The following is a 144,179-nucleotide window of genomic DNA, read 5'->3' as shown; positions in this document are numbered from 1 at the left end:
TGCGCACTCCTTATGTTTAATGAGCCAGCCTCCAGCCTGGATGGCAAGAAAATATATAAGGTTGGACGGTATTCCGAAGTAGGGTGTAAGTTATAGAATAGTCTAAGCCAGTGTTAAAACTACGAGAGGCCAAAAATTGAATGGTTTGGTTTTAATTGCGCGCTCCTTATTTTCAATGAGCAAGCTTTCAGCCTGGATGCCAAGAAAAAATATATAAGTTACTATTTTTACACATTTTTATATTCTAATTAACTAGTCTGCCAAATACTTTTTTCCTAGAGACTTGTGCCACGACTGACTTTTCATTGTTAAACCACAACTTTAGACAAGAGTTTAGATTAAACCGAAGTTCAGAATACCCCCACACTGTTTAACACTGATACCTCGGTCACATTTGCTCTACGGCGGCCGTACGGCGAATCGAAAACGACCGTTTTAACATTTTTGTACCAGCTACATAAAGGTGGTTTAGAAAAAATGAATAAAACGGCTGTTTTCGACTCGCCGTAGAGCAAATGTGACCGAGGTATAAATCATTTCTGTTGTAGGTAGGAAAAGTATCTGGGGGAAATGGATGTTCGTCCTATTAATTTTTTTCTTGAAGTTAATTCCATGCATGAGCATGGTCAGTTTTAGAGCAAGGCTCTTTGTCTTGTGAAGCCCTGGTCACACATCCTTGAATCACAGCAGTCAAAATGACTAGATCAGTAGTCAGCTGGGTGCAACTGACAATGTCTAGTCACATTTCTGACGTATATTCTAGTCAGAAATAACTCTGTTCTAGTAAAATACAATTAGAATATACATGACTAGAATGACAGTTTGCACTCAACTGACCCGATTAACTAGTCATTTCGACTGTTTTGTTTTGAGAGTGCTTCCGGTCATCATTTGAATTCGGTATCTCGGATATGCTCATTAAAGGTATGGCGCTGTTGGACGGTATTGTTACTGCTCTACTCGCCTCTTACCTCTTTACAAAGATCATTGTCGTACATGTAATTTGCATGCGGCTGTCAATCACCAGTGATGTGCATGTACCTATGCACAGTACTGCGCTGCGTTGATCTGCTTACGTCACTGCAGTAGGAGGCGGGGCCAACCTGCCAAGATCTTTGAACAGCAGCTGAAGCATACGCGAATTGAAAGTCGTCATGCAGTTCGGGCATACAGAACGTGGCATCTGCGTAGGCGTCGTATTGCACTGGTGCCAATGAGTAGCTGGCGCCGCAAGTTGAGCGTAGTTTGTCCAACGCCCTCATGAATTCCAGGAACGTATACCTTTAAAGGGGAATCAAACCCAAATAAAAACTTGTTTTTATAAGGAAAATAAAAATCAGACAAGTTGATAGGTGGAAGTTTGAACAATTTGGACAAACAACAAGAAAGTTATGAATTTTTAAAAGTTGTAAATATTGGTAATCACTATACCCATGGAGACTTCAAATGGCCGCATATGGGATGTCATAGTGATGTAAGGCAAGGAATACTCTTCCATGTACTCCAATGCATATTATGGCTAAAATGTCATTTTTCCCAAAAGTTTTATTTTAATTTATATTTTTCTTTCATGAGGACATAAAACAATATACTACCTGTGTTATATTTAGATTAAGGCCCCAGGGGAATGGGTACTTAGGAGAAAACCACAAATCGCTGATAATAAAGTACATGGCCTATGGGAAAGTTGTCCTTGCCCCTTGTCATAATTTACTTACCCATTTGCCAATTTGAAATCTACATAGTATTAGTGATCTCAATTTATAAACAGCTATAACTTTCTTATTGCTTGTCCAATTTCTTTCAAACTATCACCATTCTCTTTAATTTATTTTTCTCCTTCTCAACACAACAGTGTATGGCCAGGGCTGGATTCCCCTTTAAAGCTATCATTCACGTTGGGATCTTGACAATCAATGCGTAAATGCTGTCTTCGTGCCACTGCTGTAGTGTGTTGCTCTGCGACGAAACACAATTTGCGCGCATTGAATGCATGCGTATTCTTGACTTAGGAGATTCTGCCTTGATAAGTATGAATGTTTTAAGGTCTGTACTAATTTTGTGAGGCTTGCGGATGCAAAAGGAAACAAGGCAGAGGTAACAGACATTATCTTTACCATTTTTACCATCATGTCCATCATGAGCGTCAGTCAGAGGACAGTAATTTTTTTTTTGGGGGGGTAAGCATTGTTCCCCCTATGAACAAAGGATTATTCTCTGCGTTGACGCACATAACGTCCTTGGAAAACATTCGAAAAACATTCGTAAACTAAGTGAAAGCAAGAATGAAATAGCAAAGGTGACAAGTTGCAGCCCTGGAGGGAAACGACCGTGGTGTAGTTTTGTTTGTGTGTGTGTTATGATTATGATGGTAACATAAATACGCCCTGCAAAGTTGAGGAAAAGAGATAACATCGGATCATCCATCACCTGCTACGATTTGTTCTGCTCTTTATGTGGGGGTGTCGTGGTCTAGTACTTTATGACTCTCATCTTTTAATCTGAGGGACGTGGGTTCGATTCCTAGCCATGGTCTACTTTCCTTCAAGAAATTTACCCACATTGTGCTGCACTCAACCCAGGCGAGATGAATGGGTAACCTGTAGGAAGAAATTCCTTGAATGCTTCAGCTTTAGCCCGTATCAGGGCCCTCCAGGAGCTCAAATTGGTTTCAAGAAATTTGAAAAAAGAAAACAACAAACAGGGGGTTTTACTACAAAATGAGGGTAATTTTGGTTAAGATTTTCCCCCAATTTATGCCAGAATACCTGGGGGTGCTGCCAATGGTGATTAATACACTCAGCACCCCGCTTCCAAGGGCCATAGCAGCACAGTTAAAGCTGGGGTAATTATTGCAGCGCTATGTATCCTCAGACAAAGATCGCTTAAAAATCCAGCTTTTGTTGTTATCATCATTGTTATTATCATTATTGTTATTATTATTATTGTTATTATTATTATACTTGGCCTCGGAAGAAAAACTAAATGGTCATACTGATTAGAAAAAAAATCAAATCCATTACCATTATAATATATAATTACAACTGCCCATATGTGCAAATACTAACGGATAAGTTATATAATAATAATAATAATTAGTATTATTATTATCATTCATGTAATAACTTGTCTGCGTGAATGACATAAATCGTAAATGCTATGTAAATGCGTAAAAATCAAATCAATACACAAACTTGTCCATGTTTACGCATCTCTTGTTTCCAGTAAATATACTCGGCGTTGAAGAAGATGACGAGAGGTTTCGTTAGAAGATCTCTAGTGCTAACAAGCTTTTTGCTTTTGAGTAAGTATTTACTTAGTTACGTTTATGTCACATGGATTCCGTAATATTTCTAACCCAATACGTATATTTTGTGGTATTTTGCATTTATCTTTTAGCTTATTATGCACGAACGCTCTGTGTTGATAACCCTCTTATTCGTTGCATACTTCTCCAACATCATCAACCTCCCTTCAAGCTTAGTCCCATGGATGCTTAAAAAAAGAATCGATGATCAATAATCAATTTCGTTTTGTACTCGGCGTACCAGTGTTTTCTTTTACGCTTCCGTTTATACGTGATATCCTATAACACTCCCCAAATTGGCTCTCCTGCTGGAATCCTGACAACTTCCATCCAGTTTCAGGCGCTGGTTTGATCACAGCTCAAGCAAGGTTAATATACATCACGACAAATTTGGCGACAAAATTCGCGAAAAAAGAAAAAGAAAGATACCCCCCCCTTCTCCCCAGTATACCCCCGCTTCCCAGGGCCAAGCCACATATTTTTTTTTGCTCACCGAAGACGGTAGGGATGGGACTGACTTGGAACCTCGTCTGATTTTTTTTTTCAGTCTTAAAGTTTGGTATGCCAGTAAACGCAAGGTGCGGAGCAGGCTTACTGCAAACGGTAGACATCGCTGCCCTGGAACCCAAGTTAATAGTCAGAGATGACACCAACTGGCCAGGGATAAATAGAATCGTTTCAAATCGATTCATCTTCATCTTCAAACTCCCAGGTATGTTGTCAAAGCCTCTTTTAAGACTGTCATTTTTTTATATCTGCAGCGAGTTTTCGCTCCACGAAGTACGGAGGGTCCAGAAGCAGGGAAGGTATATCATATAAATATATCAGCCTTGAGTAATTATTTGTCCGAGGTTGGACTGGCATTACTAATTTTGCCAGCGCAACCGAGGATGAATAATTCCCTCTATACTTTCGAAATAAAGACCTGGTATATTTGTTTTATATCGTACATTTAATATTAAGTTAGAACAATACGTCTTGATAATCTAGTTTTTGCACACCTATTTCATCCTTTTTAATCTGAACTAAAATACAGATATCGCGCGGATTTGTGCCTACGCCAAAAATTTGCCCGGTAGAATTGCCTCGCTAACCGATGCGCCCGAGAGATTGCATGATGTGTGTCAGTATTCTGTGATGTCAATGATGGAATAGTGCACTATTCCGTTATCGACATCACGGAATAGTCAATTTTCTTCGATGGTCATTTCATTTTCAACATCATCGCAAAATAGTGAAAATATGTTTGGTCACATGATGCTATTCAGACCAATTAGCATAAAAAATTTAATTTATGTAGGATAAAATATCAAGTGTCCTTCATGACATAGAGCAAGAATTCTTTGTCGAAAATTGGTGGCTCATAATGATTCGATGAAATTTGCTCCGGTGGGCAATTGCTCCGCTGTGAATTCAACATGGGCGATTCCACGCGTTTCGTACGGGACATTTTGACAACAATTTCTAGTTTCCTAGCCGAATGCTTGAGCAATAAAATATTCTTTGTTGTCAATGATAAAGCTATCGTGGGAAGTCATGTGAAAAATTAATAACCAACACACACACAAAATAGATTCTGGGTAAATTAGAGGTGAAAAGTGTCGTAAGGGACGCAGAAATGTCCCGTACGGCACGCAACATTTCAAGCTCTAATTCAACTATGGACAACATATTTTGTTTGTTGTCAGTTTTTTGCATGTCTACCCAGTAGTCCTTCAATATTACCACAAAGCAAATTTAAGTTCTTCGTTCGTCTGGACAGCAGGTTGACAAATGTTGAGAAAATGGCAGATTTTTCTAGCATGGAATGGCCCACATACTAATGGAACTACCAATTTTACGTCATGGAATAAAAAAAAAACATTGTCTAGTTTGTACTTCACCAAGGGTGTGGATTGTATCGAGCCTGGGTGATTCCAAGATTTTCTAAGGGGGAGGGGAGGTACTTATTTATAGGAAAATGTTGAAAAAAAAGAACTCCCTACCAATTCGAGGTTATTTGATGTAGAAAAAAAAATTACATGCAAAAAAAGGGCTTCCATATCAAATATATGTCATTCTGTTCCATGAACAATTTGACAAGCCAAAAAAAAAAAAAAAAAAGAAGTCCTCACGTCTATGAATGACAAAAAAAAAAATACTGGTGCCTCCTAAAGGGGGTGGCACGGGCCGAATGTGCCCCCCTGGATCCGGCCGTCGAGTGTTTTGAGAGTAAAATGACAGGTGCTGATTACAATTGTTCCCAAACCATCCCTTCTGTATTTTTATGTCTCCCCGTTTTTGCCTCTGTCTTTATATGTCTCCCCGTTTCTGCCTCTGTCTCTTTTCTCCGTTTCTATATGCCCTGCTAACTCACTTTCCCATCTATTTCAATTTGCCGTGTCACATCAAATTCTCGATCTCAGACTGTTTACCCAACCCATGTCTTAATGGAGGAACATGCACAGAAACACTGGAAGGTTTCACCTGCTCCTGTTCAGCCAGGTTTCAAGGACCAACATGTGCAGTCGGTATGTATGAAAATAACCAGAATTTGGACAAAAAACCGATAGTAGGTTTCGAAATAAAGAATGTTCAAGTGTGAGAGCAGCAAGGGAAGACGATGACAGCCCCAAAAACCCTTCTCTTTGCGCTCCAATTCGCTACCGTGTCGATGTTGAAACCTGTAAAGCTTTGATTGTCAAAATAAGTGTCCTATTTCATATTTTGCAAAGGTAGCCTTGGATTTGTCTGGACTATCAACCTCTTAAAAAGGGCGCCTGTCTTGCTTAAAAAGATTATGTAGATTTACTAATAGTCAATCAGGGGCCCGTTGCAGAAAGAGTTGCAATCAATCGCAACTCTAAAAATCTTGCGCCACTTGATTTTCAACCAATCAACAGCGCGCATTTAGGACTTGCGATTGATTTTTTGACTTGCGTTTAAACGCAACTCTTTCGGCAACAGACCCCTGGAAAACAAAGCGAAAAGACACCGATCCATGTTCTGCAATACAGGGAACTTTCGATATGAAGAGCAAATGAAAAGGATTGATAAGCCATTTAGACACATGTAACGATCCCAATGGTGGCTCTGTTATTGGTCAAATTTAATACGGTACGTTGCTACATGGATTTGATTTTCCAATCATGGAAAAATGAGGAAGCTACTCGACCCGACCACAATGACCATAACTAGTAAACTTACCCATGCTTTTGTATCTTTCCACCTTGATTACTGCAATTCTGCTCTTTCTGGTTTCCCACTCTCACATTAACGCCCACTCCAAAGAATGAAAAATACTGCTGCAAGGCTTGTTACTCTTTTAAGAAAATCTGAACATATCACACATATTCTGAAATCATTTTATTGGCTTCCAATACACCAGCGCATCGTTTTCAAAGATCTTCTTTTGACGTATAAAATAATCAATGGCCTAGCTCCTGAATATCTCTCTTACCTCATCTCTCTCCGCTCTTCTAGCTCACTCACACCACTTCGCTCTTCAAAAACCTTGCAGCTAACTTTAGGACCACGTACAAATACCAGTTATGGTGATCGAGCCTTCTCTGTTTTTGTTCTAATCCAGTGGAATAAATTACAATCTCGTATCCATAATGCCAACTCCCTTGAGACCTTGCTAAAGACCCACCTTTTTAATGTCTAGATATCAGTTGTGGGTAGGTCTATTATTATGGAGGTGCGTATCTTAGTTGCGTTTCGTTTGTTTCTTTAAATATTGTTTGAAATCATTAAGACCACTTTTTATTTTCCCCGGTAATTCAAAAGAAAGCAGAAAACTGAACGCTTAGAAACATCTGTATTAAGCGCCCTATAAATGTTATATCATTATTATTACTATTATTCTTGTGATGGTAAACATGTTAAGTAAGCTTATTCGTCCTTTATTCTGAACTTTGGATTCAAATTAAACTGAAGTAAGTGGAGTATAAGAAACATATGTGCAGCATGGATTTAATCTTTTATGTTATTTCCTCCCCATCATCACCCTCATTATCAAACCGACATATGAATCAATGGAGTAGTTCTGTTTCCGTCCCCTCAATTTTTCTGAAGCTTGGTCTAAAATTCCACGTAGTAAATTGTTGCACGTTGTATCGGCTGATCGCTTTTTCCTATAACACAAACCGATATGAAAATAGGCGTCAAATGACAATGAAAAGCTGGGAGGTCTTTGTCGAATATTGGTGAACCAAATCAGCAGTTTCGTCCTAACGCTGCGGTCCCATTTCCCGTACGGCGAGTAGAAAACACCCGTTTTTATTTTTCAACTTGTTTTTGAAAATTTTGTAAATTGAACTGCACGGACTTGCTGAGAAACAGCCTTGTCGGCTGAGAGCAAGTATTTTTTTAACCGTATTGAAATAAATATATTTAAAAAACACGAAAATTGCAAATATATCGTTCGTCCAGAGTCCCGGACGAAACTTTTGTTATGATTCACCAATTTTCGGCAAATACCTCTTTGTTACCCCTTGTCACGAAAACCTTTTTGCAATACATTCCTATGTTCTAAAAAAAAAACATTCTGCGTCGCGGTACGAAACTCTATTGCTTCTAAATAGGGAGTTTAGCACCGCGACGCAGAATGCTTTCAAGAACATATGAATGTGTCAGCGGGGTGATGGGGTTTTCCTAGGGGGTGCTGCGTGTATTATTCCCCATATGCAGCACCCCCCGAAACGCTATACCAAAGATACTACAAGGGGAAGATCGGACAGTACATAGACCGCGTAATGAAACGCTCAGGAAGAGCGCCCTACAGAGTTGAGTAAAGACCTTTTTTACCTTTGCGTATCGCGAGATGGTTGTGTACAAAACATAAAAGAGATATGGTGAAGGGCTGAAGGAATAGACGATTTTACATTTTGAATTGTTTTCATTCAATTTTTTCTCCTTAAATTTGAGATGAATATATTTCAGAGGTTTCTTGGTAATAAAACGTGGAATTATTTCCATGCGCCACCCTTGAGCCCTCTCCAAACCCCTCCAAAATCCCCTTTCTAATTTTCCCCATAGGTTTTATACACAGTCGCGTGCAGATATGCGAAGGTTTACTTACTCAACGCTGTTGGGCGCCCTTCCCCATAAGCATTTATCGAGCGTTTCAAAATATCGTCGAAGTGTCCGATCTTCCCCTTGTAGTATCTTTGGCTTTACCTGCGATTGCCGTTACACTGCATTGTGAATACAAAGGGTGAATGCATTCCCGATGTGCATCAGAGCTACATGAGCTATGCAGTATGATTTAATAGTAGACATGTCACTCAAAACCCTCCGAATTCCAACTATTTAATTAATAATAGGCACCATCTCTGCTTTTCGTTGTTGTACATTGTGGAGCGTTGTGGCCCAGTGGATAAGTCTTCTGACTTTGAAACAGAGGGTCGTGGGTTCGAATCCCAGCCTTCAGCAATAAATTTATCCACATTGTTTTGAACTCAACACAGATGAGGTGAATGGGTACCCGGCAGGATTAATTCATTGAATGCATAAGCGCTGAAAGGCAGCTCGAGCTAAAGCCGGGGTAATAATAATAATAACGCGCCTCGGAATAGAATATTTCTAGATAGATGCAGTCATATAAATGCCTATTATTATCATTACCTGCAGATCTTTGCCCGTATTCATCATGGAAACTCTTTGAAAGAAGTTGCTACAAACACTTTTACGAGTTATCCAGCTTTACAAGCGCCATGTATACCTGTCGTAATTTCACCAGTGGACAGTCATGTCGTGGGGATCTGGTTTCTATCCATAGTGAAGAGGAACTGAATTTCACAACTACATTGCGAAAGCTAGTGAGTATTTTCAGGTCACTAACCGTCCTTTCTCACGGTAAAAAAAAAATCGTGATTTGAACGACGATTCCAGTAAAAAAAAAAAGGCTATAGTGACGATTTTTTTGCACGTGTGGAACCAAACTAGAATCACGAACGCTAATCACATTCACGAATTCAAATTGTATTCCTGAGGTGAATTCCAGTTAGGTTTCATTCTAATTACGATACGAATTTTCCGTGTGAAAGGTCCGATGATTCTAAAGACGAATTGCAATCATCATTGCAATGATGATTTAAGATTTACGTGTGAAAAGGCCCTAACTTAAATGTGTGGTATGCAGCAATTGTTTTGTTTAGCCTTTTGAATCATTAGACCTATCCGGGGCGATCTCTCATAGACATCAGGCTTTTCATAAAAATCAAAGCAAATGTGGTTATACATTCTAACCCTCTTTTTGCTACGGGCCCAGATTTCATCGAAAAAATGTAAGCCTACTTTGGTATTTCATCTGTCATTTCCCTACAGATTGGTGATAATGGGTACTGGATCGGGCTTCACCGACCCAGCTTACCTGGTCCCTTTGTTTGGACAGATGGTACACCGTTCAACTACAACAAATGGCTTGCTGGATATGGACTGCGGGACTTGTCCGATGCATATTACAGAATGTACCCGGGAATACGTTCGGGATGGCGAGCCACACCCTGTTCTTTTAGATATCCCTTTGTCTGCAAGGTCCCTGTTTCATGTGGTTAATAGGGACTCCTTGCATTTACTACGGGGAAACTCTCTACAACACACTGATTCCTTTGGAAATGCAATTAAAATCACAATGGAGAGCTGAGCAGCTTTTGTCGAAAGTGGGTGGACTGGTACAGCAGATCATCCGACGATTTGCACCGGGCGAACGATTGCACATATGTCGTTGTCCAGAGTCGAGATATTTCGATACTGTCCCGGTCCACCAACTTTCGACAAAAGCCTCTCTGCTCTCAATTGTTGTTTGACTTGCAATTTCAAAGGGATTGATGCGTTGTAGAGAGTTTCCCCGTAATAATTGCGAAAAGTCCGAAATGCTATTCATCCGGGGAAAGACTAAAATGGCTTCAATTCGGTTACGACGCGATTGACATATTAAATTACGATATCATGGGGCTTATTTAGTCAGTACGCCTCATAAATATTCATGGCACAAAACGTAAGGAGATAATGTTATTTTCAACAAATCACTCAGCTCGACTCAGTGGTTTGATGAGCCAAAGGAACTGAGGTGCCAGATATGGCGTACCGGGAAAACAAATCAATAGAATGTTGCGAGTGAGCGAAGAGAGCGAGCAAAACTTTTGTTATTTTTTGTTACAAAAATCGAATCTAGTGATAGATTTTGACTTAATATTCAGAAAATGATAGTATACATACATTTCACCCATCTCTGTTTTATTTCCTTACATTTTATCTCTTTTTTGTCTTGGTGGTGAAAGCGTTTTTTTTTTGGAGGGGGGGGGGGGGCAAACGCCCCCAAGGTGCACCCTGTATGCACTGGCTCGACTGGTGTGGCGCAATCAGATTACAGACAAAAGCAACAATGACTTTTATATGTTTTCATTATTACTATGTAACATTGGTTATTTTATATATCATGTATCTTTATGACCGCCATTGCGTATGTATATACCGGCTAAGCCATTATTGTATAACAATTGTATATAATTATTATGTTATTAAGTATTGCATTGAATACGATGTACAATCCATAGTAAAAATCAAGCGTACGATTAATCAGTAACGCAGGGCTCGAACCTTGAACCTCTGCTTAAGTTCGTAGCTTCCCCATCATGCCCATGTTGCTTGGATTCCAGGTGTACGTAACAACGCACCGGTACATTGCCATGGAAACAGGGCGGCACTAAATTTGGGGCAGGTGCAAATTAAGGTTCTGACATTGCATTGAGTCAAGATTAATACGTTCAGGGCTCCGTAACACAAAGGCTTCCGATGAATTGCATGTATGAAAGAACCGCACCGAACGTTCCCGGTCAGTATTTTAAACAGAGTGCGCGTGCAACGAAGATCTTGATTGGTCATTGGTATTTAGCGATTGAGTTCAAACCTTTGTGTTATGGAGCCCTGGTATGGACTAAACAATGAATAAATCCCAATATAAATTATTAGTTACAAACATTATTATTGTTTTCTATTTACTTCAAAGGGAAGACATTGTGATTTTTTTTGTATACGAAGTAAGGATGCTCATCTCTAATATTGTATCTGATGTATATTTCTTTGTATTGTGTTTTGAATGGAAATGGAATAAAGAATTGAATTGATTTTGTTTGGTCACTGTGTTAATATTCTGTGATATTGCCCTTGCCCTTCCCTACATCCTTGAGTCTCTGAAATAAAATGCTTGGTTTTTTTTTTTTGCTGTCTGCTTTCCAGAGGCATTCGGGCCAGACTCGGTAGGATTACAATATGTATCCACCAAGACAAGCTCGATCTGTATGATAATAATAATAATAATAATAACGGTATTTTTACCCAGGGTAGCCACTTCAGTTCCGAAAACTGTTCTCCCAGCAGGCCCTGCTACCATTATTACCCGGCTAAGCAGGTGCACACAGCTTTCTGAGGAATTACTTCCTGCCGGTACCCATTTACCTCACCTTGGTCGAGTGCAGCACACTGTGGATGAATTCCTTGCTGAAGGAAATTACGCCATGGCTGGGATTTGAACCCAAGACCCTCTGTTTCAAAGTCCGGAGACTAATCCACTGGGCCACGACGCTCCACATCTTTTGCATGACGGAAAACCGCCTCAGACGATACTCAAGCAATATCTCATCAACAATACCCCCATCTTATTATCAAGTTGTTGCGCTGCGACGAAGAACTCTTTCAAGAACATAGAACATGTATTATCGAATCCCATTCGTGACAAAGATCAACCTATAAAGTCTCTGTCGAAAATTGGTGTATCAAAACAGCAGCTTCGTCCTGGACTCATGAATATGCATTAAAAGAATAAGGTAATCGATAAAGGCCTCTTAATATAAGACTCATTCAGGATAAAATGAGGTGACAATGAACTCCAATATTACTCTATCTTGAAATCAAGTGTCAACATGTTTGGAGGAGAATTAAATGTGTGCTAGACAAGAAAGAATGAAAGTACCTAAAAGTAAATTGATAGCCTAGTAAGATGATTATTGCTGATTAACTCATGAAATATTCCTGAAATCATTTTTTAAAAAATATATAATTTTGTCCAGCCAAGAGAGATCTCTATTTAGGCCATACCGAAAAAAATTTGATATGGATAATGGCTCGAACCTCAGTGAGTTACCTCTCACCTGTGGATTTATATCCTCAACATTTGTGGCTTTCTCGTTGACGAAAACCATGTGGCCGATCAGTGATTTGTTTATCGGAGAGCTGCCCACTTTTCATAATTACGTCACACCCATTATTATATCGGTGTAATGAATGCTGGGTTGTGATTTGCCAGCCTGCTCGAATTTGACAAAGTCACTGAGCTAGCCAGTAGGTGACGTTTGTATGCAGTATTGCGAGATATCGGGACCCTGGACAGGTTTTCCCCGCCTTGGTAGGGGAAGTTCTATCAAGTGTATGTACTTTTGAGATTTAAAGCCCGGGCTCCCCTTGTTGTTCTCAGAAAGCGGCCTATTGAAGTTTTATCCATTTCTACGCCTTTTATATATATGTTACAATCCTTTCTGACCACTGTAAATTGATTATTTCGAATTGTGATGTTTTTACAAATATTTGGCAGTGAACAATTGTCGATTGTAATCGTATGGAGAATTGGTTTGTAAATTACATGGAGTGTTTCACCCTTTTTTCTGTTTTCGAGGTTTAGCAGTATTTTTTAAAAACATTTATATGAAAGGCTTTGCACGCTGCCATGAGGCCAAAAATTTACATACACCAAAGAAACTCAAAGAAAAGTTGACACTTGCCAAACATCATAAGATTTTACTGTATCTTATAAAATATTTGTGCTATCATGACGAATTTGATATCAAACAAATGAGTATATCATGCCCCTCTATCACTTTGCTTTTTCATCGGGAGTTGAACAATATTTATGTGTCATTTTTCCCCAAACATCTTCATATTTTAGACAAATAAAAATAAAAACGTGACACAACATTTCATATTTTTGTTCGTTACTTTTCTACACAAACATAGGTTTCCAGTAGTGACATATCATGATAGAAAATGTAATATAAATCATTGATTTGACATTTATATATTTCTATTAAACGATGTTTGAAAGTATAATAACAGACAGTAGAATACATTTGGCACGAATATAACTTTTTTTTCTTCAAAGAAAATTCCACCTGAAATATACTTTCATCCCAACGGCATCGCAATAAATCGCCATCTATCCAGAAATATTCTATTCCGAGGCGCGTTGTTATTATTATTATTACCCCGTCTTTAGCTCGAGCTGCCTTTCAGCGCTCGTGCATTCAAGGAATTAATCCTGCCGGGTTTCCCATTCACCTTACCTGGGTCGAGTGCAGCAGAATGTTTCAATGTCAGAAGACTTATCCACTGGGCCACAACGCTCCATCATATAGTTTAAAAACAATAAAAGTGGCCTTACTACATAGCAGAAACGCTTTTTGTCTCAATGGGGGCTCCAAAAATGGCATATTTTCCCACAAATAGGTAAAATATAAAAAAAGGGTGGGTAACTTCGACAGTCCCCAGAGGGGATAGGCTTTGCTGTATCAGCACTTCTTTATATGTAGCAGATAGAGGAAACTTTATTCTTTTGTCTCCATATAGTTTTAAACAATAAAAGTGGCATTTTTACCTAGCAGAAAAGCTTTTTGCCTCAATGGGGGCTCCAAAATGGCATATTTTCCCATAAATAGGTAAAATACAAAAAAAAAGGGTGAGTGACTTCGGCAGCACCCTGAGGGTTTAGGATTAGGCTTCGCTGTGTCAGCACTTCCCTATATGTAGCAGATAGAGGAAAGTCTATTCTTTTATCTCCAAGTGGTTAAAAACAATAAAGGTGACTTGACTGCAAAGCAGAAACGTCTTTTCCCTTCAAGGGGGCTACAAAAATTGCGAATTTTCCAAGAAATGGGCAAAATACGAAAAAAGGATGGGGGACTTTGGCGGTCCCGTAAGGGGGGGGGGGTAGGCTTTGCTGTGCCCTCACTTCTTTATAATGTAGCTGATAGAGAAGAGCCTACTGTTTTGTCTCCAAGTGATTTCAATAAAATAAGAGTTGTTTTTCTACATAAAGGAACCACCATCTTGTCACATTGGGGGCTCAAAAAATCACATTTTTTAGACAAGCTACTGATAGGGAAAGGGGACCTTCCTCGGGCTCTTGCATGTGTGCCTATGACACAGAGGTTGCTTTTTTGTGTCATTTTATCGCAATAACGAGTAATACATGGTATTTTCCCTTTAACTAAGCAAATTAAGACATTCATTTATACTGTCACGAAGCGTTTCAGTATTCTTGGTATAATATATCCTCTTTCGTGTCGAATGCTGATATTTTGCAATAGTTGTTGATGTTAATGACTGAGCAGATAGATATCAATGCACATGCAAATTTTGGACCAAAAGCATGACAATTTCGGGGTATATTTTGATTTATTTCAAAATATATTAGCAGGTCTGTCCAGAAAACGATTTCAACCGATTTCTACTATCCGAATCATAGTAAAATGCGTATTCATGTGAGATTGTCCTATTGTCACACTCTCTGCACAAAAATATGAAAATAATGAATTTTCATTGAAAAAAATCCAAAAGGGCCGCCAGAAATATCAATTTGAACCCAGTGGGACACGATTTTGCAAAGAAAACATCAAGATTCATTAACTAGACACTTCAGGCAATACAAAAACGTTGATTTAAAAGTATATTTTGATGGTGCACAGGAACTCCCATTTCCGACTCGACTACAATAATGCAGTCATACATGGTATAGGTTCGTCGTCGAAAACTAGGCTGAAAACGTAACCTATAGACTGCCCAGTGGGCAATCAATCTTTGCTGAAATCATTTATTTATCAGCAGAGACATAATTAAGATGAAAATATGTTGTTTCGAAGATTTAATATCATGCAAAATGCAGGAAACATCGATAAAGTGGGCATATCGTTCGCACACCTCAGCTAAATGGTGAAAATAGGCCCAAAAACGCACGATTTCTATATACGCACCATATTGAAAAGGGGGTTGAAATCACAGTCTATAATGCCTTTTCCAATTACTGACATATATTTTCTAAAAGTATAGATATAGATAAAGAGAACGATATTATGCTTGACAGGAAATATATCAAAAAAAGTACACTAAAAAAGAAAATAAATTTCTAAATCGATTTTCGACAATTTTTGATGCAAAAAATCTCAAAAATTAATGATATGCAAATTTCATGACGTAATTTGCATATGTAAACAATAATTCCTGTTCGTGAAATTTTGCATGTCTCTTTTGAATACTTGAACAATATATTTTGTAAGTTTCATACAAAACAAGTATGGTTTGGCTGAGCTATTCCACCTTGACTTCATGCGATGTGTAGAATGTCAAAAAAAATGGTGAAATAGGGCCATTTTGTAGTGACGTTATAGATCATTTAGGCGGGAAGACCACGGATAAAACCCGGCAGCAATGCATTTTTGTAAATTTCAGGGTCCATGCCATCCAGCTATGGGGTCATTTGCTTGTCCGGCTTCCGGTTGAATAAATCTCCTGGGCTGCCGGACTAGTGAGAGCCTCTGTTACATTTGCCACATGTTACAATTGTCACCGGTCTCCCCTACCTGTTATTGGGTGATGTTGCACAAACCGGTTCCTACAGTTACGCATGTTATGAGTGTTTTTAGGTGCTAAGTTTGTTATAGGTGTCTAGGGATATATCAGCACAAGGAAAAAAAAAAGCTCCAGTTCTGTTTATTTGTTTGTTTGTTAATTTCAATATGGTGTAAAAAAGCTCTTGACCGTCAGGCTATTTTTCAACAAGCCCCTTAAAACATAATTCACCAAAAAATATAAAAACAACAAAAATATACATGATTGAATAATATACGTTTCATTTCTGTTCTATCGATGCTGGCTATGTTACAGTCGAAGAAAACCGTCTCTCGGATAGGGCGTTAATTTGAGGTCCTGTCTCGAGGAAAGTCACCACCTTTGCACATTAAGAACCCACTGCACTATATGAATAAGGAAACCCAGGTGTAGTTGTCCATCTAATTCCTAAGTTAAAGGTCAAGTCCACCCCCAAAAAATGTTGATTTGAATAAATAGAGAAAAATAAAACTAGCACAACACTGAAAATTTCATCATAATCGGATGTAAAATAAGAAAGTTATGACATTTTAAAGTTTCGCTTATTTTTCACAAAACAGTGATATGCACAACTAGGTGAGTCAGTCGATGATGTTCATCACTCACTATTTCTTTTGTTTTTTATGTTTGAATTATACAATATTTACAATATATAATATCAAGGACCAACTTGACTGAACCATATAGTGTTAAACAATGCTAACTCCACATGTTCAGGGAGGAGTTAATCGTTGTTTCACTTGGCAATGAGGAGAAAATTAGAATATTTCATATTTCATATAATAAAATACAAAAGAAATAGTGAGTGGATGACGTCATCAGTCTCCTCATTTGCATACTGACCAGTATGAGCATATAACTGTTTTGTAAAATTAAACGAAACTTTAAAATGTAATAACTTTCTTATTTTACATCCGATTATGATGCTATTTTCAATGTTTTGTTTGTTGAATTTTTCTCTTTTTATTCAAATCAACTTTTTGTTGGAGTGGACTTGTCCTTTAATGTTTTTTTCGAAACAAATATTTATTCAAAGTTACTCATTTGTTTAAAGATCAGATCAATCATAATGCTGTGCATGCATGTGTGAATGGTAGTGCAGGAGTGGGTGTATATATATATATATATATATATATATAATAATAATAATAATAATAATAGTCAGTTCTTGTATGGCGCATAGCACATTATGAATAACGTCTTTATGCTTTCAAAGGACTAGGATATTATTACCCTGGCTGTAGCTCAAGCAGATTTTACGCGCTCGGCATTTCAAGGAATATATTCCTACCAGGTACCCATTCACCTCACCTGAGTTGAGTGCAGCACAATATAACTGTGATAACATGTAAAACATAAAAATTGTTTTTTATCACAGTGAAAGTAAGACTAGACTAAATGTCTCCATTCACTCTTCTGATTCATGAAAATACCATGTTCAGAGTTTAATCCTGCACCATTCTGCCACTCCCGGCATTACAATGATCCACAGAAAACAATATTTCAGTTTGCACCATCTAGGTCATATATATATATATATACTGCATATATGTAGTGAAAAAAATAAATCCGAAAGTAAATGCTTTTTTTTCCAAACAAATGTTTATTCAAAGTTACTCAAATTTGTTATGATCAGATCAATCATATTCAGAGGCAAAAAAAGGCAAAGCAAAAAAAAAAAATTAACTTTGGGCTGTTTATTGTTCTGACTGTATGGAGCCAATACGTGAATCTATAATATATATTTTTCACAATTATTGATTATCATAAACATTAATTAGTTTAGGTTGTGAGATAAGTTCGTGCAAAGACACGAACAACGTGCTGTAACCATAGCATTAGAAATGTAATATTACAGTTCTTCAAAAATGTTTATTGATATGGACTGTAAAAATACTATAAACCATTGTTATGTTTGATCATTAAAAAGAAAAAGTTTGATGTTATTTTAGGCAAATTTTTTTATCTTCCAATATTTATGGAATATATGAATCAACATAAACAGTTACAGTTGTCAAAATATTATTCATTTATTGAATACGTACGAGGTGTTGTGATGGAAGACACGTTGTTATTTAAGTATAGTCTGTTTGAGATCGTTGAAGCCAACAATAAAATATGCCATCGCTTCGGCTGCTTATTACAGACTCAACTTCCATCGACGGGGACGGATCCAAACGGTGATTTTCTACTTTCAACCTACGTAGAACTTATTGGACGGTATTCCGAAGTAGGGTGTAAGTTATAGTATAGTCTTAGCCAGTGTTAAAACTATGAGAGGCCAACAATTAAATGGTTTGGTTTTAATTGCGCGCTCCTTATGTTTAATGAGCCAGCCTCCAGCCTGGATGGCAAGGGAAAATATATAAGGTTGGACGGTATTCCGAAGTAGGGTGTAAGTTATAGTATAGTCTAAGCCAGTGTTAAAACTATGAGAGGCCAAAAATTAAATGGTTTGGTTTTAATTGCGCGCTCCTTATGTTTAATGAGCCAGCCTCCAGCCTGGATGGCAAGAAAAATATATAAGGTTGGACGGTATTCCGAAGTAGGGTGTAAGTTATAGAATAGTCTAAGCCAGTGTTAAAACTACGAGAGGCCAAAAATTGAATGGTTTGGTTTTAATTGCGCCCTCCTTATGTTTAATGAGCCAGCTTTCAGCCTGGATGGCAAGAAAAAATATATAAGGTTGGACGGTATTCTGAAGTAAGGTGTAAGTTATAGTATAGTCTAAGCCAGTGTTAAAACTATGAGAGGCCAAAAATTAAATGGTTTGGTTTTAATTGCGCGCTCCTTATGTTTAATGAGCCAGCCTCCAGCCTGGATGGCAAGAAAAATATATAAGGTTGGACGGTATTCCGAAGTAGGGTGTAAGTTATAGTATAGTCTAAGCCAGTGTTAAAACTATGAGAGGCCAAAAATTAAATGGTTTGGTTTTAATTGCGCGCTCCTTATGTTTAATGAGCCAGCCTCCAGCCTGGATGGCAAGAAAAATATATAAGGTTGGACGGTATTCCGAAGTAGGGTGTAAGTTATAGAATAGTCTAAGCCAGTGTTAAAACTACGAGAGGCCAAAAATTGAATGGTTTGGTTTTAATTGCGCGCTCCTTATGTTTAATGAGCCAGCTTTCAGCCTGGATGGCAAGAAAAAACATATAAGTTACTATTTTTACACATTTTTATATTCTAATTAACTAGTCTGCCAAATACTTTTTTCCTAGAGACTTGTGCCACGACTGACTTTTCATTGTTAAACCACAACTTTAGACAAGAGTTTAGATTAAACCGAAGTTCAGAATACGGGCCACACTGTTTAACACTGATACCTCGGTCACATTTGCTCTACGGCGGCCGTACGGCGAATCGAAAACGACCGTTTTAACATTTTTGTACCAGCTACATAAAGGTGGTTTAGAAAAAATGAATAAAACGGCTGTTTTCGACTCGCCGTAGAGCAAATGTGACCGAGGTATAAATCATTTATGTTGTAGATAGGAAAAGTATCTGGGGGAAATGGATGTTCGTCCTATTAATTTTTTTTCTTGAAGTTAATTCCATGCATGAGCATGGTCAGTTTTAGAGCAAGGCTCTTTGTCTTGTGAAGCCCTGGTCACACATCCTTGAATCACAGCAGTCAAAATGACTAGATCAGTAGTCAGCTGGGTGCAACTGACAATGTCTAGTCACATTTCTGACGTATATTCTAGTCAGAAATAACTCTGTTCTAGTAAAATACAATTAGAATACACATGACTAGAATGACAGTTTGCACTCAACTGACCCGATTAACTAGTCATTTCGACTGTTTTGTTTTGAGAGTGCTTCCGGTCATCATTTGAATTCGGTATCTCGGATATGCTCACTAAAAGGTATGGCGCTGTTGGACGGTATTGTTACTGCTCTACTCGCCTCTTACCTCTTTACAAAGATCATTGTCGTACATGTAATTTGCATGCGGCTGTCAATCACCAGTGATGTGCATGTACCTATGCACAGTACTGCGCTGCGTTGATCTGCTTACGTCACTGCAGTAGGAGGCGGGGCCAACCTGCCAAGATCTTTGAACAGCAGCTGAAGCATACGCGAATTGAAAGTCGTCATGCAGTTCGGGCATACAGAACGTGGCATCTGCGTAGGCGTCGTATTGCACTGGTGCCAATGAGTAGCTGGCGCCGCAAGTTGAGCGTAGTTTGTCCAACGCCCTCATGAATTCCAGGAACGTATACCTTTAAAGGGGAATCAAACCCAAATAAAAACTTGTTTTTATAAGGAAAAGAAAAATCAGACAAGTTGATAGGTGGAAGTTTGAACAATTTTGGACAAACAACAAGAAAGTTATGAATTTTTAAAAGTTGTAAATATTGGTAATCACTATACCCATGGAGACTTCAAATGGCCGCATATGGGATGTCATAGTGATGTAAGGCAAGGAATACTCTTCAATGTACTCCAATGCATATTATGGCTAAAATGTCATTTTTCCCAAAAGTTTTATTTTAATTTATGTTTTTCTTTCATGAGGACATAAAACAATATACTACCTTTTTTATATTTAGATTAAGGCCCCAGGGGAATGGGTACTTAGGAGAAAACCACAAATCGCTGATAATAAAGTACATGGCCTATGGGAAAGTTGTCCTTGCCCCTTGTCATAATTTACTTACCCATTTGCCAATTTGAAATCTACATAGTATTAGTGATCTCAATTTATAAACAGCTATAACTTTATTATTGCTTGTCCAATTTCTTTCAAACTATCACCATTCTCTTTAATTTATTTTTCTCCTTCTCAACACAACAGTGTATGGCCAGGGCTGGATTCCCCTTTAAAGCTATCACTCACGTTGGGATCTTGACAATCAATGCGTAAATGCTGTCTTCGTGCCACTGCTGTAGTGTGTTGCTCTGCGACGAAACACAATTTGCGCGCATTGAATGCATGCGTATTCTTGACTTAGGAGATTCTGCCTTGATAAGTATGAATGTTTTAAGGTCTGTACTAATTTTGTGAGGCTTGCGGATGCAAAAGGAAACAAGGCAGAGGTAACAGACATTATCTTTACCATTTTTACCATCATGTCCATCATGAGCGTCAGTCAGAGGACAGTCATTTTTTTTTTTTTTTGGGGGGGTAAGCATTGTTCCCCCCTATGAACAAAGGATTATTCCATGCGTTGACGCACATAACGTCCTTGGAAAACATTCGAAAAACATTCGTAAACTAAGTGAAAGCAAGAATGAAATAGCAAAGGTGACAAGTTGCAGCCCTGGAGGGAAACGACCGTGGTGTAGTTTTGTTTGTGTGTGTGTGTTATGATTATGATGGTAACATATATACGCCCTGCAAAGTTGAGGAAAAGAGATAACATCGGATCATCCATCACCTGCTACGATTTGTTCTGCTCTTTATGTGGGGGTGTCGTGGTCTAGTACTTTATGACTCTCATCTTTTAATCTGAGGGACGTGGGTTCGATTCCTAGCCATGGTCTACTTTCCTTCAAGAAATTTACCCACATTGTGCTGCACTCAACCCAGGCGAGATGAATGGGTAACCTGTAGGAAGAAATTCCTTGAATGCTTCAGCTTTAGCCCGTATCAGGGCCCTCCAGGAGCTCAAATTGGTTTCAAGAAATTTGAAAAAAGAAAACAACAAACAGGGGGTTTTACTACAAAATGAGGGTAATTTTGGTTAAGATTTTCCCCCAATTTATGCCAGAATACCTGGGGGTGCTGCCAATGGTGATTAATACACTCAGCACCCCGCTTCCAAGGGCCATGGCAGCACAGTTAAAGCTGGGGTAATTATTGCAGCGCTATGTATCCTCAGACAAAGATCGCTTAAAAATCCAGCTTTTGTTGTTATCATCATTGTTATTATCATTATTGTTATTATTATTATTGTTATTATTATTATACTTGGCCTCGGAAGAACAACGTTTGAAACTAAATGGTCATACTGATTAGAAAAAAACTCAAATCCATTACCGTTATAATATATAATTACAACTGCCCATATGTGCAAATACTAACGGATAAGTTATATAATAATAATAATAATTAGTATTATTATTATCATTCATGTAATAACTTGTCTGCGTGAATGACATAAATCATAAATGCTATGTAAATGCGTAAAAATCAAATCAATACACAAACTTGTCCATATTTACGCATCTCTTGTTTCCAGTAAATATACTCGGCGTTGAAGAAGATGACGAGAGGTTTCGTTAGAAGATCTCTAGTGCTAACAAGCTTTTTGCTTTTGAGTAAGTATTTACTTAGTTACGTTTATGTCACATGGATTCCGTAATATTTCTAACCCAATACGTATATTTTGTGGTATTTTGCATTTATCTTTTAGCTTATTATGCACGAACGCTCTGTGTTGATAACCCTCTTATTCATTGCATTCTTCTCCAACATCATCAACCTCCCTTCAAGCTTAGTCCCATGGATGCTTAAAAAAAGAATCGATGATCAATAATCAATTTCGTTTTGTACTCGGCGTACCAGTGTTTTCTTTTACGCTTCCGTTTATACGTGATATCCTATAACACTCCCCAAATTGGCTCTCCTGCTGGAATCCGGACAACTTCCATCCAGTTTCAGGCGCTGGTTTGATCACAGCTCAAGCAAGGTTAATATACATCACGACAAATTTGGCGACAAAATTCGCGAAAAAAGAAAAAGAAAGATACCCCCCCCCCCCCTTCTCCCCAGTATACCCCCGCTTCCCAGGGCCAAGCCACATATTTGTTTTTGCTCACCGAAGACGGTAGGGATGGGACTGACTTGGAATCTCGTCTGATTTTTTTTTTCAGTCTTAAAGTTTGGTATGCCAGTAAACGCAAGGTGCGGAGCAGGCTTACTGCAAACGGTAGACATCGCTGCCCTGGAACCCAAGTTAATAGTCAGAGATGACACCAACTGGCCAGGGATAAAGAGAATCGTTTCAAATCGATTCATCTTCATCTTCAAACTCCCAGGTATGTTGTCAAAGCCTCTTTTAAGACTGTCATTTTTATATCTGCAGCGAGTTTTCGCTCCACGATGTTCGGAGGGTCCAGAAGCAGGGAAATTATATTATAGAAACATATCAGGCCTTGCGTAATTATTTGTCCGAGGTTGGACTGGCATTACTAATTTTGCCAGTGCAACCGAGAATGAATAATTGCCTCTTTACTTTCAAAATGAAAGCCTGGTATATTTGTTTTATATCGTACATTTAATATTAAGTTAGAACAATACGTCTTGATAATCTAGTTCTTGCACATCTAGTTCATCCTATTTTTAATCTGAACTGAAATACAGATATCGCGCGGATTTGTGCCTACGCCAAAGATTTGCCCGGTCGAATTGCCTCGCTGACCGATGCGCCCGAGAGATTGCATGATGTGTGTCAGTATAATGAGATGTCAATGATGGAATAGTGCATTATTCCGTTATTGACATCACGGAATAGTCAATTTTCTTCAATGGTCATTTCATTTTCAACATCATCGCAAAATAGTGAAAATATGTTTGGTCACATGATGCTATTCTGACCAATATGTATACAAAATTTGATTTATGTAGGATAAAATATCGAGTATCCTTTATGACATAGAGCAAGAATTCGTTGTCGAAAATTGGTGGCTCATAATGATTCGATGAAATTTGCTCCTCTGGGCAATTGCTCCGCTGTGAATTCCACATGGGCGATTCCATGCGTTTCGTACGGGACATTTTGACAATTTCTAGTTTCCTAGCCGAATGCTTGAGCAATAAAATATTCTTTGTTGTCAATGATAAAGCTATCGTGGGTAGTCATGTGAAAAACTAATAACCAACACACACAAAAAATAGATTGTGGGTAAATTAGAGGTAAAAAGTGTTGTACGGGACGCAGAAATGTCCCGTACGGCACGCAACATTTTAGGCTCTAATTCAACTATGGACAACATATTTGTGTTGGTTGTCAGTTGTTTGCATGTCTACCCAGTAGTCCTTCAATATTACCACAAAGCAAATTGAAGTTCTTCGTTCGTCTGGACAGCAGGTTGAAAAATGTTGAGAAAATGGCTGATTTTTCTAGCATGGAATCGCCCACATACTAATGAAACTACCAATTTCACGCCATGGAAAAAAAAGCATTGTCTAGTTTGTACTACAAGGGTGTGGATTGTATCGAGCTTTGGTGAATCCAGGATTTTCTAATGGGGAGGGGGAGGCACGTATTTATAGGAAAATGTTGGATAAAAAAGAACTCACTACCAATTCGAGGTTATTTGATGTAGAAAAAAATGACATGCAAAAAAAGGTCTTCAATATCAAAGAAATGTCATTTTGTTCCATGAACAATTTGACAAGCCAAAAAAATAAATAAAATAAAAAAATAAGTCCTCACGTCTATGAATGACCAAAACAAAAAATACTGATGCCTCCTAAAAGGGGGTGGCACGGGCCGAATGTGCCCCTCTGGATCCGCCCGTCGAGTGTTTTGAGAGTAAAATAACAGGTTTTGAATACAATTGTTCCTCTGACGATAAAGATGGCAATATCACTTTTATTTCCCAAACCATCCCTTCTGTCTTTTTATGTCTCCCCGTTTCTGCCTCTGTCTTTATATGTCTCCCCGTTTCTGCCTTTGTCTCTTTTCTCCGTTTCTATATGCCCTGCTAACTCACTTTCCCATCTACTTCAATTTGTCGTGTCACGTCAAATTCTCGATCTCAGACTGTTTACCCAACCCATGTCTCAATGGAGGAACATGCACGGAAACACTGGAAGGTTTCACCTGCTCCTGTTCAGCCAGGTTTCAAGGACCAACATGTGCAGTCGGTATGTATACAAATAAGCAGAATGTGGGCAATATAACCAATAGTAGGTTTCGAAATAAAGAAAGTGAGTTTGAGAGAAGTAAGGGAAGAAGATGACATAGACTGAAAAAACCCTTCTCTTTGCGCTCCCATTCGCTACCGTGTCGATGTTGAAACCTGTAAAGCTTTGATTGTCAAAATAAGTGTCCTATTTATTATGTTTAAGAGGTAGCCTTAGATCTGTCTGGACTGAACTTTCATAAAGGGCGCCTGTCTTGGTTAAAAAGATTATGTACATTTACTAATAGTCAATCTGGAAAACAAAGCGAAAAGACACCGATACATGTTCTGCAATACAGGGAACTTTCGATGAAGACTAAAGAGCAAATGAAAAGGATTGATAAGTCATTTAGACAGATGTAACGACCCCAATGGTGGCTCTGTTATTGGTCAAATTTAATACGGTACGTTGCTACATGGATTTGATTTTCCAATCATGGAAAAATGAGGAAGCTACTCGACCCGACCACAATGACCATAACTAGTAAACTTAACCATGCTTTTGTATCTTTCCACCTTGATTACTGCAATTCTGCTCGTTTCGGTTTCCCACTCTCACATTAACACCCACTCCAAAGAATGAAAAATACTGCTGCAAGGCTTGTTACTCTTTCAAGAAAATCTGAACATATCACACATATTCTGAAATCATTTTATTGGCTTCCAATACGCCAGCGCATCGCTGTCAAAGTTCTTCTTTTGACGTATAAAATAATCAATGGCCTAGCTCCTGAATATCTCTCTAACCTCATCTCTCTCCGCCCTTCTAGCTCACTCATACCACTTTGTTCTTCAGAAACCTTGCAGCTAACTTTAGGACCACGTACAAATACCAGTTATGGTGATCGAGCCTTCTCCGTTTTTGTTCTAATCCAGTGGAATTAATTACAATCACGTATCCATAATGCCAACTCCCTTGAGACCTTGCTAAAGACCCACCTTTTTAATGTCTAGATATCAGTTGTGGGTAGGTCTATATGGAGGTGTGTATCTTAGTTGCGTTTCGTTTGTTTCTTCAAAATTTTTGTTTTGAAATCATTAAGATCACTTTTTATTTTCCCCGGTAATTCAAAAGAAAGCTGAAAACTGAACGCTTAGAAACATCTGTATTAAGCGCCCTATAAAAGTGTTATATCATTATTATCACTATTATTCTTGTGATGGTAAACATGTTAAGTAAGCTCATTTGTCCTTTATTCTTAACTTTGGATTTAAATTAAACTCAAGTAAATGAAGTAAGTGGAGTATAAGAAACATATGTGCAGCATGGATTTAATATTTTGTGTTATTTCCTCACCATCATCACCCTCATTATCGAACCGACATATGAATCAATGGAGTAGTTCTGTTTCCGTCCCCTCGATTTTTCTGAAGCTTGGTCTATAATTCCATGTAGTAAATTGTTGCACGTTGTATCGGCTGATCGTTTTTTCCTATAACACAAACCGATATGAAAATAGGCGTCAAATGACAATGAAAAGCTGGGAGGTCTTTGTCGAATATTGGTGAACCAAATCAGCAGTTTCGTCCTAACGCTGCAGTCCCATTCCCCGTACGGCGAGTAGAAAACACCCGTTTTTATTTTTCAACTTGTTTTTGAGAATTTTGTAAATTGAACTGCACGGACTTGCTGAGAAACAGCCTTGTCGGCTGAGAGCAAGTATTTTTTTAACCGTTTTGAAATAAATATATTTAAAAAACACGAAAATTGCTAATATATCGTTCGTCCAGAGTCCCGGACGAAACTTCTGTTATGATTCACCAATTTTCGGCAAATACCTCTTTGTTACCCCTTGTCACGAAAACCTTTTTGCAATACATTCCTATGTTCTTAAAAAAAACATTATGCGTCGCGGTACGAAACTCTATTGCATCTAAAAAGGGAGTTTAGCACCGCGACGCAGAATGCTTTCAAGAACATATGAATGTGTCTGCGGGGTGATGGGGTTTTCCTAGGGGATGCTGCGTGTATTATTCTCCATATGCAGCACCCCCCCCCCCCCCCCGAAACGCTATACCAAAGATACTGCAAAGGGAAGATCGGACAGTACATAGACCGCGTAATGAAACGCTCGGGAAGAGCGCCCTACAGCGTTGAGTAAGTAACGACCTTTTTTACCTTTGCGTATCGCGAGATGGTTGTTTACAAAACATATAAGAGATACGGTGAAGGGCTGAATGAATAGACGATTTTACATTTTGAAATTTTTTCATTCAATTTTTTCTCCTTAAATTTGAGATGAATATATTTCAGAGGTTTCTTGGAAATAAAACGTGGAATTATTTCCATGCGCCACCCTTGAGCCCTCTCCACCCCCCCCCCTCCAAAATTCCCCTCTCTAATTTTCCCCATAGGTTTTATACACAGTCGCGTGCAGATATGCAAAGGTTTACTTACTCAACGCTGTTGGGCGCCTTTCCCCAAAAGCATTTATCGAGCGTTTCAAAAAACCGTCGAAGTGTCCGATCTTCTCCTTGTAGTATCTTTGGCTATACCTGCGATTGCCGTTACACTGCATTGTGAATACAAAGGGTGAATGCATTCCCGATGTGCATCAGAGCTACATGAGCTATGCAGTATGATTTAGTAGTAGACATATTACTCAAACCCCTCCGAATTCCAACTATTCTAATTAATAATAGGCACCATCTCTGCTTTTCTTTGTTGTACATTGTGGAGCGTTGTGGCCCAGTGGATAAGTCTCCTGACTTCGAAACAGAGGGTCGTGGGTTCGAATCCCAGCCTTCAGCAAGAAATTTATCCACATTGTGCTGCATTTAACACAGATGAGGTGAATGGGTACCCAGCAGGATTAATTCCTTGAATGCATGAGCGCTGAATGGCAGCTCGAGCTAAAGCCGGGGTAATAATAATAACAACGCGCCTCGGAATAGAATATTTCTAGATAGATGGCGCCATATAAATGCCTATTATTATTATTACCTTCAGATCTTTGCCCGTATTCATCATGGAAACTCTTTGAAAGAAGTTGCTACGAAAAATTTTACGAGTTAGCCAGCTTTACAGGCGCCATGTATACCTGTCGTAATTTCACCAGTGGACAGTCATGTCGTGGGGATCTGGTTTCTATCCATAGTGAAGAGGAACTAAATTTCACAACTACATTGCGAAAGCTAGTGAGTATTTTCAGGTCACTAACCGTCCTTTCTCACGGTAAACAAATCGTAATTTGAACGACGATTCCAGTAAAAAAAAAAAAAGGCTTGTGACGATTTTTTTGCACGTCTGGAACCAAACTAGAATCACGAAGGCTAATCACATTCACGAATTCAAATTCTTTTCCGGAGGTGAATTCCAGTTAGGTTTCACTCAAATTACGATACGAATTTTCCGTGTGAAAGGTCCGATGATTCTAAAGACGAATTGCAATCATCATTGCAATGATGATTCAAGATGTACATGTGAAAAGGCCCTAACTTAAATGTGCGGTATACAGCAATTGTTTTGTTTAGCATTTTGAATAATTAGACATATCCGGGGCGATCCGGGGGGGGGGTGGGGCTCTTCTTTTGACGAATGGATACTAGACACGTCCATTGGGTTTCGAAAAGCACCCTAAACAAGTATTTTCCATGTTCTGAAAATACACCCCTTAACAAGTATTGGCGTGTGAAACCCTACCCTAACAAGTATTGGAAATAAGACTGTACCCTAAACAAGTATTCCCTGAATTGACCCTCGAAGCAAATACAGTGATATTGTAATTATTTTGTCACCTTTACTTACATTCGGTTTAGTAACGCCCCACGGCCATGTTTATGTTTCTCAAATATTTTAACAAAACATTTTTAGCAATGTTTTTACAATGTTTTTAATGATGTTTAACAAAATATCAGAAACACCCTTATTTTGACATTTTTATGATATAATTTTAACATTAATATATATATACATATATATTTACTCACATTTTGTAATGTTCAGCATTGTGTGTGACAATAACAACAAACGTTCTTGAAAAATTGTGAAAATATGCTATTAATAATAATAATAATAATAATAATAATAATATAGAGTATTTATAAAGCGCCAAATCCACATTGATTATGTTCTCAAGGCGCTGAAATATACTTGGTATATTATTATATATATATATATGTATTGGTATATATTAAAACAAATAACTAAACATATTAGAAAACAAATATCCTTATTTTGATGTTATTATGATGCATATTGTTTTTCAGAAACAAACTAACGTTTTACTAACGTCTCTATATTTACGGCGTTGGTAAATACATTTGATATAAGAAAATACCATCTTGAAACTTTGGTAAAACTTAATTAATGCAAGAATTATCTTTTGTTTCCCCAAAACGTAATTTTTTTTTTACGCTTTGATAATATCATACTACTAATTATACTTTTCAGAAACAAAACATTTTTTAAAATGTTATCAAAATATTACTTCAATAACATTTAACTTTCTACAAAGGTCACGATAAAGTATTTAGAAGATATTGAACACTATTTTAAATATTTTTTTACGTTTATCAAAATCCTTAATAAAGAAGAATTCATCAGTGTTTAACAAAACCATTTTCCACATTTTCATGATGATTTTTGTTCAGAAATTAAAGAAACATCTTAATAACATATTTTCAATGCTAAAAATTATCTTTCAATGTTATCAAACTGTAATGACAGGAACATCAAAGTCTGTTAAAAAAGTCATCAAACAATATTTTTTAAGAATATTTCAACTAAGCTTTTTTCAAGATTTGTTTAACGTTTTAAAAAATGTTTGTTTTTAAGTAGATTTACCTCCTGAAATAGATTGATAAATAGGCTCGGTGAAATTACCAACGCTCCCGCCGAGTGACCCGGTGTTTCATCAATATTTAAATATTAATGGAACTACCCCCTATTTACTCTTTTGGATCGCACGACCGATTGGATTTGATTAAATATATAGGCATACATATACACAACAAAAAAGTAAGTCCCCCCTAAATAAAAATGCTGTAACTTTTGAACGGAATAATTTTAGAATATGATATTTCGTAGGTGGTTGTCTACACTCATTAAGCAACTCCTGGGGGGAATGAGATTGATCAGTTGCGTCATGCATGAGTAATCAAAGCATTGGCGTAAATCCCGGGGGGACGGGGGATACATCCCCCACTTTTTGGAGAGGGGGGATGGCGTGTACAAATATCCACCCACTTTTTAAGAAAGAAAATATATTTTAATTAATCCGTTAGTAAAATCTTTGAATATCTGTCATAAACAACCATCATATTTTAGAATTTCTATTTGAAAATGCGATTGAAAACCAAAAAAGGTGGTTATTTTTGGCTTGCTCGCTTTGCTCGCTCATATTTTAGAATTTATGTTAGGAAATGCGATTAAAAACTAGAAAATTGTAATCGCTCGCAAAATAAATATAAAAATGTGTGTAAGGGGGTCTGTGGGGGTCAGTGAGAGTGTGTGTTTATACCTAAGTGTCAGATCGACAGAAAATAAAATCGTCAAAAAAGTCAACCATTCCCCACTCCTCACAGTGGATTTACGCCGGTGAATCAAATATTGAATTAAAAATGACTATTTTTGAAAGTCACAAGAGTCGTTTTTCAGATGGTGTAAATAAAAGGTAAGGCAAAGGTTGTTGCTGTATGTTTTTTTTTTTGGTGAATTTTATGATGTTAAAAGAGAATGAAACCCTTGAAACCAGCTGAATCCATATCAAAGAGAAAAATCAAAGAAACATATTGTTGAAAGTTTGAGGAAGATTGAATGAATAATTAGAAAGTTATGAGCATTTGAATATTGAGATCACTAATACCATGTAGATCCTCCTATTGGCAATGCGACCAAGATCTGTGATGTCACACACGTACCAACTCCCTCATTACTTTAGTACTTATTTCACTTATATTCTCACTTTTATAGAGTCTATCACAAGGTGAGGTGTTCTCTTTATGAGAGGACAAGTACAGAGGTTTCACAACATTATATCATTAATGAATCGTTTGTCATATGATTAGAATGAGCAAAAAGAGATGTTTTGGGGTATATTTTCAGTGTCCAAAAGGGGAGAGTTGTTCATCTGTGACATCATAGATCTTGGTCGCATTGCCAATGGGAGGATCTCCATAGCATTAGTGATCTCGACATTCAAATGCTCATAACTCTTCTATTGCTAGTCCTATTTTACTCAAACATTTGTTGATCTTATTCTTTGATTTTTCTGCTTTCACAAAAGCTAACTTGCTCCAAGAGTTTCATTATCCTTTAATGTTGTTTTACTATCCATTAATTAGCCACTCCACATAACATTTTGATAACGGTTGAGTGAGCAAAATTTTTGTGTGATGTATCATGATCATCATAGGGGTTAATGGTAGTTAAAACGTGTTAAAATTGGAAAATGTTAGTGGCTCTCCTCCCCCAATTTCTTGGCCCCTCTCCACTTTCAAATTCTGGCTTGATTTGTCCATGACTTCAACTGATCCTGAGAAATTGTTAGGAAAATGATACATGAATGCAGTAAAAAGAGTTAGGAAAAGAATACATTTATGCAGTAAAAAGAGTTTTCGATTGTGCTCGCTCAACCATGAAAGTGTAAAAAGTTCGGAAAGTGCGTGGTGATAAATATGATGGATGATTAAAAACAACAGCAGTTGAAGTCACATTTGAATTTGAATTTGCCCCAATGATTCACTTAACAACCCCCTAAAGAAGAGTCTGTGACATTGAAAATGCGCCTTTTTCCCTTTTTAATGCGTGCTCACTCATCCATGAATAAACAATCGATTTCATTTTGGCATAGAATTCTGCCAATAGGTTGATAAACATTACTGCCAAATGAGACTGCTAAAGACAGCTTTGAAAAAAAAATTTCCATCACAGTGAATAAGGGGTCACTTATTCCTAAACATGCACCCATAGGCCCGTATTCTGAATTCGGGTTTAACTTAGACCATGGTCTTAAGCCCCCATCACACTTATTCCGAATCAAGCAGAATTGGCCTGAATGAAAGGACTATTGTTTGACCACCAATTGGTCATTTAAATCTACTTCCAACATCGTTCGAGAATACCCCTCGAATGTTTTGAACATGACCAAAACCTTCGGGACGGCCAAAAGAAATGACAAAAATATTTCGAACGCACTCAGAATGCAGTCAGAATATTTAGAATGTCCAAGAACGTAGCACGAATTATCAATCTGACTCCATTGCGGTTCATTTTTACTAGTGTATGATGATACACCTGGTCAATTTACTGAATTTCAACTCCAGTTTGATGAATTCATAAGTTCCTCCCAAAATTGTTTTGAATATTTTTTCTTTCCAGCTTCTGCTCGATTCCTGCTGATTCCGAATAAGTGTGACGGGGGTATAACTCTGTGCTAAAATTATAAGAAGCCAAATTTTTCAAATTTGTTTACAGAATGCTACTCATGTTTACTGGCTCTTTACTAATTCTTTACTGGTGAGAACAACTGTCACACTTATCCTTCCCAGGCAATTAATAATGTTTTGGGAGTCAAATGAGCTGATACATGAAACTTATACTGTTAGAGATATATTTAACAACTGGCTTTCCATTGTTAAACCACAACTTTAAACCAGGGTTTAAATTAAACCCGCCTTCAGAATACGGGCCATTACAAGATTAAACAATTATGCAAATGGGTGGAAAGTGCAAGGCCTTGGCCCCATTCTGTGCGGTTTCGAATGGTTATTTTGGTGTACGCGCCTTTTGGATAGTGTCACAATGAAGCCATGGGCGCCTTTTAGTGAGAAAACTGTTGGCAGAAGTACATCAGGCTTTTCATAAAAATCAAAGCAAATGTGGTTATACATTCAAACTTTCTTTTTGCTACGGGCCCAGATTTCATCGAAAATATGTAAGCCTACTTTGGTATTTTATCTGTAATTTCCCTCCAGATTGGTGATAACGGGTACTGGATCGGGCTTCACCGACCCAGCTCACCTGGTCCCTTTGTTTGGACAGATGGGACACCGTTCAACTACAACAAATGGCTTGCTGGATATGGACTGGACTTGTCCGATGCATATTACACAATGTACCCGGGAATACGTTCGGGATGGCAAGACACACCATGTTCTTTTAAATATCCCTTTGTCTGCAAGGTCCCTGTTTCTTGTGGCTAATAGGGACCTTTCGCATTTACTACAGGGAAACTATCTACAACGCATTGATTCCTTTGGAAATGCAATTAAAATCACAATGGAGAGCTGAGTAGCTTTTGTCGAAAGATGGTGGACTGGTACAGCAGATCATCCGACGATTTGCACCGGGCGAACGATTGCAAATATGTCGTTGTCCAGAGTCAAGATATTCCGATACTGTCCCGGTCCACCAACATTCGATACTGTCCCGGTCCACCAACTTTCGGAAAAAGCCTCTCTGCTCTCAATTGTTGTTTGACTTAAATTTCAAAGAGATTGGTGCGTTGTAGAGAGTTTCCCCGTAATAATTGCGAAAAGTCCGAAATGCTATTCATCCGGGGAAAGACTAAAATGGCTTCAATTCGGTACCGACACGATTGACATAGCTATGATATCATGGGGCTTATTTAGTCAGTACGCCTCATGAATATTCATGGACACGAAACGTAAGGAGATAATGTTATTTTCAACAAATCACTCAGCTCGACTCAGTAGTTTAATGAGCCAAAGGAATTTAGGTGCCAAATATGGTGTACCGGGAAAAATCAAAAGAATGTTGCGAGCGAGCGAAGAGACGAACAAAACTTTCGATATTTTTTGTTACAAAAATCCAATATAGTGATAGATTTTGACTTAATATTCAGAAAATGATATTATACATACATTTCACCCATCTCTTTCCTTTCTTTACATTATATCGCTTTTTTTGTCTTGATGGTGAAAACTTTTTTTTTTGGGGGGGGGGCAAACGCCCCCAAGGTGCCCCCTGTATGCACTGGTGTGGCGCAATCAGATTACAGACGAAACCAACAATGACATTATATGTTTTCATTATTACTATGTAACATTGGTTATTGTATATAACATGTATCTTTATGACTGCCATTGCGTATGTATATATTGGCTAAGCCATTATTGTATAACAATTGTATATAATTATTATGTTATTAAGTATTGCATTGAATACGATGTACAATCCATAGTAAAAATCAAGCGTACGATTAATCAGTAACCTTTGAGTAACGGGACACAGGGCTCGAACCTTGAACCTCTGCTTCAGTTCGTAGCTTCCCCATCATGCCCATGTTGCTTGGATTCCAGGTGTACGTAACAACGCACCGGTACATTGCCATGGAAACAGGGCGGCACTAAATTTGGGGCAGGTGCAGATTAAGGTTTTGACATTGCATTGAGTCAAGATTAATATGTTCAGGGCTCCGTAACACAAAGGCTTGCGATGAATTGCATGTATGAAAGAACCGCACCGAACGTTCCCGGTCAGTATTTTAAACAAAGTGCGCGTGCAACGAAGATCTTGATTGGTCATTGGTATTTAGCGATTGAGTTCAAACCTTTGTGTTACGGAGCCCTTATATGGACTAAATAATGAATAAATCCCAATATAAATGATTAGTTACAAACATTATTATTGTTTTCTATTTACTTCAAAGGGAAGACATTGTGATTTTTTTTGTTTACGAAGTAAGGATGCTCATCTCTAAAATTGTATCTGATTTATATTACTTTGTATTGTGTTTTGAATGGAAATGGAATAAACAATTGAATTGAATTGATTTTGTTTGGTCACTGTGTTAATATTCTGTGATATTGCCCATGCCCTTCCCTGCATCCTTGAGTCTCTCAAATAAAATGCTTATTTTTTGTGCCGTCTGCTTTCCAGAGGCATTCGGGCCAGACTCGGTAGGATTACAATATGTATACACCAAGACAAGCTCGATCTGTATGATAATAATAATAATAATAACGGTATTTTTACCCAGGGTAGCCACTTCAGTTCCGAAAACTGTTCTCCCAGCGGGCCCTGCTATCTTTATTACCCGGCTAAGCAGGTGCCTCACCTTGGTCGAGTGCAGCACACTGTGGATAAATTCCTTGCTGAAGGAAATTACGCCATGGCTTGGATTTGAACCCACGGCCCTCTGTTTCAAATTCCGGAGACTAATCCACTAGGCCACGACGCTCCACATCTTTTGCATGACGCAAAACCATCCCAGACGATACTCAAGCAATATCTCATCAACAATACCCCTATCTCTTTATCAAGTTGTTGCGCTGCGACGAAGAACTCTTTCAAGAACATAGAACATGTATTATCGAATCCCATTCGTGACAAAGATTAACCTATAAAGTCTTTGTCGAAAATTGGTGTATCAAAACAGCAGCTTCGTCCTGGACTCATGAATATGCATTAAAAGAATAAGGTAATCGATAAAGGCCTCTTATGAGACTAATTCAGGATAAAATGAGGTGACAATGAACTCTAATATTACTTTATCTTGAAATCAAGTGTCAATATGTTTGGAGGAGAATTAAATGTGTGCTAGACAAAAAAGAATAATAATACCTAAAAGTAAATTGATAGCCTAGTAAGATGATTATTGCTGATTACCTCATGAAATATTCCTGAAATTATTTGTAAAAAAATATATAATTTTGTCCAGCCAAGAGAGATCTCTATTAAGGCCATACCGAAAAATTCTGATATGGATAATGGCTCGAACCTCAGTGAGTTTCCTCTCACCTGTGGATTTATATCCTCAACATTTGTGGCTTTCTCGTTGACGAAAACCATGTGGCCGATCAGCGATTGGTTTATCGGAGAGCTGCCCACTTTTCATAATTACGTCACACCCATTATTATATCGGTGGTTTGAATGCTGGGTTGTGATTTGCCAGCCTGCTCGAATTTGACAAAGTCACTGAGCCAGCCAGTAGGTGACGTTTGTATGCAGTATTGCGAGATAATATAGTCTGGGACACTGGACATGTTTTCCCCGCCTTGGTAGGGGAAGTTCTATCAAGTGTACTTGTGAGATTTTAAGCCCGGGCTCCCCTTGTTGTTCTCAGGAAGCGGCCTATTGAAGTTTTATCCATTTCTACGCCTTTTATATATATGTTACAATCCTTTCTGAACACTGTAAATTGATTATTTCGAATTGTGATGTTTTTACAAATATTTGGCAGTGAACAATTGTCGATTGTAATCGTATGGAGAATTGGTTTGTAAATTTCATGGAGTGTTTCACCCTTAGAATATATCACGGAATACTGCAACCAAACATTTGCTTTGTTTTCTTTGTTTTCGAGGTGTAAAAGTATTTTTTTTTTTACATTTATATGCAAGGCTTTGCACGCTGTCATGAGGCCAAAAATTTACATACACCCAGGGAAAAGTTGACACTTGCCAAACATCATAAGATTATACTGTATCTTATAAAATATTTGTGCTATCATGACGAATTTGATATCAATCAAATGAGTATATCATGCCCCTTTATCACTTTGCTTTTTCATCGAGAGCTGAACAATATTTATGTGTCATTTTTCCCCAAACATCTTCATATTTTAGACAAATAAAAATAAAAACTTGACACAACATTTCATATTTTTGTTAGTTACTTTTCAACACAAACATAGGTTTTCAGTAGTGACATATCATGATAGAAAATGTAATATAAATCATAGATTTGATATTTATATATTTCTATTAAACGATGTTCCAAAGTATAATAACAGACAGTAGAATACATTTGGCACGAATATAACTTTTTTTTCTTCAAAGAAAATTACACCTGAAATATACTTTCATCCCAACGGCATCGCAATAAATCGCCATCTATCCAGAAATATTCTATTCCGAGGCGCGTTGTTATTATTATTATTACCCCGTCTTTAGCTCGAGCTGCCTTTCAGCGCTCGTGCATTCAAGGAATTAATCCTGCCGGGTTTCCCATTCACCTTACCTGGGTCGAGTGCAGCAGAATGTTTCAATGTCAGAAGACTTATCCACTGGGCCACAACGCTCCATCATATAGTTTAAAAACAATAAAAGTGGCCTTACTACATAGCAGAAACGCTTTTTGTCTCAATGGGGGCTCCAAAAATGGCATATTTTCCCACAAATAGGTAAAATATAAAAAAAGGGTGGGTAACTTCGACAGTCCCCAGAGGGGATAGGCTTTGCTGTATCAGCACTTCTTTATATGTAGCAGATAGAGGAAACTTTATTCTTTTGTCTCCATATAGTTTTAAACAATAAAAGTGGCATTTTTACCTAGCAGAAAAGCTTTCTGCCTCAATGGGGGCTCCAAAATGGCATATTTTCCCATAAATAGGTAAAATACAAAAAAAAAGGGTGAGTGACTTCGGCAGCACCCTGAGGGTTTAGGCTTAGGCTTCGCTGTGTCAGCACTTCCCTATATGTAGCAGATAGAGGAAAGTCTATTCTTTTATCTCCAAGTGGTTAAAAACAATAAAGGTGACTTGACTGCAAAGCAGAAACGTTTTTTCCCTTCAAGGGGGCTACAAAAATTGCGAATTTTCCAAGAAATGGGCAAAATACGAAAAAAGGATGGGGGACTTTGGCGGTCCCGTAAGGGGGGGGGTAGGCTTTGCTGTGCCCTCACTTCTTTATAATGTAGCTGATAGAGAAGAGCCTACTGTTTTGTCTCCAAGTGATTTCAATAAAATAAGAGTTGTTTTTCTACATAAAGGAACCACCATCTTGTCACATTGGGGGCTCAAAAAATCACATTTTTTAGACAAGCTACTGATAGGGAAAGGGGACCTTCCTCGGGCTCTTGCATGTGTGCCTATGACACAGAGGTTGCTTTTTTGTGTCATTTTATCGCAATAACGAGTAATACATGGTATTTTCCCTTTAACTAAGCAAATTAAGACATTCATTTATACTGTCACGAAGCGTTTCAGTATTCTTGGTATAATATATCCTCTTTCGTGTCGAATGCTGATATTTTGCAATAGTTGTTGATGTTAATGACTGAGCAGATAGATATCAATGCACATGCAAATTTTGGACCAAAAGCATGACAATTTCGGGGTATATTTTTATTTATTTCAAAATATATTAGCAGGTCTGTCCAGAAAACGATTTCAACCGATTTCTACTATCCGAATCATAGTAAAATGCGTATTCATGTGAGATTGTCCTATTGTCACACTCTCTGCACAAAAATATGAAAATAATGAATTTTCATTGAAAAAAATCCAAAAGGGCCGCCAGAAATATCAATTTGAACCCAGTGGGACACGATTTTGCAAAGAAAACATCAAGATTCATTAACTAGACACTTCAGGCAATACAAAAACGTTGATTTAAAAGTATATTTTGATGGTGCACAGGAACTCCCATTTCCGACTTGACTACAATAATGCAGTCATACATGGTATAGGTTCGTCGTCGAAAACTAGGCTGAAAACGTAACCTATAGACTGCCCAGTGGGCAATCAATCTTTGCTGAAATCATTTATTTATCAGCAGAGACATAATTAAGATGAAAATATGTTGTTTCGAAGATTTAATATCATGCAAAATGCAGGAAACATCGATAAAGTGGGCATATCGTTCGCACACCTCAGCTAAATGGTGAAAATAGGCCCAAAACGCGCGATTTCTATATACGCACCATATTGAAAAGGGGGTTGAAATCACAGTCTATAATGCCTTTTCCAATTACTGACATATATTTTCTAAAAGTATAGATATAGATAAAGAGAACGATATTATGCTTGACAGGAAATATATCAAAAAAAGTACACTAAAAAAGAAAATAAATTTCTAAATCGATTTTCGACAATTTTTGATGCAAAAAATCTCAAAAATTAATGATATGCAAATTTCATGACGTAATTTGCATATGTAAACAATAATTCCTGTTCGTGAAATTTTGCATGTCTCTTTTGAATACTTGAACAATATATTTTGTAAGTTTCATACAAAACAAGTATGGTTTGGCTGAGCTATTCCACCTTGACTTCATGCGATGTGTAGAATGTCAAAAAAATGGTGAAATAGGGCCATTTTGTAGTGACGTTATAGATCATTTAGGCGGGAAGACCACGGATAAAACCCGGCAGCAATGCATTTTTGTAAATTTCAGGGTCCATGCCATCCAGCTATGGGGTCATTTGCTTGTCCGGCTTCCGGTTGAATAAATCTCCTGGGCTGCCGGACTAGTGAGAGCCTCTGTTACATTTGCCACATGTTACAATTGTCACCGGTCTCCCCTACCTGTTATTGGGTGATGTTGCACAAACCGGTTCCTACAGTTACGCATGTTATGAGTGTTTTTAGGTGCTAAGTTTGTTATAGGTGTCTAGGGATATATCAGCACAAGGAAAAAAAAAGCTCCAGTTCTGTTTATTTGTTTGTTTGTTAATTTCAATATGGTGTAAAAAAGCTCTTGACCGTCAGGCTATTTTTCAACAAGCCCCTTAAAACATAAGTCACCAAAAAATATAAAAACAACAAAAATATACATGATTGAATAATATACGTTTCATTTCTGTTCTATCGATGCTGGCTATGTTACAGTCGAAGAAAACCGTCTCTCGGATAGGGCGTTAATTTGAGGTCCTGTCTCGAGGAAAGTCACCACCTTTGCACATTAAGAACCCACTGCACTATATGAATAAGGAAACCCAGGTGTAGTTGTCCATCTAATTCCTAAGTTAAAGGTCAAGTCCACCCCCAAAAAATGTTGATTTGAATAAATAGAGAAAAATAAAACTAGCACAACACTGAAAATTTCATCATAATCGGATGTAAAATAAGAAAGTTATGACATTTTAAAGTTTCGCTTATTTTTCACAAAACAGTGATATGCACAACTAGGTGAGTCAGTCGATGATGTTCATCACTCACTATTTCTTTTGTTTTTTATGTTTGAATTGTACAATATTTACAATACAATACAATATATAATATCAAGGACCAACTTGACTGAACCATATAGTGTTAAACAATGCTAACTCCACTTGTTCAGGGAGGAGTTAATCGTTGTTTCACTTGGCAATGAGGAGAAAATTAGAATATTTCATATTTCATATAATAAAATACAAAAGAAATAGTGAGTGGATGACGTCATCAGTCTCCTCATTTGCATACTGACCAGGATGAGCATATAACTGTTTTGTAAAATTAAACGAAACTTTAAAATGTAATAACTTTCTTATTTTACATCCGATTATGATGCTATTTTCAATGTTTTGTTTGTTGAATTTTTCTCTTTTTATTCAAATCAACTTTTTGTTGGAGTGGACTTGTCCTTTAATGTTTTTTTCGAAACAAATATTTATTCAAAGTTACTCATTTGTTTAAAGATCAGATCAATCATAATGCTGTGCATGCATGTGTGAATGGTAGTGCGGGAGTGGGTGTATATATATATATATATATATATATATAATAATAATAATAATAATAATAGTCAGTTCTTGTATGGCGCATAGCACATTATGAATAACGTCTTTATGCTTTCAAAGGACTAGGATATTATTACCCTGGCTGTAGCTCAAGCAGATTTTACGCGCTCGGCATTTCAAGGAATATATTCCTACCAGGTACCCATTCACCTCACCTGAGTTGAGTGCAGCACAATATAACTGTGATAACATGTAAAACATAAAAATTGTTTTTTATCACAGTGAAAGTAAGACTAGACTAAATGTCTCCATTCACTCTTCTGATTCATGAAAATACCATGTTCAGAGTTTAATCCTGCACCATTCTGCCACTCCCGGCATTACAATGATCCACAGAAAACAATATTTCAGTTTGCACCATCTAGGTCATATATATATATATATACTGCATATATGTAGTGAAAAAAATAAATCCGAAAGTAAATGCTTTTTTTCCAAACAAATGTTTATTCAAAGTTACTCAAATTTGTTATGATCAGATCAATCATATTCAGAGGCAAAAAAAGGCAAAGCAAAAAAAAAAACATTAACTTTGGGCTGTTTATTGTTCTGACTGTATGGAGCCAATACGTGAATCTATAATATATATTTTTCACAATTATTGATTATCATAAACATTAATTAGTTTAGGTTGTGAGATAAGTTCGTGCAAAGACACGAACAACGTGCTGTAACCATAGCATTAGAAATGTAATATTACAGTTCTTCAAAAATGTTTATTGATATGGACTGTAAAAATACTATAAACCATTGTTATGTTTGATCATTAAAAAGAAAAAGTTTGATGTTATTTTAGGCAAATTTTTTTATCTTCCAATATTTATTGAATATATGAATCAACATAAACAGTTACAGTTGTCAAAATATTATTCATTTATTGAATACGTACGAGGTGTTGTGATGGAAGACACGTTGTTATTTAAGTATAGTCTGTTTGAGATCGTTGAAGCCAACAATAAAATATGCCATCGCTTCGGCTGCTTATTACAGACTCAACTTCCATCGACGGGGACGGATCCAAACGGTGATTTTCTACTTTCAACCTACGTAGAACTTATTGGACGGTATTCCGAAGTAGGGTGTAAGTTATAGTATAGTCTAAGCCAGTGTTAAAACTATGAGAGGCCAACAATTAAATGGTTTGGTTTTAATTGCGCGCTCCTTATGTTTAATGAGCCAGCCTCCAGCCTGGATGGCAAGGGAAAATATATAAGGTTGGACGGTATTCCGAAGTAGGGTGTAAGTTATAGTATAGTCTAAGCCAGTGTTAAAACTATGAGAGGCCAAAAATTAAATGGTTTGGTTTTAATTGCGCGCTCCTTATGTTTAATGAGCCAGCCTCCAGCCTGGATGGCAAGAAAAATATATAAGGTTGGACGGTATTCCGAAGTAGGGTGTAAGTTATAGAATAGTCTAAGCCAGTGTTAAAACTACGAGAGGCCAAAAATTGAATGGTTTGGTTTTAATTGCGCGCTCATTATGTTTAATGAGCCAGCTTTCAGCCTGGATGGCAAGAAAAAATATATAAGGTTGGACGGTATTCTGAAGTAAGGTGTAAGTTATAGTATAGTCTAAGCCAGTGTTCAAACTATGAGAGGCCAAAAATTAAATGGTTTGGTTTTAATTGCGCGCTCCTTATGTTTAATGAGCCAGCCTCCAGCCTGGATGGCAAGAAAAATATATAAGGTTGGACGGTATTCCGAAGTAGGGTGTAAGTTATAGTATAGTCTAAGCCAGTGTTCAAACTATGAGAGGCCAAAAATTAAATGGTTTGGTTTTAATTGCGCGCTCCTTATGTTTAATGAGCCAGCCTCCAGCCTGGATGGCAAGAAAAATATATAAGGTTGGACGGTATTCCGAAGTAGGGTGTAAGTTATAGAATAGTCTAAGCCAGTGTTAAAACTACGAGAGGCCAAAAATTGAATGGTTTGGTTTTAATTGCGCGCTCCTTGTGTTTAATGAGCCAGCTTTCAGATTGGATGGCAAGAAAAATATATAAGGTTGGACGGTATTCTGAAGTAAGGTGTAAGTTATAGTATAGTCTAAGCCAGTGTTAAAACTATGAGAGGCCAAAAATTAAATGGTTTGGTTTTAATTGCGCGCTCCTTATGTTTAATGAGCCAGCCTCCAGCCTGGATGGCAAGAAAAATATATAAGGTTGGACGGTATTCCGAAGTAGGGTGTAAGTTATAGAATAGTCTAAGCCAGTGTTAAAACTACGAGAGGCCAAAAATTGAATGGTTTGGTTTTAATTGCGCGCTCCTTATGTTTAAAGAGCCAGCTTTCAGCCTGGATGGCAAGAAAAAATATATAAGGTTGGACGGTATTCTGAAGTAAGGTGTAAGTTATAGTATAGTCTAAGCCAGTGTTAAAACTATGAGAGGCCAAAAATTAAATGGTTTGGTTTTAATTGCGCGCTCCTTATGTTTAATGAGCCAGCCTCCAGCCTGGATGGCAAGAAAAATATATAAGGTTGGACGGTATTCCGAAGTAGGGTGTAAGTTATAGAATAGTCTAAGCCAGTGTTAAAACTACGAGAGGCCAAAAATTGAATGGTTTGGTTTTAATTGCGCGCTCCTTATGTTTAATGAGCCAGCTTTCAGCCTGGATGGCAAGAAAAAATATATAAGTTACTATTTTTACACATTTTTATATTCTAATTAACTAGTCTGCCAAATACTTTTTTCCTAGAGACTTGTGCCACGACTGACTTTTCATTGTTAAACCACAACTTTAGACAAGAGTTTAGATTAAACCGAAGTTCAGAATACGGGCCACACTGTTTAACACTGATACCTCGGTCACATTTGCTCTACGGCGGCCGTACGGCGAATCGAAAACGACCGTTTTAACATTTTTGTACCAGCTACATAAAGGTGGTTTAGAAAAAATGAATAAAACGGCTGTTTTCGACTCGCCGTAGAGCAAATGTGACCGAGGTATAAATCATTTATGTTGTAGATAGGAAATGGATGTTCGTCCTATTAATTTTTTTCTTGAAGTTAATTCCATGCATGAGCATGGTCAGTTTTAGAGCAAGGCTCTTTGTCTTGTGAAGCCCTGGTCACACATCCTTGAATCACAGCAGTCAAAATGACTAGATCAGTAGTCAGCTGGGTGCAACTGACAATGTCTAGTCACATTTCTGACGTATATTCTAGTCAGAAATAACTCTGTTCTAGTAAAATACAATTAGAATACACATGACTAGAATGACAGTTTGCACTCAACTGACCCGATTAACTAGTCATTTCGACTGTTTTGTTTTGAGAGTGCTTCCGGTCATCATTTGAATTCGGTATCTCGGATATGCTCACTAAAAGGTATGGCGCTGTTGGACGGTATTGTTACTGCTCTACTCGCCTCTTACCTCTTTACAAAGATCATTGTCGTACATGTAATTTGCATGCGGCTGTCAATCACCAGTGATGTGCATGTACCTATGCACAGTACTGCGCTGCGTTGATCTGCTTACGTCACTGCAGTAGGAGGCGGGGCCAACCTGCCAAGATCTTTGAACAGCAGCTGAAGCATACGCGAATTGAAAGTCGTCATGCAGTTCGGGCATACAGAACGTGGCATCTGCGTAGGCGTCGTATTGCACTGGTGCCAATGAGTAGCTGGCGCCGCAAGTTGAGCGTAGTTTGTCCAACGCCCTCATGAATTCCAGGAACGTATACCTTTAAAGGGGAATCAAGCCCAAATAAAAACTTGTTTTTATAAGGAAAAGAAAAATCAGACAAGTTGATAGGTGGAAGTTTGAACAATTTTGGACAAACAACAAGAAAGTTAAGAATTTTTAAAAGTTGTAAATATTGGTAATCACTATACCCATGGAGACTTCAAATGGCCGCATATGGGATGTCATAGTGATGTAAGGCAAGGAATACTCTTCCATGTACTCCAATGCATATTATGGCTAAAATGTCATTTTTTCCCAAAAGTTTTATTTTAATTTATGTTTTTCTTTCATGAAGACATAAAACAATATACTACCTTTTTTATATTTAGATTAAGGCCCCAGGGGAATGGGTACTTAGGAGAAAACCACAAATCGCTGATAATAAAGTACATGGCCTATGGGAAAGTTGTCCTTGCCCCTTGTCATAATTTACTTACCCATTTGCCAATTTGAAATCTACATAGTATTAGTGATCTCAATTTATAAACAGCTATAACTTTATTATTGCTTGTCCAATTTCTTTCAAACTATCACCATTCTCTTTAATTTATTTTTCTCCTTCTCAACACAACAGTGTATGGCCAGGGCTGGATTCCCCTTTAAAGCTATCACTCACGTTGGGATCTTGACAATCAATGCGTAAATGCTGTCTTCGTGCCACTGCTGTAGTGTGTTGCTCTGCGACGAAACACAATTTGCGCGCATTGAATGCATGCGTATTCTTGACTAAGGAGATTCTGCCTTGATAAGTATCAATGTTTTAAGGTCTGTACTAATTTTGTGAGGCTTGCGGATGCAAAAGGAAACAAGGCAGAGGTAACAGACATTATCTTTACCATTTTTACCATCATGTCCATCATGAGCGTCAGTCAGAGGACAGTCATTTTTTTTTTTTTGGGAGGGGGGTAAGCATTGTTCCCCCCTATGAACAAAGGATTATTCTCTGCGTTGACGCACATAACGTCCTTGGAAAACATTCGAAAAACATTCGTAAACTAAGTGAAAGCAAGAATGAAATAGCAAAGGTGACAAGTTGCAGCCCTGGAGGGAAACGACCGTGGTGTAGTTTTGTTTGTGTGTGTGTTATGATTATGATGGTAACATATATACGCCCTGCAAAGTTGAGGAAAAGAGATAACATCGGATCATCCATCACCTGCTACGATTTGTTCTGCTCTTTATGTGGGGGTGTCGTGGTCTAGTACTTTATGACTCTCATCTTTTAATCTGAGGGACGTGGGTTCGATTCCTAGCCATGGTCTACTTTCCTTCAAGAAATTTACCCACATTGTGCTGCACTCAACCCAGGCGAGATGAATGGGTAACCTGTAGGAAGAAATTCCTTGAATGCTTCAGCTTTAGCCCGTATCAGGGCCCTCCAGGAGCTCAAATTGGTTTCAAGAAATTTGAAAAAAGAAAACAACAAACAGGGGGTTTTACTACAAAATGAGGGTAATTTTGGTTAAGATTTTCCCCCAATTTATGCCAGAATACCTGGGGGTGCTGCCAATGGTGATTAATACACTCAGCACCCCGCTTCCAAGGGCCATGGCAGCACAGTTAAAGCTGGGGTAATTATTGCAGCGCTATGTATCCTCAGACAAAGATCGCTTAAAAATCCAGCTTTTGTTGTTATCATCATTGTTATTATCATTATTGTTATTATTATTATTATTGTTATTATTATTATACTTGGCCTCGGAAGAACAACGTTTGAAACTAAATGGTCATACTGATTAGAAAAAAACTCAAATCCATTACCGTTATAATATATAATTACAACTGCCCATATGTGCAAATACTAACGGATAAGTTATATAATAATAATAATAATTAGTATTATTATTATCATTCATGTAATAACTTGTCTGCGTGAATGACATAAATCATAAATGCTATGTAAATGCGTAAAAATCAAATCAATACACAAACTTGTCCATATTTACGCATCTCTTTTTTCCAGTAAATATACTCGGCGTTGAAGAAGATGACGAGAGGTTTCGTTAGAAGATCTCTAGTGCTAACAAGCTTTTTGCTTTTGAGTAAGTATTTACTTAGTTACGTTTATGTCACATGGATTCCGTAATATTTCTAACCCAATACGTATATTTTGTGGTATTTTGCATTTATCTTTTAGCTTATTATGCACGAACGCTCTGTGTTGATAACCCTCTTATTCATTGCATTCTTCTCCAACATCATCAACCTCCCTTCAAGCTTAGTCCCATGGATGCTTAAAAAAAGAATCGATGATCAATAATCAATTTCGTTTTGTACTCGGCGTACCAGTGTTTTCTTTTACGCTTCCGTTTATACGTGATATCCTATAACACTCCCCAAATTGGCTCTCCTGCTGGAATCCGGACAACTTCCATCCAGTTTCAGGCGCTGGTTTGATCACAGCTCAAGCAAGGTTAATATACATCACGACAAATTTGGCGACAAAATTCGCGAAAAAAGAAAAAGAAAGATACCCCCCCCCCCTTCTCCCCAGTATACCCCCGTTTCCCAGGGCCAAGCCACATATTTGTTTTTGCTCACCGAAGACGGTAGGGATGGGACTGACTTGGAATCTCGTCTGATTTTTTTTTTTCAGTCTTAAAGTTTGGTATGCCAGTAAACGCAAGGTGCGGAGCAGGCTTACTGCAAACGGTAGACATCGCTGCCCTGGAACCCAAGTTAATAGTCAGAGATGACACCAACTGGCCAGGGATAAAGAGAATCGTTTCAAATCGATTCATCTTCATCTTCAAACTCCCAGGTATGTTGTCAAAGCCTCTTTTAATTATTTGTCCGAGGTTGGACTGGCATTACTAATTTTGCCAGTGCAACCGAGAATGAATAATTGCCTCTTTACTTTCAAAATGAAAGCCTGGTATATTTGTTTTATATCGTACATGTAATATTAAGTTAGAACAATACGTCTTGATAATCTAGTTCTTGCACATCTAGTTCATCCTATTTTTAATCTGAACTGAAATACAGATATCGCGCGGATTTGTGCCTACGCCAAAGATTTTCCCGGTCGAATTGCCTCGCTGACCGATGCGCCCGAGAGATTGCATGATGTGTGTCAGTATAATGAGATGTCAATGATGGAATAGTGCATTATTCCGTTATTGACATCACGGAATAGTCAATTTTCTTCAATGGTCATTTCATTTTCAACATCATCGCAAAATAGTGAAAATATGTTTGGTCACATGATGCTATTCTGACCAATATGTATACAAAATTTGATTTATGTAGGATAAAATATCGAGTATCCTTTATGACATAGAGCAAGAATTCGTTGTCGAAAATTGGTGGCTCATAATGATTCGATGAAATTTGCTCCTCTGGGCAATTGCTCCGCTGTGAATTCCACATGGGCGATTCCATGCGTTTCGTACGGGACATTTTGACAATTTCTAGTTTCCTAGCCGAATGCTTGAGCAATAAAATATTCTTTGTTGTCAATGATAAAGCTATCGTGGGTAGTCATGTGAAAAACTAATAACCAACACACACAAAAAATAGATTGTGGGTAAATTAGAGGTAAAAAGTGTTGTACGGGACGCAGAAATGTCCCGTACGGCACGCAACATTTTAAGCTCTAATTCAACTATGGACAACATATTTATGTTGGTTGTCAGTTGTTTGCATGTCTACCCAGTAGTCCTTCAATATTACCACAAAGCAAATTGAAGTTCTTCGTTCGTCTGGACAGCAGGTTGAAAAATGTTGAGAAAATGGCTGATTTTTCTAGCATGGAATCGCCCACATACTAATGAAACTACCAATTTCACGCCATGGAAAAAAAAGCATTGTCTAGTTTGTACTACAAGGGTGTGGATTGTATCGAGCTTGGGTGAATCCAGGATTTTCTAATGGGGAGGGGGAGGCACGTATTTATAGGAAAATGTTGGAAAAAAAAGAACTCACTACCAATTCGAGGTTATTTGATGTAGAAAAAAATGACATGCAAAAAAAGGTCTTCAATATCAAAGAAATGTCATTTTGTTCCATGAACAATTTGACAAGCCAAAAAAATAAATAAAATAAAAAAATAAGTCCTCACGTCTATGAATGACCAAAACAAAAAATACTGATGCCTCCTAAAAGGGGGTGGCACGGGCCGAATGTGCCCCTCTGGATCCGCCCGTCGAGTGTTTTGAGAGTAAAATAACAGGTTTTGAATACAATTGTTCCTCTGACGATAAAGATGGCAATATCACTTTTATTTCCCAAACCATCCCTTCTGTCTTTTTATGTCTCCCCGTTTCTGCCTCTGTCTTTATATGTCTCCCCGTTTCTGCCTTTGTCTCTTTTCTCCGTTTCTATATGCCCTGCTAACTCACTTTCCCATCTACTTCAATTTGTCGTGTCACGTCAAATTCTCGATCTCAGACTGTTTACCCAACCCATGTCTTAATGGAGGAACATGCACGGAAACACTGGAAGGTTTCACCTGCTCCTGTTCAGCCAGGTTTCAAGGACCAACATGTGCAGTCGGTATGTATAAAAATGACCAGAATGTGGACAAAAAAACGATAGTAGGTTTCGAAATAAAGAAAGTGAGTGTGAGAGAAGTAAGGGAAGACGATGACACAGACTGAAAAAACCCTTCTCTTTGCGCTCCCATTCGCTACCGTGTCGATGTTGAAACCTGTAAAGCTTTGATTGTCAAAATAAGTGTCCTATTTCTTATGTTTAAGAGGTAGCCTTAGATCTGTCTGGACTGAACTTTCATAAAGGGCGCCTGTCTTGTTTAAAAAGATTATGTACATTTACTAATAGTCAATCTGGAAAACAAAGCGAAAAGACACCGATACATGTTCTGCAATACAGGGAACTTTCGATGAAGACTAAAGAGCAAATGAAAAGGATTGATAAGTCATTTAGACACATGTAACGATCCCAATGGTGGCTCTGTTATTGGTCAAATTAAATATGGTTCGTTGCTACATGGATTTGATTTTCCAAACATGGAAAAATGAGGAAGCTACTCGACCCGACCACAATGACCATAACTAGTAAACTTACCCATGCTTTTGTATCTTTCCACCTTGATTACTGCAATTCTGCTATTTCTGGTTTCCCACTCTCACATTAACGCCCACTCCAAAGAATGAAAAAATACTGCTGCAAGGCTTGTTACTCTTTTAAGAAAATCTGAACATATCACACATATTCTGTAATTATTTTATTGGCTTCCAATACGCCAGCGCATCGTTTTCAAAGTTCTTCTTTTGACGTATAAAATAATCAATGGCCTAGCTCCTGAATATCTCTCTTACCTCATCTCTCTCCGCTCTTCTAGCTCACTTAGACCACTTCGTTCTTCAAAAACCTTGCAGCTAACTTTAGGACCACGTACAAATACCAGTTATGGTGATCGAGCCTTCTCTGTTGTTGTTCTAATCCAGTGGAATAAATTACAATCTCGTATCCATAATGCCAACTCCCTTGAGACCTTGCTAAAGACCCACCTTTTTAATGTCTAGATATCAGTTGTGGGTAGGTCTATTATTATGGAGGTGCGTATCTTAGTTGCGTTTCGTTTGTTTCTTTAAATTTTGTTTTGAAATCATTAAGACCACTTTTTATTTTCCCCGGTAATTCAAAAGAAAGCAGAAAACTGAACGCTTAGAAACATCTGTATTAAGCGCCCTATAAGTGTTATATCATTATTATTACTATTATTCTTGTGATGGTAAACATGTTAAGTAAGCTTATTCGTCCTTTATTCTGAACTTTGGATTCAAATTAAAATGAAGTAAGTGGAGTATAAGAAACATATGTGCAGCATGGATTTAATCTTTTATGTTATTTCCTCACCATCATCACCCTCATTATCGAACCGACATATGAATCAATGGAGTAGTTCTGTTTCCGTCCCCTCGATTTTTCTGAAGCTTGGTCTATAATTCCATGTAGTAAATTGTTGCACGTTGTATCGGCTGATCGCTTTTTGCTATAACACAAACCGATATCAAAATAGGAGTCAAATGACAATGAAAAGCTGGGAGGTCTTTGTCGAATATTGGTGAACCAAATCAGCAGTTTCGTCCTAACGCTGCGGTCCCATTTCCCCTACGGCGAGTAGAAAACACCCGTTTTTATTTTTCAACTTGTTTTTGAGAATTTTGTAAATTGAATTGTACGGACTTGCTGAAAAACAGCCTTGTCTGCTGAAAGCAAGTATTTTTTTAACCGTATTGAAATAAATATATTTAAAAAACACGAAAATTGCAAATATATCGTTCGTCCAGAGTCCCGGACGAAACTTCTGTTATGATTCACCAATTTTCGGCAAATACCTCTTTGTTACCCCTTGTCACGAAAACCTTTTTGTAATACATTCCTATGTTCTAAAAAAAAAACATTCTGCGTCGCGGTACGAAACTCTATTGCTTCTAAATAGGGAGTTTAGCACCGCGACGCAGAATGCTTTCAAGAACATATGAATGTGTCAGCGGGGTGATGGGGTTTTCCTAGGGGGTGCTGCGTGTATTATTCCCCATATGCAGCACCCCCGAAACGCTATACCAAAGATACTACAAGGGGAAGATCGGACAGTACATGGACCGCGTAATGAAACGCTCAGGAAGAGCGCCCTACAGAGTTGAGTAAAGACCTTTTTTACCTTTGCGTATCGCGAGATGGTTGTGTACAAAACATAAAAGAGATATGGTGAAGGGCTGAAGGAATAGACGATTTTACATTTTGAATTGTTTTCATTCAATTTTTTCTCCTTAAATTTGAGATGAATATATTTCAGAGGTTTCTTGGTAATAAAACGTGGAATTATTTCCATGCGCCACCCTTGAGCCCTCTCCAAACCCCTCCAAAATCCCCTTTCTAATTTTCCCCATAGGTTTTATACACAGTCGCGTGCAGATATGCGAAGGTTTACTTACTCAACGCTGTTGGGCGCCCTTCCCCATAAGCATTTATCGAGCGTTTCAAAATATCGTCGAAGTGTCCGATCTTCCCCTTGTAGTATCTTTGGCTTTACCTGCGATTGCCGTTACACTGCATTGTGAATACAAAGGGTGAATGCATTCCCGATGTGCATCAGAGCTACATGAGCTATGCAGTATGATTTAATAGTAGACATGTCACTCAAAACCCTCCGAATTCCAACTATTTAATTAATAATAGGCACCATCTCTGCTTTTCGTTGTTGTACATTGTGGAGCGTTGTGGCCCAGTGGATAAGTCTTCTGACTTTGAAACAGAGGGTCGTGGGTTCGAATCCCAGCCTTCAGCAATAAATTTATCCACATTGTTTTGAACTCAACACAGATGAGGTGAATGGGTACCCGGCAGGATTAATTCATTGAATGCATAAGCGCTGAAAGGCAGCTCGAGCTAAAGCCGGGGTAATAATAATAATAACGCGCCTCGGAATAGAATATTTCTAGATAGATGCAGTCATATAAATGCCTATTATTATCATTACCTGCAGATCTTTGCCCGTATTCATCATGGAAACTCTTTGAAAGAAGTTGCTACAAACACTTTTACGAGTTATCCAGCTTTACAAGCGCCATGTATACCTGTCGTAATTTCACCAGTGGACAGTCATGTCGTGGGGATCTGGTTTCTATCCATAGTGAAGAGGAACAAAATTTCACAACTACATTGCGAAAGCTAGTGAGTATTTTCAGGTCACTAACCGTCCTTTCTCACGGTAAAAAAAAAATCGTAATTTGAACGACGATTCCAGTAAAAAAAAAAAGGCTATAGTGACGATTTTTTTGCACGTGTGGAACCAAACTAGAATCACGAACGCTAATCACATTCACGAATTCAAATTCTATTCCTGAGGTGAATTCCAGTTAGGTTTCATTCTAATTACGATACGAATTTTCCGTGTGAAAGGTCCGATGATTCTAAAGACGAATTGCAATCATCATTGCAATGCTGATTCAAGATTTACGTGTGAAAAGGCCCTAACTTAAATGTATGGTATGCAGCAATTGTTTTGTTTAGCCTTTTGAATCATTAGACCTATCCGGGGCGATCTCTCATAGACATCAGGCTTTTCATAAAAATCAAAGCAATTGTGGTTATACATTCAAACCCTCTTTTTGCTACGGGCCCAGATTTCATCGAAAAAATGTAAGCCTACTTTGGTATTTCATCTGTCATTTCCCTACAGATTGATGATAATGGGTACTGGATCGGGCTTCACCGACCCAGCTTACCTGGTCCCTTTTTTTGGACAGATGGGACACCGTTCAACTACAACAAAGGGCTTGCTGGATATGGACTGAACTTGTCCGATGCATATTACAGAATGTACCCGGGAATACGTTCGGGATGGCAAGCCACACCCTGTTCTTTTAGATATCCCTTTGTCTGCAAGGTCCCTGTTTCATGTGGTTAATAGGGACTTTTCGCATTTACTACGGGGAAACTCTCTACAACGCATTGATTCCTTTGGAAATGCAATTAAAATCACAATGGAGAGCTGAGTAGCTTTTGTCAAAAGTTGGTGGACTGGTACAGCAGATCATCCGACGATTTGCACCGGGCGAAAGATTGCAAATATGTCGTTGTCCAGAGTCAAGATATTTCGATACTGTCCCGGTCCACCAACTTTTGATACTGTCCCGGTCCACCAACTTTCGACAAAAGCCTCTCTGCTCTCAATTGTTGTTTGACTTGCAATCCCTTGCAATTTCAAAGGGATTTGTGCAATGTTGAGAGTTTCCCCGTAATAATTGCGAAAAGTCCGAAATGCTGTTCATCCGGGGAAAGACTATTTAAATGGCTTCAATTCGGTACCGACGCGATTGACATAATTACGATGTCATGGGGCTTATTTAGTCAGTACGCCTCATGAATATTCATGGACACAAAACGTAAGTAGAAAATGTTATTTTCAACAAATCACTCAGCTCGACTCAGTGGTTTAATGAGCCAAAGGAACTGAGGTGCCAGATATGGCGTACCGGGAAAAAAAATCAATAGAATGTTGCGAGTGAACAACAAAATTTTTACAAAATTCCGATATAGTGATAGATTTTGACTTAATATTCAGAAAATGATATCATAAATACATTTCACCCATCTCTGTTTTATTTCTTCTTATTTTATTTCTCTTTTTTGTCTTGGTAGTGAAAGCTTTTTTTTTGGGGGGGGGGGCAAACGCCCCAAGATGCCCCCCCCCCCCCCCCCGTATGCACTGGCTCGGCTGGTGTGGCGCAATCAGATTACAGACAAAACCAACAATGACTTCTATATGTTTTCATTATATGTAACATTGGTTATTGTATATAACATGTATCTTTATGACCGCCATTGTGTATGTATATATTGGCTAAGCCATTATTGTATAACATGTTATGTCATTAAGTATTGCATTGAATACGATGTACAATCCATACTAAAAATCAAGCGTACGATTAATCAGTAACCTTTGAGTAACGGGACGCAGGGCTCGAACCTTGAACCTCTGCTTCAGTTCGTAGCTTCCCCATCATGCCCATGTTGCTTGGATTCCAGGTGTACGTAACAACGCACCGGTACATTGCCATGGAAACAGGGCGGCACTAAATTTGGGGCAGGTGCAGATTAAGGTTTTGACATTGCATTGAGTCAAGATAAATATGTTCCGGGCTCCGTAACACAAAGGCTTGCGATGAATTGCATGTATGAAAGAACCGCACCGAACGTTCCCGGTCAGTTCGCTTATTATGTTTAGGCAATAGTTTTTTATAGTTTGATGTAAGACGAATAATGGGGTCTACCTTGTTGTTGCTGACTTAGTCTTTGAACTCGAAGAGCAGATGCAGAACAGCCAGATGTGGAAGCATCCATGACGACAGTATGGTCTCCTAATATAGTAGTCTTTAGAAATAACAAGAAACACATTTAAAGAAATATTGGTTAGACTTGATCTAGTATGCCTAGTAAAAACTTTTTTTTGCCTTTTTAAGCCTATTACTGCAGGCTTACTAAACTAACTAAACTATATTAGAATTAAATATAAACCGATAACGTTACTTAGAGTTAAAGTCGATTCAATAATGCTTTCCACTCCATTTTATGTGTTTTAACATTTTATTCCTCTCTCCTTAATGTTTTTATATTTGGGCAATAATTGAAAAATGACACGTTTGTAATGTCACAATATCTATCTCTTTAATAATTCATCCAGTCATTATTTGAAAATATATATTCTGTTGTTTAATAGTCTATCAAACATAAAGTTCAATTTCATTAATCCGAAATATTACTTACATTCTTTCATAAGTTTTTTTTTGGAAGAAGTAGTAATACAGCAATGATCTTATCGAGATAAGAATCATATTTAGATACTGAGACATTTTGTTATTGTGTTTAATTACACTGTACTTAAGTTCATTACAGTATTTCACTGTATTCAATCCCGTTTATCTGTAAATTAATTTGCAATATTTCGAAATTGCGAAATTGTTAAAATACTTATTTAACAAATTTCCTTTAACATGAACACTACTGCACATTGAAATTTACTGTTTCTTTTGATAATATTTTAACTCAAAGTAATATTAATTTTGGTTTTATCTACTCAACAGATTTACTCTATTTAACTTTCAATCACTTGACCTTTGCTTTGCTTCAACTAGGGTTTTTAAGCTGCACTTACAAGTAGTAACTTTTTTAGAATAATTATTTCAAAATGACACTGTACATACTCCACACCAGACCTGCCAAATATAGTACAACAATACACCAGTCGGTGGACTGTGTACTTTATAAGAAGAAGAAGAAGAACTAAACCACTCATTTTCTGCTCTTGTTCATTGTTGTTCATTTAGCCCTATATGTTTGTTTCTGTATTTTTATTTCAAACATAATAGTAGAAAATGAATTCATTGTTATTTCTATCAATCGCATTTGGCATTTTATCGATGTTAATTTAACTTGTGATTTATCTCTCACCATTGTATAATTATATATTATCTCTGTAGATTTTTTGCTTGTAAATTTTACATTTTCAGCCTGCGAGCTGCCTGTTTGATATTTTTTTCAATAAACCAAATCAATTCAACTCATGTTTCTATCTCGATGCAGATGTTATAAATCTAGATTCAAGTCTTTGTCGTTTCACTATATTATACTATAGATATAGATCTATAGGCCTAAATATAGTAATTTTCTTTAAAATACTGGGCCTAGGCCAAGTATCTATAAGAAAATACTAAGCCTATAGTGCCAAGTATTTTCTTCAAAATACCCATAAACACAAAATTCAATCCTAACATTGTTCATAAACGAGTATTTTTGGCAAATACCTGCGTTGCACCGATAGCTAAAACTTTATTGGCTGTAGGCTACTCAGCCGACGTGCCGCCCGGCAGCCACGGCGGCCAGCCTCGTCGATTTCCGATGGAAAAACATGACTTAGGCTATCATGGAAATGAAAACTTTCACTCCAATTTACATGATCTAACAAACGATTCCATGAAAAATATGATCGCATGTTGATTAATTCATATCTAAAGCCCTCCCAAGAAAATATTTTATGATGCAAGAAGTAGAAAAAACAAAATAAACCTACCTTATCCGATTGTCTGGACAAGTTCAGATCGAAGAAATTGCACTCACGTTGTTGTTTTCACCGCAACGTGGAATCGGGGAAATTTCCCCCAACTCCCGTTGTCAGAATCGGGGGACGACGTGAGGATAAGCTTTCGGGCATGCGCAGTGGCAAAATATGACGTCACTCGTAGTAGCTCGACGTTCGGTCTGGCGAAGTCCACCCCAGAACAAAAAATAATATAACAAGCACAAAGGGAAGCGGGGGTGCTGGGGGTGATGCGTGTATTATTTTCCATAGGCAGCACCCCCACGAAATCAGGTTCCCTTTCAGTTTGTATTTTTATATATGTTATAATGTACATTATTATCACATTCGACAATCGCAAATTATTTACATACAGTAGTCTTTCACATATCCGATAACATCCCTCCTATAACGCGACTCAATCAAGCTCCGGCACTCCGATACAGACGTGGTCGCGCGCGATACGTGATAATCATAGTTTACACACTACTTGATAGCATAGCAGGGAGGGACATATGGGATAAGGGTGTGGTTGGACTTGAAACTTCCAGGTTTTATGTCGAATCAAGTGTGCGCGCGCCCGACCGCCCGTGTTTTGTATAAACAATTACAAGCCAGACAACAGAAATCAAATTTCACAGTCTTTTTCGCCCTGCCCCATGACCCTGGGAAGCGTGGGTGCTGGGGGTGCTGCATGTGTTATTTTCCATAGGCAGCACCTCCTGGAAATCTAGTGGTAAGTTGATAAATGACAAAAATGTAATGAAAATGAACAACGTTTTGTACCCCCCCCCCCCCCACTTCAGAATTTTCCGACACAGTACTTAAAATAGTGTTTAAATTCAAATTCAAATATTTTCTGCTCGCGCTTCGCGCTCGCATTATTGATTTTTATAATAAAAAATGTATTAACAATGCCCAGATACTAGGTCTTACTTTAAACACGCGCACGCATGTTTATTCAGATACGCAGCTTGTTTTGGGGCTACTCCGGGCTGAAAATATTTATATCAAATACAATTTTATGAAAATCTGATAACAAATAGTTAAGTTATTTAATTATAAAGTTTAGCAATATTTTATGAAAATGGTGATATGCATGTCGTCATGAATATTGAATAAGCGGGTTGACATGGGCGGAAATCTGTCCCCAAAGGTAGGGGGACCAGGGACTGGAAAATTTGACGAGCAAAAAAAAGTGATCACCCAAAACGTAAGGTCATTTTAACCCTAACAAAATTTGACAAGCCCCCCTCCCCCCAAAAAAAAAGGTTTTCACCCAAAATGTAAGGTCATTTAATAGTCCAAAAGGTATTATTTCGATTGTGAAATGATGTATTTTTCTCCATGAAGGACCAAAACTAGTAGGGGGGACATTTGATATTGTGTCCCCCTTCTATTTTGGTGGGGGGACATGTCTCCCTGTCCCGAGCTCTCTGATTTCCGCCCATGTGGGTTGAAGATGTCACATCCTCACTATCCTGTTTCTTGTGTTATTACATGGAATCAAATTTTTCATTTTTTCATACCAGTGTTAATGATATGTCTCCCTTAATGAAATAAGTTGCAGCAAAGAATATACAATAGACTAAATCAGTTGTCAATTCAACTGTTTTTGGTTCTTGAAGGGAAAATATTAAATAAATCTAATTTTATATTATGAAATACAAAAGAAAAAGTGGTGATATGACATCATCAGTTTGCTCATTGAATATTCATGAATACATGCTTAAAGCTGTCACCGGAATAATACTAATCTTTAAAATGCAATAACTTTGATATTCCTCGTCGGATTTTGATCAAATCTTTATTCTTATGTTCGTCTGATTTTTCTTTAACTGTTCAAACCATATTACATTCAGTGTGGAGTTTCAGATCAGAATATCCAAAATTTTCTGCTCGCGCTTCGCGCTCACATTATTAATGTAAGAATATATCAAATTTCCCATCATTTTCTTGATTTACAAAACATGAATACAATGTCTCGATTATAGGTCTGAAATATGAATTTTGTTTCTGCTCGCGCTTGGCGCTCGCATCAATTATATAGTTATATAACAATCCTGTTCATGATTAGAAAAGTGTTTAAGATGTCCCGTTTTTAGGTCTGAATCTCATTTTTATTTCCGCTCGCGCTTCGCGCTCGCATCAATTGTATAGTTATATACATATCCTCTAATTTATTAGAAAAGTGCTTAGAATGTCTCGTTTTTGGTATGAAATCTCAATTTTGTTTCCGGTCGCTCTTCGCGCTCGCATCAATTGTATTGTTATATACCTATCCTGTTCATGATTAGAAAAGTGCTTAGGATGTCCTGTTTTTAGGTCTAAAATCTCATTTTTATTTCCGCTCGCGCTTCCCGCTCGCATCAATTGTATAGTTATATACCTATCCTGTTCATGATTAGAAAAGTGCTTAAGATGTCTTGTTTTTAGGTCTGAAATCTCATTTTTATTTCCGCTCGCATCAATTGTATAGTTATATACCTATCATGTTCATGATTAGAAAAGTGCTTAGAATGTCCAGTATTTAGGTCGTAATGTCATTTTTTTTCAGCTCGCGCTTCGCGCTCGCATTATTTGATTGTTGATATGGGTATCGTCTTAATGGGTTACTGCAAACAGTCCTTATAACAGTTCACTTTCGATCAGACCAGAGCGTATGTAAAAAAGATATCTGATCGCGTTCGCAGTTATTATTTGTTACATACGCATCTTGTTCAGGACCACAAACATTGCTAAAAATGTTCAATTTTCAGGACAAAATACATGAAATTTCCCCCCCCCCAAAAAAAAAAAAATAGTTCGCGCTTCAGTTATCGAGTTATCTAATTATACAGTATATCTATGTTCTTTTATAGGAAGAAAGCTAAGAAGTGACTCATATATATATATGTATATATATATGTGTGTGTGTGTGTGTGTGTGTGTGAGTGTGTGTGTGGGTGTGTGTGTGTGTGCGTAGGTTGGTGGGTGTGTATGTGGTGCCCTTAGAGGTGTATGTGTGTGTAATTATGGAAAACTCAATTGTGTCCCCTCCCCCCACCTTTGAGGAGAGATTTCAGCACCCCCACTGAAAAAATCGTTCCCAGGTCCCCGCAAGCACATCACTGAAAACTTCAATTAAAATCGGATGTAAAATAAGAAAGTTATGACATTTTAAAGTTTCGCATATTTTTCTCAAAACAGTTGTATGCACAACTCAGTGATATGCAATGCGAGAGTCTATGATGTCCATCACTCACTATTTTTTTTTATTGTTTGAATTATAAAATATTTCAATTTATACAGAACTGACAATAATGTAAAACTTGACTGAACTACATAATGTTAAACAATGTTAATTCCACAAGTTCAGGGAGGAATGAAGCTCGATTTCAAATGGCATGGGTGAGAAAATCAGAATATTTCATATTTCAGATGATAAAATACAAAAGAAATAGTGAGTGCGTGATGTCATCAGTCCCCTCATTTGCATACTGGCCAGGATGTGCATATAACTGTTGTGTGAAATTAAGCGAAACTTTAAAATGTCATAACTTTCTTATTTTACATCCGATTTTGATGAAATTTTCAATGTTATGATTGTTGGATTTTTCTCTTTATATTCAAATCAACTTTTTGTCGGGGTGGACTTGTCCTTTAAACAGAGTGCGCGTGCAACGAATATCTTGATTGGTCATTGGTATTTAGCGATTGAGTGCAAACCTTTGTGTTACGGAGCCCCGGTATGGACTAAACAATGAATAAATCCCAATATAAATGATTAGTTACAAAATTATTGTTTCTATTTACTTCAAAGGGAAGACATTGTGATTTTTTTTGTTTACGAAGTAAGGATGCTCATCTCTAAAATTGTATCTGATTTATGGAAATGGAATAAAGAATTGAATTGATTTTGTTTAGTCACTGTGTTAATATTCTGTGATATTGCCCTTGCCCTTCCCTACATCCTTGAGTCTCTGAAATAAAATGCTTGGTTTTTTTTTTTTGCCGTCTGCTTTCCAGAGGCATTCGGGCCAGACTCGGTAGGATTACAATATGTATACACCAAGACAAGCTCGATCTGTATAATGATAATAATAATATAACTTCTGAAGGTTTCCATGGCGAAGAAGAATAGTGTAGTAGGTTTCACGGTACACCATGTATCTTTTTATTTATTTTATTTATTTATTTCAAATCTTTATCCAGAGTAGCCTGTTCAGCTTTATACAAATAAATATGTAAAATTACACAATATATACAATTAAAACGTTCATTAAAAATCGCTGGTCTTCCACAGGGCTCTGCATTAATACCAAAACATATAATTCATAACATAAAGAAAACATAAGTAAAGAAGACATATATACACATCAAAATAAGATTCAGAATGAGAAAGTAAAAGGACATGGTAAGACAGGGAGAAAGAGATAGAGAGAGAGAGAGAGAGAGAGAGAGAGAGAAAGGTGGCAGAGGCAAACAGAGAGAGAGGCAGAGAAGTGGAGAGAGAGAGGGAAGAAAAATGTGAGAGAGGGAGAGAGCGAAAGGGAGTTCAGGAGCAAAGAAAATTATGTAATATTTGACCAGTCAAGCATATTCTTATGAACAGCATAAGATAGCATAGGATAAAAACCAAATTGAGGAAGTGATCATGCATTTCTAATAAAACATAATACATGTAGCATGGGCTGTAAGTATGAGAAGTGATGTCATATTCTTATCTGTGATTGCATGATATCATTTTAGGAGTAATTTAAAGGAAGCTGGCCGCTTTTCTAGTCGCGTAGCGTCCGGAAGGTTGTTCCACTTTGTGGCACCTGAATAAAGGAAATAATTTTGATAGAAAGAGGTGGAGCATTTTGGGAGTCTCAAAATCAGTTTGTTTGATCGTCTAGAGTTCCTCATTAGTACGGTGTCTAGAAGTACAATTCTACGTGAAAGTATAGGTGGGGCAAGTTCATGAATTATTTTAAACATTGTGCAGCAGGCAGATTTCCAAAAGAGTTTGTCCAATGTTGGCCAAGATAATTTATCAAATACTTCATTGGACGGGGTTTCCCAAGTTAAGTGTGAAATTAAGTATGCTGCCCTTTTATGTAGGCGATTAAGGATATCGTAATTTACATCACTTCTCCCTGTCCACACATTACAACAATAGAGAATATGGGGCATTATATACCCCCAGTAAATCTGTGACAATTGTTCAGCGGAGAAGGTAGATCTCAGTCTTCTCAAAATACCCAACTTTTGCTTAACATCTTTTGCAACTTTGTTTGTATGACTTCTAAAGTCTAGATATGAGACAATAATGACCCCAAGACATTTATATTCATTTACACATGCTATGGATTTTCCGTCTATAATAATATCTAAGTTTTTATCTTGTAATGTGCAAACTTTTTGACGTGAACCAAGTAGCATTGTCTTAGTCTTATCGACATTGAGAATAAGCTTGTTTCGAATTAACCATTCATGTGTTTGCTTCATTACTTCATTAAGCTGTGTTTCAATGTCATGTTTAGATGTACCTGATACAGAAATGGTCGTATCATCGGCATACATGAACACAGATCCATTTGGAATACTCTTTGGTAGGTCATTTATAAATAAAACAAACATTAGTGGGCCAAGTACCGACCCTTGGGGAAGACCTATATTAACATCTTTAATTGTCGACTTGTTATTTTCTACAGAAACATACTGTTTGCGATGAGCAAGATACGAGTGAAACCATTTAAGACTACTTGCACTACAACCATACATTGCTAATTTATCTAAAAGGAGCTCATGGTTCACAGTGTCGAATGCTCGACGTAAATCGAGGAAGATAAGTCCATTCATTTTCCTATTGTCGACGTTACGAGACCATTCATCTATCATACAAAGAAGAGCCGTTTCACACGAGTGGTTTGGTCTGAAACCAAACTGGCTCGAGCATAATAGCGATCTTCTGCTTAGATAGGACATGAGTTCTGAAATCTTTCTTGGGCATATGTTGGTCCTGAAAAGGACCACCCAATCTCGACGTTTCGACAAGTGTGTTCTTGTCGTCCTCAGGAGAATGAGCAAAGGTTTGTAAAAACAGGCCTTATATACTCTGTCGAAATGCCGTATGCACGGTATCTCGCAGGGTACATGTCTCTGATTGGCTAGATAGGTCACATGACATCCACTTATAATAATACTAATGGTATATTTACCCAGGGTAACCACTTCAGTTCCGAAAACTGTTCTCCCAGCGGGCCCTGCTACCATTATTACCCGGCTAAGCAGGTGCACACAGCTTTCTGAGGAATTACTTCCTGCCGGTACCCATTAACCCCACCTTGGTCGAGTGCAGCACACTGTGGATAAATTCCTTGCTGAAGGAAATTAAGCAATGGCTGGGATTAAAACCCACGACCCTCTGTTTCAAAGTCCGGAGACTAATCCACTGGGCCACGACGCTCCACATCTTTTGCATGACGGAAAACCACCCCAGACGATACTCAATATCTCATCAACAATACCCCTATCTCTTTATCAAGTTGTTGCGCTGCGACGAAGAACTCAGTCTTTCAAGAAAATAGAACATGTATTATCGAATCCCATTCGTGACAAAGATCAACCTATAAAGTCTCTGTCGAAAATTGGTGTATCAAAACTGCAGCTTCGTCCTGGACTCATGAATATGCATTAAAAGAATAAGGTAATCGATAAAGGCCTCTTATAAGACTCATTCAGGATAAAATGAGGTGACAATGAACTCTAATATTACTTTATCTTGAAATCAAGTGTCAACATGTTTGGAGGAGAGTTAAATGTGTGCTAGACAAGGAAGAATAATTGTACCTAAAAGTAAATTGATAGCCTAGTAAGATGATTATTGCTGATTAACTCATTAAATATTCCTGAAATCATTTAAAAAGAAATAATTTTGTCTAGCCAAGAGAGATCTCTATTTAGGCCATACCGAAAAAATTATGATATGGATAATGGCTCGAACCTCAGTGAGTTTCCTTTCACCTGTGGATTTATATCCTCAACATTTGTGGCTTTCTCGTTGACGAAAACCATATGGCCGATCAGCGATTGGTTTATCGGAGAGCTGCCCACTTTTCATAATTACGTCACACCCATTATTATATCGGTGGTATGAATACTGGGTTGTGATTTGCCAGCCTGCTCGAATTTGACAAAGTCAGTGAGCCAGCCAGTAGGTGACGTTTGTATGCGAGATAATTGTATGCGAGATAATATAGTCTTGTCCTCGTGTTGCTAATCGGGACCCTGGACAGGTTTTCCCCGCCTTGGTAGGGGAAGTTCTATCAAGTGTATGTACTTTTGAGATTTAAAGCCCGGGCTCCCCTTGTTGTTCTCAGGAAGCGGCCTATTGAAGTTTTATCCATTTCTACGCCTTTTATATATATGTTACAATCCTTTCTGAACACTGTAAATTGATTATTTCGAATTGCGATGTTTTTACAAATATTTGGCAGTGAACAATTATCAATTATAATTGTATGGATAATCGGTTTGTAAATTTCATGGTGTGTTTCACCCTTAGAATATATCACGGAATACTGCAACTAAACGTTTGCTTTGTTTTCATTTCGAGTCTGGCTGAGAGTAATTGATTTCAAGACCAGCATGAGGACATACACAAATCACTTAAAATTAAATACAATTGCTTCTTAAAGTCACAATTATTATTCATTTAAACTAGCTATAACAATACATATTTGGGTCATCGTTGAGTTCAATTTTTTGCTATAGATTATTCAAATAAATCAAATCTAAATCAACAAGAGCTTTCTAGCATATCTAAACTATATCTATATTTTTTTGGTAAAAAATGCCGGGTTTTGTTTTCATTTGGGAGAGTGAGAATAATATGGTTGAAATATTCTAATCGTAAATATTTCTTTTGGAAAATGATCTTGAGTTGTATATCTTACAAAGTTTGTATCATGTTTGTGAATAGATTTACGAGATTTTCTGAAACTCATAATATGCATTTACATTAGTTTGATGTCATATGTATCATTGCGTAATTAAGCACTTGCTTCAATATTATGAGAATATGGAACCAAATTAATTATTTTGCCAGCAAGCCCCCTTTGCATAGAGTTAATGCGGGGCTTTTATAGCACATTTTGGTGAAACATACACACATTATTAAGTACACTGTAACTCCAGACGATGAGGGTAGACATTCACCTTCGTTCCGTCTATCAAAAATGTGTGATTGATCCGATCGATCGCAAATATGGAAAGCCAGCAATGGCAATATCTAAATTACATGTTTGTTTAAAATGTTTTGTAGAAATGACGTATGCACATACATTCACTGGGCTCTTTGACAATTTGTTTTCAAAGGACATTGAGCGAATTTTTGAAGAAATATGACATTGATGGATTTCCATATACCTGAGATTGATCAGATCAATCTAAACTCTTCGTAAGACGGGGCCCTGATCTAAGAGCAGTCGGTCTGTTAATTGGTTACACTTCGTAATTCCGAAGGTTCGTAATTCCGAAACACGTAAATTGCCTATACCTCGATGTTCGTTAATCCGAAAACGTAAAAGGGTTCGTTAATCCGAACATTTGTGGCGTTTTTCCGAAGTTTCGTTATTCCGAAGGTTCGATAATCCGAAAACGAAATAAGGTTCGATGTTCCGAAGGTTCGTTAGTCCGAAAACAAAATAAGGTTCGTTAATCATTTAGTTTCGGACTAACGAACCTTCGGAATAACGAAGCTTCGGAATTACGAATGTATGCGTGTTATTTACAAGAACCAAACTATATTCTACAGGGATATTTTGGCTACAACGTTCTCTTACAAAAATAAAAATGATGAGGAGGAGGATAATGATAACAATACTAATAATTATATCAATACTACTAAATAATAATGAAAATACTAACAACAACAACAACAATAATGATAATAATAATAATAATAATAATATTAATAATAATGATAAAGGGAATCGGCCATTCTGAGAAAGCTTGAATAGGTGTTGTCACTGTGGATTCTTCAGTGAGTGTATTATAATTATTTTTTCCTCCAATATCTTTGATTGATTCTATGCTTGTGGATTAGATTTTTATTCAAAACTACTCTATACCACAAACATTTTTTTTTTGCGCTAATCAGCTATGGATAAGCCATCAAACGATTGAAAACAATCGTATCTAAACAGATAAAAGTACAATTCACTGAGGAAAGACGCTGACAATTTTATCAAAATCTGAGAACAATTAATGAAGGAAGTAAATTTCAAAGTTGAGCAATATTTTGTGAAAACATTTATATGCATGGCTCTGCACTCTGTCTTGAATATGGCTATTCAATTGGTACATGCCATCCGCAATTTCTTTTTTCTTTCCTACCTTTTCATATGAAATCTTTTTATTTTATGGATTCGGACACGCATGAGTGATATTTCTTGTAACAAGACACGTTGAAGCAATTCTTATCCTTCACATTAAATCAGTGGTCAACTCATTTTGTTTCATTTTTTTCTGGAGAAAACACACATGAATAATACTACTTCACATGGCAAAATTCAGAATAGTAAGTCGGGATATGACATCACAAGCTTGCCCATTGCATATTTATGAAAATACATAGAACTGTTCCAGCTAAATCAGAGCAAAACCTTAAAATGTCATAGGTAATTAAATTTTATTCCGTGTCCGATTTTGGCGAAACTGTTAGTTTTTTTTTCCCTTATCAAAATTATTATTATTATTATCATTATTATTATTTGGGGGAGGGGGGGGGGTTATGTTATCATTTTAAGCCTGAATCAACCCCTTTAAGCCCACAAATGGATAAGCATTTGTGCGTAAAGTCAGGTATTACAGCTTTATGAAACGTTACAGGCGTCTGCGCCTTTAGGCAAAGGGAACAATGGCTGGCAGCCTTTCCAGTGGGGCAATATCTGGTTTTCCCCTTTTCATTTTGTGATTGTCTTTTATTTCGGAACATTTATCTATTCTATAGTAGTTTTGTTAACATTGATCTGTTTATGTCCGTTAACAAGGCGACAAACGATGATTGGGATGATAGTTATAAACAAAAATTAGCAGTATCTAATCCAACTTATCTTTGTCGCAACGAAAGCGTACGCTTATCAGTGTGTATCAGGAAAAGGTGCGAGGGTGTTTGTGGGTGTGTTGTTATATAGGTAGTGGAAATCTGAATGCGTGTGTAAGAGGGAGTGGCGTCCCTTTGTAAATTTGTGTGCACGAGAGGATTAAGGCTACATGTGTACACATGTGCGTGTGTGGATGGAAGTGCGATAGTGTGTGTGTGCCGTTGCCCAGTGGTCCAAGCCATATTTTAGACACATGAAGGTTCTTAGTTCGATCACGGCACCTTGAGGGAGCTATCCATTGTAATTTTATTTCATCTTACCGTGCATTGCATAGATTTACCCTAAATGGTAAATTGCCAATGCATCCCCTGCCAACTCGTCCACTCTCCACATGGTCTACCTTCCTCTTTATTATCATTCCTTCTTTTCACAGATGACACGAGCTTATTTTTAAACACAGCAATCCTCAAATCCTTCTTGAAAGACTAAATGTCGAATTATGGTTTGTGTGTGATTGGATACAAGCTAATAAATTATCCCTCAATTTTAAAAAGACACATTATATGGTTTTTAGCAACTCATTACACACATTGCCAGGTCTTGTTTATATGAATGGTAATGTTTTAGAACAAAGTGAATCAACAAAATTTCTTGGTATCTTTATTGATTGTAAATTATCAGGGAAAGTGCACATTGTTTACCTTTGTAAATTGCTCTCAAGAAATGTTGGAGTCAGTACTAAACTTAAACCGCATTTTCCGCTTCACATTTTGAAATTATTGTATTCTACTTTATTGTTGCCATATCTGAATAATGGAATTTTAGCCTGGGGAAGTGCCTCTAAGACAAAACTTGAATCCATACTTAAAATTCAAAAAAGAGCCGTGAGGATAGTTTCTTCTTCTGACTTTCTGGCTCATACTAATCCGCTATTTTATTCAAACAAGTTGTTGAAAGTAACCGATTTAAATTAGTATTTTGTTGGTATATTTATGTATCAACTAAATAAACAGGAATTGCCGAGTGTATTCTCTGAATTGCTTGTTCAAAATCAAGAAATCTATTCCTACCCAACTCGACAAGTACACGATTTTCACATTTCCCCAGTGCGCACTGTTCTTGCCCTTAAATCATATGCTTTTACAGGGCCTTCCTTTTGGAATAATTTAGACACCCATATAATTCAGGCGCCCTCTTTATATTATTTTAAATGTAGGCTGAAAATATTTATTTTACAATCGTACGCTAGTGGATAAGCGCCTTGCTCGAGTGACTATCATGTAGAACTCTTTATAATGTATTGATAATTTTTCATTTGATTTATCTTGCTTCATTGCGTTAGGAGTTTTTAATCCTTGATTATTTTCTTCTGGGAACCTATGTGTCTACAAGCTTTGTTTTATAATAGGTTCCTCATATTTCACGTAATTGTATTTCCTTGTAAAATACTACAACTATGTATTTTTTTTCATGTTTTCATAATTATGTTCAAGATGTATGTTTTTGTGGAATGTGAAACAATAAATCAAATCAAAAATCAATTTAGTCTAATGCCATTCCGTCCATCAAAATTTCGTCTAACAACCATTTGGTCCAATCATCAATTGGTCCGATTATCACTTCGTCGAATCACCATTTCCTCTATTTCCATTTCGTCTAATAACTAGTTGGTCTAATACCCATTCACTTTTCATTCATTTTGCACGATTAACACTTTAACTTAATTAGACCAAATGGTATATGGACTAAATAGCTATTGGACCAACTGGTTAATAGACGGAATGGCATTGGACTAAATGAAAGTAGGTGAGTAGTGGTAGTGAATGTGGTGAGTAGACGAACTGATGATAGCAAAATATGAATAGAAGAAAAATATACAGAAGTCATTACACTTTTGTAAGATGTGAATTTCAGATGAAAAATTGATCATTCAGTCATTTAAAAAAATAATAAAAAACAACAGAATTAACATTTGTCTTACGTCTCAAAGTCTCTACTAAATAGCCTACTAAACTTTCCTTACGAATTGTACAATTTTTTGTACGCACTATTTTATCTATTTTTTCAATGTTACAGTTAATTATGCTTACTCTTCTTTGGCGCATTTAGCAGCCATTGGAATGCGCTCTAAACAGTTAAAATGTATAGTTATTCATTATTATTTAGTATTTATTGAACATGTTTTACACATGCTTTGTAACGATGTGCGTGTAAATGGTGCTTTAAAATATTAATGAAGATGTCGAACTTCCAAGGTCTATAGGGATTTTATTGTCAAATTTAAAATGAAATTATCAAAACATGTTTGGAGAGTAAATGTCTGAGCCAGTTTATAAAAATTGTGCAGCGTCGAGTGACCCCTATTGAATTTAATCACCTTAATACCACAGAGATCTTAAAGTAAGAAAAAATACATGAATTTATATTTATATCTGTAAAACCTTGCATAAAATGTGAACATAAAGTTGTTTCTAAGAGTTCAATGTGGAGTTTAAAACACTTTTCAAGCAATAACATTTGAAATATAGAACATTGCTGCTTGAAAAATAACAATTTTTTTAATTGAACCATAGGGTTGTTTTATAGAGGAAATTTGGATAAAAAGAGAAAAATCGAGCATAACACTGCAAATTTCATCGGAATATGATGTAACCTAAGAAAGTTATGACATTTAAGGGGGGAAGTTAATCACCCTGACAAAAAGTTTATTGTAAAAAAAAATCATAATTAAAATTATTGCCGAAGGTTTGTTAATATCCATTAAAGAAAAAAGACATAAGAATTTTAATTATTTGATTTGTGACGTCATATGCGAGCAGCTCTTCTACATAATTATGTAAAAATCAAGGTAGTCATTTTCTCAGAAAAGTGAACATGGTTTTGCTGTACCTTCAGTATATCAATAGACACATTATTTCATATCCGTTTCTATATACAAAAGAAACAATTTCTAGAGCAGTCTAATATAGCATATGGGGCAGCTGCTCGTTTATGACGTCAGAAATTCAAAACTGTCAATTATAATAATTTTTTTAATCTTTAGTGGATTTTCCTCAAATCCTCACCAACATTTATTATTATTTTTTTCTACTATTTTTTCATCATACTTTTCTTCACGGTGATCTCCCCCTTTAGGTTCCCCAAATTTCACTAAACAGTTATATGCACACCCTGCTCGGTATGCAAATGAGAGGCTGATGACGTAACCCGCTTACTATTTTGTATTCCTCTCTGGACATGGGGTTTTACCATTAATTTATCTTATCTGACCTTATCTGATCTTATCTGATCTGATCTTATCTTATCTGACCTTCACTGGCTACCCATTCGATCAAGGATCAAATATAAACTTCTCATATTAACATTCAAATGTATTCATGGTATTGCCCCTGCTTATCTTCAAGAACTTGTCCAGATGCATAAACCCAAGCGTAATCTCCGTTCTGGCTCACAAAATCTTCTCTCTGAAATTACTGTCAAGACCAAATCATATGGGGATCGGGCTTTCCAGAAAGCTGCACCAGCACTATGGAATTCTCTACCACCGACAATAAGAAATATTACCCAGCTTGAGAAATTCAAAGTTCAACTAAAAACCCACCTCTTTCAGAATGTTTGATTTAGTCACTCGCGCATAAAGACCTGTACATGTAGGTGTTATGCGTTTTTAAGAAATGTACTATTATTATTATTATTATTATTTAACATTTTATGGTTCAAGTTTATGGTCAAAGAGCTTGACGTAATAGATTTTATCCTCCCCCGGGCTCTCTTGGAAAACAGTTCATTAGAAATGATGTGGCGACCCAGGGTGAATTATTATATTCTTTAATATTGTCTGTACTATATATATTCTGTAGCTTTGTGTACTCCCTTTAATAGACAAATGTTTTCTCTGTAAAGACACCGAAAATATACTGCAAGAGCTTCAATTTTATTCGTCTTAAATTTATGAAGAACTTCAAGATATCATACATTCTAATAATAATGATCTTTATCAGTAAAGAAACTAAGGGTTGTACTCTTTGTTGTCTCTATTTATGGTCAGTTATATTTGTGCAATGCTTTTCATTAATCTCTATTGATTCGCTGGTTTTAAACTAAATGTAATGGAATATAGATGTACATATTTTTCATTTCGATTGCATTCTTATGATTGAGTATCTGAATATTACGGTCAGGCCCAATTTTTTGCAAAATAGAGTATGGGAAATTGTTCCTTATACAATGACTTGTCATGTGTATTAATGATAAATCTGAAATCATCTCAAAATGCCTTTAATAAAGGAGGAAAATCTAGTACGAGTGTAAGAAAAACCCAAGCGCAGGAGCGCACTGGGGCTTTTCTTACATTCATATCATAGCGCCCTCTCTCTTTACTTCTACTCCTTACTCCATAAGTCTACCATATATAAAAATGTAAGAATGACACACGTTCATATGATTCTAAAACGACCCAAATTCACCAGACACAAGGCCCCGCCCACAAGTAACGTGGATATTAATGTTCATAAAATATGCACTTAAATTTATTTTATGGCCCTCGGCACACCTAACCGAATTGCCTGAGATATGCCTTGCGATGGCTGGTGAAAATCGTGTTCAATGGTAACTGATAGTAAATCATATTTACCCTTCGTGTTTTAGGGTACATACACCTTCTGAACTAACAGCTGCGATTATTGAAATTCGAGCAGAAATTTTAAACAGGTTTAAAAGTTCCCGACGAATTGAGAAATCGTTGGTCATCTGTTTTAATTCGCATCTCATATTTAGTCTGCAATAATCGCCGGGGGGGGGGGGCACTTACATTGACGAGTGGATACCATGCGCGACCCAAAAAACACGTAAAAAGGATGTCTTTTTCACGATAGGGCACGTTACGTACGTAACGTGATAAGGGTGTCAAAAACACAAAAATAATGAAAAAATGGTATCTATTTCGCTAGGAAAATTACGTGTTTAGGGTCGAATATGCGGGGATGATAAAACTAAATTAAAATGTTTTATAAACGATGTCCTTTTCGCCCCAACACTTCGTGTTTCGAGTCCGCGGTTTGCGCGAGGTGTAGAAGGTGGGGTCGTACTAAACCAAAATAAGGTAAAGCCGACGACCGAAGGACCCGTAACAATAAAACATTCCTGTACTTGTTTAGGGGTTCATTTCAGGGAATATTTGCCAAGAGTATCGTTTGGTTTCCAATACTTGTTAAGGGTAGGGTTTCACATGCCACTACTTGTTAAGGGGTGCATTTTCAGAATATGGAAATTACGTGTTTAGGGTGCTTTTCGAGACCCCATGGTCGCGCATGGTATCCACTCGTGAATGGAAGTGCCCCCCCCCCCCCGGGAATAATCGTTCGTTTACCGTTCGTGATTTATTGTCGCGCATAGTCCCTCATCGCGCTTTTGCCAAAGTGCACCGATCTTGAAAGAATCCTTAACAAAGCAACACGATGACTCAAAGGTACAAGAACGCCCGATATATTCCCTCGTCTCCGTTTCTAATCGCACTCCATATTGAACCATTGCTCATTTGGTAATATATCAACCCTTCGCTCGCTTTCGGCTGCAGTTTACTCAAAGAGGTGAACCGAAAAAATCTATATCATTCGCATGTTATATTTATACTTCGCTTACCATTCGTTGATAACATTTGACAATAGCTACTAATCGCATGATTTTACGCAAATTTTATTTGAATTCGTTGAATTCGCGAGCATGTCGTGCATTTTTCCCATTCGTCACGCTTCGTCCGCCTATATTCGGTCAGGTGTGAGGGGGCTTTTATGATGTTCTCTGATGCCTTTTGGCTAAATGTATTTATACTTAATATTCATATACTCAATTGTTCTGGGTTTTTTCTTTTATTCCTTCAATGTTGTCATCCCTTCCTGAAATAGGATATTGATGTCCATGATTTTACACACGCCGCGGTATGGATGCTGATGTATGGTGTCGGTGCGGTGACATGCGGTATTATAGCCGGATACTACAAGATTGAATTCAGCCTTGGTGCGGTGAGTACATCAAACTTTTCCTTTCATGCCCTACATTTACAAAACCAATATAATCATGACAATTTAAACTTGGCTCTAAAAGTGGCTGTAGGCCATTAGAATGTAACATTCCTGCTTAGTTTGGAATAATGTTGATAAAAATGATAATGATATTAACAACTTCATATTTTGCCCAGGGTTCCACTTTCCCAGCGTGCCCTGCTTTACATGATCAAGGGCTTGTTGCAGAAAGAGTTGCGTTTAAACGCAAGTCAAATAATCAATCGCAAGTCCCTAATGCCTGCTGTTGATTGGTTGAAAATCAAGTTGCGCATGATTTTTAGAGTTGCGATCGATTGCAATTCTTTCTGCAACGGGCCCCAGATGATAGTGCTGTTATTACCCCCCGACTTTTGCACGGATACCTTGTTACGTTTTATTTTTAAAGAATATAAAACAGTTGCATGGTATGCATATAGGAACCAGTGAACTCCTAAAGGTGATGCACACAATTTGAGTAAAAGCGGTACGACAACTGAACCCTGGGGTACGTCTTATTGTATTGGTTAAGGATATCACTCTGTACAGTGATCAGTATTTAGGGAGCTTCCCATCGCGCTGTTTCCTATCGTAGGGATATTTGCCAAAAATGTTCTATTAACAAGTCATATGCCGCATCAGTACGTAGGGAATTACGCAAAGTTCTAAAGCAAGCATTGAGTCCTAAAATCTTGTATTGGATGATTCTTTAACGGGCATAGTATTACACAATCCACGTTCCCTTTATTTTTTTCAGCTCTACATTGTCACTGCCTTTGCTGGACTTGCAACAATATCCAAAAATATGTGGACGGTAATTATTGTTGTATTTTCTCATTGTTGTTAGAAATAAAATTAAAAAATCAAGACTTTCAATTTTATAAAACTTAATATTATCAATTGATTATGCATAATTAATCATTTTATTTTGAAATCAAACAGCTGTATTTGGTACTATGAATAAGTAGATAATATTTGAATTCCTTGGAATAGTTACACTAGATTCGGAACGGAATATAAAATCATTACATTATAATCATCATTGTCAATATTTCGTAGATTGTTATATTACACACATTGTTTCATGTGCTACTTTCCATTCTCAGTGTATTATCCTTTCTGCCTCTCTTTATGCGTCCATATTCCATTGAAGACATTAAAAAAAATATTGTATATCCACTGAGAGTTTGATTCCTGCTTAACGACGCACGGACTTTTCAAAGTGCTATGGTAAAAAGATAAAAGTATGCACCATACGGACAATTCCTGTGACAGGAATAAGCCAGTTCGTAGTTCCACTCTGCGCATGATCACGGGAATGTCATTTGTATTAAAGTAAAATGGTGGTTTAAAATCTTAATGAGATAAGCACCAACTTCGATGTCTTGATTATTCATATATTATTTTGAATTGTGTTTTTCATTCACATCCACAAAAAACAATGCGTCCACAACGACTGGTATTTCACTGTTTGCCAAGTACATTGTGCAACATGCTATATGATATGCATTCAAAGTAGAAATGCAGCAAATACCTTCATAGAGTGTTCATTGGTGTGCTATTCTCGTCACCCGGTCTATTCAATTTCTTCATCCTGCTATGTAAGGCAAGCTTACGTCATATTTTGCTTTGAAATCTGCCTATCATAATGAAAGAAATCAAAGGTCATTTGACCAAAATTGTCCATGAAGTAACTACGAACTGGGAGCCGTTTCATAAAGATGTTCGTAAGTTAAGAGCGACTTTAAGAACCACTGGTGAACCTTTCTTACGCGCTTAACCATCGCCAATGAATATAGCATTTTCCACAAGAAAGGACCACCAGTTGTTCTTAAATTCGCTCTTAACTTACGAACAGCTTTATGAAACACTCACCTGGTCTATTGGTCTAATGAAATATTTCAGGTTGTGGCGTTCCTGATATTGTGCTCCCTGTCAACATTTGGAAGTGTAGGAGCTTGCGGATATTACATCAACACGCTTGTACGTGGAGGAATACTATCTGATTCCTGTCACGGATGTTTGGTAAGCACAAATCCTGTATACTAATAAACGCATACATTTGTAATTCCGAAGCTTCGTTATTCCGAAGGTTCGGATATTCCGAAGGTTACTTATTCCGAAGGTTCGTATTTCTGAAGGTTCGTAATTCCGAAGGTTCGTTAGTCCGAAAACGAAATGAGGTTCGTAATTCCGAAGGTTCGTTAATCCGAAAACGAAATGAGGTTCGTAATTCCGGAGGTTCGTTAGTCCAAAAACGAAATGAGGTTCGTAATTCTGAAGGTTCGTTAGTCCAAAAAAGAAGTGAGGTTCGTGATTCCGAAGGTTCGTTAATCCGAAAACGAAATGAGTTTCGTAATTCCGAAGGCTCGTTAGTCCGAAAACGAAATGATAAACGAACCTTTCGGATTAACGAACCTTCGGAACAACAAACCTTATTTCATTTTCGGATTAACGAACCTTCGGAACATCGAACCTTATTTCGTTTTCGCATTATCGAACCTTCGGAATAACGCCAGAAATGTTTGGATTAACGAACCCTTTTACGTTTTCGGATTAACAAACATCGAGGTATAGGCAATTTACGTGTTTCAGAATTACGAACCTTCGGAATAAAGAACCTTCGGAATTACGAAGTGTAACCCTAATAAAATATTAAAAGTTAAATTTATATAGCGCTTCAGAGTTTCTTTTTAAAGCGCTTGGTGAATAGTATTACCCTGGTCATAGGATCCATCACTGTTCCACACATAAACTCCTCTTTTCCACTCCCTAGGGAGTATCCTGGTCATGCAACTGTTTTTATCGGTGCACACTTGCTATCATCACATTGAATTTCACATCGTAACGGGTACCCATTTATCACCTGGGTGGAGAATGACAGACGTGGATAAGTGCCTTGCCAAAGGGCATTAGCGCCGTAGGATTCGAACCCTCGACCTTTGGTTAAAGAGTCGAGTGACTGAATCACTACACCACGGCACCTCCACAATGTATGTATGTGTGCTCGTGGATGTGTTTGTGTGTGGGATGTGACATGGGTGTGCGTGTGTGGGTTATTGAGTTTTCACAATATTTCACAATACAAATACACAATCATTGCAGGATTACAGGCACATGCAAAAACACCCATCTTTCTCCCGCTATTTAGAATTAGTAAATGATTACAAAGACATGAAACCTATTCTAACTCGACTGGTGGTGTGGCAGTGGAAATTGTATTATAATTTTCAGGGCAATGTTGCATAAAATGTATGGTAACTTTACCATCCAATGGTAACTAGCATGGAATCCTTGATTTTGATTGGCCCCGGGGGGGGGGGCACTTCCATTCACAAGTGGATACCATGCGCGACCATGGGGTCTCGAAAAGCACCCTTAACACGTATTTTCCATATACTGAAAATGCACCCCTTAACAAGTATTGGCGTGTAAAACCCTACCCTTAACAAGTATTGGAAACAAAACGATTTCCCTGAAATGAACCCCTAAACAAGTACAACCATATTTTATTGTTACCCGGTACCAGTATGTCACGGGCCACCTTCCACACCTCGCGCAAATCGGACTCTAAACACGTAGTGTTGGGGCAAAAAGGACATCCTTTATAAACATTTTAATTTTGTTTTATCATCCCCACAAATCTGACCCTAAGCACGTAACTTTCCTAGCGAAATAGTTACCCTTTTTTCATTATTTTTGTGTTTTTGACACCCTTATCACGTTACGTACGTAACGTGCCCTATCGTGAAAAAGACACCCTTTTTACGTGTTTTTTGGTCGAGCATGGTATCCACTCGTCAATGTAAGTGCCCCCCCCCCCCCCCGGTGATTGGCTGATGATCAGGGGCGGATCCAAGATTTTCCAAGGGGGGGGGGGTGGAATTCTAATTTTGCTTCTCAAAGTGGGGGGGGCACGTGCCCCCGTGAACCCCTCCCCCCCCCCCCCAGATCCGCACCTGCTGATGATCAACGTTACCATGGTAGTTTTCATTGGATTGTAATAGTAACTTTTATGAAACGGGGCCCTGTAATCGGTTTCATTTGTCTGAATAAAACATTATGGCCCGTATTCTGAAGTTGGGTTTAACTTAAACTCAGGTTTAAAGTTGTGGTTTAAGTGTGGAAAGCCTATTGTCACATAAGTCACTAACGGTAGAGGTATAATATTTCAGCTCATTTAGCTCTCAAATTATTCATAATTGTCTAGGAAGTATGAATAGATAATTGTCTTCACCATTGATGAATCAGGAAAGAGCACAGTAAACATAAGAAACATACAACTTAATCAAAATGTTGACACATTTGGCTTCCCATAATTTTAGCACAGTGTTAGACCATGGTCTTAGTTAAACCTGACTTCAGAATACAGGCCTACGGAGTTTTTTCAACACTACACAGACGCTTTCTGGAACGTTAAGAATCAATTGTCACCCCCCCCCCCCCCGGGGGGGGGGGGGCACTACATTGGCGAGTGGATACCATGCGCGACCAAAAAACACGTAAAAAGGATGTCTTTTTCAAGATAGGGCACGTTACCTACGTAACGTGATAAGGGTGTCCAAAAAAACAAAAATAATGAAAAAAAGAGTAATTATTTTACTGAAAAAGCTACGTGTTTAGTGTCATATTTGTTGGAATGATAAAACAAAATTAAAATGTTTTATTAAGGATGTATTTTTGCCCAAACATAACGTGTTTACAGTCCGATTTGCGCGAGGTGTGGGGCCCTACCAAACCAAATGATGTGCAAAGGTAAAACCGACGACCGTCGGACCGGTGACATATGATATCGCTGTACTTGTTTTGGGGTTCATTTTAGGGACTACTTGCCAAGAGTATCGTTTTGTTTCCAATACTTCTTGAGGGTAGGGTTTCACACGCGAATACTTGTTAGGGGATGCATTTTCAGAATATGGAAAATACGTGTTTAGGGTGCTTTTCAAAACCTCATGGTCGCGCATGGTATCCACTCGTCAATGGAAGTGCCCCCCCCCCCCTCCCCAAAGAAGCCTTTGTCGAAAATCGGTAAATCAAAACAGTAGTGTCATGGACTCTGGACAAACAATATGTTTGCAATGTTTCGACATTACCGAATCTTAGGACGATCTGCTATCCGTGTGCACGAACTATCGACATAAACCATCCGCCTGTCCATTGTGGTTTGACTTGCATTTTCAATAGATTTACCTCGTTGCAGAATCTGTCCCTGTTGCAATTGTAAAATTTTCCTTTTAAAGCGCGTATTGATAATACTATTTTTCTTTATCCCCCCCCCCCCAGAATGTCTTCATTCCGTTTTGTATTTTAGCCGGAATAACATTCATGGCTGTAATCACCTCATTTGCCGGGCTGGTCTATAGCTGCCACGGTTGGTTCTCTCTAGAGGCTCGCAGAAGAAGAACATCGGTAAGGTTCTGTTCCTATTTCTGTAATGGTAACTCGATCCCGTAGGAAGAACATTTTAGGTAGATTTCTTTTATACCCGATTTTATGTTTACATGGTAGGTTAGTACATGATGGCAATTTAGTTTTTCATAAGAATATTGCAATAAGTGAAAATAAAAAACATGGTTTTTCTCGGAATGGTCCAAACTGGACCTAACCCCTTTTGCAACTAAACTCTTCATGTATATATATATATATATATATATATATATATATATATATATATATATATATATATATATATATATATATAATATAATATATATATATATATATATATATATATATATACATGTATATATATATATACATAAATGAGAATGGGTTGGCTCAAATGAATATTTGTTGCATTCCCGCTGTTAATAGGCCCGTGAGACCCTAACTGGACTGACTTCAGGATTGAAAAATTCCAGGAAATACCACTAAATTCCGGGAAATTTAGAAAAATCAGATCGAATCTTAATATTTTGTAGCCATGGAAAAGGTTAAACTATTAGAATATTTTTCTCTCTCGTTGCAGGTTGCTAACCGGGGACAGCCAGTAATTGTCACTACAGAAGTTGCGATGCGATAGGGCTGCATACCCTTCACAGTACGATCAGGATACGCATGACAACATCTAATGAAGTGTGTAATTCTTGTGTTTTTTTTTTACTTGGTATCCGATGGCATCTTTGTTATTCTTTTGGCAACATATTCTTAGAGGAAGACCTTTTATTGAATGATTCTAAGGAGCTTTACGTCAAATACTGATAACTGTTTCAAAATGCCTTACGATGAGTGAAACGAATTTGTTTTAGCTCTCCGGCTATAAGCCACACTTAAACTTTTTCTAAGCACCTCTCCTCTACAGATGGCAGCTTTTATCTCTTTACAGTGGGCCATATTTCTCATGAATTCTGTAATCTGATTGGTCGATTTGTTTGTGAGACAAACCAGTAATACTATGTCACAAAGATGAAACAGGTAATATGAGCCTAGCTTATCTTTTTTAGAGGGCTTTTCCCCCATGAATTCTGTAATCTGATTGGTCGATTTGTTTGTGAGACAAACCCGTATTTACCTATAATCGGTCACAAAGATCAAACAGCATTATCGAGTCCGCATTACCTGTTTCGAGTTTTGTTTCATTGATTACACACATGCCAAGTTCTGTCTTCGACCACGTAATATGAGGCCGTATAACGTGCATATTCAAGCATCACGCTGCGCACTACTATTTGAACACCAATTTCACTGGCAAAATTAGCATTCTTTTTACTGCCATCATTGTGATGTCTGAGTGACTTCCTTTCAAAAACCATCTAAAAATGCAGGTTTTGCATTTTTAAATAGTTTTATTTTATTGATTTCCCTTATTCTGCAATACTATAAGGATACACTTGAAGAGATAAAATCATTACACCCTGCTTGTTCTTACGAAATACGGGACATATCTACCTTCTGGTTCCATATTCCATTCTGCCTCTGGTGTCATGAAATATAGAACCAGAACGTAGTTTTCCCCGTATAATGTGAACAAACAGGCTGTAACTAAAAATATCACCTAATCATACAATATACATATTCCGATATTGAGAGTCAAGAAAGCTTGGCTGTGATTTTCATTATTTCTGTTGTCTATCTTTATGTGAAGCGGTTAATATCGTTTTTTCCTCTTTCTTTCTTTCCTTCTTTCTTTCTTTCTTTCTTTCTTTCTTCTTCTAAAAATTATATCAATATTTTCACCGTTTGAGAAGAAAGACAACCCAGTTCTGACCTAAGATAAATGAGAAATCTATTTAAGGATTTGCGATTAATCGTTTGATGTGAAGAACGCAGAGGGCATCAACACTCTGCAAAGATTGGGCGCCCTCTACGTTCTTTACCTTCCATTTGTAACACAACGACCCTACTGGAAATGAAACTGTGTCCCGCAGTCATGCCAATGTGTTCAGCAGTGTTCTAGCTAGAGACTTCCCTGTGATGGCAATGCATTGGAAGGTGTTTGAAGATAAACTAATCCCTATTGCAAAATATGCAACAACAACAAAAAAAATCATGAAGCCTAAATTAAAGGAAAAAAGTACCATCCTTCTTGGCAAGGAGTTGCGTTTTAAATACTTTGTATTTGAAATCAGTTGCAGTTGGAACCAGTGACTCTTCTTGATATAAATCAGTTTTGGGCATCATGGATATTATGTCTTGATGTCAAGAAAGTGATTCTAAGACAAATCCTTTCCCGTGTTTTACTTTAAAATTAATTCCAACTAATTCAATTAATACATTCGATATGTTTTGTATTCATTATGTAAATCTTATGTTAATGTTAATTTTAAAATTTTGTGTGACCATACCACCTCCTCAATGATAATTATCTTGAAAGGTTGGTTTTTATGCTTTGCATACTTTTTTTTTCATAATAATATTTGGTTATATGTTCGATTCAGTGCAATTCAAGTAGGGTTTAATGAATACTGAGACATATAGCCTGCGCTGGAAAAATTATCTAGGGTCCCGTCTTACAAAGAGTTGCGATTGATCCGATCAACCAGCAATCACAAAAGTATGGTTTTTTTTCAAACGTTTTGAAAATATGACGTACATGTATATTCATTTTTTTCGGGTGCATTCTTCGCATCCTCTTTGTTTACACAACGACATTTTGCATATTTTCTGGAGGACAAATTGTGACATTGATGGATTTCCATAATAGGCGGGGTGACGTCACACCTATTAACGACGACAACACTGACCTTAGTGCGATGAAAACAAAGAAACAATGAAATAATGTCAAAAACATCACCGGTCAGTTGCTAGGGCTCGAGTTAATAAAAAAAAAAGTCAGGATGTTCGCCCTGGCCTATACCGTGCAAGGAAAAAAGAAAAGAAAACATGACACCTCACAAATACCCAATTTAAGCATGTCATGAACATGCAATTATTATTAATGGCCGCAAAAAGCATCTTATCCGAATACTTTGATATCATATTGTCTTCACGCTTGGATAATCAGTAGGTATTCTTTGCAGCGATGTAACTTTTGTTTTTCGCCAAAGTAAAGCATTACTGCAATTAATGATGTTACAATCCTACAAGGGTTGCATTATAATCCATGGGAAAAACACATTTTAATATAATTGTTTGATAAACACTGTTAAGTATCAATTCTCAAATTAAATGATTCATTCGTTGCAGCCATGCCTTATTTTGGCGCAAATCGAACTTAACATCACGGTAAAAATGCAATCATCCAAGCGTGAACACATACCTCACGGAGATGGTATCAAATTATTTGGGAGAAGATATTTTTTCAGGCAATATAATTATAATAATTGTGTTTTCATGACATTTTTAAACTTAAATTGTGGATTTGTGTAACTATATATATATATATATATATATATATATATATATATATATATATATATATATATATATATATATTAATAAGGCAAAGTGGTAATGCATTGTACTTTGTTCCAACAGTTTATTTTGAATTCCAAATTTTCGACGCATATATATATATATATATATATATATAACGGGTAGTTGAGGTTGATTGGATCAATCACAACTTCTTAGAAGGGACCCAGGTCTTACATCCTCTTCACTAATAATTAGTGGTCTTTGTTCACGTTGATGACAAAAATGAAAAAAAAATGACAATATGCCCTCATCATTTGCAATCTACTTGTTGTATAATTGCTTTATTTTTCCGTGTGAATAAAAAAAAAATTCTATTTGTAAATAAAATAAGCTTCTAGTTGTACTCTTTATTGTATTCGCCGTCAATAAAACTTTCTTGTATTGCATTTTGTATATGAATACCGAAATCAAGCGATTCATGGATTTGATCCTGAGAGACTGAAGTTATATAGTGACCAGACGGATATTAGATTTAGGGTCAAATTTTAAAGGGATGGTCCAGGCTGGAAATATTTATATCTCAATAAATAGAGTGAAATTCACAGAGCAAAATGCTGAAAATTTGATCAAAATCGGATACCAAATAACAAAGTTATTGAATTACAGATTTGCATTTTTCCGTTGAAACAGTTCTAGGCATGTCTTTATGAATATTCATTAGGTGGGCTGATGATGTCATATCCCCACTTGTTCTTTTGTATTTTGTTGTATGAAATTAGGTTTATTCAACATTTTTTCTACAAAGAACTAAACAAACTGGATTGACAAGTGATTAAATGCGTTAGTTATTTATTGCCGCAACCTATTACATCGTAATGGAGACACATCATTTACAGATGTATGAACAATGAAACATTTATGATTTCATGTAATAACATGAGAAATGGGAAAGTGGGGATGTGACATCATCAGTCCACCTAATAAATATTCAGGATGATGTGCATAAACTGTTTACACAAAATATTGACAAACTTTAAATTCAATAACTTTGTTACTTGTGATCCGATTTTGATGAAATATTCAGCATTTTGCTCTGTGAATTTTACTCTATTTATTAAGATATAAATATTTTCAGCCCGGACCATATCTTTAAAAGTTTATACATGCATCAAAAGTTGAAGGATTTTAATCTAAATTCGTTGGGATTTTATTCAAATCTACTCCAGGTAGTTCGTGCTCACAAACAACATTCTTGTCATTTTTTTCTCATTATATTCGTATAACTATTCATTTGTGTATCTGTCCTCCGTTTTTATATCTTTCTCCCGTTATATCAATTATATCTATTTGTACAACTCTCTCCCTCCCACTTCCTTCTTTCCCCATGCACCGACCTAATATTTGAACTTCCGCACTCAATTGACATTCCACGCACATATCTCCCTGCCCTTCCTTATCCTGACCATATAAACACACTCACCCTCACGCACCCACCCACACACACAACCAGACTTCTTGTAATTTGACAATCAATAACTTACTTATTAATCGCAAAAGTGGTCTCACACACACTTAACCGATCTCAATTTCGGACATACGTGAGCATAGTTCGCACCCCCCCCCCCCCAAAAAAAAGGGGAAAAACACCGGGGGGCAATTTCTAAACCGACCGAACACACACAACTTGAGTTATTTGGTCGATAGGGATACTTTTTACACACCATGCTTTTACCATTTGGAACGATTTGAAATGAGGAATTGATCTACATCGCGACCTCGACCGTGGACGTCCCCGGTTGGTCGGTAAAATGTAAGAATATGTCCCCAGAAGTAGCTCATTGCAAACTTACTTTAATACACCCGCTAACGCACATGTTTGTCCGCGCTCCTCCATCCTAAACCTTACTATAAATTCGTGCAAAACGCACACATCTCACACACTATAAAAACATAGTAAAAGTACGTCTGTTTACAGAGAAATGCCCCCCCCCCCAATAAGAAATAAATAAAATAATAACAAAAATAAAAATGGCGTGAAGAACACATTTGGAACTGATAAGTCAGACACACATTTGAGATGAGTACGAGTGTAATAATACAATTTAATCTGCCCGCAAAAATGGTATAATAATTACAATGTACGATACTAACTTTTGAGAAGATTGTAGAAAACAAATAATAGACGTTTTACCTCGTATAAGTACAGAAATGATAGAATACATTTACGCCAGCGACATGAGAGGGTTACATTACTTCTTCTATGGAACACGATAAAGCAAAACGTCCTGTAATAGTCAGACTGAGTAAACGAAAAACAAGGCGGATAACGATCAGTAACTCATCATTTCACCATGTTATCCTTAATGTGAATTCGTGAATATCCAGGGCCCATTCTCACAAATGACTGTGAATGGCACAATCAATACAAACTATGGGTAGCCAAAAGGGTCATAATTCTTTGGCTACAAAGATCAGGGGCCCGTTTCACAAAGAATTACAACTGTTGTTACTTTGCCATTATGACAACTACCACGGTAATCTTGATTTTGATTGGCTGCTGAGCCCTGTTGCCATGGTAGTTGCCATAATTGTTACAACAGTTGTAACTATTTATGAAACAGGCCCCTGAACTCATCCAAGGACAGGTCAATGAATGTTTGTCACTGATACGAAAGAAGACATGCATTTTGGCGAGGTTGTTTGTTTTCCATAGATCATACTGAGAGAGATGACACTCATGTGTAAGAATTGGCTAACAAAATCGTCCTCTTTATTCTTTGACGTAATGTATTATCAATTTTAAAGGCACATCGAAATACATGTAAAATGATAACATAGAAATTCTACAAGAATATTATCTTTCACAGTACTATACATTTACATTCCATTCAATGAGTAGGCGAGTGAAAGCCTGACATTTCAGAAATTCTTTCCAAAATGGCTGCATTAGAATATAACTGTAGAATCTGATATAATCTTTATGAGAATACATATACATATGGTGACTTTTCAAAATGTTATAGCAAAGGCATTAGTGTGATCATTTACAAAAATAAGGAAAAGGGAAATTAATAAACGCGTATCTATTCAATAAAACATATATATATTCAAATGAAATTCCTGTAGTTATCATATAACAATGAAATTATTCAAGAAGAAAATAAAGTTCATATGTCAATAATCGCTATGAAAATTCAACTTTCATGATTTCTCCCTTTAATAATGAATATCTATAGTTCTATATACAGATATATCTTCATTCCGAATAAGTATTCTTCTCTTTTCAGCAATATCATTTATGGGAATATATAACTTTAATATCTTATTACAAAAATGCAATTACCATTGGTATAATTGAAATAAAATATAGAAACCTGAATTGAATAAAATATAATTTGTCTCTTTCTTGTTTAATTCAAACTCATTTCCCGTATTACAAAGACAACAAATGTATTTCTTAAGATTGGGCCTTATGTGTTATCTACACATGTCATGTTTTTGTATAAATCTATCACCATTTATTTACTTCTGTATTGGCATATCATTACGATTCAGATAAGGGGGGGGGGGGGCATCATTGGTATATTACTGGAAAACAATTTCAATATAAAAATGAACTACTTATTCTAGTATTCCCGTTCACATTGAACAAATAATTTCAAAGAAGATAAATAATAAAATATGAATGATAATCAATGGAAATACAGAGAGTGAACAGGTATATAAAAAATACATGTCTTCTTACATATATGAAAATCAGTTTAGGGTACAGGCGTTACATTAACATTAAGTTATGAATAAAAAAGAATTATTTCTAAATTTGCCGTTTGCACTTAGTTGAAAAGGACCATTGTACAGCTAGTGCTAACTTTTACATTGTCTAAAATATATGACATTTACCACAAAATGCGCTATCTAAGCTGTCTTCACGTTTGGCTTTTAAGAAATGACCACCTAATCTAATGTAAAATACAGACATTTCTATGAGATGTTTAAACAATGTGTTCAGTATTTGTATACATCAAAGACATATTTGGACAGAAGTGTCAATGTGTGTGGGGGTGTGTGTGCGGGTGTGTGTTCATATGACCTTAACTCCAAAACATTAATATATTATCACACAATTGAGTTGTTTTCCTGGTATAAAGCAAGCAAAAGTGCAATCACATCACACAGATTGCATGATGACAGTATGTGTCATAATTTGTCAAAATATGCATTTCCGAAGTAGAAATATGCAAAAGAAAGAAAAATCTGCCATCCAAACCATGGACTTCATTGTAAGTCCATGCCCGTCCAAAGTTCCATAACTAATTTTACAGACCGGGAAGTTTTCTGGTAGGGACCATTAAGATTTCTTTCCCAATTGTGATACCCAGACCTATATCATATGTCAATCCCATTCATTTGGATTTAAAGGCCAAGTTATACCAGAATCAGGTTAATTCTAATAAGTGAAGTGTTAATTTAGATATATTGCCAAAATAGCATCGCAAGGGAATGCATCATAAAAAGCAGTATAAAGAAATGAGATCTGGGGCCCGTAACACACAGCTTAGCAATCAATCATAGAACATTTTATTCACAATTGATTGCATTGGCTACAATGTACGATCAATCATAAAAATCAAGCATACGATTAATCGCTACGCTTTGGGTTATGTGACCCTGGGCTCCGTAACACAAAGGTTAGTGATTAATCACTAAATGAAATGGCCTATCAAAATCATCCTTGCATGTGCATGTTGCGCCGTAGACTGACTAGGAACCAATCAGAATTGTTCTTTCAATTAAGTGATTAATCATTAATCTTAATCATTAATCTGTGTTATGGAGCCCTGATTGTCTTTTCAAAATTGTTGGTCTGTTCTTAAGGTATCTGAAATGAAAAAAAAAGGATTGATTGCAATGTGGGTAATGTGTCTAAAGTGAATAAAATGGGTATGAAAATAATAAGAAACATTGAATAAACCTTGTAAGACAAAAGTTATAGTATTACGTGTGAAGTAAAGCAACAGTAGGAAATAAATCTGTGTAATACATGAAGAAAAATGTGTGTCATTTGTATTTGAAAACTCCTCATTTACATGTAAATATGAATGGGCAAATATATACCCTCGCTCATGATATAACCTCTGTCATTCTGTCTCTCTCTCATCAAAAAATAAATTCATTTACAAAATCAACATAATCATGCTCATCTAATATGGAGAATGAATGTAGAAGTAGTTGTACAATTTCCATTTTATGAATATAAATACACACTGTTATATATAATTGATAAATATACGCCTGGCTTTGGTTTCTTCGTGAAATGCAGCTGAAACAAGGCAATTAATAATGTCATATGCAGAAGACAAATTTTTTTTTTAAATCACTTTAAGATGAATCAAGGCAGTGGCATCATGAGCCAATTGAGGGGGCTAGATGAGGCGCATCGGGCAAAATTTATCAAAAAGGTGTGAGCGAGCAAAATTTTTTGAAATTTTTATTACAAATATCCAATTGTGTAATTAGATTTTGACATAATATTAAAAAATAAAATATTTCACCCTTCTTTCCTTTTCTCTTTTTTTTCTTGGTCGTAAAAAATTCTGTATGCCACTGAATTGAGGGATGAGTAACTTCACCTTTTAACATGCAAGAGAAATTGGCCCTCAATAAGGTCTTTGTACATCATGTGTTATTGTGCAAAGTTTTGCATGTAAAGGGGAGCCAGCGCTTGCTGACACATGTATGAAAAGTCAATTAATCACATAAGTCTCAGTCAGGTATTTGTGGATGAATAATACTTGGCATCTTTTCCACACTTCTCTTAGAATATCAGCATAGACAAAACAACGGGGAATGGTGGAAAGTCCCTGTAAAACAAGCATTTAGTATGACTCAATGTTGAAGAAGTCGCTACGACTTTTGCCAAGGTGAATTAACGATCTCTTTGGTCATCCTCGATTTGCACAGCTGCACTTCACGAAACCCCGCAAAAGACACGCTTTCCCTATCGAATATTTCCTGTATAAACCCCAATTATACAAAACACATAGAATACTGGTATACATTGATAATGTATGCATAACAATCTAACAATCATTGATAATATATACTTTGTTAATACATTTCCACCCTGGATCAAAGGCATCAATTACATTATACATTCATTCATATATTTACACTTGTGATCTCTACTGTCATTTGTATGTACATTGGGTAATGTATCAAAATATAAACTTCCCTCCTCTATGCATATTACGTGGAAATTCACAGTACAATATGGATATTATAATTATACCTGTTTGCTTTATAAATGCACCATTTCATTACAACCATTTAAAATAGCTCTATATTCCAAATTTACAAGTCAAATTTCTACAATAATTGAATACTACTGTTAAAATATATAATATACACATGTCAAAGTAGCATTTATAAAGCATTGTTTTGCGATTAGCAAAATGGAACAAAATATACACATTAATCTTGAATACAAATTGAAAGGGGGGAAACCCTCTGCAATTTTCAAATATAAATGATTCTAATATATAAGTATGAGTTTCCTTTTGGAAACAACGTATTGGAATACAGCTTCAGACATGAAGTTACATATAGTTATCGCTATATTGGAATGAATACAATATAACTGTAGTTCACATTTAGTACTAGGATAAAAAATCTCACATCGGAATGAATAATATGGGACTACATGAGCAATGGAATACAAATCTAGAGTACTGTTTTACCTCTATGCAACAGATAGAATGATCAATTAAAAACTAAAGCAGGCCCATGTCACAAAAACATGAGTTATGTTTTGTTCATTTATTGACCTTGGGGTTTTGTTTTTCATTCATTATATATTTATATTGGCTTTTGTCTTCGATCTATTTCATTTTAATATGTGGTTAATTTCTCAGCCTGGCAAAACCTTTCCTTATTTCATTTAATATACTAAATCATTAAAAGACATAAACATTCAATCCTCACAGACATATACTTTTCACAAATTTTAATTTGTGCTCATTTATTTCAAGATGAAATTTAAAACCAAACTGGACATGATCCAAACTTATGCAAGTAACACTGAGAAATACAGTTAGGAATATACTGCATATATATATATATACAAAAATAGTGATTTATCTACAGCAATATAGAAGTATAAAAATCTTCCTATAAATTATATTGTTATGAACACCTATATCTCTACTTCTTTTAATAACGTTCAAGTTCAGGAATCAAAATCAAAATTTATTTCATGAATGGGAACTATTTAAAGTGATGGACATATGTGTACAGCAATTGGAAAAATTAAGACAATGTGTAGAGTGCTGCCTAAAAGTGGAATACTGTCCTCATGGTTAAAGTATCAAACTTATCTGTTGGTGTATGTGTTCTTGGCAAATTCCATGTTATAATTGCGGTCATGGACCTTGGCCCACATAAAAAAAAAAGAACCATGATATAGCCATGAGGAGCAAACAGGCAAAGCTTTATGAATATAATGTAGTCTAAATATAAATGATAGCCGTAAGTGGAAGTTGTGAAATCTTCAGCTTCAATGGGTAATTTGAAAACATTCAGATGCATAGGCATACTATGAAACAGGTGCTTTATATCCCATACATGCCTGATAGTAAAATCATATATCAGTTTCCCTTGCAAAGAACGTCTATAAAGGGTCAGCGAGTTAGCTGTGCCCCACTGACTTACTTTTTGCCAGTTATTACCAGTTCCAAAAACTCTGGGATCAGCCAACTGAAACATACTAGCTATAAAAGCGGATGATAGCTGAACTTCAATATAAAACCATTAGCATACATACACTGCTGTTAATGAGAGCACTGAGGCATTCTTGTTCATAACCTTGCAATGGTAAAAGTGAAATCCTATGGGAAAAAAAAATCATAGTTGACTTGACCTCTGCAGCATTGGAGTGCCACTCGAACCAGTATGAGCAAGCAAAAAAATAAATGAAGCAAAAGCAATGGAAATTTAACCAGCAGATAATGGAATTCTGTAATTCCCATAAGGTTTGTATAGAAATATTTGGCTCTAGTAGGCAACATTGTATAATGACATGCAGACATATGGCAGCTCTTGCACATGCAGTACGGTATGAACTGATTTTAACGGCCTTATGAATCCAAGATGAGCAGACAAGAATGTTAGCACAAAAAGGCTCTAAAAGCGTTGTGATAGGTTCCAGGTTACTTCACCATGGGACATCTGGGGGCCCCTCTATAAGAAGTAATAAGATAATTGCATAATGTCAATAGCCTTGTGTGATACAGCATTCCCTACATCTATAGGCTTATATGGTATAAGGTGAAAGCCGATGAAAATGATATACCTTACAAATCCTGTAATTCATAAATAAAAAACCATCTTCTGTCAATACCGGTAACAATGAAGGGTGAATGAGGATGGTGCAGTAAAAAGTAGAGTTTTAGGAGAGACATTAAGATAAGATATTTTCGCAGTATTGCAAATATGATTTGGAATCTTTTCTGTAAAAAGAAGAGACAAAAATTGATCGCATTCATATATGATATACATGTACATATAATATATATATATATCAATACTGCACAGGCAATAGATGAAAATGGTGCAATACAGCGGTCATAACGGTAGAATGATAAAATAGATGAAATGCCAAAGTGCTTTCCTTACGTAATGCCAGATTAAAAAGTAAAGTAATAAAATGGGTAGTATACAAATTTCACTATATGATATATGCCTAAAATCAACCTAAGTAAGTAATAACGTGCACTTTTTCATTATCATCTTATATGGTATATTGTGCCATATAAGATAATGCCAAATGTATTGATAGAAGATGGGCATATGTATGAAATGGAAATAATATGAACCACTTTGTTTATTTGCATCGCAACAAGTGTCAGTTACCCATTTCTGTACAATCACTATATATATATCAAACCTTTACATACCACTGAAATGCAGGGATACCAATTTAGAATAAATCATACAGAGATATTGGGAGCATTTTATGAAACATTTTTTCAGTGCCTTTTCACTAGCAGCTGTTATAAGCTATTGAAATGCTAACGTATGATTGGCCCAGAGTGAATCTACCAGTTAAAGTAACTGAGTAGGTGCTCCGTGAAATGTGTGCCTGCACTTGTTGCTATGTGCAAGACCACAGTGACATCCCTTGATATCCCAGCACATTATATACAGTGACATAAGGCACACTGCAGGAAGTCTTGCACTTAAATGCAACCAAATAAATAATATGCCAGTCGTAGGTTTCTCATTGCTTAGATATCAATGTGTTTATTCAAGCTGCGAATGGTGCAATTCTTTCTGCAAAATAGGCCTGCAACCTCTTATCTCAAATTTTGAACGCTTACTTCTTTATTTTAAAGGTGAAAAAGAAAGTAGTTGCAGCAAATGATTTCATGAGGTTTTTCAAATCAAGGTTAATTTTTCATCATATTATCATACATGTACGTGTAGATCTAGATCTGGTACATTAAAATAAACTTATATTTGTGAACCCATGAAATCTTTGCTGAAAACTGATAATAAATAATGTGTCACAGCAAGACTCTATTATTTCATAAAGCCTCATGGCATTCATGTTTCTCATTCTTCATTTATTCCATATTTGTGAGATAAGAGGTTTTGTCACTAAAAGCAGGTTATTAAAAAAAAGATGGACCCAAATATCCTGTAATGCAAGTTCAAAGAAAAGTACAAAATTCTGATTCTGAATGCATGTTAATGAGGAAAAAGAATAATGAAGATAAAATGATATAAGATAGTTGTTAGTTGGGTACATGTACACTAAATACAACTGAAAATGTGGAAGATGAAGGAAAAAATTTATCTAGGAGAATAACAAGATTATATATGGAAGACCATGGAATTGCATGTAATTAACTTGATATATACATCTAGTATTTTGGGTAAAATGAAATGGCACACAAACATTTATCATGCATTTTCTTGGTTAGGTGGAGTTTACATCAAATGGAATACACTGAGACACAACATACGACAAAATACGATGAAAAGTAATATGATGAAAACTGAAGTATACGAGGAGCAAAGCGTAGGAGCCCAACATGTTGGGAAATAAATATTTTGAGCAATCTTTCCCGATCAATTATTGACCGGGGAAGACAATTTGCAATTTGTTTTAAAGAAGTAAATAACTATACAACAGAGAAAATATTCTGAGAATCTATTGTGAGTGAATGGGAACAGACTAAATTTGTTTTAGAAGAAATCAGTGAAATACAAAAAAGTTTAACTATAACTACAAAAAGAATTCTATTGATTTGAAATGTGACATCTGACCTAACTCTGATGCAGAAGGACCATTGCTTTTTCAATATAGTAGAGAAAATGTTCAATTATTAGCAATATTATTATGATAGCATTTATTATGTTTTTTTAGAAAAGGAGAAATGAAAAGCGAGATGAAGAATACAAAATGCTGATTTCCTTGAAGAAAAAAAGTTAGCATCTTTTGATTTGTAACACATGTAGACGAGTTCTATTTTCTATAGAACTCAAAAATACAAATGTTTTTCCTTAGCAACAAATAGCAAATCTATATGCCTAATCATGCTTTAAAAAGTGGAAAGAAAAATGCTTTAGCTACAGAATGACTAATTTGCATTAATTTCTTGTCAAAGTTCATTAATATTTGAAGGAAAGTACTATCAAGTTTCTATACAGTGTAATTCCACATTTCCAATCAGGTTTTGATAAAATAGAATGAAGACATGTAACCTTAAATAAGACCATGTTTAACTGTTTTCTGCTCAAATTAATTTATCTGGGGCACGTTTCACAAAACTTTTTATCATGACAAATGTGCAATAACAGTTTAAAGCTACTAAAATCAATCAATAGAATTGGCTGATAGTAAACTTGTTATACAAAAACTGTGCATTTGATGTAATAACAGCTCTTTATGGAATGGGACCATTGAATATATTTTTTAAAATGTATTAATTTGTGAAATGGAAAGAAAATATTTATTTGAAATGAATTGGGAAAAATTATCCAAATTTTGACAATTTTTTTTCATATCGAAGTGCATTTAATTGGTGAAAGGGATATTTTGAATACATCATCCCGTACTCCCCTCTTTACATTGTGAATAACTACTGTGGATCAATGATGTCTACCTGTAGGTGAATCGAAAACCGGAGGCGTTTCCGGGATGAAATCGGGCGGGGGAAGGGTCTCGTCGAGGACCCGTGATTTACGTTGCATCATAATGGCGTCGAGCTCAGACTTTCCGTTTTGCTCCTCCTGGGAAAGAAAAAGATAGGTGCACACACCAACATGCCACAATAAGCGTGCTATCTGATCATTATTTCTAAGAAGGGATCATCAAATTGGCAACATTAATTCCTGTAACAGATCAATTTGAAGGAAAAACTCCACGAAAACTGATCAACCCCCCCCCCAAAAAAAACCCTGAACATTTTCAAAGTCATAGGTAAACTGCAATTATCAAATTTGCAATGTTCTTCAACAACTGATTGAGTTATATAACTGATCAGTTAGACAAACAAAAAAATGTCCTGGAAATGTTGAATATCAATTATTAAATAAAGGGAAGTTAAAATTTAGGCCTATCTGTAAAAAAAATGGTAACATAATTTCCTCTTACTAATATCTTTCTTTAACTAACTGATTAATTTGAAAACTGACAATTCTGAAAGACACTGATTTCAAAAAAAAAAAAAAAAAAAAGCATAATTAATAAAAAATTGCCCCCCCCAAAAAAAATTACATATATATACATAACTGATAAAATTACAAATAAAATTGCTGCCCAAATATGTATTTTTAAAAACCTGACAAATTTGAAGGTCTATGATTGTATGAAAAAGCAGTACAAAGTAAGCCCCGAAAAAGGAGAAACAAAATAGTTGCATTTGCAATATCTTTTTCTGATATTTGAAAAAAATATGGTTACAACTTAAATTCCATAAATTCCAAAGACTATTTTGATTAACAACACTAAACAAAAAAAAAAAAAATAAATAAATAAATAAACCCTTTGTTCCATGAACCAAAAATAAGAGAGCAGAGATGGGTATTTTCATTTACAAAACATCAATTTCTTTAAAATTTGAAAAAAATATATATATTAGGGATTATTTAAAAACTAAAAGGCTAATATCAAATTATCACACATCCCCCTTATAATATACATGGACAAAACAAATACACACAGGGATACCATACATCATGAAAGGGTTACTACAATATTAGTGGATGGAATATTGAACATATATCATAATTTTAAAAGGACCACCGTAGGCACATGGGGGAAAAGCATGTGCAACTATTAATTATAAATACCGGCTGATATGTATTAGGGGTATACATGTATGTACGTGTGTGTTAAATGTGTTAAAAGTAAAAAACACTTTGCAACAAAATTACAGAAAATCCACAATTACACCAGGAATCTACGAACTAGTTGCAGTATTGTATTGGTCTACATATTAATTCAATTGGAATAAAAAAAAAATTAATACAGAAAATGACAATGATTATGAATATAAGGCATACATCTGCCAGATTTACATGTATATACCCCTTTCAAAATAGTCTTTCTGTGTTGCATTTTGTAACAGAAAATTGTGTGCAAACTTGTACCTTTCTGAACTTTTCATGTTTTGCAATCTGTGTTAAGCTGTAAACCACTGACATGTCAGCCTCTCTATCAACCAATTACCAGAGTATTGGTCAAAAGCTATTTCATTTTCTGAATCCCAAAGCAATATCTAATTGAATTCAAATCGTTCCCCTCATGTTTCATGATTAACTCCTCAAACTAGAATCTATGTGTATATATGAATTCAATGAAGAGTATATAAAATAATATGAGGGTATGTGATGAAATGACATTACATAACACTGAAACCCCAATTTTTTTGTATGCCCGAAAAATTAATATCTATAAACGGAATTAATGTTTTCGATTATTTAGTGCAATTAACAACTTTGGGGAGCACAGAATTAACATATTCATATAGGACTGACCGAAAAACAAAATGTACATGCACACATAACGCAGCATGCCCTAACATCCATAATGCAGTCCAATGACAAAAGGAAGCAACTCTGCAGATTGAAAAAGTCCATTGTGAAAAGAAAAGAATTCCTTCCTTTTGTCATTGAACAGCAAAATATATATTGAGTTAAATTATCATGATGGATGGATGATGGAGTAAATTTCTGAGCAAATTTTGCTGGGACATTAGGCATTCCATACATTGTGTGTAGCAAGCCAGAAATTGGAAGGGTAAAAGGTGTGGCACTGGTTCATAAGCCCTTAGATTTTGGCAATTATGATTTTTTTTTATTTCATTTTATTATTTAATACCTGATTTATTGTTTTACTTCATGTGCTTCATGTTTCTATATAATATTCTTTCAAATACTTCTATTCATTTATTTCATAAACTTATTTATTTTTATTTCTTATTCACTTATTTTTTTATTTATTTATCTATGCATTATTTATGTATTCATTTATTTATGGATTTACTTAGTTATTCATATGTTCATTCATCCAATTATTTCTTCATTCATTTTCATTTTTAATTTCTTCTTTATTGTTGCTTTTCATTATCTATTATGATTTTATTTCTACCATCATTATTTCCATATTTTTCTAGTCGGTTCCCTTTTATTGATTCTTTATTACACTAAGTCACTAAGTGATGATCAACATTGTGAGTGATGAATGATGAACAAAGTGAAGACACTTTTAAACATGTAAGGTGCATTATACCAAATAAAACAAGCTTACACAAAAGTGCAACATATTTTTGCAATCAATTGCAAAATAAATATGCAATCGATTGTCATGTTATTATGCAATCAATTGCAGCACAATTTTGAAATCAATTACATCATAATAATGCAATCAATCGCACTACAATTTTGCAATAAATTACATAATTTTGCAAAAACTTGCATCATAGTTTCGCAATCAATTACATCATAATTTTGCAATCAATTGCAATATAATTATGCAATAGATTGCAACATAATTTCGCAATCAATTACATCATTATTTTGCAATTACTTGCGCCATAATTATGCAATCAATTACATCACAATTATGCAATAGATTGCAACATAATTTCGCAATCAACTACAACTATGTGCAACAACCCCCTTAAAGTCTGGTCTGGAAAGTTACCTGTAGAGCAGCTTTCTGGATCATGAGCTGGGAGTATACCCTGGAGCCATCGTCGTGACAAACCTGCTGCAGTTCTTCCTTGGTAAGGCTGAACAACTGGGCACCATTCAAGATTCCAAGACTGTGCACAGTCCTATACGATAACGTGTACATAAGAATGGGACAGTATAAGCCAGAGAAATGATATCAATCTAATCTATAAGACTCCATCCAGAATCTTAAGAAATAAAGGAGATCATGGCATGAACATGCACACTTCTTTGCTTAGACTAAACAACTTGGCAGCATTCAAGATGCCAAGACTGTGCACATTCATATCATATAAGGTGTACATAAGAATGATACATAATAAGCACAAGAAATTATATCAATCTCCAAGATTAGACTCTTTCCAGAATCTAAAAAAAAATGGAGGTGATGGCATAAATATACACACTTCTTTGCTTGGATTAAACAACTGGGCACCATTCAAGATTCCAAGACTGTGCACAGTCCTTTGTGATAAGGTGTACATAAGAATGGGATGGTATGAACAAGAGAAATTATATCAATCTCAAAGAATAGACTCTTTCCAGAATCTTACCAAATAATGGAGATGATGGCATGAACATACACAATTCTTTGATTAGACTAAACAACTGGGCACCATTCAGAATTTGAAGACTGTGCACAGTCCTATGTGATAAGGTGTACATTAGAATGGAATGGTATAAAGCAAAGACATGGTATCGGTGATCGGTGTCCAATATCAGAATTTAGAGTCTAGACTGCTAACATCTGATGTTTTTCTATATTATCTTTATGGGAAGATAGGAAGGGAGTTGGTAGGGGTAGGGGCATTTCCAAAAATACTTAATTCATTTAAATCAACTAGCTTTCTCACACTCTGTCACTACTACCCTCTGTATTTCTCTTTCTACCAGCCATCATTCCAGACAACTTACATGGGACTGAAACCTTTGGATTCAAGCCATCTCTTCACATCGTCCCGACCAGAATCGTACGTCAGGGAGACATCGCTGATACTTCGCCTTGGAATGCGGTAATTCTTTGCCTTTCCTCCGTTGCTGACGCGATTCTTGAGCTCTTCCTGGAGGGTGTCGTACTGACTGCTAGATGACAATGCTGCAGACAGATGATAAAATATTTAAAGGTAAACTCTGGTACTGGTAACAACAGAAAATTTTGTGTTCACAGTCACAGAACAAAACTTCCATTCAATTATAAAAACTATAAATGAAATTTATGAAATGATCTTTCAGGACAATGAATAATTACAGAGTAATAATAAGCAATAGAAGATCAGAAAAATTACTGAAAAATGCTTTTCTATCACGATGTGGTCCCACACGATGTTTCCTGTATTAGCTACGCACCAGGAAAAGCATGTAGTAATATGGTTATAGTGGTGATTTTTGTATCTGATTGCTAAGAAAGCATGAATGCTTGTAAGCAAGCAACCAGAGAATCGACGGCTTAAGGTCCTCTCAGAGGGACCTACTAATGGGGATGAATGCCTTACCAAAGGGCACTAGCGCACCAAGTGGGAATTGAACCCGGGTCACTGGAATCTGAAACCCCCGCTCTAGCAAGCCTGAATTATTTTAATTAAACTTTGTTGTTCTAAATAAGCATTCTGGCATACGGCAAATACTTTAAGATTGCTTCCAACTATTTCCTAACAAAATTAAGTTTCTATACCAGAACTTGAACTTAGCTTTAATATAAAAACCGTTATGATGATAAATTAGTAATGTGAAAACTATTTCAACAATTATCTTTCTGTCATAATTTTTCTGGGGATGAAGTATTAGGGTGAGGATTGGATTAGTGTTCTTGGTTAAAAAATCTGATGATTAGGATAATTTAAGAGATATCAAAGAGTTCATTGTATGGCATGTATGGTGTAGACATCAAAATACTCCAAGAAACCGCCAGCTTAAATGTAATAAAATTATTCTGATTATCCATGTTCGCCATGTTGTCGCTGGGGTAAATGTATTGAAATCATTTCAATTACTTGTACACTTTAAAATGATATCAGTTGACAATGGGAAATTCCCCCCAAAAAATTGTACATCTGTTCGTCTACATGTGGTACTTAACTGGAATAAATTGTCTGTGTTTTCTAGTTCACTTGAAAAATTGTAATGCTTAGAAATTATGAGGACCTGAGCACATCACACAAGTACAGGAAGAATCGAGTGAAATGGAGGTGGGACGAAGGAAAAAGGGATTATTTTTTTTTGAGTTGCCCACATGCTAATAAAATGTAAATTAAACTGATCACTTAAAGTTAAATCAGGAATTCATTCAGTGTGATCGTTTTTCACAAAGTCCATTTGATATAACTGCATCAGATTTAGATTTACATTGGTGTAGTGACAATTAACCTTGGTTTTACAGGCTTTCTCTTGAAATCAGTATTTACCGCAACTAAATTTATTTAACTTTAGAGTTGGTTCATGCTGGTACCACTCACCTCTGTCCTGTGTCTTTGATGGTCTTAACTGTTTGTTCTTTAATGTGTTTTGGAGCTGCGTGGCAAAGTCCATACCATTTGCTTCTGAAAGATAATAAATCATTAAGAAACAATCAAAAGAAAAGAACAACCAATAAAGGCTGATTATCATGACCCCGTTCTCATTACCGCCCTAAAACCAGTTTAGTGGAAACTAGTTTAACTTGTAATGAGAACGGTCCAAGCAGTATTGGAAGTGATCTTCCAAACCAGTTCAAAAAACCACCTCCCAATGTAGTTTTCAAGATTGCTTTCCCTTGTTAAACTTGTTTTAGCGTGAGGACACAACCGTTTTTCGGAAGCAATCTTCGCACATTTAAAGCGCGCTCCTCCACACACTGTGTGTAGAATGTCCACGCTGCAATTTCAAATTTTGCGCAAAACATGTCACCCCCACTGACAGCGTTCTCATAGCAACAAAGCCACATTATGTGAAGTGGTTTCAAAAAACACTTGCGGCTGATCAAATGGGAACGCTAGCAAAGCGATCTTCCAAACCGGTTTCCTGAACCGATTTCCAGTAAACTAGTTTTAGAAAGTATAAAGAAAACGGTGTCAATGTTGCATTTCAAGTGCTGATTACAACCCTTGGGTACTTGAAGAAACATAGTAAGAAAAAAAAACAGTAAGTAAAAAAGAATGGTAACACAGATAAATAACTACTTCTGAGTTCATGTATAAACTAATCTCTACGAAACCAAGAATGAAATATATCTGAAGTTCTATTATTTACTCTCACTGTTTATATATACATGTAAGCCAACTTATTTCAAAGCATTCTAAGGGCAATAAATAAAGAATGAAACAGAAACAAATCCACAGTAAACACAAAATAAAGAGATATAAAGAAGGAAAAACATTATGATGTTAAGCAGGGCCAGCTGGTAGAACAGTTTTCAGAACTGAAGTGGCTACCCTGGGTAAAAATATAACATTATTAGTATTAATATTAGAAATGGAGACGAGATTGAAGGGCGGAAGGTTAAAGGAAAGGACAAAAGCAATTACATGTACGAACAAACCCTCAAAAATCAAAGAAAAGAAAAACAGGAAAAAAATAGATTTAGAGCCTCAAAAAAAAAGAAGAAAAAAAAGAAACAAAGATCAAAGAAATTAACAAATACGAAAAGACAAAATAGTACAATTTAGTAGATAATTACATAACTAGAGTGATACTTACTTTGAGTTGAATTTGGTCTACCTGACCCGTCGGCTGGGGGTGGTGGTGGAGGAGGGGGCGGGGCCTAAAACAACAACCAAAAAAATATAACCAACTTTAGTATGCATCACAAAGCGAGCAAGCACAGCACAATTCATTTCCAGAGAAAAATTTGTTGAATCTGACACCTTTCATGAAAAACTATCCTGTGACCTGCAACACAAACTTAGCAATCGCTGTAGAACATTGTTTATGATTGATTGCATTGACTCCATTGTATGATTAATCAAGAAAATAAAGCATGCAATTAATCGCTAACCTTAGTGTAACGGGACCTTAGTGAGACTAGGGGACATTACAATTACAATTGTCAATCACAAAAGCAACTCGGCCCCTTCACTTCTTTGTCTAATCCTACCATTTCAATAGAGAAAGCAGGAATACATGTACATATGTGACATACCACCCCAAAATCACCAATAAGCCGTCAGGGAAGGATCACTGTAAATAGCCAAAATTAGAGTAATTAGTCTCTAAAAACCAAAAATAAAAAAATAGCTTATCTGAAAGAGCAATTCTTCTTCATACTGTGAAATTTGAAGTTGAATAAAAGAAAGGATACAAGAGTTTCTTGGACACATCTTTTTTGGACTGCTTGGAAGTTTCACTGAGATTACTCGGTATGCACATCTCATGCTTGAGTGAACCCCAAACAAGCTCTTGCAAAGTTTCCTCTGCATTCAATCAAGTACTTGTAATGGTTATTGTTGGTAAATTTTAACATATTACATGTATATATCATTTTAAAGCTTAGGAAGTGAATTCTTAAGCTCAATAGAAGTTGCAATAATCAATTTGGTTGACTTATTGCTGGTTTTGGGGGGCAGGTCACATACGTTTACAATCCTATTGCACCAACATGTATACTCACTCCAAACGTTGACATAGATGGAGGAGGGGGCGGTAGCGTGTTTGGCGGCTCTGGGACGTGATTTGAGTTGGTGTTGGTGTTTGGAGAGGGTGAGGTAATCTTGAGGAGCGTTGAGGGAACGTAACCAGACTGGCCTGAGGTATTCCTGACCTCCCACCACTTACGTTGGTCATTTAACACCTGTCAGAGAAGAGAAAGGTATCATTAATTGATGTCGATGCTCACAATGTTTAAAGCAGTATATATCTTGGCCTAGACAAGAACCTACAAGAAGTTGATACTAACAAATTTTTTAAACTGTTGATATGATTTTGTAACATCAGTCCTGTAAACTTTAAACTTTTTCCTGTAAACATAAATCATTATTTGATTAAGGTAAAGGAATTTCAGCAAGTCTTTCACTGAAGAGGAAATTTTGTTGTAACTTCTGAAGGTTTCCATGGCGAAGAAGGATAATGTAGTAGGTTTCACGGGACATCATGTATCTTTCTAGAACAAGTGTTGGTCCTGAGAAGGACAACCCAAACTCGACGTTTTGACAAGTGTGTTCTTGTTATCTTCAGGAGAAATGATGGTTAGCTCTTTGAAGAATTTTTGCTTAATTAGTCAAATATCACAAAGTCATTCATACATACATGCATTAATGCCTATTATGATTACTCGGATTCCACTACTTATCTCAATATATTTACCTCAAGTTGTTCATCTGCCATAATGGTCAGCTCTTTGAAGTTGCGTGCGACGAAATCAAAGATGGCGGTCGCCATCTTGGCCCCAGGGCGGGTAGGGGTGGGGCTGGATACTGGCTTCGGAGCTGGAGGGGGAGGGGTAGGAACTGCTGAAGTCCTATGTAAGAAGAACAGAAAAAAAGATTAAAGTACACCCAAAAAAAATATTTATCTGAACCTTTTACTATTTCTGATCTGAATATAAAAGGTTTTGCAAGAAATTTTTGCAACAGGGATTTGAAGGGATTGTTGAATCTTTTCATTTTCGTTGTCTTCAGATATTCTTGCCTAAGGGGAATTATGGTAATGATTATTAATGTGAACCAATGCCTAAAATCTTACCTAGGACTATGGGCCAATGGGTCCGAGGTCTGTCGCTGATGGTAACCGTTCCCATTAGCATGGATGGAAGGTCCATGTGAGTGACCGATGGGCCCGTTTGTGTGAGTAGCTGGACCGTTCGTGTGAGTACTGGGTCCATTTGAGTGGGCATTGGGCCCGTTGCTATGGATGATCGGCCCGTTAGCGATGTGTCCGCTATCGTTGGAAGGTTGCCTTTGATGGTTGTGGCCGAAAACCGGGCCGTCCGCTTGATCGCTCTGCGAAATTAAAGAAAGGGAAGGGACAAGGGAGGATTTTACTTTCGGAGAAGAAAATCCAGGGTCTGTATTATTGAGGACTTCCTACTCTGGTCACAAGGCTCAGCAGATAATCAAGTAATAATAACAATCCACTTTTATATAGCGCTAAATACATCGGAATGACATCTCTAAGCGCTTTACAGATATATTATTACCCCAGTCATTAGATCCTGGCATGCCCGCATACAATGTATGCACCTTCTCCACTCCCAGGTACCCATTAACACCTGGGTCGAGAGTGGCAAATTTTGGATTGATGCCTTGCCAAAGGATGCTATAGGCCATGGTGGGATTCAAACACATGACCCTCTGATTACAAGGTGAGAGTCAGAACCGGTACACCACGATGCTCCCTTGCTAATTCATCATTATTGGAAAATTATAGTACCATCATAGGTTTATATATATTAGGTGTTCCACTAAAGATTGAAAGGTGACTATAAAAGTCACATTAAAATTCACAGTTGTGTGCAATATACAATGCTTTGCTACTTCATATTCATGAATAAAATTACTTGTTTATCATCTTTCTAATGCAAGCAATTCAATGTACACCATACTTAATGGAATTCAATCAAGAAAGGATAAAAAACTTTGTCATGAATTTGTTTGAGATATCTCATAGTTACTCGAACTGTTTAAGACTAACCGATTATGCTTTCACACACATTTTTCATTGACCAGCAATATATCTCTATCAAAGCCCAATCTCTCTTACCCTCTCAGAGAGCCTCCTTGGCGACTCCCGAGCCACTGCAGCAGCACTGGCGGCAACTGACGCATTGTTGACCAGCACGCTGGTATTGAAGTCTTGATGAGTCTGGGGTTCAGTGATAGGTCTCGGTGTCCATCCATCGCGGAAGCGCGGGACGTAGCGGGAGACGGGGCGATCCTTGGGCCATTCGGTTCTGCAGGGATTAATGGTACAAGATTATCGGTAATGCTGCATGAGAGTGTATGGTATTTCAACTGAACTAAATCAACATGGTAGATTTGTTACATACATGTATTGTAGGCCCATATTCCAAAGTCAATGGTCTATCCCTGTGCAAGGGTTATGGAGAGTAAACTTTGTCAAAACAATGTACATATAGATGGCGTTGTGGCCCAGTGGATTAGTCTTCGGACTTTGAAACAGAGGGTCGTGGGTTCGAATCCCAGCCATGGCGTAATTTCCTTCAGCAAGAAACTGATTCACACTGTGCTGCACTCAACCCAGGTGAGGTGAATGGGTACCGGTAGGAAGTAATTCCTTAAAAACCTGTGTGCGCTATGAACGCCTAGCTTAGCCGGGTAATATAGGAGCGCCTTGAGCACCTAACAAGGTGGATATGTGCGAAATATAAATACCCTATATTATTATTATTATTATTATTTACTGTGCTCTTACCTTGTACTTGCTTGAAAAAAACTGTTTTAGTCATTATTCCCAGAGTGTCTGAGTGAATTTAGGGTCACATGAGCTGATGAATTGCAAATATATTGATTTGTGTCACAATTGGCTATCCATAGATAAACCATAACTTCATAACAGAGTTTGAATTAAACCATAGTTCAGAACTTTATTCAAGATTAACAGATTTTCCAACATAATATAAAAAAAAAGAAATAAAATTACACTTAATTTCAAGACAACCATGCGAGTATTAGCCCAAGGACAACAAATCAAATATGAGAGCCATGCCTTTCCCAAAGGAATCCCACAAGGCTTTTCACAGCCACGTCTTTCCTGAAGGATTCCTGCAAGCTGCTTTCCATAATCGATCGTTAGATTTCTACACGTTAATTTAGAGGGAATGCAGGAAAGACACTATGAAAGGGTTCCACAACATTTACTCCAGCGACAATTGCTCCACTCTAGACTCCACACATTAATAGAATCGCCAACTTCAACCCTAGATTAACACTATACCCTACCCTAAACCTAACATAAAACCCTACTGCAACCCCAACCCCACATCTTAGACAAATTGAAGCCAGGAGCAATTTTCGCAGGAGCAAATGTCGGGTCACCGTGAAAAGATTCATAGGATAATTATACAGGATTCCTGTTAATAGATTTCGCACAGACAACAATTTGACAAGATGCCTGAAGAATCCTGGGCCCCGTCTTACAAAGAGTTGTGATTGATCCGATCAATCGCAACTATGGACAGCCAGCTAAGTCAACATATAAAATGCATGTTTGTTCAAAAGATTTTCTAGATATGAATGTATATCCATGAATTCATTGATTTCTTAATAATTTGGTGTGTTCTCCTTTGTTTACAAAGGATATTTTGCAAATTTCCTGTAGAAAAAAAGTTATGGCACTGATGTATTTCCATAGAGTTACTTGTGATTGGATCAATCGCAACTCTTTGTAAGACGGGCCCCAGGACTGAACAGGCTGAGGGTTACTTACGATGGTAAGGTCCAAGCCCTGCCAAGAGACATCCAAAGCTCATTCTCTCGAGACGTGAGGCAGTTCTGTAGGAGGTCCACCGCCTGGGGGCTCAGAAGGGGAGAGACCACGCTGGCAGCGAGTTCTGGACCTTGACAACTCTGGATGATCAGCTTCAGGGGGACGAAGAGGAAGTGGACCAGCTCGGGGGCGTTGGGGTCGTGGATGTGGGCTTTCAGCTTTGCCTGGAAGAAGTAAGAAAGAGTTGGAGTGGATTGATAGTAGAATCAATGATACATAACAATAATATTATACATGTGCATGTACAGCATCATAAATCTTATGGCCAATTCATTTGCACACTGTATTACACAAGCTAGGGTAAGAGACATTGTCAGAATAGCCATTTTAGATCAGAAAGCGAGTTAAGACATATTATCTGCTTCAATATCTTTGATTATGGTCTGGAAATGAATTTCGTTATAAAGTTAATTTATTGTAGAGAATTTTGACTGTTTGGAACTGAAATATCGATTGATTTCTATTTGTTTATTGGGTTGAAATTTCTGACATCCATCTATCTGAAAACCTTTTTTTTTTAAACCAGACCGGCTTTGGAATCCAGAAAGAAAATTTCTTATCCCTACTTGATAGATTCGAAGAATAAGTCCTCTCATCGAATGTGTGCTGCTCACAAACTTACCAGTAAATTGAAACAGTATTTGAACTTTTGGAAGCACTCAATATATTCCCCATCCGTAGGGGGTCTTGACCTAGCCAATAAGAGACCATCACCATGTTCCCTCCGACGATTCTTCCTGGTCTGACGTCTCCGGCTTAGCTCTGTGTATGCCTCGGCAGCTTTCTGTAGTCTGCCGATGAATGCCTCAATGTCATCGAAGCAGTGATTTAGAATTTCCTGTGAATAGCGAAAATTAAATTCAGGATATCAATTATATGTAGGCTTTGTAGGTGTGATAAAATGTATTCTTCACATTGATAACATTACATGAAGCATTTTTTTATTTCATTGCTGCATATTTCAACTTGAATAAATAATTTGTATATTTATTCTTCCTCTACTTATTATGTGTCCTTATGGCTCCCTCTCCTCATCCTCCTCCTCCTACTTCTTCTTCTCCTTCTTCTTCTCTGTCTTCTTCATCTTCTTCTTCTCCTTCTTCTTCTTCCTCTTCTTCTGTCTTACTCTTCTCCATCTTCCTATTCCAATTAAAATTTGTTGTTAGGGTTATTTCTATTATTTCAATAAGTTTTCTCTTACCACATCTCTCTCTGTCCTCATAGCAAGCAACTCAATAGGTTCCTCTGACTCTGCTGACCTTACTGGAGCTGATTTAGGAGACTGGAACCCCCTTGGTGAGATACCATTCCCATTTGCTGTAATGGAAAGTAAAAAAGGAACTTGCATGAATAACTAATACCAGTCTTTCATTTTACTATTTATCCCTTTGGCGAGAAACAATTCCTGTTTGTTGTAATGAAAAGTAGTCAGGGAACTTATTTGAATGAATGATACCAGTCTGCCTATTTCTTCCAGACTGGACACCACTAGGTGAGATACCATTCCCATTCACTTTAATGGAAGGTGAAAACAGAATTTACGTGAACATATTGTTCTAGTCTTTTAATTTTTTCATTAGACATATACATGTACATTTGATATAATTATCATTGAAAGTAATGCAAGGTAGAAACAAAACACATATGAATAAATGATACCAGTCTTTTTTTTCTATCAGTGGGATAGTATTCTCATTGGATGTATTTTCTACCAGGAAACCATATCGGATCAAGAGGTTTCGATCAACAAGCAAAATAAACAATATCAAATACCAACTGAAATCATCTCTCCCTTTTCTTTGGTTGAAATGCAAACTTCCACAAGACTGAATGATAATGGATGACATAACTGGAACATCTCTGATAACAAACCATTATAAAATCAATATATTTTAATGTGAATACAAATAATGTGATACCTAATATCCAAATATAATTTACATTACATGTACATGTAATTAAGAAAGGAAATTCACATGGATAAATGATTAACTACAGACATAATCACTTTGTTAGAAACTGGAACAACCTTGATGACAAACCTAATATCAGATAGTCACAGATCAATGCCATTTACACACAAGGTTACAAAAACTTTATATGATAACAGTCTTCACTATTAATACAGGTCGAAACACCCTCGATGACATAACATCCATTGTGAAAAGTAGCGTTAAACAAAAATAAGATGAACAACAACAGTGAAAATAATAACAAAAATAAGAAGATTAAGGTTAGCTTAAAACAGAAATCAAATTACATGTAAAAGAGCCACTATTCAAGACGACTTTATGTGCATGTGCAGGGGAGATACATCCTTCAGTTAAGAGTGCAGAATAATAGAATGAACGGCTGGATGTTTCATGGTGTTTCTTTAACCGCCTCATTCAATTTCATGAACCATATTGCCTCATAGTTTTTTTTCACATAGAGCAAAGTGTTTGGTAACTTGTAAACATCTATAATATATTGGTTAATTTTCCTGACAGCTACCCCATACGTGTTTGCCCATTTCACGCAAAAAATACTTACAAATTCTAGTTCGTGATACTCTATGATCAAGATAACCTGAAAATTACAACAATCGCGGACAAAAACACACTCAATATTCTGTCCTACATCATTGAAGTCTACTCATCCGGGTTTCTTTTGGAAACCCCCCCCCCCCCCGGGTTGGGAGGGGTGAGTTACAGATGAACACAACCATTTAGAACGAGAGAGGGAAGGAGAGAGATAGAGGAATAGGCAGAAATGGGGGAGCTACATGTAGAAAGAGAAATAATGGAGGCAGTGAAGAGGGGGAATGTGCTAGTTTCTCAGCTATTCATTGAAGGAATCAACACACAGCAAAGGAAAAAGACAATACATGTATTTGACCAGTCCCATCAGCCCACACCAACTATAGAGTTCCCATAATTAATTTTGAGATTTTGTTTTAAGTTAAAAAGAAGCATATCCTAAGCTTCAAATTAAATACAAAATGTCAAAATTTATTTAAAAATAACCCCCACAAATACATGATTGATTTCAATTGAGAACTTGGGAAAAGTGAGAAAGCTATTTGAATTCTGGGGCTCACTTCAGCATGAGATCAGCACGCTGTGCAATCTCTCTGAAACTTCCACAAAAACATGACTGTGTCAAAGAAACTCGTGTTTGTTGCTTCCGATTCAATTCGAAAACTTGAAATTTTGACAGTATGAAGAAGAAAAATTTTCCATTAATGCTGCAGTCACCTTTCCCCTACGGCAGACGTACGGCAAGTCAGAAACAGCAGTTTTTTTGTTTACATTTTTATTCAAAGCACCTACATGTAGCTGGTACAAAAAAATGTTAAAATGGATGTTTTCAACTCACCCTACGGCCGTCGTATGGGAAATGCGACAGCGCCATTAGATAGGCTAATCTACAAAATTATGCTTTTTGAACACCAATTACTATAATTTTAGCTATTTACAGAGAACCTTTGCTGGCGACTTATTGTTGGTTTGGGGGTGAATGGTCACATTGATGTTAACCATTCTTCCTACATGTACCTTGTGCAGCAGCAGCTGCAGCAGCGAAGGCTGCCACCTTGTTCTTGACGTTCCCAGGGACATCGATGGGTGGGGGCGGGGCAGGTTCATCGGGAGGGGGCGGGATGAACATGTTGTCGGCGTCGTAGGCCATCCGTCTGTCGTCCCCATGGACCTGGGCCTGTGACTGCATCTGTGGTTGGGACGGTCCTCCGGGTACCATGCCATAGTGTTCCGACCTGGGTGGAATTGATTACACAAGAGATAGGGGGCATCATTTAATGTGTGTGGTTTGCCTTTTTAAAGGAGATACCGCCCATCAGCCTTGTGCAGCTGTATCACAAACCCTCAACTGCTCAAAATCTGGCCAGGTTCTAAACCCACAATGCAACATTCAGAGCACTTGTAGTCTTGCAATGTAGACCCACTTGAGTGTAATAATAATATCTGTATTTAAGGTTTACTTGTATATGATATCTACAAGGTCTTTATACATCATGTACAGATGATATGCCTATAATAAATGAAATTTCCTTACGTGCATGCAAGGAATTATTCCTGCCGGGTACCCATTCACCTCACCTGGGTCGAGTGCAACACAGTGCAGATAAATTTCTTGCTGAAGGAAAACACGCCATGGTTAGGATTCAAACGCACGACCCTGTTTGAAAGGCGAGTCAGAACCACTAGACCATGACGCGCCCGCCTAATATGCACCAATTTCTTATTCCATACACTCATACTACAGTAAATTTGTAATCAAAATTAAAACAAAAAATATCAGCAAAATGTCATAAAATTAAAGATTTAATAAACCCTGATGGGACTTCAAAAGTGAAACATACCCATAAACAACATGACAAAATAAAGTTTTTGTAAGTAAATGCACACCTAGTCTTGTCAAATTGCTCATTTCCAAGTGATATGCTACACAATTTATTTTTCTATTCTATGAAAATGTAGAATTCTATTGTTACCGTTGACAAGCTCTGTTGATAAAATGACATTCCATTTCCTCTTTTAATGCACATGTTTACTCAGATATCCAACTAATTCCCTTTATCTGGTTATTTTTAACATTTACCTTAACAAAAGGACAGGTACACTCTGGAACACATGAATAAAACATGTGAATAATAAAACCAGGTGCAGTACCGATACTCCTTTCAATGGGTACAAAGTTCATAATAATAATAATAATAATAATAATAAGATGTCCATTTCAACTTTATAGTGCAGTTACTTTGTGCATATACTCAACTGCGCTTTTGATACTTGGTATCATATTATCATACACACATTTAATGCCCAAAACACATTTCTACTCCCTCCCCCCCCCCCTTTCCCTGCCAGAAAAAAGAAAAGGGTAACCATGATGTTAAAAAAATATTCATGATTTTATTTCATTATTGTTTGATATTGGCACTAGGATTCGATTGGTGAATTGATTGAATCAGTTGTTGTTGTAAATGAACATATTTTCATAAAGCGGTTCGTAAGTTAAGAGCGACTTTAAGAACGACTGGCGATCCTTTCTTATGCGCTGAACCATCGCCAATGAATCTACCATTTACCACAAGAAAGGATCACCAGTCATTCTTAAAGTCGCTCTTAAATTACGAACAGCTTTATGAAACACCCACCAGGTCCATTTACTCCAAAGTTGATGAGACTTCTGTAAACTATTCAACTTTATAGGCAAAGTTTTAAAGTATATTTGAAAAAAAGGAAATATAGCTACTGTACATGTATTAAAAAAAAAATAAAAAAATACAAATGCTGCCAGTGAGAAGGAAAAAAATCTGATCAAATAAAGCATTACGGGCCCTGTAACGAAGCATAGCGATTGGTAGTTTGCCATGCTTTGTACATGTACATGTATTACAGGCCAAAAATAATACAGTAAATAAACAGTTTTAGGAAAATTAGGCCTCTTTGAAGCACATCTAGGTTCCATCTTGTATTCAAACCACTTCAGCATTACATAACAAGGCTAAATAAATAATTTACTTTCTACTTTAAATTTCTGTCTTTCTAACCGGCACAATGTGGTTATTTGTTTGGTTCTTCGTCCTGTGTTAGTGCCCATATCGATACCATTCTATTGGAAAGTAGGAGTTGTTGAGATTTAGAGTAGGATTTAAGTACAGTACATCTGTTGACAATCCCTGCCACATCGAGATCATGCTATCGAATGTGTGTAAAATCAGTAGATATACAATATATACAAAGTACATCCCCATCCCTTTGTTGATACCGTTTTATCTATTAGTGCAATCTATGTACATGTACATGTAGTCAAGATTTAGAGTAGAATTCGAAAAGTACACCCACCCCCATATTGAAACAATTCTTGTGAAAATGTGTAAATGCGGTAGATTTTCACATTACAATTTACACAGTACATGCCCCCCTCTAAATGCGGTAAATTTTCACGCTACAATATACATGTACAAAGTACATGCCCACCCCCTTATGGATACCTTTCTATCGACTAGCGTGATGTCTAGTATGTACATGTCCAGTCGAGATTAAGAGAAGAATTAACAAAGTCCCCCCCCCCCTCCCCAATTTTGATACCATTCTACAGATCTAAAAGTGTAACAGCATGTGAGGTAAAAAGAGATCTATATGTCAGAATTTATTTTGAGTCAAAATTTGGAACAAAACAGAGGCACTGAAAGAACTTTGCTACTAATTAAAAGCTTCCAACCAATCAATGGCTGGCTATATCGGCAACAGAATGATGATTTATGTAGTATATATCCGGCAATTCAGTTTGGAAACCCTTGTTTGAATGCTCCCCAGGGAGTGGAGAAAGTGCAAACAAAGTATGCAGGCAAGGATCTGATGATCGAGGTACATGTACAAAGATATATGTAAAAGGCTTGGAGATGTCACTGTGATGCATACATGTATACATTAGTATATGTTAGTAAAAATGGAATACATTAGTATATTTTAGTAAAAATGGAATATTATTATAATCATTATAATGGTAAATGGAAAATGGTAATTATTTTTACCTGATTGCTAAGAGAGCATTTACCTTATAATTAAACTTGGAAGTAGGCATAAAGTTATACACAACTTATTTGCCCCTCTGGCATATTCCATGAATGTTTGTATTAAAGCAAACAACCACTATTGTTTAAGGTCTATGAGTTGCAAGTCTTTCGCTGAAAAGTTGCGATCAATCGCAAAAAACTTTTGTTTCGCAGCCCCCCATCAAATATCAAAATGAGCCTGAAAACGCACTAAAAACTCACTTCAATACCAGATCACATTTTATTGAAATCTATTTCAATCAAAACCACAAACTACTGTACATGTACATCCACGAAGGAACTCTTACCGGTACATTTCGGCAAAATAAGCCACTATTTGTGCATAATCCATTCTAAATATCTTCAAAATATAAGCGAAGAGCGAAAGTTATCTGCGTCACCAATCCCGAGAACATACCAGATTGCATTAAGGGTGGTATGATATGAAGGGTATGTATTGGGATCATTTTTGTGGGTGTAGCTGAATTCCTTGGTCACAGCAGTTTTATTAGCTATCGACAGGAGGGTAGTCTTCAAGTTCAAGAACAGTCTTTTTCACAAACACAAAGTGTTTTCAGGGCTTTATAACGTAAAGTCTAGAAATTGATCATGTGCCGACTTCTATGATTGACTGCACTGATTATTGTGCATGATAAATAGAAAAATAACCATACAGAAAATACCTGTTTTTGCTCATGATTTTTTTATTTTCATTTTTTTTTGGTGGGGGGGGGGTTCTGCCTTACCGTAAAGCTTTGCCATTGCTTATGGGGCTGATTTCTATGATTGATTGCATACATTATTGTGTATGGCTAATTGTAAGATACCCACACATAACATACCTGGTTTGATTTGAGGTTGACATTCTACTCAGATTACAAAACGCCAGGAAATTTTTAAGTTTGAAAACAAAACTTCTTGTAATAGTAAATACCCAAGCCCCCCCCCCCCCACAAATCAAAACCCCAGAGAGGTTTATCAGTAAGTTCCTCCCTGCTTCATCAAAATGTTGTATTTTAGATAAAAGCAAATTAGGGGGCCCTATGCGTAAATGCTAGCTTGGTTCCACTTTGCAAGTACAATACAAATTGGCAAGGTGTCTGAATGGCAAGTCTACCATCACAACAGACTTTCAGCAGGGAAGTTCAAGTTTAGACTGTACATTTGCTCCCCGGTGACCCTGCCAAGGTCAAAGGTCAAAGAAATACATTGAAAACATGGAGGAGATGAGGATCTCCTTGGCATTGGAATTGTTATTACTGTTGCCATGGGTAACACCCACTGAAGTTAGGAGGCAGCTTTTATTGTTCTCTTTCTTCCTATCTGCCTGTCTCTGTCCTTTGAGATACCTCAATCTCTCTGTTCCTCTCTCCATTACCTCCATCCATTTCCCCAGCCCCCTCCTTTTCCGGATTCCCCATCCCCCCCCTCTCTCTTTCTCTTGGTCTTTTTATGTGGTTGCTGATATATAATCTGGGAATAGACATTATGACAAATTTGAGATGGTGATAAGACTTCTTCATATTTCATATTGTACATGACAATTTCTTCACCACACAAACACAAAGAAAATATTTCTTCTGCTTAGAACTTCCTCTTTCAGGGCTTCTTCTATTTTCTTTACTTATTTATTCAAGAATTTTTCATGTGTTTTAGTAATTTGTTTATTGACCTTTATATTTATATTCATTTATTTATTCATTTATTTACTTATTCAATCATGTATGTATTTAGTAATTATTTAATCTATTTAATTCATTCGTTTATTTGCTTGTTTATTTATCAATTCTTTCATTCATTATATTTTTTTTTCTTATTATTTTTGTTGTTGTGGGGGAAATCTTGGCCAACTAACTTGTATACATTTATTGTAAACTTACTAGTACAAAATACATTAATTGAAACACAATCATCCACACAATAAAGAACTACTAAATAAGGAACATGTTTAATATACACATTCATAATCATATATATTGAACAAACTGGAATATAGTGACCTACACTTTTCAAAGGATATGAACCAGAACTGATAAAAGCGTAATAACATGAAACAGAATGAAATATCATTTGTAGAAAGTTCAAAACTCAGAATCGGGGGGGGGGGGGGGAAGGGGGATGTGAAGAGCTATATATATTTACAAACTTGCGTAGAATGGAGTGACATTCCTTTCAGCAAATTTTAAATCATAAATGATCCACGGCACTCATATATTAACAATAAGTGGCATCAAAGTTCGACTAAAAGTAAACAAGGCATTATTTCAACACTGCATTCGGTTCTCTACCTCCAACAACCGACATGGAAGTATGGTATTGACAAAGAGGGATGATCAAAGGGGAAAAAAGAAAAGGTTGAGAGACAAGCCAAACAGTGTTATTTACTCTCTGTAAATTGCTGGTACTAATCACAAGATTAAATAATCATGCAAATTCTATGACCTCTAAAGTTTGGAACAAGATGTGAGAAACTGCATCCTATTAATAATATTATAGCAATGCAGTGTTTTATCTGAAGCTAAAGGAAAATCATGATCAATGGTGTTGTTACAGAACATGCACAAAGAATACCCATTTACAAACAAGAATGGATTTCGGATTGGTCTTAAAACACAAAGGATGAAAAATTCCTGATATTTTAGAGAATGCCATGCGCAAATCAAATGGTTGGTATTAAAGAATACAAATCAATGACAAATATCTTGTTGTTGCCAATTTCAAAAGCTAAATGTATAGGCTTATGAAATGTAACAGTTTCAAAAGACACATTGTCCAAATGGTTTGAAAACAGGAGAAGCTGATAATTCTTAAAATAAATCAAAATACAGAGAGGGTGTTTTATAGAGCTAAAACATCAACTTTGAGATTGATGAACAACCTGTAGAATGATTCATCAAACCCTATTTTTAATTGTTCAGAAAAAATCAATCAAATTGCATGAACGTTGCGATAAAGATTGCCAATTTAAACATTTTATGGATTGCTTGTAAACATAGCTGCCAACCTGAACAAGAACATTTCAGTATTTTAAAAACTGAAGAAAAAAAAATCAGTATTTTGGTGAAGAACTCAATATTTTCAAAGAAATACCGTAGGACTACACCTAAACTGAATCTTTAGAAAACCTGAACAAGAACATGTCAGCATTTTAAAAACTTTTAAAAAAAAACAGTATTTTGGTAAAGAACTCAATATTTTCAAAGAAATACCGTAGGACTACACCTAAACTGAATCTTCTAATTTTTCAGTACTAATAATCAGTATTAGCTGGCAGCTCTGGGTTTGGGGAACTAAAATTGATTTTCAGTTCCATGAAAGATCCCTCGATACCAATCAGCATCTAAACAAAGTAAACATTCATGTCCATGTTTTGATATGAGCTCTACGTGACATGAAAAAAGAGACGCCTAATACCGTCGATCCTTCATGATTCATATCCGTCTATTTGCTTGTATATATGTTCGTGTAAGATTTGTGAAGGAAGGTTGAATAGACATTGTGTGGGTCATGTCTACACCCTTTTTATCTAAGAAATTGAATAACATGTCCTGAAAAAGAACAAAATTATATATCACTGGTTTGACTTTGTGATATCGTTTGGCCGCATGTATTTTCAAATATCATGATGGGAATGCGTGTCATAATTTAATACATGCATCCCCAACGTGATTAACAACATTTCTATGTGTTTTGCCATTTCTCATGATGCAGAATCCGTGTAAATTGAGCTTATTGACTTGATGCTGAATGTATTTTCATGTAAATTTTTGTGAAGGGTTATGCAATTCGGCTTTTCAGCCGCTAGATATATACCCTTGTTTTTTAATAAACCCTTTTGAATAAAATAAATTAAATGAATTTTAAAAACATTTTTTTCGGTAAATATACGAAATACCTTTTAAGAGTAAAATAACTTCTTTGATGCATCCACACAATATATTCTTGACCTCCACAAATTTTCTGTTGCCGGTTCATGAGAAAAACATGTTGTCTACTCTAGGGGGTTTCACAAAATTTACATGTAAGTGGGACTTGGAGTCGCTCTTAAATTCCCAATTGCACCGAAAACTTAACGCCTCACTACATTGGTCAGATAGCGTGCACGGTACACGCACTTCTGCATATCCATCCATCAGATTACGCATCAAATAATATGAATGTGTTGGAGTTGAACCATGACTCTAAGAAGGTGTTGTAAGAAAATATTTGCAATCAAATTCAAATATTCTGTTGCAATTTTACCATTGATGGATCAATTTTAACTATAGCAAATTAGATTATTCTGCTTGTTTTAAGGAGCAGATTAGCAAATAATCACCAATTTATAAGGGCGTTGCAAGAAACTTGCGATCAATTGCAAGTCTATTTTTGGTTCCTAAATCAAGCATATGTCTTGTAGTTAATTGTAAATTGGTGAATAATTGCTAATCTGCTCCTCAAACAAGCAGAATAATCTAATTTGCTATAGTTGAAATTGATCCATCAATGGTAAAATTGCAACAGAATATTTGCAATTGATCGCAAATTTCTTGCAACTCCCCCTAAGTCACACTGAGGTCTGTGAAATAGACCCCAGGTAATGGTTTCATTACAAAGTGTTGCTTAGGCCCGAGATGCCCATGAACCCGGCTCCGTCGGCTTTTGAGCCGGCTTCAAGCCTGCAATAGACCAGTTCGTAGTTACTTCATGGACAATTTTGGTCAAATGACCTTTCATTTCCTTCATTATGATAGGCAGATTTCAAAGCAAGATATTACATAAGCATGCCTTACATAGCAGGATGAAGAAATTGAATAGACCAGGTGACTAGAATAGTACACCAATGAACACTTTATGAAGGTATTTGTTGCATTCCTACTTTGAATGCATATAATAGAATGTTATACAATATACTTGTCAAACTGTGAAATGCCAGTCGTTCGTGGACACTTTGTTTTTTGTGGATGTAAATGAAAAACACAATTCAAAAGAATGAATAATCGGGACATCAAAGTTGGTGCTTATCTCATTAAATTTCAAACCACTGTGTAACTTTAGTACCTTCCTCTGATCATGCGCATAATCTTCTGATCATGCGCAGGGTGGAACTACGAACTGGCTTATTTGGGTGATGTTACACATACGCCAGTGGGGTGGGAGTGGGGGGGGGTAGGGTGTTTCACAAAGATTTAAGTATGACTTAGAGCTGCACTTAAATGCCAAAGCGTACAAGATATTCAACACAAAATTTTATTGACTCTATTAAAAAAGTCAAACTTAAATCTTTGTGCAACACCCCCAGGTGGGTGTTTTGTTTCATAAAGCTGTTTGTAAGATACAATTGACTTTACGCACGACTGGTGATCCTTTCGTGTGCAATGTGATATCCCTATGTAATTGAGTTTTGTTCCAGTCGTGCGTAACTTTACAAACAGCTTCATGAATATACCCACCAGGAGCACGTAACACAAAACTTAGCAATGATCGAAGAACATTTTTCTACGATCGATTCCATTGACTACAATGTACGATCAATCGTGAAAATCAAGTGCACGATTAATTGCTAACCTTTGTGTTATGGTATACAGGGCCCCGTCTTACAAAGAGTTACGATTGATCCCATCAATCGTAACTCTATGGAAATCCATTAGTGTCATAATTTTTTCTACAGGAAATTTGAAAAATGTCCTTTGTAAACAAAGGAAATCACACAAAATTGTCAAGATATCAATGACATTATGGATATTCATTCATATCTATAATTTTTTTTTAACCAACATGCATTTCATATGTTGACTTTGCTGGCTTTCCATAGTTGCGATTGATCGGATCAATCGTAAGTCTTCGTAAGATGGGGCCCTGTTTTGGTTTATAGAATGCCTACCTGTGTTGTTTCTTCTTCTTGCCTGATGTATGGTAATCGACCGCCTTCTGTAGGGATCTGGCGATGTCTGGAGCCTGGAAGTGAAATGAAGGAAAAACAACAGAGAATCATTCATTCATTCATTCGTGTGGAGCGTTGTGGCCCAGTGGATTAGTCTCCGGACTTTGAAACAGAGGGTCGTGGGTTCGAATCCCAGCCATGGCGTAATTTCCTCCGGCAAGAAATTTAATTTTGCACCCGACCCAGTTGAGGTAAATGGGTACCTGGCAGGAATTTATTCCTTGAAATGCCACCGTGCTGCAAAAGGCTGCGGGACTAAAGCCAGGGTAATAATATACAATTAAGCGCGCATAGGGACGCATTTGGCAGTGATATGTGCTATATAAGCATGTTGGTATTATTATTATTATTCATCCATTCATCCATAAATTCATCCATCAACCTATGCATGCATCCATTCATCCCATCTAAACATTCATCAATCTGTCACTGGCAACACATATGTTGATATTCAGCGTGCTTTTACAATTATCAGGCATAATCTAGAGATGCCCCCACAAAATATCTTCATACAGCCTATAGCCCGGTAAATTAAGTCTTAAGGTTAGGATATAAAACAAAACAAAATATATACATCTGTTGTTTAAATCATTATTCCACAGACACTGGACATTGAACAAAAGCACTAAAAGCACAGCATCCATAAGCCACTGTACATACCATCTCTTGCCTCCATTGTCACAATTCAATGATAAATTAAAAGATTTAAGCTTATCCAGGCTGAAACTTTACAATCGGTATACAGTTAGGCAAAGGTCATCGCATGTTTCAATACAATCATCCCTTGTTCAAATTATTTGGTATGATAAACTTTGAAGGCAATATATTTACAGATGCATTGATAGGGCATGCATACAAAATACAGATCTTGTCAATGGAACTGTTATCCCTTTCACTTTAATGATGATTAATAGCAACACACTACATGTATTGGATCAAACATACTTTAATCCAATGTCCATAAGTACAGATTTTCAATGCAGCTAGGTCCCTTTCATGAAAGCTTAATTGTCATACATGTATGTAACATTTTTTGCAAAATGGTGAGCTTATTTTCCTAAGTGGTGTATTAAAGAAAGATGACATGCTAGTGAGAGTTTTTTCACCCTTTTCCTTCTCCTCTCCCTTTATTCCTCATCCTCCTCCTTTTCTTCCTCATCCTCTGTCTTCTTTCCTCTCCTTCTCTTTCCCCATCTCTTCCTCTTCCTCCTTCACTTTCACCTTCTCCTTATTCTTCTTCTCCTTCTCTTTCTTCTTCTCCACCTCAATCTTGTTCACCTCCTAATTCCTCTTCTTCTCCTTCTCTTTATCCGCTCCCTTCTTTTGTCTTCTATTTCTCCCATTCCTTTCCCTTCTCCTCCTTTTCCTCCCCTTCCCACTCCTTCTCCTTCTCTTTATTTTCTTCACCTCATTCTCCTTCTAGTCCTCCTCACAATATGCAGAAATACTGTTGCAAATAGCACTCAATGAAAGTTTCCACACAAACATGTTCATATTCTGTTCTGGGGGTGTGAAAAGGGAGCTATCCACTCCCTGCATTGGCAGTGTACTCACCGAGATCTGTTCGCACTGGAACATCATCATCTCTGGAACTCTCTTGCTGGTATATCTGACAATGATGACGAGTAGACTGTCGTAGTTACACTGCTTTAACTCGGCCGAGACTGCTCCGATGTCCTGCAGTGGGAACACCTCTAACGTTTCCTGGAAGAAAAATGGATTATACCTTTTAACCAAACTGAATATTATATGTCTTGATTTTTTATTGAAAAAAGAAAGTATATAAAGACTATCCTAATATACACAGCCTATGGCAGGAGATATAGTGTGTCCTGTCTTAACAGCAACATTCTAAGTCTAAAACCCTATCAACTACGCAAGTAACCTACTCAGTGTTTTTTTTTGTCGTCTCCCTGCATCTTAATCTGTTAAACATAATGCAACCGGGTGATCTCTTTTCAAAGCCTACGGTAACCCCTGAATTCAGTAGTAAGCACATTGAGAACAAAGGTAAAACAATGGCTACCACTAACGCCTGCCTCAGTTAAAACCTAAATATTGTGAGTGTTGGTTCAGTAATGACTAGATGTAAATGATGAACAAGGCACAAATTCATTGACAACCTCATAACGCAAAAGATTGTAATATCTTTTTTGTGTCGGTGTGATGTCAGCGTTTGAATTCATTATAAATATTTTAATCTTGCAGCTAATGCAGTAAGTTGCAATCCTTTAGGTCAGACAGGAGTCATCTGAGACATCTTTTGAAGCTAATCCACTTTCTTAAAATAAGAAATTGCCTTTCTCATAAATCTATTTTTTTTTGTGGCCCAGTACTGTGGAATTCTTTGCCGGTTAATTTGAAAACATCTCGTTCATTTAATATTTTCAAACGTAACGTAAACGTAATTTCATAATTGATAATTAAACATGTTTGTAAATATATTTTTTTATATAATCTAAATCTTACCACTTATGTATCTATGCCTTTGTAATGTCTTCTTATTGTTATTTATATTTTGTTACTTTTGATATTGTCAATAATTATTATTCTTTTTAAAGTAAGTTAGGTCGGCCATTTTATAAGGATTTCTTTTTCCTTTTTGGCTGTTTCCCTCTCAATGCTTTTTTTTGGGGTAAACTTTTATGTCTTTGATGTTATGTAAACTTTGTTCCCATGTATTTACCACAATTATGTTCATTTTATGCAGAGAGCAAAATAAACTTGAATTAAAATTGAAAAATATTGGTTGCTTAATCGATGCAATGATGACTACAAACAAACATTTACCTGAGTATATTCATCCATCAGCACCACTTCCTTCTCTGTGACCATTAGTCTGACGTCCTGCGACCAGATCTTCCCCTTGGCGTCCAGTATCCTCAGCTTACGGATGCCATCTTCTACCGACACCACCCCATCTTTCTTATCCATAGCAAATGTGTAGAGATGCTGCGGAATCACAGAAAAAAAAAATATCAAGGTTAAGGTTCGAAGCAAGGATACCAACTTCGCAAACAAGAGGGGTGTTTCACAAAGATTTAAGTATTTTTTAAATTGAATTAAATTCATTTATTTTCCATTAAAAACATGCAAAATCAAGAATATACAAGAATTACAAAGTATAGAAATGAGACATTATACAAATGATGTATCATACTTTAAAATAAATGCATAATACTTTGTTTTATACACTGTATATACATGTACATATTAGGAAGGAGTATGCTTGTAGAGTATGACTTAGAGTCGCACTTAAATACCGAGTTGCGTAAGGTATGAAAGGCTTGACCGCATTGGACAGATCGTGTCATGAGGACGCGCACTACTGCGTATCTACATGTATCAATAAGACCCCGCGTTGCATATCATGTACGCGTCGGCATTTAAGTGCGACTTAAGTCATACTTAAATCTTTGTGAAACATCCCCCTGATTGTAGTAATTTGAAGGACAAGAAAAATACATTTTGAGATGAAAAACAGTATCGATCAAACATGGAAAATCTGTCCACGAACAAGTATTTTTGGTTCTAAATCAATAAAAAATACGGCAAAACAGGAAGGAATGATTACCTTGTTGAAGGCATATGGTTTTGATTTTTCAGGGGGCTCACTTTTCACAACTTGCTAAAAATGGCTTTGAAACGGCGTGACCACAAAGCAGTGTGACATTCTAATTTGAAATTATCATTATTTACAGTAAATAATGAATAACTGACTGACACAAATTATGAACAGCTTTATGGAAACACCATCAGTTCCCTCAGAGAGGAATTCAAGCCCTTTTGCGCTCTGCATGCTTGCGTACAAGCATTCAAATTTTCTTAGCAATCAGGTAAAACAAAAATTATATCAACCATCACCACTCTGATTATGATAAGAGTTTTGGGCGTGTCATGGTCTAGTGGTTCTGACTTTTGCCTTTCAAACAGAGGGTCGTGGGTTAAAATCCTAGCCATGGCGTGTTTTCCTTCAGCAAGAAATTTATCCAGAGTGTGCTGCACTTGACCCAGGTGAGGTGAATGGGTACTCGGCAGGATAATTCCTTGATTGCACGAGCGCTGAAAGGCAGCTCAAGCTAAAGTCGGGGTGATTTAATAATAATAATGCGCATCGGAATAGATGTTTCTAAATAGATGGCACTATACAAATGCCGATCATCATTATCATCATCATCATTTCTAGATAGATGGCAGTATGCAAATGCCTGTCATCAGAATCATCATCATCCTCATCATTTATCATCATCATCATCATCACCATCATCATCATCAACATCATCTTCACCATCACCATCATCATCATCATCATCACCATCACCATCATCACCATCATCATCATCATCACCATCATCATTTATCATCATCATCATCATCGTCATCATCATCACCATCATCATCATCTGATTCCTTACCTCCACTGGGAACCTGTTGGACCTGTGCTGCGGCTGTGCGTGGTGGTGGGAGGGGACATGGGCCTGTTGCTTGGGGTGTGGCTGCTGCTGATGGGCGTGGCCATGTGGGTGTGGTTGGGGTTCATGGTGGCCCTGCTGGTAGGAGACAGGCCTACGGGAGGGGTCGTACTCCTGCGGAGGGTGACCGTTGGGGTACGACACCGGTCTTCTCTTGTCTCTGCTTGGCTGTTCAGCCAAGTGTCTAGGGTCTCCATACACCCCTGCATAGAAAGAAATAGGAAATAACAATAAGATTATGTCATTGAGAAAAAAATGCTTCTTGGTAAATAAATCAAACGCATTGGTAAACAGTGATTTGACTTTTTTTTTTATCTGAGCTGCAAGGTCGCAATTGCTGCCTGTGGCAGTGAAATGTCGTAAAAATGAAGCCCAGAAAAAGTTTCACTTTAAAATCATTATTTACAGAATAAAAAAAGTGCAATATAAAGTGACAAGAACCACCACAATAAATATATTCGATATAAATATTGTTACGTTAATCTTGCCGAGATATGATATAAATTATAATTTTTCAGTCACAGATGTCTTGAAAGCAGCTGCAAAAATTAAATTGTTCTTTGTCCCAAATATTTTATAATCCACATGAAGAATATTAAATCAAAGTTCAAATTTTTTTTTTTTAAAGATCTTTGTATGGGGCACCACAAACTTCTGCACTATTATGGTGAAAACAACCATTGTATTTCACCATACCCCTGGGGAACTTTTATGAGTAATTAACCAGTATGTTTGCCTACTTCTTGCCTCGGTAAATATACATGTATATGTCTTATAAGCTTCTTATTTTGTTTTCAGTAATTCGTGATGTTTTGGTCCGCACCAGGCCCGCGCTAAAATAGTACGCATCACACAATCAAAATTATGTTCAGTATTAAATAGCAGAGACGGGCAACCTTTACGATCACCTATTAAAAAACTTGGGCATGTGGGCTATTTTAGACAGCGCCATTCATATACTCAAAATTTTATGACTTGGCCTGGGACTGGTCCGGATCAGCGAGTTACTAAAAGTGGTATTAGGCATACAGGGAGAAAGTACACAATGAACCTACCATAGTGACCCTTATGATTGTTGTTATTTGCACCTCTTGAAGGTCCTTCGTGTGGGACGCCATTTTGGCGCCCGTTGCCAGTGGGGTAGCCATTGGGTATGTGACTTCTGTCCATCTGGCCATTCGTTCTGTTGACGAAAAGAAAGGAACGAAAAGACGATCAGAAATATTGCATCGATTGCTGCATTCAATGATCCACGATACTATCCTTTCAAATATTTTGGGGTGAGATACAAATACAATCTAACTCATTTCTTTCTTCCCACGTTCACTTTCACTACCAGTAGAAAATTCAACCACAATTCAAGCCCCCTTCAGACACAAACATGCATCATAAATTTCAACAATCCAACCTAATGTGTCCAATACATTCTAACGAAAAAAATTTTAAAAAATCACCATCAATCTCAATACTACGAACATCATTCCTCAGTTTCCTCACATAATTTGCAAACTGTAATTAATTGATGGAATTCCTTCTCTTTTTATCTATTCTCTTTAACGCTCAGAGATATTTTCGTAAAAAGTGCTACATAGATGTTTGGATTATTATTATTCTATCAGATTAAGGCTTAATATGTGTACTGTAGATCCAGTCTGAGGTTACTTTGATATTCCATGTATGTCACATGATTTACACCATGCTGAGTACTGTCATTTGCTAACTTATCATACGGGTTACGAATACCATCTGGGCCCCAATGCATAAAAGTTACCATAATGGCACTTACCATAATGGCACTACCATGATGGTATGGTAATAAGGCTAGACAGCCAATCAGAATCAAGGATTCCATGAAAGATACCATTCGAAAGCACATTTACTATAATAGTAACTTTTATGCAACGAGGCCCTGGCATAATCCAAACAAAAGTTGATTTGAATACACGCACAGAAAACAAATTCAGATGCACTACATGTATAATACTCAGTGATCATTTATTTTAATGATTTCCCTTTTTATCAATAAAAAGTGATTCATGAAAGCAATACATTTATTTTCCTTTGTTTATTTACTTTTATTACACTGATGTACATATTTGCATATATTCACTTGTTTATTCAATCATTCATTTATTTAGTTATTTTTCAATCATTTATATGTTATATTTCTATTATTAATATTTATTTATTTTATTCATTTATTCATAAATTTATTTATATATTTATCATACTATTATAATTTTTTTATTTATTATTATAATAATAATAATTATCACTATTATTATTATTTAATTATTATATATATATATTTTTTTTGGAGGGGGGGGTATTATGGATTGCAATGACAAACTGAACATTCACAAATCATAACGACGAAAACGAATACTCACTGTGGATGGTGGCCCCCATGATGTCCGTAGGGGGACTCCTGGACGTACGGGTTCTGTCTTCCTGTCGGAATCGGCATCGTGGGTTTCGTTACGGTGTCTCTCGATCTCAAATTCTAAGATTCATCAACCACCTGAGGAAATGATATGAATATGAAATAAAAAAAGGTTGACTAGTAGACGACTAACAAAAAATGTCGAAAGTGGTCTTTGGTACATCACGTGGAAAGTCATAGAAATGACTAAGAAAAGTGAATAGAGGTACATACTCCTAAAGACAGCCAGTCAACCTGCCTGAAAGTTGGGTTTTCTCGCCGGCTCCTGCTCTACAACTCCTTTCACAAATTTTCAAACTTCCCTGACTTTCCATGACCACAAATCTTTCCAGGATTTTCCATGACTGTGGGAACCCTGTGAATGATGGTATTTTATTGTGAGGGGATGCAATTCTTGGGTATGTGCATTTTAACAAGCCTTTTTATTGTTTTTTGTGCATGCCCAATTATTTTGTTCATCTATGTTTTTATAATTATGTGACAACCATAATTTTATCATCACCACTATTTGTTTCAGTTATGTTCTGTTGATACCTACATGTATGCTTTGTTTTATGTTATTTATATCTCCTTTGTGTATGTATAATTTTGTTCTCATTTTGTTCATTTTAATGAATATGGAAATAAATGCTGAATTGAATTGAATTCTGCATTATCCAGAGTTGAATTCTATATAAAAAATTGTAAATTGTATCAGCAATAACAACTATCATAAATAGTTCACAAGTGATAAATAGTACTGTAAGTATCAAAGGTAGTCCTGAACTGAAAAGCAAACACACATGAAAAGTTATCAGAGATGATAAAATTGTACCTGTACATTCCAAAGGGCAAGTATTATCTGTAGACATAGATGTTGAATTGCATTGCAAAGCAACTGAATGTAAACAATAACATAGAATAAAAACAATTAATGATGTACAGTATGTGAGCCAATACAGAATTTACGAGTAAAATAAAAACCAAGATACTCCCGCTCTCTCATTCCCAAGCTCTTCCGCCCCCATCCTCCCCCTGCCCCCCCCCCCTGCAAAAACAAATGTGTTTGGTATCGGTTATTGATCAAACTGAGAAGAATGTTGTTTTCATGATATCAAAGATAGAAGTAAAAGGTGTACAAATGTATCTCACACAGGGTGGGAGGGGGGGGGTCATACAATTCTGGTTAATTTTTTTTCTGGTAAGGCATTTTTGCATGTAGCTTTGAACCCCTATATCTTATTATCCAGTAGCCTACTGGATCTGGGCGATCCCTGTATAAAGCCTATGAGAATTACAGAATCCAGCAGTCGAAGGGTTAACAGTGGAGTAGCCCAATACCTTCATCTGTCACTTCCAAGTGGGACTAAAGTCGGCAAAGAAAAATCCGCAGTCAAAACAGAAGTATTTTGCAGCCACTTTGGTTAATGATTAAATCCAAATTAAACAGGAACTATATCCAGAGTCGGTGGTATCCTGAAACTACTTGCAACTGTATGAAGCATCAATCTGCAGTGAAACTAGTAGGTTTTTATAACCATGTCCTGCTTCGGCTAAATCATTAAATCCAAACTTAAACCGACACTAGCACATCCACATCTCCGTAGTATTGTTTTGTCCAACTTCTGAAACTAGCAAAGGTATGTAGCAGCAATCCGCACTAAAAAAGTTAAAACCAACTTGGCTGCGGGACTGGCTAAATCCAAAATTAAACCAGAACAAACACGTCTATATCTTTGTTGTATTTCTTTCTCCAAACCCCGAAACTACAATGTAGCAAGGTATTCCAAAATATCCAATTTACTGCATTTCACTTGAAGCGCACAGGAGGACTTGATGACTTTATTCTAGGAGGTAATAATAATACACAAATGCAGTCAGCACAAGACCATGTACACACCTATCAATGCAATGGGCATATAATAGTTCTGGTTCTTTGCCCATATTCTTACCGCCCCATATCTAAAGAAGACCAATGAACCTTGGACTATGACGTTTCAATAGGACGTTTTCTAAAAGAACACAATGGTGAGGGTGTGTTCCCACAATAAACTTTGATTGCATGGCATGTCGTCCACATCCGGAAGGATATGTAAATCTGTAATGATGGCATACATGAAAATGTGATGATTGCATTTGTGAAATGATTGCCTAAATGAAATCATTGCCTGTGCCTGTATCAACTTTTTGCCTACATTATGACTGCCAAAATCAATGACAGTATTGATTCAAATGGTTGCCCAAAAGATTACTCATGATTGCAAATATTTGAAAATGACTGGCAATTTGATTTCCAAATCAAATGGGTGAAAACATGCAATGATTGCCAATATTTGGCAAACAAATCCTACATGTACAAAACACAATGATTGCCAATACAGGGATTCCAAATTGGAATTGAAAACAATGATTGCCAACATCAAATGACTTTAAAACACAATGATTGCCAATACAGGGATTCCAAACTGAAATGAAAAACAATGATTGACAACATCAAATGACTTCAAATTGCAATAATGATTGCGTAGTATTTACTTGCCAGAATGCAATGATTGTTTTAATTCAAATGATTGCCCAAAATTGTCAATATCAATTATAAGTACGGTACTAAATTAACACAAGCTCATGATTAATGTCAGTGATTTAAAATGAAATCAATCGAGGGATTGATTTTTTAATGATTTTTTATGAGCAGTGATTTTGAATGGGGGTCTGAAGTAGTCATGTGTGCCCTATTTGGACCTATGATTATTATCGTTATTATTACGATTCACTAAAAAGTATGAACAGACCCAAATCATACTTCTAAACAGCAATAGGTCACATGGGATCCTTCACAATATGGCTATTAATACGCTTTGCCATTCCTAAGCACTGGTTCATCCATGGGTGTATTATGGAATAACCAATGCACCGTGTCAAGGAATTTCATAACAATTCATAAAGCGCTTTTGTATAAAATGACAAGGTTGCGTTTCTCTATTTTTCAAAGAATTGTTCATGAAACCATGTAGGGAGGCTCTGGGTTGGGCACACATTCAGGGGATCTCACCCAGTTGATCATTTTCAATTCTTTAGTTATTTTTTTTTTTTTGGGGGGGGGTTTTGTTTTAAATCTTGGAATAAAAACAAGGAGATTGGATGGGTCGGCTAATGATACAGAGGTGTGAATATGAATAATCAATTGTAATACGCAAAAGAAGTGTACTGGAACCTGAGATCCCGAACACAAATCACAGCAACGGACTGTAACATTTTTCTAGAAACAATTACATTGACTACATGTACGATGTACAATAAATTGAAGATATTGTTTCTAGGATCAGCCTCTAGGCATGTATACAATATGGATCTGGGTCATATCTGTTGCATAAATACTTTAAAGCTAAATTACAGTAGTTGCAGTAAAACACTAATTTCGTGAGAAAGTCTGTAAAACCAAGGTTAAGGATGACTATATCATCGTGGATCTAGATATGGTACAGTTACATAAACTGAACTTTGTGAAATCATAAAATCTAAGCTGAAATACGATCACACTGAAGATCGCCAACACAGATAGGCACACGTGGGACAGTGTATTATTATTGCTGGAATAAAGACCCGACGGAAGTGACCGAATCCGCGCTTATTTTGCTTATTTCTCAGCAATTACACAATTTCTTCCAGAATCCTTTGGCACATATTTTTTATTCATACAAACAGACACTTGGGTGGTCATTATATTAGATTCCGTAAAAAGTCATTTTGAGATCGTTACCAGAACTGGAATTTACCTTTAATATCACAAATCCACAATTTCTATAACAAATTTACTCTTCAGCAAATGAAAATGAGTTATGACAGTAGCTTGGCTTTTAGTGAAAATTTTTTATTATGGAAGATTTTAAGGAACTGACCCTCAGTGGTCGATAGAAAGGCTTCCAGAAGACAATCATGCCTGGCCATCCCTTAATCTCCATAAAAAGATCTAGGGGCTCTTTCAAAGTTTCAAATGAAACCTAAAAAGTTATTGAACTACCAACTCTAATTTCTTTCTCTGCTGTGGCACACATAAGTGTGTGTATGCGAGTGTGGGTGGGGGAATACCATAAGTCCTTTACCGGGAATCCCATTCGGGAAGGGGGTAAGCGTCTTTTGCAGCACTTTTCCTGTGACATACCCCGTTGCTTTGTCTAGTATGATAGATGCTAGAATTAGTGCAAAAACAAACCTTGCAGGATTCCAGCAGGAATGGAAGCGGATGGGTCTTTTGCAGACCTGCCAACCTCTGGTAATGAAAAAGTGTATTATGTGATTAAAAAAAGTGTATTTTTCCCCAAAAAAGTGTATTTCATAATAAAATGTGTGGCGTGCTCGCTCATCGCGGCGCTCAAGCTGCATGCAAGCTAAAATGCGCACTGCTCTTGCAGATGAAAAAAAAAAACATTTAAACAATGTGTAAATCTCACCCTGGTTTTAACAAAATGATTGAAAAAAAAAGGACCAAATTACCTGAAATTACATTGATCTTACAACCATATTTGTGTAAGTTTTATGAAATAGAGACATACATAAAGAGATGATTTTCCTCAATAAATTACGATGTTTGTACTGCCGTATTTTGGTTGCAAAAACGTACTAAATACGCCCAAAACGTACTGGTTGGCAGGTCTGCTTTTGGTCAGGCTCCTGGTGCAAATATTCCAGAGCAGAATGATTTTTAAAAAAGAGTTTGTCACATTTGGGATCTATAGAGTGGCTGAAATAGAAATTCTGATGACAATCGAGTAAAAAAAGGGGGTCCCATCCACCATCCCCTGCCCCCATCTAGCCCCCTACAGACCTGTTGATATGCCCCGAAGCAGTGCCATCGCTGTACTTCCCCTTGATAAGCCCCTCTCCTTTCCATTTCAATGTAGAGAATAGTCCAGGAATTCTATGTATGCCAAAAAATTGTTTGCCTTTATTGCAATTTCTATAGATAGTCCAAATCCAAACAGCTTTGTGTGTCATTTCAATACAGAAGGCCAGTTCATCTCGCCATAATCGAGCTTCATTCTTGTTGTATTTGCCAAGCAATTTTTGCGCAATTCATTAGGTCAATTTCCTGGGTGTTGATCTTTACCAGTTGCCGTGGCGACTGGCATATTACCCATTTCTTGCAGATTGTGAGCTTGAATGCATAATGAAGAGCATTGTTAATAATGTTGGAGTGAAATGACATGCCAAACAAATGGTTAAATATGAATAGAGGATGTGGTACATATTTCAAATATCTGCAATAATTGTGTTTTGACGGGTCTCAGTGAAGTGTCATTCTATAAAGAAAAACTTCGCAACTTCTGAAAAAAATGTCTTAAAGATAAATACCAGTTGTGGTACGATCTCAAAACAGAATCCAATAAAATTACCAACAAAGTGTTTGTAAACAGTGTATAAATTAAAAAATATGTGGCAAAAGGCTCTTGAAAAAAATGTGAAATTGATGAGAAATGAGTAAAATAAGAATGGAATTCCATCAAATGTTGGGTAATTTTCCAAGCAATATTTATACACTGTCACACATACACTTTCCTGTATTAGTGATCATCAGAATTATCGGTTTTTAGCTAATATTTCATGATTTCTCAAAAGTAAGTGTACATTAATGTGCCAGATGTAGATATGTATGGTAAAAGAATGATGACAATTAATCTTGATTTAAAATATTTTCTCATGAAATATTTTTTTGCTGGAAGTATCTTCTTTTACCTTCAAGCGTTTTTTGGCACACAGGACCTCTCACAAGATAGCTATTGCACTATTTAAAGTTAATAACTTTACCACAATAATTATCTTAAAACCAAATACTACTTCCTATCCCTCTTTTCATTCAAAGTGATCGGTCCTTAACAACAGCTTAACATTTCAGCTGGAATAACACAATGCCAGGGAAAAAAACCATTACATGCTTGACTGAGAAAATATGTCTTCGTGTATCCATAGGAGTATTGTTGTGGTGAAAATATTTCATAAATATTACGATTTCAGCAACATTCTTGACATTCCAACAGGATGATTTTTTTTTGCGTAATCCCTCACATAATTCCAAATCAAGTTAATTGATTACTTTTGGTGGTGTTAGTGGCAAGCTGGTGGGAATGCTTTTGATTCATATTAATGGCATATTTCCTGAGAAACGGAGGAATGGGTACTGTAAAAAGAGTAAGCCAGGGAAAAGTATTTAGAATTATTAATGACAAACTTGACACAGTGGTGCAAGAACTGAATACGTACAAGTAGCATTCTATACTGTGTAATATCGAGAAAGGGTTTTTACCTGTTCAAGTGTCACAAACAAATCAAAATTATTGTTAATTCTTCTCAAGTAAACAGATTGAAGGGGAAGTTCACTATGACTTCAAATTTATCTAAAAGGTCAGTCCAAAACTTTGAAAAAACACCTGCAAAACCCAAACTCACACTTGCATCAACTGTAGATGTGAACTTACTATTAAACCAATGTAGTAAATCTTTCAGTGACATAATGTTCCCCTTCATGAGAAACAAGAAGACCAAAATAAGACCCTTGGGGAAGCCCTTACATGTATGTAACCACCATTTATTACATGTATCTGATTGATCAAAATCTGTAAACCTTCAACCCGCACATACATCAGAAGATGTGAAAGAAGAATGTAGATGTGAACAGAAACAAGAGGACCCAGATAAGATCCTTGGGGGAAGCCCTAATGTGACCATCATATCTGACTAGTACAAATCTGTAAACCCTCAACCCGCACATCAGCTGAAGATGTGAAATAAGAGTGTTAGTGGGTACCGGTAGGAAGTAATTGCTTTAAAAGCTGTGTGCGCTATGAACGCCTAGCTTAGCCGGGTAATATAGGAGCGCCTTGAGCACCTAACAAGGTGGATATGTGCGCAATACAAATACCCTACATGTATATTATTATTATTATTAGTGACAATAAATTTGCCTTTTGTCCATAAATAATTAGGACCCAGATTAGACCCTTGGGGTACCCCACTGTAAGAAGTGTATCTGACCAATACACATAGTGTAGAACCACCAACCTGCATATATACATCAGCTGAAGATATGAAATAACTAAACCAAATTATTTTCAGTCTTCATTTATTTCATCAACTTTTCATCCTTGAATATCATATCAGAATTGTTTTCCTTTTTTGTTGTTGTATTTTTCTTTTTACAGTTGAAACAGTCACCTGAATGGATCATTGCAGTTTGAAGTTAGAAAAATGGCAAATTTGCATTGATGATGGTTATTACAATTGAATTCATTGGATTACAAATTGCAACAAGGAAAGACACCCTTTTTATGAATTGTAAAGTATACATAGATCTGTTGTGAATTGTGATCTACATGAACTTGTATTAAGACCATTCTGGTATTAACTGAAAGGAAATATCAATTTCTGTATTTCATAATTTCTTGTTAAAATCGTCGACAGACCACATGGTGTCTTGCAGACGATTTAAACAGAACTCGAGATCACCACATTCTCTAAGAATAAAAACAGGTAAACATTCATTTTTATTCAGCCCACATTGGACTTAACGGAGGGGAAAATTGAACAGAAGAGATATGCCATTCTCCACTGCTAGGCAATCATAACATTGTATAGATCGATCAAGGTTAACAATTTTGACAAGATTTCCCACATTCTCATGTCTGCGAAGTTGATATTCATTTCCACATACATTCACATCAGTTTATAAGCCAAGGTTGTGTTCAAACAAAGAAATTAAATTCACCTACAAAAAGTTTTTTCAACAAGCATGTTTAATTGTGCAGTTTATTTATACCACGATTCCCTACTGGTCGTAAATGTACATACATTAGATTTAAGATTATTAATTTTGTAGAAGCACCAGTTTCATGAGAATGTCTGTACATCAGTGTTAATTGTCACTAGGTGGTTTCAAACCGCCTCGATCATAAGAATCCCTGTTAAATTACAAGAACTTTCTTAGGCTAAAAAATACCCATTAATCATTCCTAGAATCACACCACCCCAAAACATACCCTTCGAGATAAGTTCCTAAAGATACGACCAAGCGCAGTATGGTTTGATTAGCAGGCAAGGCGCGAGATTCAAAATCACTAGCTCAGCAGCAACCCACGGCACCCGCGCCTAACTACATGCTGGGCTAAAAGTTCCCGTAAATTGCTTTCACATTGCCAAAATACCTGCGACGTTGGAAAAATCCCTGTGAAAGTTCTCGTAATTCTGACAAGTACCTACTATTTAGTGGGTATTTTCTTTCGGGGAGATTATGCATAATTGGCTTTCACATTGCCAATATTCCTGGTATTTTCTGATCGGGGTGAATTTCACGATCAGAAAATACCTGGAACTAACGAACTTCGAGTCGGTCTGAAACCACCTAGTCTGTCATAGTAGATCTACATGTAGATTTGCCACAGTGAACTTATCTAAGCTGAAAATGCAACCACTCTGGAGATCCCCAACAGAGATAAGCACATGTGGGACTATGTACCATTGTTGCTTGGAGAACGATCCAACATCTTGCTGAAATACCATGTTTGTGTGGTCGAATTCTCAGAAATTACACCTTTTTCCCCTAACAAAATAATTTGGCACTTTTTAAAACACTTAACTTTGGTGGTCATTGTTTTTAATTCTGTTTGAACGTATTTCATATTGTTAACTGGCATTCAAATACGTTTTAAGGGACAAAGTATATTGGTATCTGTACCGTCACCGTGCATATACTGTATAATCAAAGACCAAATATTCCAGTATGGCAGTATTGCATTCATCTTGCTTATAATTAAATTTCCACAAGTGAGAAGTTTCTATAGATAGTACATGCATGGTGTCAGTGTGGCGTTATCGAAAGCAAACAATGACGGCCAAAGGGCGGCCATCGTACTTTGGCCGGGCGGGCCTAGCCAACAAGTAGCACCTCGATCTTTTATTATCTTCTCAAATATCCTTTAGTGAGGAAGACGGCCTGTTCCTACTGGCATATTCTATTAAAGGAGGGCTGTCCTCTGTAGATTTAGAATCAAACATACACTATGATTTTATGTTAATAATAATAACTTTTAATAGTCTTACTTTTCATGAAATCATATCAAAGCGCTTTACAAGGAATCATATAACTAAAAAATAACAAAAAAATACAGAAAATCAAGGACACTGTAAACGGGGCTATGCTGAATATGCTTTCTTCATGAGATACGTCTATATATTGGATTGAAATGATGTGATATTTGGGATGCAACGGAGGGAAGCTGGAAGAGTGTTCCAAAGACGTGGGGCAGTGCTTGAAAAGGACCTATCACCAAAGATTTTAGTTTTAGCTTTTTTGGCTGTTAAGACATTTTGATTTGCAGGAACTAAGGGACCTACTGGGAGTATATGCCTGGATTAATTCAGAGAGATATTTTGGAGCATGTCCATGAAGAGATTTGAATGTTAGGAGTAGAATTTTGAATTGTATACGGAATGTAATGGGGAGCCCGTGCAATTGTTTAAGAGTAGGTGTTATATTTGTATTCGTTCACCTCTTTCAAGGCATTTCCTTTGATTTTTTGTTTCCTTATGCATACATGTACATACATGTATCATTCCTATAATACCATTTCCATTACATAACAAGCATAACATATTGTTTTGTCTGTGGCATTTATTATAGAAATGTACTAAAAATCATTCTAAACATATATGATCTACTATCAAATAATTGTAAACATTCACTTTAAAAAAACTAAATAAAAGATATTGAAATATTTTCGATTGATGTTTGTATTTTATGGGAACAGACCCTTTATCTTATATGCATTGTATGACTACATGAAAAGGGGCTTCTTAAAAGCCGTTATAGGTAAATGAACAAATCTAATGACGTAGCGGATGAAATTTGCAATTTGTATTTACTTTTTCGGATCAGCTTAAAAATGACCTTGTGAACGAAATGTCTTTATAAAGCATTTCTGAATCCCATTCAGTTTGGGACAGCTTTGGTCTTTTCAAGTGAGATAAGCACACATGAAGAACCTTTGGTTTTATTTGAAATATTTCAAGCACTGAATCATAGAAACCAATTATCTCTCAATACAACTGCAAATACTTATTTCTTAAAGGGCAAGTCCACCGCAACAAGAAGTTGATTTGAACAAAAAGAGAACAATCCAACAAACTTAACACTGAATATTTCATCAGAATTGGATGTAAAAAGAAAGTTCCAAAAATGTAATGTTTAACTTTTGCTTGATTTCACAAAACAATTACATGTATAAGCACATCTTGGTCGGTGTGGGAATGAAGGGACCGATGATGCCACTCACTATTTCTTTTGTATTTTATTACAAATATGAAATATTCTAATTTTCTCATCAATGTCATGTGAAACAAAGTTTTATTTTTCCATGAACATGTAGAGTTACAAATGTAATAGTTTATGGTACACTGTACAGAGAAGTTTGCTCTTATTGTCAACTATGCAAAAAATTAAAATATTGAATAGAAAAGTAATAATGAGTGAGGGATATCATTGACTCTCTCATTTGCATGTCACTTAGTTGTGCATATAACTGTTTTGTGAAAAATAATCAAAACTTTAAAATGTTATAACTTTCTTATTTTACATCCGATTTTGATGAAATTTCAGTGCTATGCGTGTTGGATTTTTCTCAATTAATTCAAATCGAAGTTTTTCTGGGGTGGACTTGGCTTTTAATAAGTGTGTCAACTGCAGAGCACAGAGAAACACAAAGTGATAATTATCAAAACACCTTTTATATGTGCGTTAAAAAAGTTGTAAAATATTGTAAAAAGTTTCCAAATAAAAGTTGGAAATCATGTATGCCAAACACTGCAAGCAGGTCTTTACTTATTCATGATATTTTTTTTAATTGGGTTCTGAATTGATTTTCCTGGCTTTACCTGCATTTTTCACAATTCAAAATATTTGACCTAAAAACAATATTATATTGCAATTAAATTCTATGAATTCCTTAATTTGTTTTCTGTGAGCTTTTGATAATTATTCACAGAGCTACTGGTATCTAAGTTGACAACTAAGAGCAATATTCATTCATTTCTCACTTTAATTAACAGAATAATCAGAACTAAACATCATGATCAAGTATGGTCTAACATAGCAATGGCAAAATATATTTTTCATATATGAATTCACAGAAAGTCTAATTACTGCTTAATTCAGTGCTTTAATCATGAACAATTTAGTCTGATCATTTTGAAAAATAGTTTTTTGTTTATTTTGATTTATTAGTAAAATATGCAGAAATGATCTGTAAGGTTTTGGCGGTCACAACATGGAAACAAGGCACAAGCCATACAGAAATTTCTATAAACTGACATTACTACCTAAAATAAGAGGTTTAAACAACATACCTTTATATCCAAGTGAGCTTTCCTTTATCCAACCATTTGTCCGAGCATTTAATTTTACACAAGTCAAGCAAATGTTGATCAAATAACATCCATTTGGGTTGAAACTCTTTAAATTAATGTAAACAAATGTACATGTATCCCAGGAAAATGATAGTATTAAAGCTAATTGAACCCTGTCCGAGTCGGGAGCTATTGACAAGTATGGAATTCAATAAAAAGGAGGTGGATGCACGTCTATCGCGATCACTTGTTTCACCTATGATAGCGAGACTCTAATCCGGCATCAATATGAAATTTACAGAAGTACAGTTTCCAATGAACGTGGAATCAGTGAAAAAGAGCTGGTTTCAACCAAAAATCATGATCTGGCATTCCAGCATTGATAACAAGACAGTCTGGTCAAGCGTGGATTGAAAGTGACAGAAGTACATTTTCCAACAAATGGGGAATCAGTGACGAGGTGGTTGTACTTTTATTGCTATCAAGTGTTACGGGATTGATAACAAGTCAATCTGACCCGTGTCAATATGAAAACTACAGAATTACAGTTTCCGATGTATGTGGAATCAGCAGTAAAGAGCTGATTTCACTTGTTGAAAAGAGCTGATTTCAATCGCAATGATCAGGCACTGCAGCAATGATAACAAGTCAGTCTAATCAAGCACTGATGTGCAAATCACACAGATGTCGTTTACAACAAATCTGAAAATCAGTTAAAAGGGGGCGGGTGGAGTTATATCGCGATCAATCATTGCAACTTTAATAACAAGCTAGCCTGACCAGGCATCAATGTAAAAATGAGAGAAGTGTATATTTCAACTTTGAGGCTGTTCTCACTACGTTCCTAAAACTAGTTTACTGGAAACTAGTTTAGTGGAAACTAGTTTAACGCATAGTGAGAACGGTCGAAGCGGTCTTGGAAGCGATCTTCCAAACCAGTTTGGAAAACCACCTCGCGATGTAGTTTTCAAGATCGCTTTGCCTCGTTAAACTGGTTTTAGCGTAAGTGAGGACACAACCGTTCTTCGGGAAGCGATCTTCGCACATTTTGAGCGCGCTACTCCACACGACAGGTGTAGAATGCCTATGCTGCGGTTTCGAATTTTGCGCGAAACGTGTCACCCCACTGAGAGCGTTTCCATAGCAACAAGAGCGCTTTACGTGAAGTGATTTTGAAAACCACTTTCGTGTGATCAAGTGGGAACGCTAGCAAAGCGATCTTCCAAGTGGTTTCCTGAATCGGTTTCCAGTAAACTAGTTCTAGAAAGCGTAATGAGAACGGCCTCTTTTAGAATAAAAAAGTACATAGTCATGTACATTGAAGTGCATTCCTGAGAATCTCCATAGACTGACTCACTAAATGCACCATGCATTGTGGGACTTAGATAGAGGGTGAAATATTGTTCGAGAAGACAGGGAATGCTGGTCTATTGTCTGAGATTTAACCGAGCATGAAACAAGGTTGAAAGAGATAATACAGTGTACACCCAAGCCATGTCTCCATCAGCCTTACGCCTAGTTGACATTTCCAACGATCGTCAAAGGATGGATTCCTCTGCGACTATAAGGGGGCATCACAGGTGGCTTTAGGATATAATTTACATCCTCCTCATTGAAAATTAGATGAATAAAAAAGGATAAAAGGTAAGGGCGATCAACCCTAAAATTGGCTGCTAATTTCATATTTGGGGGTATCTTCTTCTCTAAGGGGAGGGGGGGGGGGGTGCACGTAACTAAGCCCTAATCAGTTTATAGATTTTATTTCATTTGTTCACATGATTGTTCTAATCAAAATGATGTACTAAATAGAAATGGCATGATAACTTTTAAAAAAGAATGGCTGATGAAGATTGATCCTCCTGGGGAGGCGACAGTGACTATCAGTGCCAACCCAACCCATCGGGGAAAAATCAGTGCTACAAGTCTTGAGTGGTAAACTGGCAACCTAAAACATAAAGCATGGTTGAATACAAATTAATCAGTTGGATTATAAGTAGGCTAATCAAAATATATCAACCTGTTGACTACAGAATTATATAATATTATATTTCTGATTGTTGATGGCATTTCAGAAATATGTAGAAAAAAATTGTTCATCACTTGAATGGGTTGGGGGGGGCTTCCCACCTTTTCCCTCCAAATAACAAAATAAAAATGGCCCAGTAAATGCTTGGATATGCATGGATTTTTTTCTCACACTTTTTTCAAGGGTTCTCATGTCTCTTTTTAGGGCAGTGCATCAAATTTATCGAGCCAAATCAGATCAGAAAAGCTGGTTACTTTGTCTTGAATGGCTTCATGGATTCAGTACATGTACCTTAACCACAGTTCGCATCTTTAAGTCTTATGAATGATGATTTGACCCTCTGCATGTATCCCCATTCAGATTATTCAAAATCATTGTTTAGTCAACCAAGAAGAGGAATACAAAAATACATATAATGTACTGTATTACTATTGCTGCCCAACTTTGGCAAAAGGAAGCAAGTGACACATCAGTCAAATTTGACTTATTAGAAGAAATGATTGTTCTATAAAAAAGATATTGAAGAAAATATGACTGTAAAATTGCATTGACACCTATGTAAATGACAAACACACATTGCTCATTTGCAACAAATTATACTTTTGTAACTTGCTTCCTTTTGCCAAAGTACGGCAGATTAGCCAAAGTTGTTGTACATGTATTACAATTTACATTAGGCCCAAAGGGATTTCCAAGGGCTCTCTTAGGACATTCATGTGACAAATTCGCTAGTGCCATTGTAATTGTATTTCCTGATCATTTCCCTTGATTCGTAGACTTCATCTGATTTCACTATTTTGAAGAAGATTTCTCATTCAAGCCTTTCACACCATAATGACATTTCATCATGTTGTGCAAGGTTCAGGTTTGCTTTCAGTATGAATATTGCCTTGTATGAATGGGACTTTTTAATGAATGATGCAAATGGAAAGCAGAAAAAAATATTATTGCAAGGTGATGAACCGATTTCGACCACAACAATAATCTTTTTTGTGGTTCTCTTCCCCCCTCCCCCACATACACACACATACACTTGTTCTTCATCAATCATCAGTTAAATTGGCGTACCACAAAAATTCTCTTTAAATCGGTTGGAGACTGAATGATTTCATAAAACATGTTTTCTAATTCTATAGACTGAAGAGCGCATATATGTGGACTCACTCTCCTAAAGGGTTGAAAATCTGTGCACCCAAACTTGACGTCCCCTTCCGTACATGTACGTGTCATAGAAGCATTTGCCTCGAAATGATAAAACAGGCCGCAGTGGAAGCATTCTTTTCGACATTCTTATTCTGCATTCACACACAAATCATAATTTCTGCTTGAAGTTTTTTTTGTATCTGCTTGATAAATGAGCACATGTAATTTATTTGTTTCTTGGTTCTGTTCTGTTCATAAATGTCTATTGTAATTATACCACTGGAAAACAAATTTATTTGCAATCATCATGTTTGCAAAGACAAAATAAAATATCTTGTATTTTCTGTCCAGAAGAAAAGAAATGCACAAGCTCAAATACATGTACCTACATTTCACCACCACATGCACATATATATCAAGAACTGTTTAATGCAAATGAGTAAGTTGTACTGAAGTTTTTGCTACCAGAGAACACAAACACTGTAATGGAAAAATCACCTATCAGAAAAGAAAAGATGGTTACACAACCACAGGGCACTTTCATGAATCATGAATCAGTACTTCCCCAAAGCATTACTCAGGACATTCATGTCTGTCCTTTCTCTATGGAAGACCGATTCGACTGCAGATCACTGGAACTTGTGGCAGACATACTTGTACATGGAAAGGGCCTACCACTGAAGAAAAAAAAACTTTTTGTGGATTGTGAAATGAGGCAGGGGCATTGCTACATTAGTGCATAAAATTATTTCGTATAGTTAGGTACATACTGAAGTCAAATTTTTATCTTCAGTCAAAAAGATTTCTGTACTCCAACAGATTCGACTTCATAGGCAGAGTCACGTGGAGATGAAAATCATACAACTGATTCATAGGTCTGTAAAATCCCCAACACAGACACACACATGCAATACAAACACCCTCTTCCACCCCCAGGATACACACACATTATAAACACCCTCTTCCGCTCCCAGGATACACACATATTAGGAACACTCTCTTTTGCTCCCAAGATGTAAACACACACATTAGGAACACCCTCTCCCACTCGCAAGATACACACACACACAGACATTACGAACACCCTCTTCCACCCCCAGGATACACACACACACACATTAGGAACACCCTCTCCCACTCGCAAGATACACACACACACATGAACAATCTCTTACACTTCCAGGATACACACGTACACCTTATGAACGCCCATTTCTGCTCCCTTGATACACACACACACATTATGAACACCCTCTTCTGCTCCCACGATACACACACATACACAATTTATTAACACCCTCTCCCACTCACAAGATACACACACACATTATGAACACCCTCTTCTGCTCCCACGATACACACCCACACCTTATAAGCACCCTCTTCTGCTCCCAGAATACACACAAACACACATTATGAACACCCTCTTCTGCTCCCTGCATGGACACACACACACACTTTATGTACACCCTCTCCCACTCGCATGATACACATGCAAACATTATGAGCACCCTCTTCCACTTGCAAGACCCACACACACACACATGGACACCTTCTTTTGCTCCTAGGATACACACAAACACACATTATGAACACCCTCTCCCACTCGCAAGATACACACACACATTATGAACACTCTCTTCCACTACCAGGATACACACACACAATCAGAGGACCTTCTCCCACTCACAAGATACACACACACATTATGAACACCCTCTCCCACTCGCAAGATACACACACACATTATGAACACTCTCTTCCACTACCAGGATACACACACACAATCAGAGGACCATCTTCCACTCACAAGATACACACACACATTATGAACACTCTCTTCCACTACCAGGATACACACACACAATCAGAGGACCCTCTCCCATTTACAAGATACACACACACATTATGAACACTCTCTTCCACCACCAGAATACACACACACACATTCAGAGGACCCTCTTTCACTCACAGGATAGGACTCCACTCACAATAACAAGAACCCCTCTGTATTCCCCCATACACCATTGTCCCCAAGGCATACCTTTGAACAATGGGGGCTCTCTCCAGATCAATGGGATTCGCCTCCAAGAGTCAGCACAGATTTACCTACTCAACCCATTGTGAAGGGCCGTTTCCACCACTTGCCAGACTTAACACGGGCATTATTTCCGAACTGAAATCCTCCACAAGATAATCGCATATGAAACACTCTCGCTATCCTTATGCTGTCAGTGTATTATTTGCACTCTCAAGCTCTCTCTCTCTCTACCCCCCCCCCCCCCCTTTATCAAACTGTATTTAATTTCTTTCTCACATTGTCTCTTATCTCTTTTCCTCTATCACTTTCTCTCTCTCTCTCTCTCTCTCTTTCCCTGATACTGATAAACCCAAATGAAAGACCCAGTATACACTACTTTTGAGATGACACCCATGCTTTAGCCTCAGTGATGTTACACACTCTCTCTCCCCCTCTCTCTCTCTCTCTCCCTCTCTTTCAGCCCCATTCTTTGTCCCTCATTCTATCTATTAGTGTGAACATTTTCATTTGTATTGTTTGACTTCTTATCTCTCTTTTCCTATTTTTCAAATACAATTTTTTTTCTTTCAAGTATGTACATGGTGTGTTGTGTACTGGGGGGGGGGGGGTTCCTCTTTATGATTGCATGTAGATATAACAATTCTAAACAGCGTTGCGAGTATCTAAATTCTACATGTAGGCCTACATATGTACATGAAGGCATGAAATATTCAAAGACATACATGTATCATACAACTCTCAGATGGTACTTCTTAGTCATATTTGACTGAATAGCAGGGGAAATCATTTCCAAAGCCCCTTTCACAATTGGTGATGCGACTGCTTACAGCCGTTGCGATTGTGTGCAACATATATTGTGACCAAATGATCGCACAAACTATCGCAAAAGCGATTGTCAAAGCCCCGTAAGTGACCAGAAAGTTTACTGAAAGGAACTGGTTTCCCTTTAAAAGCAAGTTTAGAAGATCGCTTTGCTCGCATCCGCATCACCATCTCCTGAACTGGTTTCCAAAAACCACTTCAAGTAAAGTGGTCTTGTTGCTATGGGAACTATCTTAGTGGGGTCACATGCTCTGAAGAACGATCGTGTCCTCGTCTACATTCAGAGTAGCTTGAGACGAAAAAGCGATCTTGAAAACCACATCGCCAGGTGATTTTCCAAAGTGGCTTTACAACTTCAGTTCGCTTCAATTGTTGCACATCTTACTTCTAAAGCAATAATAATAATAATAATATTCCACATTTATATAGCGCTTAATACATCGGAATGACGTCTCTAAGCGCTTTACAGACATATTATGCAAACACCACACAGCTATTGAACTAAATGTCAAAATTCACTATTTCAGATGCATACATGTACATGCACGTCCGAATGAACTTGACATATTTTGAATATTCGCTTTCAGAAATCAATAGAAATCTGTTGTAATGGAATGCACCCTGTGCAGCGATTTCCTACTAATTGTTTAGTGATCAGTCATCCACTACAATATAAGTAGGTGGGGGCATCAAAGCCCATCTAGGTCAAAAATAAATGTTTAGAAAGGTATTCATCCATTTTACCATTAAAAAAACCCTCCAACGATTTCAATCAAAATCCGCATTCGAAATGCCAATGTCAGTGTCACGCCTCCAAGAAAGCGAGCTGTTATATTGTTTGTCAGCAAATTGTAAAATATAAACATTGCAATACCATTCAGAATTGACAGCATACTGCAAGGAACATCATATGCTGTAGCAATGAGTTAATGGCTGCTTTATAAGAGATTAGATGCTCCCTGTATTGTAGCAAACTCGGGGTGTTCAATGTTGATTTTCACATTTAAACAGCAACATGGATCATGATTGAAAACTCAATTACAAAATACCAAACGCAAACATGATCAGCAGTGCACCGTTCAGTGTAAAAAATATTGAAGCCGTTTATATGTTACTAGTCTTTAAATTTTCTGCTTTCGTTAGCGCAGCTTGTGCGCAGTTTGACCCATCACAACGTCAGTTTTGGCACCTGTTTGTGTAGGCTTCCAATGCGAGAGCAAATGTAAAAAATTTCAAAACTCAATTGTGTTCAATGACGCATTTGTGACGCTCAAGGTCGTAAAATTTGTGCTGATGACGTTAACAAACGCATCTTTTTCAACATTTAAATTTTCCTCGGAATCATGATTTGAAAGACGTTTACTTTTAACGGAACGGGAACGGAGGACATTGGACTGTTTGGGCATATCCTTTGTTTCTCATTGGCCCGAATTCCCAAAGGTGGTTTTGAAAACCCACGGTTGAGTCCATGGTTTATGCTGATTTCTTGTATAAATTACGCTTAATTTAGCGCGTATCGGGCGCGTGTATAAAAAATTCCAATGCTGATGCGTGCTTTTGTCACAATGCGCCAAATTGACGCCTGTTGCTGTGGATATCCACACTATTTTATTCATGAGTTCACTGTTCAAACAGTGGACTCATTAATAAAATAGTGTATCTCACCATGGTAACAGGCATCAGTTTGGCGCACAGTGACAAAAAATCACCTTTTAACTCTACAAATAATGGTTTAAAGGTACTAATTTTAGGAAAAACAAATTGCCTGCCCCCCAAAACCATATGAACAGACACCAACACCAGAGGAAAATACCACAAAATAAAGAAGTAGTGGCCAAAACTGTGATTTGGGGGGGTTTTGGCGGCCATTTTGGATTTTGGTCCGGACCCCTTTTTCTCGGACCTGAGACAACAAATATTGTCATTTCATGTTGAGATAAGGTAAAAGGAACACAAAAAAACTGTTGCCACAGTAAAACCACAAATCACCCATTTACAGCCCACTTACGACCGGGAACGGAGGACATTGGACACATCCTTTCTCATTATATCCGTGTTTTGTAATCACATTTTCAATCATGTTGCCAGTTATCATTCAGAATTCCCCCAGCAATCACTTGCTACTTAGCTAGATGCTGGCGAGTTAAAGTACAGGTCTAGTTGGGACTTGAAATGTTAAGGGGGTGCAAGTATAGTATAGAAAAAAAGGGGATCAGAGCGGCACATACAGCATTTCTGCCCAGTTACACTGTGGTGGTGCCTAGTCTGCAGGCACAGACCCTCATTGGAACTTTGATCAACAAGTGTGCCTCCACGCAAAGACTAGCACATACAAAACTTGCTGTTCCAGCCTTCAGTACACAAGGCATGAGTAGGCTGCACATTCAGACCCTTAACTCGAGCGAAGGGTTTGCCCAGCAGACTAGGTGGTGCCCTGGCCAAGTAGTCAAAGGCGCTTGATTGGGGATACAAAGATCGGGGGTTCAATTCCCAGCACAGCTACATGTATGCCCCTGAGCACGGCATTTTATGGATCCATATTCCTGTTTAATCGTTTATCAAATAAATGAAAATATCATATATGCATTATGAATACCAATGTGTGGACTTGTTTAAAAAAAACAATTATACAATGTCCATTTGTATTACAAATATTTTGATTGGTATCGTTTTGTTGCATAACTTTCAAATAATGAAGAAAGATTGTAGCAAATCTACCAAATTGATAGGTGATAGGGTAGAGGAGATTTCACTGAATTAGACACAGGGAAAGAAGAGTGTTTCCAGCTTCCCAGGGAAACACTTCAACATTTAAGTCAATAAATTAGATACAGCTTTGCATCACAGAGGCTATTAAAACTGGATTAGTTACACTTGACTTATCCCACAAATAACAGACATTAATTTGCCATCTGGAGAATACATGCCTTTCATCTTCTACATGTATGTACAGACAAGAGTTTATAAATGTAACTCTTACACCATCTAATTCCATTTTTTTTTCTTTACTGCACCATGAGAATCTTCTCATGATGTAAATCGCTACATTACCAATGTTTATATAGTATTATGTTATTATTGTTATCATTATCATTACTATTATTATCATTTATGATTAAATTATCATTATCATCATCATCATCATTTTATTATTATTTATGATTAAATTATCATCATCATCATCATTTTACTATTATTATCATCACCAACGTCATTTGATTATCATTATTATCATTATTAAAATTATTATTTATGATTAATTTATTATCATTATCATAATTGTTGTTGTTACTTATGAATGTTTGATTTATTTTCCGGGCACAAAATTCGTAGATGATTTGTATTTCATAAGAATTCTTAAACGGTCTTTAACAGAGCTGTTACATGTATTTTATGCTCGGCGTAAAAAACAAAACATTTTAAAAATTAATCATTACGCTTCTGTAATATTGTAATGTTCGATGACACTGAAGTATATTTCAAAGTACTGACACTTAAACCAAAGCTAATAACACTAGGCTTTATTATGGAAAAACTGACAGGATGATCATTCAAAAATAAATCGCATCCATTGTTCCTTTAGCCTGAAGTTGAACATACATGTATTTCAACTGATTTTTAAAACATTGTTTTTATATTCTAGTAACATCACCGATGAATTGCACCATGTATTACATCATCTAATAATGGAATTTTCAAGGTTTTGATTTCTCATCCAACAAAAATTGTGTGAATTCAAACATGTTTTAAATCTCATTGAAAAGGACAATTCTCCAGTGGAAAATCTTTGCTTGAATACACTCTTACAATGCTGAAAGAAGCTCGATATTTCAAAAAATCTAATAGCTTTGTGCCAAGAGGATAAAAATCTAGACGAATCCCTCTATCCCCAAGGAGATTGATACTAGAAGAAAGAACTGAGGGCAAAATGGCAGGTGGAAATTGGTAAACCTCACAAAAGACAGAAAGAGAAACATAATGAAATAATGGACAACTGAAAAGCTGATTTTCGATCTGATGATACGATTACACAATAGAAATAGAAATATCCATCAGCCCGAGGTATTGAAGAAAAAAGGAGAGTAGAACCCTGTTCGCATTATAAACTGCATTCCAAAAGAAACTGATCAAACTTTACAAGGGCACTGCAGAAATTACACTCAATCAAAATGAACAATATTTTTTACAAAGGCTAGTTTCAGTATTTTTTACTATCAAAGTAATCAAACCACATGTCAATAATTAATAGATTGGTTCAATCACAGAGAGGCTATAGCCCCTCACATCAATTGGTTTCAGAATCCAAAGTCAGAAAATGGCAAAAGAAAGACCAATGGAAATGAGATGGGATTAAACAAAACTTCCCAGTTTATCACACAT

The 144,179-nt window shown here is 36.7% G+C and overlaps 2 protein-coding genes across 5 annotated transcripts; one reads left to right on the top strand and one right to left on the bottom strand.

Annotated features, from left to right (window-relative positions):
* Nucleotides 1–71,417: 71,417 nt before the first annotated feature.
* LOC135154401 (uncharacterized) lies at nt 71,418–79,017 on the top strand. Its single transcript, XM_064100549.1, has 5 exons — nt 71,418–71,530; nt 72,306–72,362; nt 73,454–73,573; nt 76,832–76,957; nt 77,517–79,017. The coding sequence occupies exons 1-5, from the start codon at nt 71,453–71,455 to the stop codon at nt 77,568–77,570; spliced, it is 435 nt and encodes a 144-aa protein (XP_063956619.1). The 5' UTR covers nt 71,418–71,452; the 3' UTR covers nt 77,571–79,017.
* Nucleotides 79,018–85,772: 6,755 nt separating this feature from the next.
* Nucleotides 85,773–124,306, bottom strand: LOC129263828 (epidermal growth factor receptor kinase substrate 8-like protein 2). 4 transcript variants are annotated; one of them, XM_054901739.2, is made up of 22 exons: nt 123,718–124,297; nt 122,345–122,475; nt 121,010–121,137; nt 119,898–120,157; nt 118,273–118,434; nt 117,037–117,186; nt 115,423–115,496; nt 106,534–106,751; nt 105,530–105,565; nt 104,199–104,314; nt 103,620–103,835; nt 102,938–103,161; nt 101,252–101,441; nt 100,235–100,491; nt 99,857–100,010; nt 99,165–99,344; nt 98,255–98,318; nt 97,036–97,119; nt 95,498–95,678; nt 94,554–94,686; nt 91,510–91,636; nt 85,773–88,579 (listed from the first exon to the last, which is right to left on the bottom strand). In XM_054901739.2, exons 2-22 carry the CDS (start codon nt 122,419–122,421, stop codon nt 88,554–88,556), a joined length of 3,057 nt encoding a protein of 1,018 aa, XP_054757714.2. In that variant the 5' UTR covers nt 122,422–122,475; nt 123,718–124,297; the 3' UTR covers nt 85,773–88,553. The 4 variants fall into 4 exon arrangements, with proteins under 4 accessions (XP_054757714.2, XP_054757716.2, XP_054757717.2 ...); XM_054901741.2 differs by lacking the exon at nt 105,530–105,565 and having other exon boundaries at nt 123,718–124,306; XM_054901742.2 differs by lacking the exon at nt 91,510–91,636 and having other exon boundaries at nt 85,925–88,579.
* Between the last annotated feature and the right edge of the window lie 19,873 nt (nt 124,307–144,179).

This window comes from Lytechinus pictus, chromosome 6, assembly GCF_037042905.1.
Source record: "Lytechinus pictus isolate F3 Inbred chromosome 6, Lp3.0, whole genome shotgun sequence".
NCBI classification, from domain to species: domain Eukaryota; kingdom Metazoa; phylum Echinodermata; class Echinoidea; order Temnopleuroida; family Toxopneustidae; genus Lytechinus; species Lytechinus pictus.
This window is presented reverse-complemented; position numbering and strand designations above follow the sequence as displayed.

What these genes read in the sequence shown, in the direction of transcription:
- LOC135154401 (XM_064100549.1), top strand. Translation starts at nt 71,453, where the DNA reads ATGCTGATGTATGGTGTCGGTGCGGTGACATGCGGTATTATAGCCGGA. An exon ending in TTGAATTCAGCCTTGGTGCG is followed by an intron (nt 71,531 to 72,305) that starts GTGAGTACATCA and finishes TATTTTTTTCAG; the next exon opens with CTCTACATTGTCACTGCCTT. An exon ending in TATCCAAAAATATGTGGACG is followed by an intron (nt 72,363 to 73,453) that starts GTAATTATTGTT and finishes GAAATATTTCAG; the next exon opens with GTTGTGGCGTTCCTGATATT.
- LOC129263828 (XM_054901739.2), bottom strand. Translation starts at nt 122,421, where the DNA reads ATGCCGATTCCGACAGGAAGACAGAACCCGTACGTCCAGGAGTCCCCC. An exon ending in TGGCAGATGAACAACTTGAG is followed by an intron (nt 99,345 to 99,856) that starts GTAAATATATTG and finishes CTTCTCTGACAG; the next exon opens with GTGTTAAATGACCAACGTAA. An exon ending in CATCTATGTCAACGTTTGGA is followed by an intron (nt 98,319 to 99,164) that starts GTGAGTATACAT and finishes TTGTTGTTTTAG; the next exon opens with GCCCCGCCCCCTCCTCCACC.